Below are 144,179 nucleotides of genomic sequence, written 5' to 3' on the forward strand. Positions count from 1 at the left end.
TCAGTGCTGTTATCTGTACCTTACAAGTATTAGGACACTACCCTATTGTCTTAGTTTGGACAGTGGTATGGCTGTCAACATCTATATACATGAACTGGTTTTACCTGCAGTATACACCTCTTACCTGGTATACCTGTGGAGGAATAGTTTGTTAACACTAACTGTTTTTACACATACTCCTAGATTCCAGGTTGATGTTATGCACATACCTGTTCATCTGTTTTTGCACAGACTCTGGGCATGTCTTGACCACATGCAGGTGAACCGGGACATATTTCGACTATTGCCCTCTTACACCTTTAGTGAATTGTACAATGAGAGGCTTGTTTTCATTGACATTTTCAAAATATGTACAGGCCTGACAGTCAGTTATATGATATGAAATGCTACGTACATGTCAGAGATTAGCACACTGATATGCCAGGGGGACAGAGTGACAGCCAGCAGATATGGGCCAATTAACTGGACATTCTGGACATTTCTGCACACTTGTGGGGTATGATTCTGCATACAGCTTACTACCACTCCCAGGATTCAGACCACAGCTGTGTCTGCTAAAAATAAAACACTGTCCATCACAGTTGTGTGTGCTATATAGATATTGCTGTCATCATCTTCTTTCAGCTGTTCCCATAAGGGGTCGCCACAGTGGATCATCTGTTATCATTTCTTCCTGTCCTCTGCATCTTGCTCTGTCACACCAACCACCTGCATGTCCTCTCTCACCATATCCAAAAACCTTATCTTTCATCCTTAGCATCTTTTTCCCAATATACTCAGCATCCCTCCTCAGCACATGTCCAAACCAACATAATCTTGCCTCTCTGGCTTTGTCTCCAAACCTTCCAACCTGGGCTGACCCTCTAATATACCTATTCCTAATCTTGTCCACTCTTGTCACATGGAGAGCAAATCTTAACATCTTTACCTCTGCTACATCCAGCTCAAACTCCTGCCTTTTTGACAATGCCACTGTCTCCAATCCATATAACATAGCTGGTCTCACTACCCTCTTGTAGATCTTCCCTTTCACTCTTTCTGGTACTCGTCTGTCACAAATCACTCCTGACACTCTTCTCCACCCACTCCATCCTGCTTGTACTCTCTTCTTCACCTCTCTTCCACACTCACCATTACTCTGAACTATTGATCCCAAGTATTTAAACTCATCCACCTTCACCACCTCTACTCCTTGCATCCTCACCATTCCTCTATCCTCCCTCTCATTCACACACATATATTCTGTCCTAGTCCTTCTGACCTTCATTCCTCTTCTCTCTAGAGCATATCTCCATCTCTCCAGGGTTGCGTCCACCTGTTCCCTACTCTCACTACAGATCACACTGTCATCTATGAGAACAAACATATCTCCATCTCTCCAGGGTCATCTCCACCTGTTCCCTACTCTCACTACAAATCACAATGTCATCTATGAGAACAAACCTGTCACTCTAGCAACATCTGTCAATAAATATTGCTGTGTATCTCTTATCTGATTTCTGTCTATAGTTCTCCTGTGGTTTTACATTCTGACCTTGTATTACAACACTTTTATACAGGATTTCCTAGACAGTTATATTATGTAGCACAGTGTGGGTGACAGTGATGAATGATACCTTATTATTCAGAGCAACTTCAACACTAACAATGCCAGACAATACCAGTCTACTGTACACAGTACCAGTACAGGATATCAATCTTTTATTTCTAGGCACAGTGTTCGCATCTGACAGACATGTGGGAGCAATGTTTGTTAGCACTATCTCAATGTTGCCACACAAATTACCAGATTCCACATTAGTATTATGCACATACATCTCACTCTGTTACTGTACACACTCTGGTCACAGCTTGACAACATGGGGGTGTAGATGGGACATACTTGGCTTATTACTCTCATAACATTTTGGGGAGTTGCTAGAGTGACAGGTTTGTTCTCATAGATGTCTGACAATCAGTTGTATTTCTTGTTTGCTGCCTAAATGTTTGGGATCATCCCACTGATTTCCCAGGGGGACAGGGTAACAGGCAGTAGATATGGGCCGATTTACTGGACATTCTGGCCATATCTGTACAGTTGTGGGGAATGATACTGTATGCAGCCTACTACCACTCCCAGGATTCAAACCATGGCTGTGTGTGCTAAAAATGCAACAGCTCACATCTCAATTGAGTGTGCTATTTGGATTTTGTTGTCAGACTTTTCACTGTTTTCTGTCTATGTCTCTCTCAGTTGTACTATATGACCGCTTGGGATTACACCAGTCATATACAGACCTTCCTACACATTTTATTTATGTAGCACAGTGTGGGTAACAGTGCTTAATACAACAGTACTATTAAGTGATTGCAAATCTACATTACCATATGATACCAGAGTAAACACATGCAGTCCAGCAGTTAGACATTTATTGTCAGGCTATTATGCTTTTATTTACATACAACCTATATGAGACTCTTCCTGCCATATTCTCTGGTGTATGCAGTACATGCCTTAAACAATATAGGTTTTATACAGGCAATTAACTTACTACTACTTTTAGATTTATTTCCTATGACAGTACATGCAAGAATATTATTAACCTGCCTCGTGTCGCAAACGCTGTAATCAACATCCATAGGCTTCCTGGTTCATAGACCGCTCACTTGCCACTGTGAAAGACATAAGAGAAATACTGGCCATATCTGTCCATAATATACATGAGCTGGTAATTATTAAACAGGTAGTGGGCTGATACTTACACACTGCTGGGACCTTTCCTGTCCTCCTAGCCTCTTGGATCCACTAATCCATGAGATCCCCCCTTTCAGCGCTTCAAGTCGGCATAGTGATGCCTGACCTGCTCATCAGTTCAGGGTATGCCAGTGGCACTGGTGAGGTCACGGACGAGATGGTCCCAGGCTTCCACTTTGTATTGGGAACCCTGGTACTGGCCCTGCTGCAGTCTCATGTCATGGTCTTTCAAAAGGAGTCTTGCCATGACTCTGGACTCCTGGATGCCCCAGCACTGCACCCAAAAGCGCACACCCTCTCCCATTCCAGACATAGTGCCTACAAGGGGAAGCTACAACCATTTATGAGATGTATTTCCACCTGTTGGGTTTAAATAGAGGTGGTTTCCTGCACTTTGAGATGACTGGATGGTTTTTAAAAGGCTAAGCTATGGGCAAACCTGCTTACCTAAGTTTGGTATTGCTTAAAAGAGTATACCAATGGGTAGACTGCATTAGCTGGCCTACACATTGCTTACACTTACTAAGCTGGGCTGTGCAATGCTTAACGTTGCTTAATATTTAAGCTGCATTATATTTGCATTGTGGCATTGATTTAGTATTCATTACATGTTATATATGTGTTTGGTATTCATGATTCATGTGTGCGTACACTGTATGGGGTCCTTGTGTTTATTAGGAGATTTCAACACTTTAGTACAATGACACCCCACATCTGGGCTTAATGCAATACTCCAGTTCACATATTTATGTTATGTAGTAGGTTATATAACATAAGATTGTATATAGATTCCTTTCACATGTTCAGGTTGAATTTCCTATAGTGAGGATCTGTTTGGTGATACCTCAATTTTAATTACTGCTGTAATGGCTTAGTGGTTAACTACTATGACTATAGTATACAGAGTCCTGGGTTCAAGACCTTCAAAGGCTGTTTATTTCTAGCCAGAACAGGGGCTGATGCATATAGAGTGCTTAAGGCAATTGGAAATGGGTTTGCACAAAGGTAAGCAATGCTAACCTCTGGTTAAATATGCTTACAGAGAGTTAGCTTCAATATTGCTTAACCTGTGTGCGCATTGCTTACCCCCATGCAAATGGGCTTAAACTCGCTTACTACTGCTTAGATCCGCTTACTACTGCTTAATTATGCTTACACTTGCTTACTAGTGCTTGCTCCCACTTACCACCACACTAATTTAGACAGTAATGTCTAATGGTTTTTGGGAAGGTGATGGATTTGGAAACTGTATGGAGTTATCATTCATTACACATTTTACCTTCCATTTGTATCCCTGATTCGTGTATACATATACTGTATGGGGCACTTGTGATTATCTCTGGACTTTGCAACATTATGACAATGACACCTCACATCTGCATTTAATGCAGTACACAAGTATATGTTATAAATATATAAATGTTATAAATATATGCTATCATAGATTATGTAACAAAATAAATTGATCATACAGTGATTTGACATGGAAAATGGATTGTACTGGAGTGGGACTCGAACCGGGAATGACTGCTTATAAGGTGAATGCTCTGTCCATTACACTATTGCTGTACTGGTGCTTCATTTGCATATATCTTGCTTTTTATCACCTTGTGCCATTAAAGCTGCATTAACCATAGCTAAGTGACGGGCAAACCCGAGCACCTATGGTTAAATTTAATTTGTTTCATAAAAAAAAAAATAAAAACTTCTTTATATTTAATGTTTTAACTATTGCTCTTGTAAGCTTGTGGGGATGTTGTTAGGGGTATGCAAACACCTATGAGCAGTCTCGCTCATTCTTATTCATACACTGCTGTTCTTCATTGCAGGGGCATGTATATTCTGAGAGCTCTGCTTTCAGACAGGTCCCCTGCACTCGTACATGCTCCATGTCCATTTAGGAGCTCAGGCAGCATGCCTTCATTAATATGCATGGCCCACTGCCGTCCTGCTCCTAAATGGCTGCTTCTGATCAGGACTAAGCTAGTCCTGCATGGAAGGATAGTGAATCCGAGGGAATGTGTTTTATAAAAATATTTAACAGAGCAGCAAAACAAATAGTTCAGAAAATGGTGACAAGGAAAAAAGTAAATACATAGAATAAAATAAAACAATAAAAACAGCAAGAATAAATATGACTGGGTCTAGAGATTGCAGAGTGATAAAGGCAGGATAAAATAGAAAATTTTGGGGGAAGTAGTTAATCAGTGTTTCTGTAGATATTCTATTTGCTTTCTTCGATTACATGACTACGGAGAGATTTTTTGAGAGAAATAAGACTGTTATAGTTTAATTTTATATGAGTATGGAATCCTGAGTATATAATTGGCCTCCCTCTTTGGGCACAGAATCTATTTTTATTATTTTATCTACTTAACATAAAACACCAGCTTTTACAACCTGTAATACTTGTTTAACTATTTGTTACCTCTTTAAACAGTGTTGCTGCAAATTTTCTACATATCTGTGAATAATGCTGCATCTTAGTTGTTGTAATCTAAGTATTTTTGCTAATGAATGTATGCATGTGAAGCTTTTCTGAGTATTATTGTGTTTTGCTTGTTTGTAATTAAGGACAGTACAGTATTCATAGTCATTGTACAAATGCATTTCAGCTATCTACCCCGTCCACAAATGAGCATAGCTATGCTTCAATGCATAGGCCACTTACATTGACCCACAATGGTCAAGAATAAGCCTAGGCAGTAAGTCAGTAATCAGATGTAAATGTGAAATGATGTAAAACGCCAAATAGGTTCATAGGTGTTTACTAGGCTAATGACCACAAGGGCCTTTTTAAGCCTAGCCATGCATCCCAAATCTCTGACAAGTTCTGATACCTTTGATAAGTGTAAGCATGGGCCTGGGAGATGAACCATTTACAAGTTATCTGTGTCCATTAGAGACATAGAAGCCAAACCAGAGATGAATTTCCAGTTTCCCATCCAATTGTCCAAGTTGCACTGGAACTGGGTTGGGGGGAACTCTGCTTCACATGGATGGGGAGCCTATTCCATAGACAGGGCAGTCTCTGGGATACATACCTATCTCTCCATCAGGTCCTGTTATATCACAGGAAAGGTTTAAGTCTTTACAGCGGGTAATTCTGTAACTGTTTGTTTTGTGGATATGCAGGAGGTCCATCAGAGTGGGGTCTGATGATTCCCTGTATTCCAGGTATAGATCTCACCTCAAAAGCCTGTAGGAGACTGAATACAGGGATAGGACATTGAGGCAGTCTGCATAGGACATATTACTTATGTCCTGTATTCTTTTAGTGAGGAACCTCTGTGGATGTTCCAGTTGTTGGATATGCCTGGTTATGTACATACCAAAGGGGGCATTGCACTCAATAATAGGTCTGATGAATTCTCAATACAGTGGAACAATGACTTCCTTGGACTTAGATGCCATACCTTTGTTTATAAGTTGTGCAATATAGAATGATTTCCTCACTACTGTAAACACATGATGATCAAAGGCTAGATTACTATCCATGTGTGCCCCTAAGTCCCTGACTACTGGGTCAGCTCTAAGGGGTGTGTTGTCAATGTGATAGTTAACCAGGGATGGATGATTTCCCAAAGGATATGATTATGCATTTCTTGGCATTTAGTTTTAGTCTGTGGCTCTGACACCAGTTATTTGTCTGTGTCCACTCCTCCTGGAAAACATTTGTGTTGGTGTGAGATTCAATGACAGCTCCTAATTTGCAATCATCTGCAAAGTTAGTCAGCCAAAGACCACTGACATTGGCCTTGACTTCTGAGAAGTAAATGCCAAAAAGGAACGGTTCAAGGACTGATCCCTGAGGGACTCCACTTGTGACTGGCCTCTTTGTAGAGGTGGACTCCCCAATTCTAACTTCCTGAGTCCTGATTGTGAGCTAGTTGGCTATCCACTGGGTGACATATGGGTTTGTACCAACCTCTTGAGTTTGTAAACAATGCCTGAGTGGGGTATTGTGTCAAATGCCTTGGCCAGGTTAAGCTAGGCAGTGTGAACAATTTTGCCCTCATCCATTGCTTTGGTGACCTCCTCAAAGAAGTCCACCAGGTTGAGTAGGCATGATCTGCTCTTGAAGAAACCACTGGGTTGGGTCCAGTGTCTGGAGATTTACTATATCTCTATTGATCATCTCCATGATAATTATTTCCATGGCTTTACATATAAGACTAGTGAGACTTATGGGCCTCTAGTTTCCAGTGTCTATAGATGGCCCACCTTTGTACAAAGGGATGACTGTTGCCTTTCTCCATTCATGAGGCACAACGCCTGTTTGGAGGCTACAGTTAAATAGTAATTCCAGAGGCCTTGATAGGTCATGTTTCATGCTATTTAGAAGGCATCCTGGGATATTGTCTGGGCCCATTGATGCAGTGTTCTTGGTCTTAGAGAGAGCATTAAAGACCTGTTCCCTAGTGATAGTAGGGGGAGTTATTTTTGATGATATTTCCTGAGGGAAGGTTGAGGAGGACAGTGGAGTAAAGTTGGAGCTGAATGTATCAGCCAGGAGGTTTGCTATATCTTCTGGCTCAGTATAGGTGCTATATGTTATATGCTATATGCTAATGCTAATGAAACAGTCTCTTACCTACTTGTGATTCATTGCCATATTTTTGCTCCATATGGACATCCACTGTAAAAGCTTTTGCAATCTACAACCTTGCTATTAGCTTACCTGTTTCCCTTGATGACCCTGAAAATAAAATGCAAAGGTCATACACAGACATTTTTGTATAATCATCAGTTAAACAACACATGCCGTTCTCAGAAAAAAAAAGTTATAGTGACACAAACCCTATTATATACACATGTAGAGTACATCCAAGCAGTTTAACACATCTGACCTTCAATTAGCCCCTACCAAACTCTTTCATAGGCTCATAGGTAAATACTAAGCTAACTGCCCTTGCGGGCCATTTAATCCTAGCCAATTTCCTTTTTTGTGCTCAGAATAACGTATTCCATTTGGTTATAGATTGGCCTGACCCATCCCATGGTCAATAATTATATATAACCCCTAATGAGAATGACTGTGATTATACCATAGATAGTTTGAGGGGACCCATGCATGAGATAAAGCACTTAGGAGCTGCCTCTGTCCATTAGTTGTACAGGGGACAGGCCTGGGTTAAATTTGCTGTTTGTAAATCCACAGAATGCCAACATAACCCATCTGGACACTGCAGATTTGATTTATTAAATAACAAACATTAAAATAATGTACAAAATAATGAATATAATGTACAGACCACCAAGCTGAGTAGATGTATTCCAACTATTTAATAAAGTGCAAACAGGATAAGCACTTTAGGGTCTAAGCCCTTCATCAGATAGCTTTCACATTCATAAAATCACAGTTTAAAAATCAAAATCAACCAATCAGCCTTCAATATTTAATTCTCTGCCTCTTAAGGGTGGGTTTGATAGGTATTACTCCATTAAAACCTGGAGCCTTGTCCACTCCAATTTCAATAATCCACTTAGTTTCAAAAAATTCAGTGGTTTTAACTATGTCATCATCAAGTCAAGTAATATAGTAGGCACAGAGCCAATGTTTGCTTTTAGGTGAAATAAAAATTTAAAAGACTTGATATGTCATGAGCATACCTTATTTGCCAGTAGCATAGTCGGCCTTAGGCATAGGCCAACTTGGTGGCCCCCTAGGGCGCCGCTCTGGAAGGGGCGCTTTTCCAGTATTTATGCGGTGTAGGTAGACCAGGATGGGGGCACCAGGTGGTGTGGTGGGGGGCACCATGGAGCCCTTTTGCCTAGGGCACCAGTTGACGTAAAGCCGCTCCTGGCCAGTAGTAAAATGTTATCCCAATGAAAAGGAACATTTACTTGCAATCATTGCAAAGCTTGCCCATACATTTGTACTGGCAATTTATTTATATATCCCATAACAGGCAAACATTATTTTCTAAATGGACATGCTGATTGTGGAACACGGAACATTATATATTTAGCTTTATGTAAAAAATGTAGCTTATTTTACATGGGTAAAACTAACTGCAAGTTTAAAGTGAGGAATTTGAAACATCTATCAGCAATACAGTTAAATAACCCACACAGTGCCTTGTTTAAAAATATAGCAAATAATCCAGGACCTAATTTTGTATTTATGCATTACATATAGTATGATTGAATGCTAGGGGTGGTGACATAGTTAATACCACTGAATTTTTAAAAACTAAGTGGATTATTGAACTTGGAGTGGACAAGGCTCCTGGTTTGAATGGAGTAATACCTATCAAACCCGCCGTTAAGAGGCAGAGAATTAAATATTGAAGGCTGATTGGTTGATTTTAGTTTTTAAACTGTGATTTTATGAATGTGAAAGTTATCTGATGAAGGGCTTAGACCCAAAAGCACTTATCCTGTTTGCACTTCATTAAATAGTTGGAATACATCTAGTCATCTTGGTGGTCTGTCTACTATATTTATTATTTTGTACATTTTGTTGTTTTTTGTAGATAGCCTTAAGTGAGAAGGATTTGGTTACATTGTTTTCTGTTGGTCAAACATTAAAATAAATGCTTTCATCCCGTTATCCACAGGACTTCTTCAGATACTGGAGTTACTTATCTAAGCCATTTGAATAGCCCTCCAACAAATCTCATGTTCATTTAATCAGTTCCCTTAAAAATATATAACCATTTTCAAAGCCCCTTCTGCTTGAGCACAGTAATTTAACATTTTAAACCATTTTGTTGATGTTGCAGAAGAGGTTTAGATCCCTAAACTGAGTATTTTTGATGCCACTTGACTTGCTGATATGAACTAAATCCATCAGTGCTGGGTCAGAGGATGCATTGTATGACAGACATAGGTCACCACTTAGCGGTTTGTAGGATACCAAGTATAGTGACAGGGGTTTGACTTGCTCCATGTAGGACATGTTGTTTAAGCCTTATATCTTTTTAGTAAGGTATCTCTGTGGGTGTTCCAGTTGCTGAATGTGTCTGGACAGATAAATGCCAAAGGGGGTATTATATTTAATGATGGATGAGTGAAGGGAGACAATGACTTTTCTAGATTTAGATACAATCCCTTTATTTATAATCTATGCAGTATAGAAGGACTTTCTTACAACAATAGACCATTGTTAGTCAAAAATTAAGTTGTTGCCCATATAAATTGCAAAATCTTTAACAACTGGGTTAACTCTTAATGGTATATTGTCCATGTGGTAGTTCTCAGGGATAGATGACTTCCCAAAGGATATAATAAATAATTTGTTGGCATTTAGTTTTAGTCCTTGCTTTTGGTACCAGTTATTTATTTGGAACAAACCTTCCTGCAGGTTGGCTAAGTCATTTGGGAATTAAATGACTGCTCTTAGCCTTCAGTCATCTGCAAACTTAGTCAGCCAGAGCCCTTTGATATCAGCTTTTACTTCAGAAAAGTAGATACCGAACAGGTGATCTCAGCACAGAACTCCAAGGGCTCCACTGATAACTGGTCTCTTTGTGGAAATACCTTCCCCATTTTGACTATCTGCATCCTATTTGTGAGCCAGTTGGCAATCCAGCAGGTGACAAAGGGGGTTACTCCCAGTTTGTTTATCTTTCCTACTATGCCTGAGTGGGGAATTGTGTCAAACGCTTTGGTTAGGTTGAGGTATGCTCTGTGTACCATTTTGCCATTATCTATTGCTTTGGTGACCTGTTTACCAGGTTGAGTATGCATGACCTGTTCTTGACGAATCCAAAGTGAAATGGCTCCTGACTTTGTAGGTTCCCTATGTCTTGATTGATTGATTCCAGAATACATCTTTCCATGGCTTTGCATACAACTCTAGTCAGAATTATGGATCTCTAATTGCCTGGGTATGTAGAAGGTCCTGCTTTATGCAGGGGATGACTGTAGCTGTTCTTCATTCACTTGGTGCAAAACCTATATGGAGGATAAGATTGAACAATGGTCTAAGTGGTACGGCTAAATTGTGCATTAAATATTTAACATGCATCCAGGGACACCCATTGGTGTAGTATTTTTAGCACTTTTAGACCATGGTCTTGTGTGATTGCTGGAGGCGAGACAGCTTTGGGTATATGTTGAGAGACAGAGTCTCTTGAATTCATATTAATGTCAGAGACACTCAGGAATCTACCTGTAAAGACACGTTCACCAAACAAAGCATCCTTGCACTTCATTAATGCAGATAAATCACTGCTATTCTACCATGTATGCACAGTGACTAAAAGACACTAAAACAAATGATTTTCTTTGTGATCACTAATCATTTCCACTGCTGCCATAATGACTTCCCGTGTACAAATGACAGTTTACAGTATTGTAATATGCCCATCATAAAAAAAAAAAAAAACATTTCCTGAAGTGAACTCCGTAATCTTATCTTATTTAGAACTTTTTAATAATTTCCAGCCTTTCCTAATACTTTTCCTTATTTGGAAACTGCGGACTTGTTAAATTAATTTACCACCTAACTCGAGTAACCCAAAACTAATATTTTGCTGTTACATTTACATACATTCATGCTCTTTTATGCATTTTGTATGCAAATGAGGCCTTTTATCTTTACGAATCACAGGAATATACCAACGTGTATGAAACTTTATCCATGTAACTGGTCTCCACTTAACTGCTATCTTCAGGTACTTTATGCTTTTGCCAGAGGTAGGCATGTTTATCAAAATGCATGAGTATTTCCTCAGTCAATAACCTCCACTTACATTAATTGTCTGTTGACACAGTGCCACTCTTCACACATTACCACTATGTAAAACAAAAGCCCAGGACAGTGAATACCACTGTGAGCATTTTTGGTAATGTATGTATGTGGATAATTTCTCAACAGGCCTATGCTTTAAAGAGGTTATGCAGAGAGCAGTTAGACTTTCATGGTGAACAAAGACAATAAATATATATATATATATATATATATATATATATATATATATATATATATATATATATCTTCTTCTTTCGGCTGCTCCCGTTAGGGGTTGCCACAGAGGATCAGCTGTTTCCTTTTCTTCCTGTCCTCTGTATCTTGCTCTGTCACACCAACCACCTGCATGTCCTCTCTCACCATATCCATAAACCTTATCTTAGGCCTTCCGCTTTTCCTGTTACCTGGCAGCTTCATCCTTAGCATCTTATAGGTTCATAGGTTGGTACTGGGTTATCTGCCCGAAGGCATATATTAGCCCAGCCACATTGTGAGGTATTCACCGCCCCTTTAGTAGTTCCCTAGTCCCTTGTACTAGCAGCTAGTACCCTTGGCCCCTATCTAGTAGTGCTGTTGGTGTGATCCCCGGTGTGAACTTTCTGTTACCCATCCACTCATCAAGGTTCCTCGTGAAGAGTGATAGTGAGGGGCTCTGTCTTATGTTGATCGGGACCCTGTTTCCATAGTAAGGGAAGTCTCTGCGAAGGGAATCTATCCCTCCAGCATGTTCTATTCATTGTCGTGTTGAGGTTTATATCCCTAGAGCGTGTAGCTCGAGTAGATTTGGTTTTGCTAAGATGGAGCATGTTCAACAATTCTGGGTTGGACATGGCTCTGTATGTTAGACAGAGATCGCCTTTGAGAAAGCGGTATGCAACAGAGAAAAGTCTTAGCTTTTTCAATCGTGCTGCATAGGGCAACTGTCTGAGGCCAGTAATCCTCTTGGTTAGGTACCTCTGTGGTCTCTCCAGCTGCTGGAGATGTCTAGCCAGGTACATTCCAATTGGTGCATTGTACTCAATAATGGGTCTGATGAGGGAAGAGTAGAGGGGCACCATTACATCCTTAGATCTTGATGGGAACCCTTTCATGATCAGATGGGTCACATAGAAGGATTTTCTGACCACTTTGGCAACATGGTTATCAAAGGAAAGCTGACTATCTACTTGGGTCCCTAGATCCCTTATTTCTTCTTCAGATTTTTTCCAATATACTCTGCATCCCTCCTCAGCACATCCAAACCAACATAATGTTGCCTCCCTGGCTTTGTCTCCAAACCTTCCAACCTGGGCTGACCCTATAATATACTTATTCCTAATCCTGTCCTCCCTCGTCACACCCAGTGCAAATCTTAACATCTTTAACTCTGCCACATCCAGCTCTGATTCCTGCCTTTTTGACAGTGTAACTGTCTCCAACCCATATAACATATCTGGTCTCACTACCCTCTTGTAGACCTTCCCCTTCACTCTTACTGGTACTAGTCTGTCACAAATTACTCCTGATACTCTTCTCCACCCACTCTATCCTGCCTGTACTCTCGTCTTCACCTCTCTTTCACACTCACCATTACATTGAACTGTTGATCCCAAGTATTTAAACTCATCCGCCTTTGCCACCTCTACTCCCTGCATCCTCACCATTCCTCTATCCACCCTCTCATTCACACACGTATATATTCTGTCTTAGTCCTGCTGACCTTCATTCCTCTTCTCTCTAGAGCATATCTCCACTACTCCAGGGTCACCTCCACCTGTTCTCTACTCTCACTACAGATCATAATGTCATCTGCAAACATCATAGTCTTCTCTGACACTCCTAGCTTCCTCATACAAAACCACAACTCATCTCTAGGCACCCTGTCATATGCTTTCTCTAAGTCCACAAAGACACAGTGCATCTCCTTCTGACCTTCTCTGTACTTCTCCATCAACACTCTCAGAGAAAACATAGCATCTGTAGTGCTCTTTCCTGGCATCAAACCATACTGCTGATCACTAATCAACACCTCCCTTCTTAACCTAGCTTCCACTACTCTTTTCCGTAACTTCATGCTGTGACTGATCAATTTAATCAGCTCTGCACATCACCCTTATTCTTAAAAATCAGTGCCAAAACACTTTTTCTCCATTCCTCAGGCATCCTCTCACTTTCCAAGATTTCATTAAATAATCTAGTTACAAACTCCACTGTCATTTCACCTAAACACCTCCATGCTTCCACAGGTATGTCATCTGGATCAATAGCCTTGCCATTCTTCATTCTCTTCATAGCTATCCTTACTTCCTCCTTGCTAATCCACTGCACTTCATGATTCACTATCCACACATCATCCAACCTTCTCTCCCTCTCATTCTCTTCATTCATCAGCCCCTCATAGTACTCTTTCCATCTGCTCAACACACTCTCCTTGCTTGTGAGTAAGTTTCCCTCATTATCCTTTATCACCCTTACCTGTTGCACATCTTTACTAGCTCAGTCCCTCTGTCTAGCCAATCAGTACAGGTCCTTTTCTCCCTCCTTAGTGTCCAACCTTTCATACAACTCTTCATATGCCTTATCCTTAGCCTTCGCCACCTCTCTCTTTGCCATGCACCTCATCTCCTTATACTCCTGTCTACTTTCTTCATCTCTCTGACAATCCCACTTCTACTTCACCAACCTCTTTCTCTGTATACTCTCCTGTACTTCCTCATTCCACAACCAGGTCTCCTTGTCCTCCTTCCTCTTTCCAGATGTCACACCAAGCACCCTTATAGCCATCTCTCTTACTAGCTCTGCTGTAGTTACCCAGCTATTTGGTAACTCTGCACTGCCACCCAATGCCTGTCTTAACTCTACCCTGAACATCACCTCACAATTACCCTTTTTCAATTTCCACCATTTTATCCTTGGTGCTGCCCTCACACTCGTCCTCCTCTTCTTGATCACCAATATCATCCTACAAACCACCATCCTATGCTGCCTAACTACACTTTCCCCTGCCACCACTTTATAGTCTCCAATCTCCTTCAGACTGGCCCTTCTACATAAGATATAATTCACCTGTGTGCATCTTCCTCCTCTTGTATGTCACCCTATGCTCCTCCCTCTTGTTAAAATACGTATTCACCACAGCCATGTCCATCCTTTTCATAAAATCCACTACCATCTGACCTTCTGCATTCCTTTGCTTAACACCATACCTACCCATCACTTCTTCATCCCCTCTGTTCCCTTCACCAACATGCCCATTGAAATCTGCTCCAATCATCACTCTCTCACCCTTGGGTACAGTCATCACCACTTCATCCAACTCACTCCAAATTTTTCTTTCTCATCCATTGCACACCCAACTTGTGGAGCATATGCACTAACAACATACATCATTACACCATCAATTTCCAGCTTTATATACATTACTCTATCCAACACTCTTTTCACCTCCAAAACACTCTTAGCATACTGTTCCTTCAGGATAACGCCATTTCTCCTCCCATCCACATCATGATAAAACAATTTGAACCCACCTCTGATACACCTAGCCTTGCTCCCCTTCCATCTGGTCTCTTGCACACACAATATACCAGCCTTCCTTCTGTCCATCATATCAGCTAGCTCTCTCCCTATACCAGTCATACTGCCAACTTTCAAAGTTCCCACCCTCACTACCACATTCCTAGCCTTTACCTGCCTTCAGGCATGCCTTCCCCCTCTTCTTCTCCTTCAGCCAACAGTAGCCCAATTTCTGCCAGCACCCATTTGTCCAACAGCACTGGTGACAGTCGTTGTTAACCCAGGCCTCAACTGATCCAGTATGTATATCTGTACAGTTGTTCGCATGTATGATTTGGCAAAATTTTACACCAGATGCCCTTCCTGACGCAACCCTCCCCATTTATCTGGGCTTGGGAATGGCACAAAGAAATGCACTGGCTTGTGCATCCCCAGTGGCTGGGTTATATATAAATTAAATAAAAATGATCTTTCACAGCTAGCAAGGATAAAGGGAGGTCAATCTAATGGCAGAACATTGTAATTATTATTATGCAGAAAGTAGATGGAAGTTTTATTACACAATTTATTGAGAAGAGGTGGACACTCACTTAGATTAAGAAGCTTGTAGGTGACTGTATTGAGGAGAAGAGTACTTCTTTCTATGACTGGTACTCATTTTCCTTATTTGAAGGTAAGGCAGTGAAGTTCAAATCTAATGGAGAGGTGGATGACCCAGTGGATGTGAATTTGGCATGCTGGAGGAGAGTGGAGTTTTGTGGATATGACAACAATGATAGGCAGCCAGTATTTGAGCCTTGGGAGTAGGACATTAATTGCTATGGCTCATCAGGCTTTATCAATAAGGAAATGAGAGATTTTATAGGAAAGTCTTAATTGTATTAATGCTTTGTGAATATAGGTTTCAGTATGTTTATGGAATGCAAGCTTCTGGTCAAGTAGAAGTCCTATCTTTGCTCTGTGACATAAGGCAGTGGGAAACCTACTGGATCAGAGATGACTATATTGGGAAATTGCTTTTATTTTTTCTGTGTGCCAAAAAGCATTTAAGAGCATTCCTTGGTATTAACAGCTACTCTGTTTTGTGAAACCTGCACCAGATAGTTATGAAGCCTGTCAAAAGTTATTTATTATAGGGGAGAAACATTCTTATTTCCACTAAGGAAAATGTGGTCAGCATGCAAGCAACAGTGTGGGGGATGTCCCAAGGAAGGCCATTTAGGAAGAGGGACAAGAGAAGTGGACCTGGAACATAGCCTCAGGGAATGCCATTGTGAGAAGAACCTGATATCCTTGGTGTTCAGACCAATGACTGTGAAGGTTCAATCGGTAAGGTAGTTTTTGAACCCCAGGAGAGCATTATTGGAGAAGCCAGACTCACTCAGATTGTGAAGTAGAAGGGCGTGATCAGCAGTATCAAAGACTTTACTATGTTCATGGAAAATATTTTACCTTGCTTCATACTGGAGAGTATTTGGTCAATAAGGGGGAAATAATGGCTGTAGTGGGACTATAACTAGGTTAGAATCCATGCTGTTTCTGAATAAGAATGTATATTTGGAGATTTATTCAAGGAGATGGTTATAGATAATTTTTTTAAGAATCTTGGGTTCACAGATCTAAGATGGGGCAATGGTCAGAATCAGAAGAAGGGTGGAGACTTTAGAGAGGGGTAAGATAAGAGTGTGCTTAAAGCTGTGTGGCAGAAGACCAATTGTGAATGTAGAGATAGAGGTGAAAGCAAGAGGTTTACAAAGCAGACTGTGACCGAGTCTGTAGATATCAGGATGAAATAAGTGGAGGTATGGATGTCAGGAGTAGTCAATTTTCTCAAGAAGGTTTTCTACTTCAGTTGTAGTAATGACCTTGAAGTAAAATGCAGGAAATTAAAATAACTTATACAGGAGTGTGAAAGGAGTGATAAAAGGGACCAGCAAAGATCTGGTTAGCAGCAAAAGGAGGGAAGGAAATATTATTTCTTATTTCTGTGAGTAGTGAGTCAGCGGCGGTTGTACTTTCAGAGGTTTTAGGAAAGAGGCTCAAAGAATCTTGTTTCTTAGAGCAGTCCAGAATTTCTTTGGCTGGTCTAGTGTAGTCATTTGGATTTCCCTGTAGTACTGAGCTTTGACTTCTTTTGTTGCTAACTTAAAACTCATTTTAAATCCTTTATACAGCATTGCCAAGCAGTTCAAACCAAAATGCAAATTTCTCTTTTAATCTTCTTGTATATCTTCTGTCTGGAACTCCTGGGTTTCTTGAATAACAGTAACAATACATAATGTATTTCTTATCCTCAATAGTCCACGCTATCATCTATATTGCTCTTGTTTTAGCTTGTCATTTTTTTCGGTTTTGCGGACTATTACTTTCTTCAACAACAGGGAGCCATCCTTTTCCTGAGCCTGGCCTAACTGCATTATATGAATGTTTCCATGTCTTGAGGATTCCACACTGTTGTTTTTTTCAGTCCTGACAGCAGTGTGCCTAACTGTTCTGGGACTTGTGCACCCAGCTGTCTTTCTTTACTTTTTAACCTACTTCTTTCCATGATATATCGTATATAAAATTCAGTCCGTATATCAGTGTCATTTTAGTGAGATTTTGTAAAAACAGGGTCCACCTCATGAAGGCAATCACCAAGGCTTGAGGATGAATTCAGTTCCAGCAATACTACTCTCCTTTGCTTGCTGATTTTATCATCATTCCATTTGGACCCCTACACCAATGAGGAATGAGAAATATTCTACAAGTTGTCCCTTCCAGTGAATAGTTATGCAATTGTGTTTCTACTCACAATAATTGCAAGCACAAAATAAGTAATTATTTTTATATGACTGAATACCATTTTCTAAGGAAAAATGCTATGAACTACTGAGATGCACATGACAGTACAAAGTGCTTAGCTTATGTATCTTTAAGGATGGGTGAAGTTTTCAGCTACTGAAGTAAAACTTACTGCAACTCATTTTAATGAAAATATTTTACTGAAAAAACACAAGTGACTAAACATCTTTATGTGAAAACACTTTTTACTGAAAATAGTAAACAGAGAAAAAGTACATTAAACATTGTGCTGAAGGAGACCAATTCCATTGCACCTGAACTCTTGTTAGTCTGATTCAACTATTATATACTCCACCGATTCCATTTCTGATCTATAACAAATAACTCAATTGGCCTTTACTGACACTGAGTCCTGGATGTGTAATAATCATTTATCCATTAACTCAAGCAAAACCAAGTTCATGCTATTCACTCCTAGGAAGACTTCTCTGTTAAACAAAGCTCAATTCACTATCCCTTCTCAAAGTAATTCTGCTATGGAAGTTGTTTCCCACACAAAAATAAACAAGTAGTTACAATCTACAGAATCAAAACCTCTCTCGATATCTAAGCTAATTAGGGCCAATTACTTGTTCATTCCTTTTGCTAAATCTAAGATCATTACTACCTTTTTCATATTAACGATAAAAAAGACAAAACCAACTGCTACACAAGGAGGAGCCAGGGATCTGCACACCAAATTCGAAAATCCATAAAAAATGTCCAAACCAAGTAAGTAAACTTGTACTCAACCTTTATTTAAGCCACAAAGTCTCTGTTTAGCATTTCGTCGGTGACTCCTCACCAACTTCCTCAGAACAGGAAATAAACACATTCAACACATCCTGTTTAAATACTACAATATAACTACCTACTTTTGCCACACTGCCACATATGGTTGGAATACAAAATTTCAATATAGTAAAAAGAACATACAAAAAGGCATAAGACTATTTAAAAACATATGTAAATATAAAACACTCCCTTAACGATATAGGATTAAAAAACAATAAGTCAATAGCCAACAGGCTTGACTTGGAAAAAAGAAACCAGAAATAGGTATTAAAATAAAATAAAATAAATAACTCACTTCATGGTTAATAAATTGGACCCATGATGGAGCAATGCATGTGCAAAAAAAAAAAAATTTAAAACAAAGGCTACTGAAAAACATGTATCATAATTTTGCACATTAACATATGAAATAGCAAAACTACATTATCAAACTTTTCAATTTCAAAACACAGGAAACTGATAACATGTTGTTCAAGCCTGGAAAATGGTATGCTTCCAGCCTCAATTGCCAAAGCAATTCTCTGAGTTACAGCAAATAGGAAACAGGCCCCCCCCCCCCTGTTATCATGCACAATCTGATCAATCACTGTGAAGCTAAACTCATGACCCGGGCACTCGCTAATGTGTTTAGCAAGTGCATTAGCCATTTTTTCTTTCTTAATGGCATATAGATGTTCATATAGGCGCTCATGCAGCTTCCGGTCAGTTTTCCCTATATAGAAAGCCAGACATGAAGAACACTGGGCCAGGTAAACCACATGTGTGCTGGCACAGTTGAACCTCCCCTGGATTTTGTACTTTCTCTCTCTGATCGCAAAATAAGTTCCCGCTTTCACGTATTGGCAGTATCTGCACATGTTGCATTTGAACATGCCCGAACATGCCTGAGTAGGTCTAGGTTTCCTTTCAAGGATGTTTTTTAAGTTGTAACCTCTCTTGTAAATGACTTGAGGATTTAACCCTAAAGCTGAAGGACCTTGATTGTCTGGTGTAAGTAAACACCAATTCTTCATAATAATAGAAGCTATAGCCCCAGCATTCAAACTGTAAGTAGTGATGAAGCTGCAGGCATAAGTAGATCTAATCCGGGTATCGTCAACCAACACACCTTGATCTGCAATAGACTGGCCCAAAATGGGAAGATATACCCCATTCTCCCTCTTGCGATGTACCTCATTACAGAGGTCTGAAATAAGATGGCCGGGATAACCCCTATTCAAAAAGAGGTCTCTGATAAACTCACATTCCTTTAAGAAATCACTGTCCCGTGTCACCATCCTGGCCGCCCAGACCAGTTGGCCCTTGACTATCAACCTCTTCTGATGAAAGGGGTGGTTGCTTTCAAAGTGCAAATATGAGTTTGAAAAAGTAGGTTTGCGATGGATGTTGGCCATATAGCAACCCCTGTAGTTGTCCTTAGACAGATCGACGTCCAAATAAGCAATTTTCTCCATGGAAAAGTTAGAGGTGAACCTAAGGAATTCAGTAGATGTATTAAAGCATTCCAGGATGGAGTCTGCTACTTCCCTCCCCTCTTGGAGAATGATGAAAATATCGCCCAAAAATTGGGTATACGATAGGACTTTCTCTTTAAATAATGGGTTAGGAAAGACAAACTCTTTCTCCCAGAATGCCATCACCAAATTTGCTACGCTGGCCCCACAAGGGGACCCCATGGGAACCCCTATCCTTTGATGGAACCATCGGTTGTTGAAGGAGAAATAATTGCATGTAAGAACTATGTCTAAGAGTTCTCTGACCATCAAAATTTCTTTGGCAGAAGCTTGTTTCAAAATCAAAGTCGCTTCAATCCATTCCAATGCTACTGAGTGGGGGATAGAGGAATACAAGTCTATCACATCAATAGTGAGGAAGTGATTCTCGGTTTTTGAATGGAATCTGGTTCACTTTGCCTAAAAAAGACCAAGAATCCTTTGAGATGTGCTCCTGACTGATGACATACTTTTTCAAGATAGTGTCCACAACCTTGGCTCCAGCATATGTCATACTCCCCCTAGCGCTGACCAACTGGCGCATGGGGGGATCCAACATATTCTTATGGATCTTAGGGTTACCAAATAAAGCTGGAATCTTAGGGTTGGATATAGAAATATAATTGAACACATCCAAATCTATCATCCCATTGAAAAACATGTAATTGTAATAAGAACGGACACGAGATATGTTGATGTTCAACTCATTTTTAGATACCTCATCATACGTCTCAGAGGCCAGAATAGCTTCCATTCTCTTAATATAATCCTCCACATCCATAGCCACTCTTAGACATAGTTCTTACATGCAATTATTTCTCCTTCAACAATCGATGGTTCCATCAAAGGATAGGGGTGCCCATGGGGTCCCCTTGTGGGGCCAGCGTAGCAAATTTGGTGATGGCATTCTGGGAGAAAGAGTTTGTCTTTCCTAACCCATTATTTAAAGAGAAAGTCCTATTGTATACCCCATTTTTGGATGATATTTTCATCATTCTCCAAGGGGGGAGGGAAGTAGCAGACTCCATCCTGGAATGCTTTCACACATCTACTGAATTCCTTAGGTTCACCTCTAACTTTTCTATGGAGAAAATTGCTTATTTGGACGTCGACCTGTCTAAGGACAACTACAGGGGTTGCTATATGGCCAACATCCATCGCAAACCTACTTTTTCAAACTCATATTTGCACTTTGAAAGCAACCACCCCTTTCATCAGAAGAGGTCGATAGTCAAGGGCCAACTGGTCCAGGTGGCCAGGATGGTGACACGGGACAGTGATTTCTTAAAGGAATGTGAGTTTATCAGAGACCTCTTTTTGAATAGGGGTTATCCCGGCCATCTGATTTCAGACCTCTGTAATGAGGTAAGTCGCAAGAGGGAGAATGGGGTATATCTTCCCATTTTGGGCCAGTCTATTGTAGATCAAAGTGTGTTGGTTGATGATACCTGGATTAGATCTACTTATGCCTGCAGCTTCATCACTACTTACAGTTTGGATGCAGGGGCTATAGCTTCTATTATTACGAAGAATTGGTGTTTACTTACACGAGACAATCAAGGTCCTTCAGCTTTAGGATTAAATCCTCAAGTCATTTACAAGAGAGGTTCCAACTTAAAAAACTTCCTTGAAAGGAAACCTAGACCTACTCAGGCACGTTTGGGCATGTTCAAATGCAACATGTGCAGATACTGCCAATACGTGAAAGCGGGAACTTATTTTGTGATCAGAGAGAGAAAGTACAAAATCCAGGGGAGGTTCAACTGTGCCAGCACACATGTGGTTTACCTGCCCCAGTGTTCTTCATGTCCGGCTTTCTATATAGGGAAAACTGACCGGAAACTGCATGAGTGCCTATATAAACATCTATATGCCATTAACAAAGAAAAAATGGCTAATGCACTTGCTAAACACATTAGCGAGTGCCCGGGGCATGGGTTTAGCTTCACAGTGATTGATCAGATTGTGCATGATAACGGGGGGGGGGGCTGTTTCCTATTTGTTGGAACTCAGAGAATTGCTTTGGCAATTGAGGCTGGAAGCATACCATTTCCAGGCTTGAACAACATGTTATCAATTTCCTGTGTTTTGAAATTGAAAAGTTTGATAATTAGTTTTGCTATTTCATATGTTAATGTGCAAAATTATGATACATGTTTTTTAGTAGCCTTTGTTTTAAAATATTTTTTTTTTTTTTTTTTTTGCACATGCATTGCTCCATCATGGGTCCAATTTATTAACCATGAAGTTTATTTATTTTATTTTATTTTAATACCTATTTCTGGTTTCTTTTTTCCAAGTCAAGCCTGTTGGCTACTGACTTATTGTTTTTAATCCTATATCATTAAGGGAGTGTTTTATATTTACATATGTTTTTAAATAGTCTTATGCCTTTTTGTATGTTCTTTTTAATATATTGAAATTTTGTATTCTGACCATATGTGGCAGTGTGGCAAAGTAGGGAGTTATATTGTAGTATTTAAACAGGATGTGTTGAATGTGTTTATTTCCTGTACTGAGGAAGTTGGTGAGGAGTCACAGACGAAAAGCTAAACAGAGACTTTGTGGCTTAAATAAACGTTGAGTACAACTTTACTTACTTGGTTTGGACATTTTTTACAGATTTTCAAATTTGGTGTGCAGATCCCTGGCTCCTCCTTGTGTACCTTTTTCATATTATCATATGTTAATCTAATGACTATAAGTCCTGTTTGGTCTGTATTAATTAATTTAATATATCTTTTAATCTTGTAATGAAGCTTGAAGTAAATATTTATAGTCTACATTTAACAATTAAAGAGGTCTATATGAGCAAACTAACTTATTTATCCTTTCCTTGTTTAAGTGTAGGTGAAATTACAGAAAATTTCCATGAGAGAGGAATTATTTTGTCACTCTGAATTATCCTGAAAATTTCACTCAGTAATTCTAAAATATTTAACAGAAGCATACTATATAATTCCATACTTGAAAAACCTAACCCTGGAGCTTTACCACTTTTCCCTTTTTTAAAACCTTCTTTAACTTCTATTAGAGTAATAGACTTATTCAACAGAGTTATTTGTTGGTTATTAAGTTTATTAGTAACATTTTTCTTTAAATAATAATCCTGATGATTACAAAATGGATAAGTATTTTTAATTTTATTAAGATCCTCAATTTTTTTTAATATGAAGCAATTTGTTTATGTCCAAAGTAAGCTTATTTGTGTGAGGATTTTGGATATTACTAATTTGTGCCTTTTTGCTTGACCTCTTACTAATATTAGCTAATATATGTAGATTTTTTGGAAGTTATCACATAAGTGCAATTTTATTTTTTCTAAAGCTATGATATTTTGTCATTATTTTTTAATGCCTTTAGTATTATTTAATTGCTTTGTTCAAATCTCACTTTGTGGATTTCATCTTGTATTTCTAAAAACTCTTTATCCCACTCTTTCATTTTATTACATGCCCATCTTTCCATTCTATATTACATATGCTTTTAAAGGAGTCCCATAATATGACTTTATTATCCTGACCATTATCATTCAAAGATAAAAAAAAAATCTTGCTTTGTTCCTTATGGTAACTCTTAAATTCTTTTAATTTTATCATATATTTTGGAATCTATAAACAATCTGAAATTTCCTTATGTCATTCAATATATTAATACTTGATGTGTTATGATCAGATAAAGGACAATGGATAGTTTTATATAATATACTTTATTAGGTAAATATGTAGAGGCATACATTCTAACGATACAAGTTTGCATCCTGTGCACACAATAATAATGAGTAAAAAATTACTTATATTTTGTTTTCACTATAAAATCAGCAAAATTATTGTTACTAATCCATCTGTTTTTTGCTTTAGCTGGTACCAGAATTTTAGCTTTCTTCTGTTCACTTGTATATTCTATACTAGATTTGCTAAAATCTCCTGTTAAAATTAAACTACCATTCCAATGAATTTGTAGTAAGTTTAAGTGACCTTCAACCATTCTTGCACCTATTTTTGGGATCCAGTAAAAAGTAACTAGTGTGTAAAGTTCACCGTTATATTTAATTACTAAAAATGTATACATTCATTTGGGATCATTAATGGATACCATGACCTTAGGCATTACAGTAGATTTTCTTCAAAGTATAGCATTTCTTCAACTCTTTCTGTTAAAAGAAGCAGATGATAACATTTCATAACCTAAGTTAAATATTGTATATCTTTATCTATCAAGTGAGTCTCTTGCAAGAATATAATGTTACCTCTGTTTAATTTTAGATATCTCATTAATAATTTATTTTTGTTTCTATTACTTAATTCAATTACATTAATAGATAATAGATTAAAACTGTCCATAGTGTGTATTTGAAAAAGATTTATTCTAAAAGATATGACACATTTATCCACCACAATAATTTAATTGTTTATAAGACTCTAATGCAGTCCTCTGGAACTATCTTAACATTCCACATTTTTAAATTACATATTTCTACAAATTAAACTACTAAAATTCATAAAAAAACTTCTACAACTGTAACTGTTTATATTACTAATAAAATGCAATATGCCATGGATACCAAAGTTCCTAGTTTTCCTACTGAATAGACAAACTACTATACTATTTTTTTACCTACTAATGCCTAGAAAGTCTTCAAAAAATAGCTAAAGGTTTCCTTGCCTTACAAATAATTATTATATTATTATATATAAGCTAAATAATAAGATGTTAGTAGTTTAGTTATATATTTTGACATTTAAAACTATTTTCCCTATTACTACATAAAAGTTTAATAATCCTTTTCTGGTAATCATATATATTAAATAATGCTACAAATAATTTACTATGTACCTATTTATATAACAGTAGTATCAATTATCCATTAAATATTCCTAAATTATTTGTTTATTAAACATTATTACCTCTCAATAAATTAGTAGAACAGAGTAGGACCTGAAGAGATGAAGGCATTAGTAAACATAAAGGTGACAGGTAATTTTATCATACTAAACTAATATGCAAAAGGAAAATGCATACACACACACACACACACACACACACACACACACACACACACACACACACACACACACACAGACACACACATACACACACACACACACACACACACACACACACACACACACACATAGATATACATACATTTATCATGCTAAAATATATATACATATTTTTACACGTAACAAAAGCTCTGAATTAATTTTAAAAGTACAGGTGTTTATATCTTAAAATTGTGTAACACCCTTAATACGATAAATATCAAAATATTTTAAAATCCTTTAGCTTATTAAATTAATTCATAAAAACATATATATTACTGATATCAAAGAGAATGTCTTGCTACTTATGTGGAGTTACAAAATGTTTTAGTCTACCTTGTAAAGTTACAATGTACTCAATTCAAATCCCATTCTCCCTTTCTGGGTCCAAACATATTGAAAAATCTACCTTACTTTCTATCAAAATTAATGTATGGATTCAGCAATATAACACTCACAATGCAGCTCTGACTTATAAAATTAGTTATTTCAGGTAGTCTTAGTGAATCTAATAATATACAATATGTAAAAAGCTTCAAAGTTCATACAACCAAGCTTCAAATGTCTGATTTCAGAATATTTTCAAATTATGTTTCTATGTAAATTATATGAAATCTTGTACATTCACATTTTTGCCATATGCAGATATATGTAATACACATCTTTCTTATGAGCAGTTTATTTAAATATATTTTTCTGTCTTATTTTCCCAGTGGTATTCTACCTTATTCTATATAAATTGTATTTCTAACATTTCCCATCAAAGAGCTATTTAATCATCAGCTCTCTAGTACAGACTCCAGTTTGTGCATATATTTTTAAATTACTGATACTGCTCTTTCATTAATCTTACATAGTAGACATTCCGTTCCTTGTGCATAAGAAGTTTATTCTTCTTATTAATTATAGTATTACAACCAATCTTGACTATATATATAAAAGTACCCCTGCTTGTTTAATTATAATGTATGTTTTTAGCCATTGTGAACTGCTGTCCTGATCTCAGTTTCAATCCTGATATTAGAATATGATTGCAGTATGTGAAGATGGCAACTCACAGCACACAGCAACTGCTAATTTCCTCTGTACGTTTCCCATTCTTAATTATTTTAAACCGCTCTAATCAGTAACAAACAAACAACTTTACTTCTTCCCATTAATATGTGTAGCAGCATTAACTCTATAGCATAAGCTATTAACATTCAGCAAAATGTAAGCAAATTATATGTCAGCAACAGCTCAATATAAAACATTACTACAGCTTTTCTTTTACTAATTCTTCACTTCTTAATAAATATATATTTTTAAGGGTGTTATTTTAAGTAGATTTCTGACATATACACTTGAGAAAAGTGTTCTTTCCAATTTTCACAGATATCAATGATGAACTTTGAACTCTTCTAGTACGTGGATTTTCTTTAAAACAGCTCAAGCAGCAGGCAGGAAGCAAGGCAGCAAAGAATCGAGCATTTTCACATAACTGTAACATTCTTTTGTTTTCAAGCTTTTTTTAAGTAACTGCTTCATAAACAACCTGTGAAAGGAATATATTGTTTCATAAAATAAAAGTAATGCAGTCAGAGAATAAAAGTCACTTATTTTAAGCTTTTTAATTTTAGAAGCAGTTTTCCAGGATATCAGCTCACTCTGTCTCTTGAGGGATATACTATTCCAATCCATTTCTTCAGAATGATTTAGGATCTTATCTTTATTAATAAAAGTAGTAGTGTCAAATACTTTAGTTCCCTCATAACGAAATGATTTGATCCTTGCAGGCAACACCGATGCAGCTTTAATATTTTGCTTTTTAAGTTCTTTAATCAGTGGTAAGTAGAATTTATTTCTAGTCATTACATTACTGGAATAATCATCGTTAAATCTGACTACGTGTCCACCTATTTTAATAGTTGGGCAGGTCCATGCTGTTTTTGATATTTAATCTTTTTGTAAGGTGGACATAAACATAACTATAATTGAACAAAGGGGTAAGTTGCAAAACAACTAATCACAGACAGAAAATCCTACTATATTAAGCTCCAGTCTAATAATAATAAAAACCCCAAACAATTCTGGAAATCCATAAACTCACTTCTCAATCTAGGCTCCAAGAATAACCCCTGTCCTGACCCAAGTAAATCTGACCTCGAATTAGGCTCCCAGTTTAACTCATTTTTTATAGAAACTATATCTGACCTGATCAAGACTTTTCCAAAACATAATTTACGTGTCGATCATTCTTCTCCATCTAGGCCCCCTAATAACCTTCCCCTTATGTTTGAGCTCAAACCTGTCTCTACTAATTTTATAAAAAAGACTTCTATCCAAACTTAAACCTTGCTGCAATGCTCCTGATAATATTCCCTCCTCCTTCCTAAAATGTACTGCTGATGGTATAGCACTTCCAATTAGCATCATAATCAACAGATCTATAAAGGAATCATATGTCCCCATACTCTGGCGTTCAGCCTACATTCTTCCTCTTCACAAAGGAGGCAAAAACACCAACATCTCAAACTTCTGCCCCATTGCTCTGCTCTCACCAATCTCCAAAATCCTAGAAAAATGCATCCATCTCCAACTTATGCATTTCCTAACCCAAAACCAACTTTTTACTCCTACCCAGCATGGCTTCTGCCCAGGCCATAGCATTATAACTACACTACTCTCCTTCTTAGAAACTGTCAATCAAGCCTGAGATTCAGGACACTTAGTATCCACAGTTCTCCTAGATCTTTCTAAAGCATTCAATACTGTTTCCCATAAACACCTTCTCTATCATCTCTCAAACCTACATTTCTCACCAAATACTTTATCCTGGTTTTTTAGTTACCTGTCAGATCTCAAGCAGTTAAATGAAAGAACACCACCTCTACCTTCTTACCTACCACAACTGGCATACCACAGGGGTCCATCCTCTGACCTGTGCTTTTTAACATCTTTATCAATAACTTTCACAATGCTATTCCTGATGCCAAAGACATTCAATATGCAGATGACTCCCTGAACTGCTGAATCAAACCCAAACTGCTTTTTCAACTACTGAGAATTGGATGCACCAAAACCACCTCTCACTTAATGCAAATAAATAAAATATTATCCTATTCCCTCCCTCAAAGACTTACTCTTATGACAAAATGCATTCAAAGTCCTTAGCCAAACCACCTCACCTATAGAAGTGGTCCCTTTCGCCAAACGTCTTTGCATAACTATAGACAAACAACTCAAGTTTGATATCCATATTCAACAAACTATAAAGAAAACCCACTAAAAGTTAGGTATGCTTTCCAGGAACAATCTCTTTCTCTCCAACACTCCTAGGCATACTCTGGCCACTACTTAACTTCTTCCTTCCTTATCATACGGAGCCCCTCTTTTAACTAACCTGACCTCTTCCATCACCTCTAAACTAGAAAACTGCTATAATAAAATCTCTTAAATTGTCACCAAATCCAAAAATTCCACCCATCACTGCCTTACTCTTCAATCTCTGAATTGGTTAGAACTCACAAATTACCTAGACTACTTCCAACTTACCACAGCACACAGACTTGTATTTCACCCAGCAAAATGTCCTGCTCTAACAAACATCCTTCCTCACTACACCCCTAATAGAACTCTCAGATCTGAACACAAAAACTTCATTACTATCCACAAATCTAAACAATCTGCTGGCCAACTTCTCCTCTCTTTCTCACTAGGCAAGAAATGGAATTCTCTCCTTTCCACACTAAGGACAATATCAAACTCAGAAAACTTCACAACCCAGGTTTTTACATACCTGTCCTCTAAATGGAAATGTGCCTGCTTTCACCCTACCCAATTCTATTTAAGTAAATGTCCCCAGGAGGTTTTTTTCATGGGTTCCTAACCTCTGTATAACTCCCATAACTATTTCTTAGAGTGGACTCAAGCTCTGCAACTCCTATAGCTACTCAACACACAATTTCAACTTTGTAAATACTGTAAATAGCATCTTACTTTATATGAGTGCATGTAAAGTGTTCCCATACTTACTTTAAATGAGTGTATGTAAAGTGTTTCCACACTTCAAATGTAAGAATGTATGTTCAAATGAAACTGTACAGTACAACCCTTAAGATCTATCACAATGAACTTTGTTGTTCATGCTTAATATTGAATGTACATATTTGTAAACTGTACTATGGGGCTATATTAGATCACCGACCACTTAAAAAAGCGAATGGTGATTAATTGACCCTATGTCAGCAAAAGCTTACAATTTCAAACTGTCAGAACAGAGATTTTTTTCCTAGGGAAAAAAAATCGCTGTTCCAACACACATACACACAACACAAGCACACCAAAAAACAGCAATCCACACACATACACCTAAAATCTTACACCTAACCCTACGCTAAGCTATACACACACCACTAACTATCCACTTACCTTAACCCAAACCCTAACCCTAAGGTCCGTCACTATCGCACACTCACCTCACCTGCTCCCTAACCCTAACTCACCTAACCTACCCTAACCCTCACGTCCACACAATCACACACTTACCTGAACCCGACCCATAACTTTCCACCACAGTGCTGAAGCAACAGAAACGGACAACCAAATTCTTTCCTTAGGAAAAAATTTGGTTTCAGTTGCTTCGATATTTTAAGCTTTCACTGCGTAGGGTTCGATATTAGAACATTCGAAGGTTTGAAACGATGTTCTAATATAGACCCCTGTACTATATACTGTATCTTTTATACTTTTGTATCTTTACTGTATTATGGAGCTTTTCTCCCTCAGGCCTCCACTAAAAACGGGCACATTTGGGCCCAGTGGACTTCCCTGGTAATCAAACAGGAAATAAATAATAAATATATAAATAAATATGTTCTCCTTCTTTGACATGTTCTCAAGGATCTGTGTGCTCTTTCAATTCCCAAATATAAAGTTACAGGCAGATTTAATGTTTTATGTAGCCAGGTTGTTAGGTTGTTAAGAAGTTTGTTTTTAGGTATACCATAAATTCTAATGTTGTTTCATCTCAGTCTGTTTTAGAAATTATCAAATTTATCTATTATCCAGTTATTTTATTTTATAAGAAATTCAGTCCAAGACTCACCTTCAATTATTCTTCCATAATGATCATTTAAAACTTCTTGCATACTGCTGCTTTGTGCACTTTGTTTCTTAAGAATTTGTAAATGTTCCATCTTCTTTCTGGACTCTTCTTTGAAACTTTCTATTTTGGCATACAGCATCCCCATTTTAAGTAATATATCCTGCATACTAGATATTTGTGACTAGATGCCTTTTTTAACACAAGAATCCTGAGTACCATTTCTTGAGTGGCTCATTTTTGAAGTCTTTTTTTTCTTGACCAAGCAGTTAAACTTCTGACAGGAAAATTACATCTTTTGGAGAACTTGAAACTATAAATCTTTTCTCAGACTATTATTGAATAAAATTAGCTAACAAGTATCTCCAAATTTTAATATGTTGATTATATTTTCTGTCTGAGAAAAGTTTTCAGTCACAGAGCTTTTACCAACTACTGCTGTCAATTTGCCATCTTAGTCACACATCTTCCTTAGATTTTGCACTTTAAATGTTATTTATATCCCAGTGATTTTGTTCTTTTGCGTTTGCAGTTTTAACTGTTGATCATAAAGGACTCAAACTCTTGTCAGGGTCATTAAAACTTCTGCTTAGCACAAGACACTATGATCTTGAAATGATTATAGTGGAAGAACAGTTTTTTTGACTTGGTTTCTACAAAATAAGAAAATCCCAAGTTGTGCTGTAACAGATGTTGAACCACATGGTTTCAGCGGGAAATCCATTTTACTTTTCAAGGTTTCTGTTATGTAATACACAGCAATCTAATATCTCTTCTTGCTTGATCATGTGATTGACTGATGGCCTTGCTGGAAAATACTTGACAAAGGTAACTGAACCTTATTTATTTCTTTCACATTTGATGCTGTAAATTGTGCACAGGTTATTTATTTTTTGTAAGCTATTGAAAAGATTAGATCCACGTTACTTCTTCCAGTTTAAACCATATACTTCACATATTTAATTGAACATTCTGTCTGCATGACAATACTATATATCTGTCATTAGCCAGACAAATCGGTTACCAACACCTACAGAACATTATCTCACAAACAGCTAATTAAGGAACCGAGTGCACAAACAAATTTCTCCAAGTAGAAAAAATTGCTTTAAGATTTTACTTAAAGCTGTTTGAGCCTGTGGACATTGTTTGAGCCTATGAACATGTGTGGACTTTTAAGAAGGCTGAAAAAAAAGTTAAGCTTCCTCCTCATATTCGCTCCACCTTCTATAGAGGTGCAATAGAGAGCATCCTGACCTGCAACTTCACAGTGTGGTTTGGAAGCTGCACAGTTACAGAAGGGAAGGCACTACTAAGGGGGGTGAGGGTTGCAGAGAAGGTAACTGGTTACGTTCTTCCGCCGATACACCTTTATTCTGCAAGAAGCATCAGAAAGGCCACCAAAATAATACAGGACAACACCCATCATGTGCATGGACTGTTTAAGCATCTGTCATTGGACAGGAGATATCGAAGCATCCGCTGCAGGACTACACGATTCAGTAACAGTTTCTACTTTACAGTGATTAGGTTTCTGAACTCGGACACTAGCCCCAGGGGCCTGGACACATAATACGTCCATTTTTATTTATTTGTACAATATATACATACATATATTCTAAGCAAGTGCAATATTTATTTATTATATCCATAGTCAGCATTATTTAACTCACTCAAGTGTAATATTAGACAAATAACTTAGGCATTTCGATCTGTAGTGTGTTTTCTATTACTTTTAATAGGTTTGTTAATTTAACTCAGGCGAGGGTATTATTTTTGCATATGAGTGTTGGTAAATGTCTCTGCTCTTTCTTGTATGTATTGGTAGTAGTCTTGTATTTGTTAGTTATGTTTATTCCTCTGCCTGTATGTGTTGTTTCACCTTCCTTTGTAATCTGAAGAATTGAGCTGATGCACAAAATTTCATTGAGGCTACATGTGTGTAGTTCTAAATGACAATAAAGTTTTACTTTGACTTTGACAGCAGTTTAAGTGATATGACTAAATAATCTGTTCCATGAACTGTGAGATAATTTATGTCACCTGTAACACCCTGTTTGCAATAGCTTTAAAACAAGCTGTGACACCTTGTGTAGTGTATGCCTGAAGTATTATATATAATTTGTATGTATTGTTGAAGTAGCAGTTGCTTCTACTGTAGCCTGTAGCTGCATTTTAATGAATTTCACAGTCATTTTCATTATATTATTTTTATTAAAAGTTATATTACATTAGTTGTATAACAGAAACAATTATCCTATCTTCTCTGCCATTTAGGTATAGTTAATAGTTGACCTTCCCTCCATACCTGTCTTCATATTCATGCATTCCTCTCCTCTAATGGCCTCGTGTATGCCTCCATGGCTTTTCTTTTCAGTATCTGATTTACTGTTCCATTCCAATGACCAAAACCATCAGTTTGAAGAAGTATTTTCACAAACTCAAAGAATAAATCGGTCTCTTTTCTTTTCTTTTAGTGCCTTCTGCTCAGCCCTTGTATAGTAAGAGCATTACGTCTTTGCTTCTGAAGTCCCTCACCCAGAATATACACACTGGCATTCTGAGCATTGCTACTGTAACACTCCTCTCTGTTCCTGGTTGACTATCCATGTGTGATCAGCACTCCCAGATCTTTTGTTTTTGCTCCTCCCTCCTTTGTTTTTGCTCCTCCCTCCTTAGTTCTACTCTACTACTTACAGTGATACTTCATCTCAGGTCTGTTGGGCCCAAGTGCAATCTGCTGCATTTGCCTTTCTTGGCCTTTTGGCTAACATCAAGTGTATCCATCCTTAGACTCTTCCCCCACATTTACTACTACTGCACTTTTTGGTGTGTCATCATCACGTACCTTATTTAATATCAATGGCTATATGTGCTTCCATTTTTTTCTTTCTTTTTTTTTGTTTATCACCAGCTAACCCCCACAGGTGATGTAATACTGAATTGCATGCATCATTTTGTGTACTAATAAGCCATTTTACATTTGAACAAGGGAATCTTTTGTACTTTCATTGTTATATTAATACTGTTTGGTGTTATTCAGTGTCATTTGATTTACCTGGCTCTAATAATGCAGTTATCTTTTCCATTTTTAAAGGTTTGCATACTAATAATGTATCAACAAGTGTTCATTACATACGCAAGAAAACTTGAGGGTCAGCCCCTCTGCTTGTTTCTCAACAGCACTGGTTACAAAACTTTTAGTAGTTTTTATTCATGTTTTACATATAAAATTTAAAAAAAAACAAAGACTAGACTCTACAAGTTCCATATCAATTATGTGAAAATATCTATTTCCTGTGACCTGCCTTTTGTCAAATTATGATGATTTTCGCTTGGCAGACAACTTAATCTTAAAATTCTTTAGCCTGATCCATTATTTTAGTTTCTACAAATTGTTCCCCAACATTATCTAATTTACTGCTGTATAATTAAAAGGGATTTTCTTGAGCAGCTGCTTGGCAGAAGGATTCCATTTGTTACTACACTGTCTTTAGCAATTGTCCCCTTGTCAGTGATTTATTGTATGTAGCAGTCAAGCTGGCTACTGTTTCCAGACTATGCTCCTTGGTTATCCATATGTACGTCTCTTGAGAATTTGTCAGAAATATGATATGTTCAAGAATAATCAGAAATAGTCCCTATAAATAAAGCTTACAGTAATACAAGCCTGTTAGAGTCATGCCCCATAAATGCTGGTTTTCTGGAAGGCAAAGATTAATGTTTTCAGCCATAAACAGAGAATGAAATTAAATGTTTAAAGCACTTACTCTTATATGTATGTTTCTGGACATTGTAAGGTCCTGTTTGCACAGCACAGTCTTCAGTCCTAAAATCTCTTAATACTGTACCTTGCAGTCCTGGGCTGTACTGTTGCTTGGGCACTTGACAATGCTTCCCAGGTTTGCCTAGCTGAGATGGACACTTGAATGTTCAGAGTACAAAATCAAGGAGAATGGAGGAGGAGGTAGGACAAAGGATGAATAAGCTGGTCAGAGAGCACATCCTACACCAACAGGCACAGTATGAGATGTAGATGAGAGTAAAAACAACTGACTTGCATTTTCAAAATGACCAGCATGTTTGCTTTAGTGGTTAGTCTTTAGACATTTTTTTTTGCAATGGCTCTGTCCAGGCTTTGAACACACTGGTCAGAAGAGTTGTAAGTGATAAGTAAGTACTTCCATACTTTGTGCCAGCTGATTAGTATTGCTTGATCTGAATTTTTCATTCATTTCTTTTCAAGACTAGCTTTCACTCAGTTTACTTTTGTATTCCTTTTCTCATTTCCCTCATTATAATTTCCATTTTGATATTAGTTATTCATATACAGAATAACGCGTTTGCCTTTCTTGTAGATCCTGAATGTTTCACATCACAGGACATGCCAATTTATTTGGGTTAGTAATCTCAATTAGATCACTTTATAAATATCCATGTATGATGAATGCATTGCAAGTGACAGAGCTGGCTGCAGTTCTTATATGCTGAGTGCAATTGGTGTTGTAACTACTTTGAAAAACAATGAAAATCAGGCAAAAACAGATAAATAGAAAGACAGATGTGTGTGTCTGCGCAAATATTTATAAATAAAGCAATTCAAAGAAAGACCTTGCAAACAGAGGAAACTGTAGATGCTGTTTTAATCACCAAAAAAAGAGCAGATCCGTAGTAAGTTTGCTTATGCAGTTACACCCAGGCCAACAACAAAATGACTTCTTGGAAAAGTATTAGTTTCTGCTGACAAACATTAATCAGAACAACAGCCTTCTGCAACAATATTCTGTATATAAAACATGCTGACAGCTTGAAAGTGTAGTACAGCGCTTAGCTTCTTTGATGAAGAATCAGGGACAAAGGAGAAAAGTGTGTGTGGGCAAAAATCCCAAATTCAAGGACAATTTTTAATAATTCACTTAATTGTTAATAGAGCAAGAGGTTCTGCATCAACCTGCATTTTCTGACCAAAATAAAAATAATAAAAAAATGAAACTCTAATGTCCAGGATTGGTGATTAACTGTAATCCTCAGTCATTTAGCAGAATATCACACATTTGTATAAGGGGAGTGACAAAAATATGATGTAAAATCAAGGAGGATTGCTGCAGAATATATTTACCAAACAATCTCATTTGTAGCACCACTACAGAAGTGTTCTTCTGTTGGGAAAAAAGGAATCAGTTTATGTAAATCAGGGGAAAAACATGTAAACTGTAAGTTTAAAAAAAACAGTGGTAAATCAAATGGTTCTGTGCTATAATATAACATGCACAGAAGACAACAAATTTATTAAAGTCATGTATGATGCTGCAGAGGGTCCTGATAGAATAAATGGATATTTTTCATATAAAATCTTTGGAATGATAACACCATGCCTTTCCCATTTATAAATTTGTTACTTGGCATTCCCCTAGAATTTAGAGATTGACTGTAATTTTTCATATACTATATACCAGGATCACATCTTTGCAACTAATTATAGATATATAATCTTGTGCTAAAGCTTCTGAGAGGACATTCCTGGACTTTATCTAGTCCCACTTTCTGTTAAATTTGAACCTGCCACGATGGAGTTTTGTTATGGGCCATACATGTAATGCTGATATGCTTTATTTGTAGAGCAATGTGATACAAGTGATAGACGATGGGCAAACAGTTGGTGTAATATATCTGAACCTTGCCACAGCATTTGATTCATTGCCTTGCCCTTTATCTTACACACACTACTAGGATTAGCCATGACTAGGTTTATTATTAGAAGGACAATTGAATCTTGCTTATTGTCTCAGGACTGGTGAAGCTGTCTTGAAAACAAGGCAGGTGAACAAGGGTGTTCAGTCTTGTGTCATTTCCTTTTCAGTATTTTGTAAACACTCTCACAGATTAAGCAGAGACACACACACACACACACACACACACACACACACACACACACACACACACACACACACACACACACACACACACACACACACACACACACACACACACACACACACACACACACACACACACACACACACACACACACACACACACACACACACACACACTCATTCACTTTGTTTGTGTGCAAGTCCAAAGTCTTATTGTAATTTTATAAATAATAGCTAATAAAACCAAAACTGCAATGAACCTCATATGCTGAAACTAAAAATACAAAACAAAAAAGCATGCAATAAAGAAAATGCCAAATAATTCACCTTTGTTAAGTGCTGTCTTCTTTAATTCACAGACTTCTTCAGAACAATGGTAATGAAAGTTTAAATATTAAATGTCTTTAAAAATTTGGATTGAACATGTAATTTGATTGGTTGAATTTTGGGGGTGGGTATTTAAAGGAGCTTAAGGCAATGATAACTGCTTTGTTGTTCTGGTACTTACGTATTATTGCAACCAAATTTTTAACCACTCGATAATACGTAAGTGGAAATACCTGTTGATAGTTGTGCACTTTCTAAGACAGTTTGCAGTTCATTTTGACAGAACACAAAAAAAATTAGTATTTCACACTAATTTAAATAATACAAAATTTGAATTGCCGTTATACAGAAACACCAGCCCAATTTCTCTTATTTCGCAGACAAGCACGATTCCGAGCATGACAACTGGGTGTTTTGCACGCTGTACACAGATAACAGCAGTCTGAGAGTAATGTGTCTTCAAATGATAGCACTCAGTTTTTAGGTGGGCAAAGTACCTACCCTGCTAACCTACACTCTTCAAAACCTCTATAAATGAGATGGCACACCATGGACGGAAGGTACAGTCCTGCTGATTTTTAAAGTGGTGCAATTCGTACTGTGATCTCAGAATGACTTCATCTTTTAGTGTAAAGGGGTGTGTGAAGTTTTAACTGCTATTCTGTCAATGTGGTAATGAGATACAGCAGTAAACTGAATGCAGCCACAAACACACAAATGCAAAAATAATTCGCTTGAAAAGTGCTGAGAAGCCACACACTAATGACGATAGAAGAACACAGCCTACAGTTGTACTGCAAAGCAGTTTGCAGACACAAAGCGGGGAGGTACGCTACTGAGGAAGAGGAATTTTGCTGTTGTTCCTCTTCCTACATCTCATTACCACATTGACAGAATAGCAGTTAAGACTTCACACACCCCTTTCCACTTAAAGATGAAGTTGTTCCGAGATCACAGTATGAATTGCACCACTTTAAAAATCTGGTTGTGATAATACGTAAGTACCAGAACAACAAAGCAGTTATCATTGCCTTAAGCTCCTTTAAATACCCACCCTGAAAATTCAACCAATCAAATTACATGTCCATTCCAAATTTTTGAAGACATTTAATATTTAAACTTTCATTCAATCCAAGTTATTCATTAGCATTTAATTTAATTTGCCGATCCATTTCCTTAAACTCTAGGAGAGAGTCAACATCTCCTCCTTGTGATCTTTCTTTGATCATTTCTAAAACATTAAATATCATTTTGCAGCTCATTCAAACCTATAGCACCTTTTTGTACTCTTCCAGTTCACACCAATAATCCCTTATGGCATCCACTCTTTCTTAGGATTTGGCTTCTTTAAATATGGGAGTTATCATCTAATAATAGGATGTATTAGAATGTGCAAGGAGTCATTAACAAAATGACACTAAGATTGATTATTTATGTTCATATTTTCATAACTGAGAGATTTACATGTTATTGAGGGTTATGGTGTGAAATGCCATGGTGGGAGACAGGAAAAATTATCATCAATGACCATTTATATCATACTATACCTTACATGTTGCTAGTTGTTTGATAGTAATTGGGAAAATAAACAATATTTCCATATATACTTAACACATTAAAAAAGTGACTTATAAATTGTTGCATGGCATCATGTGAAACCTTATTGTTGAAGAAAACTCTATTTGGCATTTGTACTGTAAGTTATGCATATTCAGATATATTCATTGTTGTTTATATTGCTAATTATAGAATTAAACATACATTTTCATATTTCTGTAAATATCTCAATAAACTTATACTAACAGAAAAAAAATGTTGTTGTCAAGTGAAAGCTTATTTTTGATTAAAAAAAAGGTTGCAACAAAATATGTCTATGTTGTAGAGTTTCCAATATATTACCATTTGTGAAAGTTTTGCAAAATTTATAATTTTGGGTTTATGTGAATTATTAATATATTATAGTATTCATTGTATATAGTATTCAGGAGTGTTGAGAAGTATGCAAGAGTAGTACAGGATATGTATGAGGGTAGTGTGACAGTGGTGAGGTCTGCAGTGGAAGTGACGGATGTGTTTATGGTGGAGGTGGGGTTACATCAAGGATCAGCTCTGAGCCCTTTCTTATTTGCAATGGTGATGGACAGGTTGACAGATGAGATCAGACAGGAGCCCCATGGACTATGATGTTTGCAGATGACATTGTGATCTTTAGTGAGAGTAGGGAACAGGTGTAGGAGACCCTGGAGAGATGGCGATATGCTCTAGAGAGAAGAGGAATGAAGGTCAGCAGGACTAAGACAGAATATATATGTGTGAATGAGAGGGAGGATAGAGGAACGGTGAGGATGCAAGGAGTAGACGTGGTGAAGGTGGATGAGTTTAAATACTTGGGATCAATAGTTCAGAGTAATGGTGAGTGTGGAAGAGAGGTGAAGAAGAGAGTACAGGCAGGATGGAGTGGGTGGAGAAGAGTGTCAGGAGTGATTTGTGACAGACGAGTACCAGTAAGAGTGAAAGGGAAGGTCTACAAGAGGGTAATGAGACCAGCCATGTTATATGGGTTGGAGACAGTGACATTGACAAAAAGGCAGGAGTTTGAGCTGGATGTGGCAGAGTTAAAGATGTTAAGATTTGCACTGGTTGTGACAAGGGTGGACAGGATTAGGAATAAGTATATTAGAGGGTCAGCCCAGGTTGGAAGGTTTGGAGACAAAGCCAGAGAGGCAAGATTACATTGGTTTGGACATGTGCTGAGGAGGGATGCTGAGTATATTGGGAAAAAGATGCTAAGGATGAAGCTACCAGGTAACAGGAAAAGAGGAAGGCCTAAGATAAGGTTTATGGATATGGGGAGAGAGGACATGCAGGTGGTTGGTGTGATAGAGCAAGATGCAGAGGACAGGAAGAAATGGAAAAAGATGATCCGCTGTAGCTACCCCTAATGGGAACAGGCAAAAGAAGATGATGATGATAGTATTCATTGATGGGCTACAAATGCATTAGTTATTATCACCATAAAGAATACTTCTTACTGGCAACACTGCTATTTGTACAGTTTAATAGCTTTTATTCTTCACAAAATATTTACATTTGTTTATTTTTTCAGAAAAAGCTCTGGAATGCTAGATCTGTATAGGTTGCTAGAAGTGTGACATTCCATACAATACATGTGTTAATGAGTTAAAACCGTTGCACTTTTTGCATGTTTTCTTGCATTTGTAGTACTCTTACTTTTAATTGCATTAACTCATTCTCTAAGTCTGGCTACTAAATTTCTGCTAGTTTGACCTACATAAAATGAGTGACATGTCACATATGATGCATAATATACTACCCTTTCTAACAAAGACAAAAGAGTGTGTTTATATTTGGAAGTATAAGATTTTCCCTTTATTAATAAATCTGCATAGTAAACATCTATTACATGCATGAGTTCCATAATTCTACATCCGCTTATTTCTTTTATCTATTTCTAGTATTTTTATGCTATTACCTCCTTTCTTATTTATAAATATTGCTCATTTGCCAACCACCTTAACTAATTCTAAGTTACCTTGAATAATTTTTCTATTTTTTTTTATATTATTCTTAAAAGAAAACGAGTCTGCACTATATCTAATAGGGTCGGTTAACTTTCAATTGACAGTTTTCTTATCTACTTCTTTCCTTTTCCTTTCTTCACTTTTAAAGTTGGTTGATAAACTTCCATCCTCTGTATTAATACTTGTTCTATAACTTCTCTTACTGCTTCCTGTTTATATCCTCTTTCTAAAAACATGTTTTCTACATTTTACAATTTTATCAAAAATTGTTCTTCTTCACTAATTAATCTGGATGCTCTGATTCTTTGCTTTTTAATTATTCCTTTCTTCACACTTGATGGATGTGCACTTTCATTGTGTAAATAACTGTTGTGAAACTCTAGTTTCAAAAATGCTTAAATTAACACTCCAGTTTGTTTTTAGCAAATTTTATTAAAACGTCTAAAAATTGATCTCTGTTTCTAACTATTTGATTTTTTAAAATCATTAGAACCATTCAACTGTGTTACAAATTTTTTTTTAAAACGGTCTCCTTTTCCTATCCCTACAGTAAATACATCATCAATAAAACATTCATATAAAATGATATTCTCTCTTTATATGTTATCATAAACTAGGTCTTTTTCCCATTATGGTATCACCATCTTTGCATAGGATGATGCCATTGCAACTTCCTTTGTTTGTTGACAAAATCTCATTTTTAAAAATCAAAAATGTTTTTTCTAAAATCTTAACTAAAGAAATTAGTAACTCTAGTTCTTTTGATGATAAAGTTAGAATTAATATTGAAGTGTTGTCTAACCATCTTCATAACTTCCTCTTCTTCTTCTTCTGGCTTTTCCCGGTTAGGGGTCGCCACAGCGGATCACCTGTCTGCTCATGATTGGCAGTAGAGTTTTATGGTGTTGAGTTGCCAGCCTGGCACCCAACCTTCCACAGAAGGCACACACATGCACACACTTGCACCTAGGGCCAATTTAGAGTGTCCAGTCTATGTACAGCATGTCTTTGGGGTGTAGGAGGAAACCGGAGCACCCGGAGGAGACCCACATGACCACAGGGAGGACATGCAGACTCCGCACAGAAGGCACCCCAGCCAAGGATTGAACCAGAAAACCTCTTGCTGTGAGGTGGTGATGCTAACCGCTGCACTACCATGGCTGCCCTTATCTTCATTAGTTCCTCTAATGCTGCTATATCAATCATTGCTAATATATACTCTCTTTCCTATTCTATCTCTCTTAAGATATTAGAAAATACCAAATGTCCATAATATACGCTGGATTTTTTCTTCATATTTATTGGATATTTTATCTGAAAAACACTAATGTGTTCTGTTTTATTTCCTTTAGAGAACACTATTGCCCTAAAAGGTGGATCTTATGTGTTCTTATGTATTTTATTTGCACCAAAAAAAAAAAAAAAAAAAGAGTCACAGATTTGAATAGTCTGCATTAAAAAATGTTTTGAATATATTCTTATTGTGCCCTGATGTAAAAGGTCTATATATATATATATATATATATATATATATATATATATATATATATATATATATATATAGTTTTATTTCCAAAAGCCACTTGTTTTTAGCGATTCTTTTATAAATGTTATCACACAATGTCTCATTGGTCCTACCTTAGAACTGCCATTCTGTGGAGTTTGCATTGACTGCCATTTGAACACATGTCATCTTTAAAATCCTACTGATGATTTATTGAGCCCTGTGTTACCTGGGTCCACCATGTCCTAAGGAGATCTTCATCACCTATGGCCCAGCTAGGTCTTAGTGCTCCTCTTCCAGTCAGTTGTTGGAGGTTCCAAGGGATTGTTTGTAATCTAACTCTAGCACTAAGGACTTTTGACATCACGCACCACCAATGGAACTGTCTCCTTCTACACTTAAAGGCATGACCTATAATTTTTCTTTTTAAATTATTTCTTAAAACTTATTTAAACTAGACATGCAATTTATAACTTTCCCACTCCCCAAACAGTTACCTTCTACTACACTTTCTATAATTATACTTTCCTGCACTGTTATATTTTATACAATTATAATTGTTTTAATATTTTCAGTGTTGTTATTTCATTACAATATTTTACCCATTTTAGAGTTTATATTTTATGAAGCTGCAGTTTTATTATTCCAGTATTGTAGGTTTTTTATATTTCTTTCATTTAATTGTAATGTCAAATTGCTCAGAAAACAAGCACCTAAATAAACTTGAACACAAGTCAAAACATGCATTATAAGTATAGGAGCTATTATTTATACAAAACAAAAAAAATACATACAAAAAGGGAAACACAGTTCATCTACCTCTTAGTCAGGAAGCCCAATATAAAGGACACTGTTCCAATCAAGCAGAAAGAAGACCAATGCCTATAGCACCATTGATTGGGCCGCAAGAGTAAGGAGAAGATTGATACAGGAAATATTTTAAAGATGAAAACGAGAGTTCTTCACAACAGATAGCAATTGGTTCCTGGTGCCTAAATACTAGTCTTTCATAAAGAATCACACCAGTATTTTTCATTTTCCTCAGAAAAAAAATTAATTCATTTAGCAGACCTTCTTACTCAGCACAGCAAGCTTCTCGAAAACACTAATTGTCTCTCAGTACTAAATAGGGCAACTTTTGTCTTAACTATCCTTATCTTCAAGACATTAAACAAGGTTACTGCTCACCATATAAATCAGTATCCTGCAAAGCAGCTATGATCTCAGAAGGTCCGACTGCAGCAGTTTTAGCATTTTCAGCACTCCATTTTAAACTACCTTTGGAGAAAAAGCCTTCTATAGACTGACACTGTCCATCTGGAACAACTTGCCGACTGAAATGAAAAATTAAACCATTAAATAATCTAAGAAAATGAGGATCACTTTCAGGCACAGTCTGACTGCATCTGTTGTCATGACAATGGTTAATCTCCCTTACCACAGTGCATACAATATTCTGGGATGAAGCCTAGACAGTCGGTAACTTAATAAATTAGATCATTGCTGTTAATATTTTGAATGCACACACACACACACACACATATATATATATATATATATATATATATATATATATATATCCTCAAGTAGTTACTGCTCTCTAATTTTTTTCTTCTGTGATAAACTATGTATATCCTTGCATGCTGTAATTGTGTTATAAGCTATGTTTTCCTTATAAATGTAAATCACAATACTGTATTTTCTGCTCACAGATTCCAGGTTGTGGCTGAAAAGAGCTAAGCGACCTGTCCACCTGACTAGCTATCAAATATTAAATGAATAACTAAAACAAATCATGGGCCCATGTATGTCAAGACAGTTCATAACAAGTCCTGTGTAACATAGATCCTAGCAGCAAATACAACATACTTAAAATCAGGAAAACTAGATCCCAAATAGTCAACCTCTTGAAACTCTTAACAAATCCAAGTTATGGGCTCATGACAAAAAAACTACATGTAACTTTTGAGATTACCATAGAAGCTGCCCAATCTGCATTGAATTCTGCTTAGCTGCAAGAATTAAGCAGCCAACTTCAGACTAAAATGTTGTACAGGTGAAAAAATAGGCTGGATTTATCAGTTTGTAAACACCTTGAAATTATGGCTGGTTGATGTGAAATAAAAGAGATCTCCCTTGACAGGAATACTGCCTCCTACAGGGACATGTCTGCCTGACAGACAGCGTAATGTTCATGAATCCTAAGCTTGGTGCCACAGCCACATGTGCATCACCACTTACACTCAGGCCATCATCCTTGTTGCCACAACATATAAAGCTACAGGTTAAAGCATAGCTCATGTGGTATCACATGGATTGAACATGCATGAGCTGGAGCAAGCAGTTCTACAGAGGAATGAACATCCATATTAAAAACTGCAAGAAAATCATCAGTATTGTCTGCACTAGGCACTATTATGAAGACTTCAAAGATGAGGCAAACTGAGCATATTTTACAGCAGCCTGATGAATCCTGCAGTTGACTAGTTGAAGCTTGAGGGTGGGAGCTATAACTGGGGAAAATATAGTGGGAAATTAATGCAGTGGAATTTAGATCTTGAGATCTTGCCACAAATCCTGAGGTGCACACTCCAAGTTAGAACATGAAGCATACCTTTCATCCTCTTAGAGCAAAAAGTCTAGACAAATCCTAAAATAATGAGGGTGGGGTGGGGGGCAAAGGCTTGATAATAAGGACAGGTTTTAAATATCGCTCGTATAACCTATTAAATTGGTAAAATACAACTATTTGTTAGCATGCATTTTCTGAATGATATGAAGACTGAAAATCAAATGTATGTCATTACTTAAATGACTTCAGTCCTTAGTAATTTGCCAGAAATAAAGAATAGGAGTCAGGAATCCACACCACAGTACTTTAATTAAGAGCTTTCGTCTTGTAGTAGAAACTTCATCAGAAAACATGATACTCAAACCCCACCTGTTATAAATCCCCATAAATGATGACATCATTTCCTTTCATTTAATATTAAAGCAGTATTCCTATATTAAAACCTTATTCCTACTAATTAATATGCTGCATATGCTGATCGTTTCGTACATGAAACTTCTCTTTTTGCTCAGGAACCAAAGCCTATTTTTGAACATCACACATCTACATAGATACAATAATTTACTACTATCATGTGCAATATGCAAGCATACAGATATAATAATATATTATAAAATAATAAAATTAGAATACAGATAAGGATTAAATATAGGATGTAAAAATAGAGTATAAGGGTTTCAGAAAGAGCAATATTTACATAAAATATTGTGCTTTTAACCTTAAAATTTAACTACTCGAGATGGCACTATTTAACCCGGGAGGTTCTGAAGCATTGGTTCTCAGTTGCCATCTCAATTCTTTTTGTTCTAAAAAATCATTAAGTGGGCCCCCTCTCTCACCCACAGCAGCCTGGTCTATAACTGTAAAATTAAATTTATGTCCCACATGTAAAGCAATATGGACGGCTAAAACATTTTTCTTGTCCTTTTTACTAATGTCATAGTTGTGCTGATATATTCTTGTCCTTAAGGTATTGATGGTTTTCCTTATATAGAAACAGGGACATGAGGTATATAATGCTAAGTATACCACAGCTTTGCTGCTGCATGTGTATTTCTTGTTCAAATAAATCTTACCATAATGTGGGACTGTTAACTCTTTCCCAACTTTAATGTCCCTACATTGTAAACAGAATCCACATTTCACCATACCATCACCCTTCCTATTCATATTTCTATTCCTTTCAAGGATGTTCTTCAGGCTCTGTTATCTCTTGTAAATTATTCTAGGTACTGGACCCACTAATTCTAGCTGTACCCTATTGACCCTGAAAATACTCCAATTATGGGTTAAAATCATTTTTATATCAAAATAGTGATTATTAAATTTAAAAATGGCAAGTTTCTTAATGTCCCTTCACCAAGGATTTTTTTCTGATGGGTGGGGTGGCAACTTTTAAAATGCAGGAGGGTATTGGAGTATGTCGGCTTCCTATAGATAGTAGACATAAATTCCCTTTTATTCTTATTTTTTTCTATGCTGATATTGTCACCTTCCTTAATTATATTGCTAGTGAATTCAAGAAAATTAATACTTGTATTTATGAACTCTAAGAATTCTAATAATTCTTGTTCACCTTTTTTCCAAAAAACAATATCATCTAAAAAGTGGCCATAGAATGTCCAGCCATCAGTGAATGAGCTTTTAAACACTATTTATTTTTCCCAGAAAGCCAACACTATGTTTGCAAAAATGGGGACACATGCTGCCCCCATAGCCACTGCTTTGGTTTGCTTAAACAATTGTTCTTCAAATGTGATGATGTTTGTTTCTAAAACTAATTCCATGAGTGCCCTTATGGTTAAAATATGTTCATGTCTTAAGTCAGTATATTGGCATAAGAAAGCATAGAACCACTCTATACCTATATCATGTGGAATTGTCGAAAACAAATCTTTTATATCTATTGTGACAAATATTAAATCATCACTATATTTATCCATTGTAATTTTCCTTAGGCAATCCCAGGAGTCTTTTAATATCCAGTAATAATTCTTAAGTACGTTCTTCAATTGACTATCTAGGAATCGGGCTATAGGATATGTCTTAGAGGCTCTTTCATCTACTATTGGCCTCAAAGATGGGTCCCAAAGATTTTTGTGTATCTTCGGGACCCCAAAAATGGTGGGAATCTTTGGATGCTTAATTTGCATAAACATATATTCTTCCTCTGTGATGTCCTTGTTTAGTACCATCTCCTCTATTGCAACATCTACTTTTCTATATGCAATATTCTTTTCATTAATACTGATTTCATCATATGTGTCCGTGTATAATATATTTAACATCTTGTCCACATTTGTATTCCGATTCATTATCTGTAAACCTGCAGCTTTATCTGGTTTAGCTACCCTAATTTCAGTGTTGTTACACAAGTTATTCAGAATTTCCATTTCTTCTCTAGTCATATTATTTTCACTGTATGTTTTCTTTTTGTTCCTTATTACCTCCCTGATATCATTCTCACACATGTTTTCATATAATTGTATGCTAGGGTTCAGGGGAGGATTAAAGACGATAGGCTTCTTACATATATTCCCATTTATTTGTGCCTGCTTAGTGCCCTCAAAATAAAAGTCAAAATTTATTTTTCTTGTAAAAAGTTTTAAGTCTATTAAGGCTTAGTCGATGGCTGCATCTTTATTTGGCTCAAAGGACAAGCCTTTTTTGAATAGATCTGCTGCCCTACCATCAATATCCAGGCTGCTGTAGTTATAAATTTTAAAATCCCCTAATTTATTTGTAACAATGCTAAATGAATATGTGTTTTTCATTAAAATCTGTATGAGCCCTTCCCCCTCCCTTTGCCCCAGTTGTTCCAATTGTTGTTGTAAGGTTGGTCATAATTGTTGTTGTAACTGCCATGTTCTTTTTTTTTCCTCTGATTCTTCAGCCACTCGGACTTCCTCAGAGGAGGATACTCTAAAGGGTCAGGGTTATACTCACTGTCATTACCAACATCCTGAGTATTACTTACTTCCCTTTGTATATCCTGATTATCTTCCCTCTGGTATCCATTCTGTCCCGGGGGGTATGCCCTGGGGAATTTGCCAGGAAACCACAACTTTTATGAGGAGCAGGCCAAAACTTTAAGGCAAAAAATTTCGACAGTTGAAATGTATGGCACTAAGTCAACTGTATGTCAGACAAAAGCTAACAGAGATGCTGATCTTGGGTATTGAACTATGGAGAACCTAGGGAGGGGCACAGTTGGGTGTAGCAGAGGTGTTACTGGGGGGGGCAGTGGAAGGTGCTGTCAGAATGATGATTGGTAGGTACTGATAGCACACTAGTGCAGTGCTAAATGAATGCCGATACTGCAGTTACAGCTCAGCTGAAGTGTTGAATGTGAGGTGATTTTGTGCTAATAACTGTAGCAAGCTGTTTGTTATTCTGCTCTTGAACGTTCAGAAGAGCCTTTTTTAATGGAGAAAGTGCAATATTTAAACTCTGTCCCTATTTTTGTGCCTCTGTCCACCATTATTTTAGGCTTTTCCAGATTTTTTACACTAAGAGGTTGAGAGGTATGACTATCAGACATCTGTTGTACCATCTGCTCTCATCCCTGGATGCCTAATGTGGTGCACTTCCTCTCCCCACAATTGTATACATTTGTTCCTCCTATTTAAAAGGTCTGCTTTCTCTCTACCTGGATTTACTAAATATGATTTCCTTGGAGATGTAATGTGACGGAAGCTTCTTGCAGCATGTGTGTCCACTGCAAAGAACATAGCTTGTGAAGCTATTGCCTCAGCAGTTAGACACTTTTCCAACTATAAAAGGATGGAAGGATTAAGAATCAGAGATAAATTTTAAATACTGGCATTGTTCCACCCCTGCTCCTCATAAAAAATGAGAGCTGCTGTCTGTCACTGAGTTAGCCATAGTCTCAAACAACCTGCTATTGTGGTGATATCAGAGTTAGGCTTGCAGCTAGCAGATGAGTTCTGTTTATATTTATGGCTGGTTAAAGTTTGTAATTCAGAACAAAATATTATGAGGACATTCATTCATTCCCCAGTCATGTACTTTATTCGGTTAGGGACCCATGGGTACCTGAAATTTAAATCAGCACACATTAGGCATAAGGGCAGAAAAAGTAATTCTGGATAGGATGCTAGCCTGTTGCAAGGGGCAAAACATTGCATGTGCATGTACACACAGACATGCACACACTCATATAATCAAGTATACACATGTTCACGCAGACATGAACATTCATAGATGGAGCACATACTTCTAGACAATTTAATACAAAGTGAATTAAATCAAGATTAAATGATTTAAAAACGCAGGGCGCTATCTAAATCAGTGTGCTGACAGGATTAGAAGGCAATGAGGATTCTGAAAGCTTTAATGTTTTAAAGATTATTTTTAAATAAACATTGTAAGTGTGAACCAAAATATATTTTAACCCCAGGATTCAATAATGCCTACTCTTGGTGTGGAATAAGTGTACACCATTTCGAGTGGACAGACAACACAGACATAATTCTTACCTTCTTCCTCCTAATTTTCATTTTCCCACTGATATTCTTGCAGCTTTAAATATTGACAGGGATTCATAAAGGTTACCACGAAGTGTAGACTACATTTATACTTAGCGTAATCTTTCTGCGTGACTAGAAAACACACACAAAAAAATGTGATAAGAATGTTCTTGAAAACATATCATGTACACTTAGTGTAGGCTTTATAGAATCTGGCTCTAAATGTATTTTTTCTTTAAATGTAACATTAGAGTGGAAGCGCAATTACTTTTTAGAGTACAGAAAACTACTTAAATTTAATAAGAAAATGACTATAATTAAGTTTAATAAGAAAATGACTATAATAATTTGGAAGCTAATATCAGTAGGTATCAGAGTCCTATTCCTCCAGTGAATTGACCTCTGTATCTACGTTTTAATTGACTATGTTAGCACGTACTGTTAAATGTCCATAGCTACTAGGCATAATTTAGTCAAGCATTGTTAGTGACCACCCTCAGGAAGACCTTTAAAAGGAACATTTCATTTTACATAATATGAAAACGAGTTTGTGTAATTGGTTGTCACTGGTGATTGGAAAGAATCAGTAACTTTAAATCCAAACTATTACTTTAGAACGTTAACTGCCCTCTGGTTGTTTTATGGTCAATTAGCCCATAACTTAAGCAAGGACCCAGGTCACTGCACTTTTCATGCTCACTAAATGGTAATTTTTCCTTTCATCACTCTGACAATTTAAAGAAGATGAAAAAAAAAAAAAAACAAGAGTACATCCTGCTTTATCCAGGTGGAACGATATGAATATTTCAAATCATCCGTTCAGTGCTTCTGAGTCACATTTAAACTATACAGTCACACACATATACACATGTACACACACATGCTCGCACACATACAGTCTGCTAAGAATGGTAATTTTCTTTTATGCAACTGCTACATTTTCATTTGGACTGCAGTCTACCAAATTTATCAGTTTTTAACTAGAAAAGAAAAGTCAAAATACTGGGTCCTTACAGGGCTGTGCTTTAGGCATAGGCCCTTGTCTTTCATACTTCTGCTAAATCTCTCCACCGTACATAACAAGATGCTGAATGCTTATTTATTAACTAATAAAGATGCAAGTTGGGCTTTAATGACAAGTGACACATGCCAGGGACAAAATGGTGACAACTTCTACTCTGTTAAAAAATGTTGCATATATGTAAACTTTTATGTTTAACTTTATATCACCTAAGTGAAAAAAGTACAATGGCGTTCCCTTCAGACAGTTCAACAACAGGACTAAACTTATACTTTATGTAAGATAATGTACATATGAACAGATTTATTCTGTGCAACTGTTTATCAGAACTAAAGGAAAGCCTTGCTCTGCTTATAAATACTACTGCAGGCATGTTCATTCCTAGATGTCCATTCTAGAGCTCTATGGGATGGCTGGGATCCGGTCTGATGACTGAAAACACAAAGATGCATTTCAAAATATTATTAGCTGACTAAAATACAAAGGTACAATATACATTACTTTTCTTCAAAGCCCTAAAGTGTTCAGTTTCAGAGATATTTCTTTTCCTTCTTGCATATTTGTAGCCCAGACCAAACCCTATTGCAAATCAGTTCCTAGTGATTTTGTAGAAATAAACAATTGCAAAGTAGTTCATTTTTATAATGTATACTGTTCCCAATTTGGCATTGATTAAATCGTTTTCAGAGTAATCATCTTTTAAAGATCTAAACATTTCTATAAATATAGCTTTCATATCAAATACTTTGTATTTTTCTTTACATTGATGTGTACCATGGTATTCTGGAAAGTCTAATTGAGAACAGAGTCATTTGTAGGTGACAGACTGAACAAACCACTTGATATTTCTTTATTAACACAGCCTAATAAATCTTAATCAAATGACAGTGATTGTGAATTTTTTTTATGAGAAAGGGTATGAGTCATATAGGCTCTCTTGATCCTGGCTATGACACACACACAACAAGAAATAGGTACTAAAACAGACAGAAAGTGATGCAGACACCTTTAGACATAGTCTGGCAATTTACAATGTCACGAAGATTGATGGATCGAAAGACCATTCAAAGGGAATGTTTTTTTCCTTTTCTTTCATTTTACTGATACATGGATAAACTGAGATGACACCTGTTTTGTACAGTATGTAGATGACCCAATGCTGCTGAGCTCAGGACACCCATAGCTAAACGGCAAATGAAATACCAGGATGGGTTTTCACAGGAAGATTGCTATTGTCTGGATGTGGTCATCTGGTCTGGCAGTGATGGCTCTTGTTTCATGCTAGAAAAAAAATGCCTTCTTTTTATCACAAAAGTAAACAAATATTTTGTTCCAATAACTGCAGTAGCATGAGTAAATTGATCTCTTGCATAACATAATGAGAAGTAAAATGCGACATTTACAATTTCATGATCAGATCAAAGCTGATATTTTACCTTTGACTCTTTTAAAACAGCATCAGTGAGTTTTTCCTGTTTACAAAACATTTACCCTCAAGGAGCAGAACTTAACATACAGTTATGGTGCATGTTTACTTATTGGAGATTATGACATAGACTTTAGTTACTGCTATAAAAGAATGCAGGCCTGGCTTGGACAACAAACAAGTTCAGGCATCATAGCCACTGTTTGGTCACAGGATACTCTATGCATGTGGATATCCTACCAGTAATGGCTTCCCTTTCTTAAATAGACCTAAGTAACTCAAAACCACAATGCATTTAGAGGAGACCATGAGCTAAACATGCTCAGAGGTAACATCATTGATGGCTTCATTTCAGCAGTCTGAAATTCTCTTTATGAAGTCAGTTGACTGTAAGGATGTAAATATTGCTAATTATGTTAGTACCTAGAAAAAAAAATATTGTTTCCACTGTTCTTACTATGTATACTTACTTCTTACTATGTATAATTACTTACTATGTATCTCCCTGACTATTTGTACATTTCTATTGTATTTTATCTCATGCATTGTAACCTTGATTGTACTGCCTTTGGAGCTTTTCTCCCCAGGCCTCCACTGAAAATGGGTACTTCGTGGCCCAGTGGATTTCCCCGGTAATCAAACTGAAAACAAATAAATAAATAAATAAAATCTCTGAAGAACACAGATATTTACATTTTTGTTAGATGTATTTTTTGTTTTGTTTTTCACACTTAAGTGAAAGGAATGCAACTCTATGATAAACCTGATGGCTTGTTATAATTTGGCTACCATCTTTACTCTTTTCTTGTTAAGGTCTTATATTGTTGTTACAAAGGGTTGGGCGGGTGGCTTAATGTTTAAGGTGTTTGCCTTACAAACACAAGGTGCAGGGTTTGAGGCTCACAAGGGATAATTGGCTAGGCTTAAAATGGCCTGCAAGGGCAGTTAGCTTAGTACTAACCTATGAACCTAATAGACCTGTTCTGTCTCTCATTCCTCTACAACTGTTCCTGATTGCTTCCCTATCCTCCTCCTTTCTCCCGTTCCATCATATTCCCTATTTATTAACCACACACCTGCAAAATAGGTGTGATGCTTTGCAGTTCAGTCTTTTTTATATAATGCCTGGCTATTCATGTCTTACAGTGCATATTTAATAGTCATTTTTCTTAATTCTTTTTATTATGCTTTTTATTAGCTACTTTGTATTCCAATATAATTTGAAGGTACTTGCTCAGATGACCCAAACTGGTATCACAACTATTCCAGCATAACAGCTTGAGTTGTTATTTGCTTGTTGTTACTTTTGCTGATTCACAAACAGGCAAAAGTGTCATGCTTTTAGGGCATAGCCATAGTCTGATGTTTTAATCTCATAGCAAGACAAGTTTAACATTGTTCCTTTTCCAAGGTGAGTAAAGTAATAAACTAAGGGGGGGGGGGGGTTCACTGAATGCGGGTGCAGTGTATTGGCCCCTACAAAAATGTTTTATTTTTTTTATATGTTTCATTATTAATCTTCTGATGACATGAGCTTGTTTGTGTTGAGCAAACTGGCATGTAAATTTAGAGATTCATAGATATTCCAAGGCCACTGAATCTCATGACCATTTTCATCTTGCTAGTAACCTCACTCAGACCACACCTCCTTTCTCTAGGGTGCCATACCAGATAGTCCTGAATTAAATCGGTAGCTTGCAATAACTTCCCTTATTGCTACTTTTCACAAGCAGCTAGTCTAGAATTGTTGAATTTCTCTCTGACTTGGTATGCTGCAATGACATTCATGTCTTTTTGCTTAAACAAGTATTTATATCAATCATGTCTGGAGTTAAACATTTATATGCCACCATAGTAAATATATTAAGAGTATGTAATTTGTCTAGTGGGACAAGATTAGTTCAAAAAGTAAAGAAATAACCTTACTTATGACAATTCAAAGTAGAGTTTGTCTTTTATTGACTATATTCCAAATCATTATATGTTAATTTCAAATTTGGTATTTCTCAGAAGCTTTTCTCCAAAGACCTCCTCCGCTGATGAATGAGTTCTGTTTTAATACAGTCAGAATATCAAAAATTAGTTTTAGTTAATTCATTTAATGAATTACTTGTTAACCAGATATGTGGATGGGCCATTCCAAGGCCATTTTGAGTCATGTCTCATGCCAAAATGACAAAGATAAGCATAATATATATATATATATATATATATATATATATATATATATATATATATATATGCACATATATATATATGCACATATATATATATGCACATATATATATATATATATATATATATATACACACATTTATATATATATATATATATATATATATATATATATATATATATGTATATTATTGAGCAATTAATCAAATGGCATGCATCTGAAAGTTAGAGAATTCAAAGACACAGGGAGAACAAGTTTGTCCACCCCCATGCATACCCATCAGACACTGCTTTTAACCTTCTAATCTTAAAAATCCATCAGTTGTGCTGGAATATACCTGAGAAGCTATACTATTATAGATAACATATTCATTTTAATAACATTAATAATATTTACAGGTTAGTGAACACCTAGTCAACACCTAGCCTGTGAACAAAATGCTATAATCAACTGCAACCAATTTGGAGGATTGCAAAGAACTGAGTGCTGTTCTCCTAGAATTGTTTCCACTGGTTGATGTTAGATGCATGGAAGGCTCATTGCAATTTAAGGGAAGACCAGGATTCTAGTAAAAGTATTAGTCTAAAAATGGTAAACTGGCACACGCCATTTATCACCGTAACTAGAAAATGTCAGGGTACTGTAGCTGGTCATTAACAGCAGGTAGAGATTCTTTTGCAATGTTTTGATTGGTGCAGCATTATTGAAAGTCAGGAACTGATCGGTCAGATGCTCTTCTTCTTTTACTAACAAATATTGCAGTCCAAAATGCTAAACAGATTTGTACCTGAAAAATAATTAGGAAGCAGTTTATGAAACTGTGTGCAGCTGTTATCAAAGATGACGTTTTGGAGGCTAAAGCTTTACTAATGTATTTTTATGTCCCTCTGCATTTCTGAATCATAGCCTTTAACTTGCAATGTTTCGTTTTGTTGTTTTATTTGCTATAATGTGATATCTCTAGACTAATCATATGCTGTTATTCATAGATTTCATTCTTTGCTATCCTACATCTGAGGATTTATTGTATTCCCAGATATCATATTTGATGGTACATTTCCAGTGACGAATGATGGCTATAGAGATGAGAATCTTACTACAGCAAATACAGCCTTTAATCAATATAAGTTGCTTCTAGTCTTATTCAAACTCCATTTTCTTATTTCTTAACATTACTGCTAACAGTGTTAAGTCTGTTGTCTGCAAAAGGGAACACTGCAGGAAGTAGACTGAAAAAGAATTAAGTTGTAATTGATTTGAAATATTCTGTCACATAAAGAAAAGTTACAGAAAATTTCCAGAAGTAGTGCAGGCATGCAATGAAACAAATATCATAACACATTCAAGTATCAAATGGCATACAGGGAGACAACATACTATAAAATTAGTTTAAAAGGAATGAGAGAAAAGCAATAAACACAGCTACACATTAAACCCAAATAAGCAATCAACATATCAAACAGTGTGTCATGATACAAACTTACTTAAACTAGTAGGACAATCTATACACAACAATCAGAGCCAGCTCCAGCATTTTAGGAACCTTATTGGCTGGGGGGGGGGGGGGGGGTTGTTGGCTAATACAATCCTGGCTTCACTATAAAAAGAAAAAAAATGTTCCATAATTATATTCAATCCAAGCAGTGTCCGTTAAAACAGTAGGTCTTTATGACCTACTGGGTGTCTTGTCCTGTAAAGAACAGAAAGCCCCAGAAACCTCAGAGCTTGCACATTGTGCTGTTGTCATTGTAAGAAACTGGTGGGATTTTTATCAGCAGAATAGCCAAGTGAGCAACAAATATTAGATACCCAGTGAGAGAGATACCAGCAGTTATTTAATATGAGCTGCACAAGGATACGGAGTAAGCAGTGTGCTAATGGATTTTAACAGAGCTGCACAGAGGACACACATGGATGTGTGTGTGAGTGTGTGTGTGTGTGTGTGTGTGTGTGTGTGTGTGTGTGTGTGTGTGTGTGTGTTTGAAATGCCCCAGTTAGGGGGTTTGTCTAGTTAATTGACTTTGCTCAGAGTCAAACCCTTACCCTTAGGAATTGGCAAGCAAGTGCCTTAAAACTCCATACCAACTGCCAGGTCTCCTTTGATTTTATTTATTTTTTGTTTCTTTTTGCAGTCTGTCAATGTCAGTTATAAAGTTTCATAGCTGTTTGTTGTTGGTGGTGAAAGAGGTAGCACACTTGCTTTTGGTACAGATGGTGGTTCTCTTCCCACACCAGATAGACTGATTTATAACACTACTATGTAGTATTAGGGAAGGGTGCTGCATTCCTGAGTGTGTCGTGTCCTCCTTTAGAGGAGATGCCTCTTAACTATGGACCTGCTGTTAGTTTGCATATCACCAGCACACCATTTTTTAATGTAAAATAGGCAACAGGCAATTTATTTTTATAAACTGATTTTCCAAATTTAGTTTGCATCTTTCGGCTTTTCCCGGTTAGGGGTCGCCACAGAGGAACTCCGGTCTGCTAATGATTGGCAGTTGATTTTTACATACCGGCTTGCCAGGCCTGACGCACAACCTTCAACGAAGGTATGCCCATTCACGCATGTCTCCATGCAGAAGACGCTCTAGCTGAGAATCGAACCAGACAGCATCTTACTGTGAGGCGACAACGCTACTGTTTCAAATATTCAGTACAATTTATTTATTTATTTATGAAAAATGCAGCAAAGATGTAAAATGTGAAAAAAGTAGTAGACTCCAAAGAATTTTTCCTCAGGTGGATAGCAAATGTTATGGGTGTGACGGGCAAGAAAGAAGTGGCTGGAACATATTTTTTGGGAGTGCAATGAGCTGGCAGACTTTGGGGATTCCTTGCAAACTGCTCGGTTGGAGATGCTGGGTGAGTGAATTGGATTGACTGGGTAGATGCCTAGACATAGTAAAGCCTTGCTGAGTCTAATTATGGTGGCTGCCAAAAAAGCAATTACTAGAAAAAGGAAATCAAAGTCTAGACCAACTTTACTAGAAATATTGAACATAGTAACAAAGATAAAACAACTGGAATTGGGATATTTTGAAAAGGAATGGAGTAAACTACATTAAAAAAAATGGAAATTGTGGGAGCAATATATGCAGAGAAAGAATGAGGTATGAGGCAGGATTTGAATGAGCCATATAATGTATAGCTGACAATGACTGGATAGGTTATACGTGATGCATAATGTTGGAAACTACAGTTGTTTCAATGGTGTATGTGATGTATAATGTTTGCAACTAAAGTGGTGTCAATGTTGTTTGTTTTTCATTTATGTAAATGTAAGATTGCCTATGTCATGCATGATAATTTAATAATGATGTTTATTAAAAATAAAAAACATGGTCTGGCACATACTGAAGGGGATGTTGTCCTCAATGATTGGTCTGATGAGGGCGAAAAATAGTGAAACAATGGCTTCCTTGGTCCTAGATCCCATATCCTGTGGTTATAAGTTACACAAGATGGAATGATTTCCTTACTACCATAGACACATGATGGTCAAAGGCCAGGTTGCTGTCTTCATACATCCTCAAATTCCTGAATACTGGGCATACTGTTTGCAGTGAATTATCAATGAGGTAGATTCCAAGGGTAGCTGACATCCTGAAGGATACTATTATACATTTCTTGGCATTGAGTTGTGTGTCTCTGGCACTAGTTATTTATCTGAGTCAGCCCTTCTTGGAGGATAGTCATGTCTTGGGGGATTCTATGACTGCTCCTAGTTTGCAATCATCTGCAAACATATCCAGACACCCCTGAGATTCACTTTGACTTCAGAGAAGGAGATGACAACAAGGAGTGGATCCAGCCCAAAACCCTGAGGAACTTTGCTAGTAACAGGCCTCTTTATGGAGGTGAACTCCCCTATCCTAACTTCTCGAGTCCTATCTGACACACAGCTATTCAGTGTGTGTGACATAAAGGTTTATACCTAATTTTGTGAATTTGTCTGTGGTGCCCAAGTAAGGTATTGTATCAAATGGCAGACAGACAGCACATTATCAACATGCATATTAACTTTGGGACATGCATTAAAATTTTTCTACAAATCAAACATCAGTTTTGCAAATGCATACAGTAAACTATTAGCACTAAGCATGGAAAATATCCTAGGAAGACTCATACAATAAAAAGCTTTTTTGATATCCATAGATGTCAAAGTCTTCTTCTGACCACCCACTACAATTTCATAGTAAGTCATTAGTGTCTCTGTAAGATTATACATGAGCCCACATCCTTTGTTTATATTCAAATATGATATCTGCAAATGGTATTCAACCTAATTTGGACTATGCCATAAAGATATCTTGTAGTTCAAACTGAGTAAAATTATCATCCATAATTTTTCAGAGTGATTTCACCTTTTCTTTGTTAAAGGAATTTTATGACATTATTATACATAAATTCATATATTAGCTGTTTCATCATACCACTCCTTGAATATTGCAACCAAAAGTCTAAGATGCCAGTGGAATTACTATGGATAGTAATCAAACTTGAAAAAAAATAACATAACTGAAAATGATGGCTTTAAAAGTGAAAATAAAATAGAGCATATTTGTAAGTAGGTAGATATCACCAATACCAGTGATGTATAGGTTTGTACCCCCACACCTCAAATGCAATATATATAATAACTTTTATATTGTACCACCTTGGAAGTAAGGGGGGCTTCGTTATTGTGCAGTCTCAGCATCAGTACAGCTGCCAAGAATGAGTAAACTGTTTTTAATTCATTGAGCCTGATTAAGTGAACCTTGATATTACCAGACTCACAAACTCTGTAATCTTACAAAATTGCTTTTAGCAACCATCAACATGTAATTGCATCCCAGTACTTTCATTTTTAGATACATTTCAATAACTACATATTTCCTCTACCCCAGTTTCCCAATCAAAACAGTTTTAAGGATCTGCTGTACAGAAGGTCTTATAAAAGCAGATAAGGTCTCCCTATAAATCCAAATTTGTGTTGTAAATAAATTGCATACACCCAGAGCATGTAACTATCCAACCCACCTTCCCCGTCTCATGAAACAGTAGATATATATTTGATTCTTACAACAATTTTCTAGAAGTGAATCCTCCTTTTTTACTTTCCACTAAATAACTCTGTCTCTGCAGTCGTTAATTAATTTGATGTTCCAGCAACATGTGATCCTCAGCCTCTGCCTCCTGCTGTACATACACTCCTTATTCCTGAAAAACAGTTTTAAATGCCTGCAACCCTTAACACATCTGAGAATTACTGAATAAAGTAATCTCTTTACACAGTAATTTATGCTTATTTCAACTTATTAATTTAAGGCCTACCATCATGACAAAGTGTAAAAATGGTCTCACCATATTTGCAAAAATGTAGATTTACAAGGTTCTTCATAAATAACCTAAGGTCAGCTTTACAAATATGCCTACAATGACATGTTTGACCACTTGGAATCCAAAATATAATTCAATAGCCTTATGAGCAAAAAAAAAATCTCTGTATGTAAAAGAATGCTACATTTGAAGAAAGTGACACATTCTCAAATAAACAAATAGCCCTAATTTGTAAAGCAGCTCTGCTACACATATATGTTACCTATCTTTTATGTTAAAACAAAAGTGACCAAAATCTCCTCACCTTCAGTTGCATCTTTTCCTTGTTGTAAACCTCACTTTCCTTATTCTTTCTGTTCTAAACAATGACTAAACGTCTCTCATTAAAATTAAAATAATGTAAATATTTGTTTTATGGGTAAGATTGCTAAACAAATGCTGTTTATCCTCGTCATTAATAGGGGTATACAAAATTACTGAAGTGTTCAGATAAAAGTCATCACAATAAACAGAACATGCTGGAGGGATAGATTCCTGTCCCAGAGACTTCGCATTCTCTGGAACAGACTACCTATCTATGTCAAACAGAGCTCCTCATTAGCATTCTTCAAGAAAAAACTTGATGATTGGATGGGAAATGGGAAATTCACCCCGGGGATCACTTCTGTGGCTCTGCTCAACAGGGGCACAGGAAAATAATTTTCTTGGGTGGCGAAAGCCAGGGTACATTTTTTGGCTAGGCTTGTATGGGCCCTAGGGCCAATAGCCTAGTACTTACCTATAAACCTATAAACCTATGAAAACTTTTATATATAAGCAGACATGCTTAATGGGAAACCACTACCTGGTTCTGTATATAAATATGCACTCATACATATCTATTACCCATTCAGGATGACACACAAGTCTCTCCTGACAATCATATTATCTCACTCACATTTACATTACCGTGAAGTTAGGCATTATGCAACAAAACAATAAGAGTATTTATAGGTTTCATGCAATGCACAATAACAAAATTGTGGATATTATGGGATACACTGTTAATTTCTAACTTGTAAGGTAATGGGGAGGGGTCCTCCACCAAAGGCAATTTGTCTTCATTTGATTTCATTAGACTTTGCCCTGAGGAATTAACTTCATGGTCCCCTTTCAGATCATGACTACTTAAGCTGCCATTGAAACCTTAGTAACATTTTCGTGTGGAATATCACCAACAGATATAGCTCCTTCAGAGGGACCAGCAACCTGTTCTCCCTTAGTGAACTAATAAGGGTTTGGAATTTGTCTCTCTTATATCATAGAAGTAAGTAATATGTAAGTCAAGTACAAGTAATTACTCATCACTTTATGGCACTCCCACCCTTACTAACATCCAGGTATCACAAAAAGCAAAACTCGAACAATATTACAGTGAAGTAGCTTAGTTTGCAGCAAATATCCCTTTCAGAACCCAGCAATGTATAGCACTAAAAATCCTAAACTGGTTAGAACTACTCCATCAACTAACATATACACAGCTTCTTGCTACCTATAAAATTATCCAGCATCCATCTGATTGTCCAGCACAAAATAGCATTCTACACAACTATGTCCCTAGTAGGTCATTACGATCAACTCAACAAAAATTGCTCTATGTCCACAAACTTATCAAATCTGCTGGGCATGGTCTGTATTCATACCATGTTGCTAAGGCCTGGAACTCCTAACCGGTAGCCATCAAGCCAATACCCTCCCTCTAGTCCTTTAAAGCCTTTCCAAAAGATGTCCCAGCCAAAAGCCATCTATGTTCCTGCTCAACACCAGGATAAACTATATATATCACTAAATGTGAACAAATATATATTAATATCTTACATTTTCTTACTGTCCATTCTTCACTGACTTCCTTACTTAACTCAGTCTCTCTTCTCTGACTCTCTTTCTAAATGTGCTATAACCCTGTTTTTTCTTTCATTTCATATTGCAATTCCTGTTTGTATTATACTATTAACGTAACTTCAATTTCTGTATAAACTGGCTAAAATTTCTCTAAATATTGAATCATTGTTATATAAATTGTATCTATTCTTAAACAATGTTTTCACATTATGTCTAATTTGACATAATTATTTAAACCATAGATGTTTTTGTATTATTTCTGAAGACTGGAACATTATTGTTCTTAAAATGTTTTTGTGATACTTTGGAGCTTTTTTCCCTGATCCTCTACTGAATAAGGAGATCTACCCAGTTGGACTTTCTCATTAATCAAATGTCAATAAATAAAGTTATGATAGTAAGTATGTAAGTTAAGTACTAAGTAACTCAAAGGCAGTAGGTGGCATAACATTACCTAGAGCAGATACATTCAAAGAACTAGCAAGCAGATAGTGATCAAGCAGTGGACATTTTGCACATTTCCTTGAAATGAGAAGTTCAGATGTCCCATTTCCCTACGTAAGATGACTCATGTTGTCTTTAATATTAAATTTTATAGTTACATATTTCATTAAATATGTAGAACATACAACTGCTGTCTTTTAGTACTCTGAAATTGTGTATAGCTATTTGATCAATTCTTCCTTCAGAAACTGCATTACATCATTGTGGAAGAGAACTGAACAAGAATTTGGAACTTATTTCAAAGGCAAAACCATTACATTTGTGTTTGAAATATCTCAGACCTCTCTGGACTATACTGCATCAGAACGACTGATGTCCATTTTCTTCTTTTTTGCTTTTCTTGCGTTCTTTTGTTGTTGTTGTTGTTGTTGTTGTTCGGGGCAGCTGACTATTAGCTATCGGCAACTATTCTCCTCATTTATCAAGTCTACAAAACACTCCTTAACCATCTACAGCCTCTACTCACCCTTCATCTTGGGCCATGAACAGATCAAGCACATTGGTGCAATATCTTATTGCTGAGGCAGATCTTTTGTTATACCTATCCATTCCATTTTCTTCATGTGGACGTATTGAATGTTTGAAATGGGAGTACAATGTGGACATGCTGGCATTTTGTCCTGCCTCCATGTCCAAACAGCCAGTATTCCTTTGTAATCTACTTTAGGATATGTTCCTCTGCACACTCCCAGCATCCAACAGGGTTTACTATGAGGTGCCCTCAAGTGTATGCCCTGAGCCCCAGGATGGACACCCCCATCTTTCTCTACCAGTACCTCAGGTGCCAAGCTATGAACTGAAGCCAGACTGTGTGGGCCATAGTAAAGGCATTACCATCTATGACACACAAGTTCTTGTTATCTTGGACTTGGTTTTGGAAAATCTGGTTGGCTACAAGAGCTGTGATACTACTGCTGGTGTATGACTGCATTGGGTTTTGGATTGGAGTTCTCCATTTGAGGTTTGGATACTTCAATTATTTTTGATTTTGCTGTTATTATTTTACAGTATGTTTCATTTCAGAATTTGTTTTACCTTAAAGTTTTTTTTATGGAATTTTAAAAGTTACTGGCTAGGGTCAGTTAGAAAAAAGTCCATTTCTGTTTACTGGCTGAAAAAGAAATTAAGCCTAACTAATTATTGGGAAGAGTTAAAAATAGGGTTTCTTATTTAGCTGCAATCCTTTTACAGGCATTCTTATTTAGCTACAAATGGTGTGGAAGTACTTTCGGTATATAACTGAACTGGATTTTGGATTAGCATTCTCCATTTAAGGTTTGAATTCTTTCATTATTTTTTATCTTCGCTGACTGAAAAGTAAGTAAGCCGGTGATAATGGAGAGCACTGCATCATGCATAAGTCACATACAAGAATGAAGATGCCACTGTTGCCTATGTCACTATCAACACCAAAATAATTCTACTTAAAAAGTTAATAGAACATCAGCATGCATTTTACAAACATTAAGAAGTGATAAACTCTAATGTCTGACTGAATGTATGCCTTGGTTACTTCCCAGAAAACCAAAAATTTCAGGAGGAAGAGGGCAAAAATAGGAAGCAAAATCACAGAAGTTAAAAGTCAATAATACAACAGGCTTTACAATCAATATACATTTTCTGAACTAGGAAGTTCTAATGTTTGACACTGACTAACTGTAATTTTCTGTGGTTTACCAGAAAATCAAACATTTTATGAGGGATGTTAGATGTACAATCACTGTTCACAGTTATTCCTAACGTTGAAGGAATTGAGAGTATACATAGATGTTTGAGAGGTAATACTAGTTACACTATTCCCTATATTGATTTATTGTGCTCACTATTAGAGGTTGTACTGGAGAACAATATATTCCTTTTCAATAAGGTGGCCTATATCCAGAAAGATGGCGTAGCTATGGGCACTTTGTGCGTCAATAGCTACGCCAACCTGGTGATGGCAGACTGAGAAAGGGAGAAGCTGTTCCCCTTAGCTAGTTTTAAGAGGCACGTGATATTTTATACCCGTTTTGTGGATGACCTGTTCCTTTTGTGGACAGGTAATGATATGGACCTACAAAACATTTTTGATGAAATAAATACACTTACGCAGTATTTAAAGTTTACCATGGAAAAATCAGAGTCTTGGATTTCTTTTTTGGATGTATATATAGAGAGGTTAGTGAATGGGTTGTTAAATACAGGTGTATACAGAGCATCCTGCCACAAGAATACACTCTTACATAGAGAAAGCATGCACCCCAGTTTTGTGTTTAAAAACAATTAGAGGGCAAGCTATGCGAGCCTCACATCTTAACCATACAACCAAGGGGTTTGAGTGTGAGTTATTAAACTTGAAAGATAGATTAATAGACAGGTCTTATAAGTTGGAAGAAGTGATGGTACGCTTTGAAGGGGTTGATCTATTGAGGGAAGGTATTGCTTGTCCTTACTTTGCAGATAGGAGTAAGGTTGATAGTACTAGGAACAATGGATTTGAGAGTGAGATCACATGGAAAACAGAAGTTAAGGTGTCCCTTTTTTACACACAGGATATTAATAGCATTAGAGATATTTTCCCTAAAAATTGGGGAGTTCTTACTGTAGACCCCAATCTTAGGGAGGTGGTAGGGGACAGACCTCACTTCCTTTATAGGAATAGGATGAATTTGTAAAGATTATTGTGCTATCCCAAGGACCCTAATAGTTCCTTGAATGACTCTTCACAGTGTGGTACTCTACCATGCAACAGATGTAATTTCTGTGGATATATAGATAGCACCGCCACTTTTGTACATCCAGTTACTCTACAATGTTTCCAGTTTAAGGTCATAGCAGACTGTCAGTCTGAACATGTTGTTTATTTGGCCAGTTGTATAGCATGCTCCGCATTTTATGTTGGTAAGATGGACAGGAAGTTAAGAGACAGAGTCAGAGAACATATGCATAAAATCCGTATTAATTCCACCAACAATGTCCTGTCCAAACATGTGCTTGAAACCAATGAACAGCATAGATTTAGGTTTCTAGTTTTACAGGTTAACACACCTATCAATAGGGGTGGAGATGTCAGGAATTATACCGAAAAATGTGAGTTGAAGTGGATCATCAGGCTGAGGGCTGATCAGAAACCAGGCTTGAATGATAAAGTACATTTACCTAAAGTGTACCTTGTGGCTTGAATGATAAAGTACATTTACCAAAAGTGTACATAAAGTACCTAAAGTGCCAGTTATTTTACATTAAGAAAGTTCGTGGTCTGCACTCTTGTGGGAGGAGCGGCTGGACTTTGCCCTTCTGAGCTGGGAATTTCTGGTTAAAGGCTTATAGTGCCTGTATATTTTAACTGTTTCTTACTGAAATTGGTGCGCCTTGTTTGCTGTAGCATAGACTAGATCCGGACCTGCTGAATCTACCTATGTTTGCATAACTCGAGCACTAATCCAGGCCTTCTTAAAAGTATTCAATTGTATTTATTACTGCTTGGTAGTAACCTGATTAAAGTGTAGCTATCATTCTAAGCCTTTTGGTTTAAGCACTTGGGCTTCAGACCAGTTGTTTTACATTAAGAAGGTTTGTGGTCTGCACTGTTGTGGCAGGACAGGTAGCTTACATCCTTCTAAGTTGGGAACTGCTGATTGAAGGCTCAGTGTCTGTTATTCTAAAAGTGTATTAGTTCTGGTTTAAGCACTTGGACTTCAGGCCAGTTATTTTACATTAAGAAGGTTCATGGTCTGCACTCTTGTGGGAGGAGAGGCTGGACTCTGCCCTTCTGAGCTGGGACTTTCTTGTTAAAGGCTTATAGTGCCTGCATATTTGAACTGTTTCTTACAGAAATTGGTGCACCTTGGTTGCTGTAGCATAGACTAGATCCAGGCCTGCTGAATTTAGCTTTGTTTGTATAACTTGAGCACTAGTCCAGGCCTTCTTTTTTGGAGAATGTTCCCCTGCACCCCAGTGGCAGGAGTATGCAATTAGGACTTGTCTGATTGAAGACTACAGGAACAGGGCTCAGTTTTGAGATTTGTTTACTGGTTAATTGGGTAATTTATTTAAAATCTTTTTCTGATTGCTTGTAGTCATCTAAAGCTGTTTTAAGTGTATTTTTTACTGTTTGTAGTTGTTTAAAGCTGTTTTAAGTGTATTTTTTACTGTTTTTGCCTTATCTTTTCAAAAAAAAAAAAAAAACTTTTTCCTTGTTTCCCACCTTTCTAAGCTAGTATAGTCCAGTTTTCAGGCTAGTGCTGAATTCTGGGCTGTGTTACAAGTTTCTGAGTTGCCCAAACCTTACTTGGATATAAGGAGGTTTCTCTGTTCACCTGTGAGAGAGGTAGCTTTGAGCAGCCATCTGTCCCTGGAGGAGTGGTTCCAGCCTAGAAGTTAGTAGTTTATAAGCCATTTTGGGCTAATTTCTATCTCTTTCATTTCAGTGCTGTAAAAACTGTGTTTGCACGGTTTTGCACATCTGGGCAGCACCGGTTAGCTAGGGCTAAATTTATCCTGGCTCCACCGTCTCCTCTTCAGTTTTTCCCTTGAAAGTAGTTTAACTCTCAACCTAAGCACTTAAAAAGCATCCTACAGTCCAGCACTTGCTCAGACCTAATAGCAAGCACTAATATACCTCTACACTTGATTGCCCAGCAGGGCAAGGCTCATTATTCACCCCTGACTAACCAAGCGACTAAGCAGCTCACTCTACTATTTAGGCATGACCAAAGGGCAATTTCAGGTATACTCTCCAGTCCAGCTGGTGAACCTGGGTATCCTGAGGCAATGTTACAACTGCCTCATGTACACAGACAACCCTCTCCTCCTACCACAAACCATTAATATATGCGAGAGATGCAATTATATAGCTAAATTGGAGGCTAAGCTCTCTCCAACCAAGACTGGAACTGGCAGTCATGAGGAGAAAGTTAACACTTGCACCACACCTCAAGCCTCACAGAGACATACTAAACCAGCACTGGCAAAAAATGCACATAAATACATGAAATCATACTCAGAAGTTCTAATGAAAAACCTGCAAAAGCATCACAGACCTCCAAAGCAGACACCCAAAAAACCTGCACCTCCCGTCACAAACCAGAAAACATATAAAACACAAAATCAGTGTGCCGCACAATCACAGCCCTTAAGGCAAAATACCATACTTAACACTCTAGTAATAGGCGATTCTATAGTCAGGCACACTGACATCCCACTCACTAGGCTGGACAAGGAGAAGGTTACTGTTAGCTGCCTGTCGGAAGCTAGAATCCGCCACATAAAACAAGCACTCAGGTCACTCCAGAACAAGTACAAATATGACTCTGTCATTGTTTATGTTGGTGTGGATGACCTGAGATGTAGTATCTCCCTGGACTACATGAAAAGAGACATGGAGGTGCTCTCTGATCATGTAGCCCAAGTGGGTATGACCCTGACCCTGAGTAGCATCCTGCCCTCACCAAGAATGATACCGCAGTATAAAGAAAATAATGATCAATTTCAACAGTTGGCTAAGCTTCTCGTGTCATTCAAAAGGGGATCCAGTGTCTGTCAGCCTGGGACGACATGCTCGACAAGCCTCGCTGCTTCACAAGAGATGGCTTGCACCTGTCACACCTAGGCTTTCGAATACTGGCCAAGGCTCTTGCTGCCCCCATAGTGCCTTTTCTAGGCAAGGCTCAAAAGTCAAACCCACCTCTGTAAACAGCACAAATAAAAAAATGAGGGTTATGCTACTCAACGCCGGGAGTTTAATCTCAAAATGCACATGCTCAAAGCACTCCTCATTGTGGAGAACATCGACATCTGTGCAGTAACTGAAACCTGGTTCAAGGCTCCACAGAGCACCCCAGCACTACCGGGCTACAACTCATGCCACACATTTCAGCCACAGAACATGGACCGAAACACAAAAGGAGGGGGTGTATCCATATTCATCAAGGATACCTACACCTCCAGGTTAGTGGCACAGCATGATACCTCCGAGATCATCCATGTGCAACTAACATCAGGTAAATCTGCAATGCAAATTGTGGCCTGCTACAGATTACCCTCCATGAACCAGGACCACCACTCCGCCTTTCTGGAGACACTGGAAAACATGAAGATCCTACCGAACACCCTGATATTGGGCTATTTCAATTACCCTACTGTTAACTGGGAAAACTACTCAAGTACAAACTCCCAGGCCCAGTGCTTCCTGGAATTTATCAACTCAAATGCCCTGGATCAGCTAGTAAGCTCCCCTACCAGAGGTGAAAACATATTAGACCTGGTCATCACCAACATGGGCGACAGGTGTTCCACACCGGAGGTCAACCGTTCATTGGTTAGATCAGACCATAAACTAATCACTCTGGAAGTCCACACCACACCACCACCTCCAGCCAAGGAAACCACAATGAAAAATGCTTCTATAGCAAACTTCACCTTACTTAAGACAGAGGTGGTAAGTTTTGCAGCCCCCATGCTAAAGGATAACAGTGTCCAAGATGCAGAAACCTTGACAAATGCACTCTGTGAGCACCTACAAGGCTGCATGGATCATGCCATCGCTAGCAAAACCAAGACTAACTCCCCTAAGAGAAGGAAACCAGTCTGGTGGATCCCTGCAATAAACAGGCCATACAATAGAAGGAGGAAACTAGTTCAGAAAAAAAAGCAAATCCCAAAAAGGAAAGACATCTCTGATCAGTATCAGTAAGAAACTAAGGTCCCTCATAAAATCCTCCAAGGCTAACTTTGAAAGAAAAATAGCCAAGGATTTGAAAGATAACCACAAAGCCTTCTTTAGCTATGTCAAGAATCTAAGTGGCAACTCACAGCTATGATCTGAGCTAGTGCAAAATAGCACAAAATATACTGAACCCACTGATATTGCCAACATCCTGGCAGATAGATTCAGTGCAAACTTCACCCCCTCTCACCCCCAAAAGGGCCCACAACAATAAAGGAAAAGTGTAGTGTCCCAGAAATCACAGACGCACAGGTGAAAACAGCCCTTTCAAAAGCCAAAAGCACAGCATCAATGGGGCCAGAAGATGTCCCAGGCTGCATCTTGCGTGAACTACAGAACGAACTAACCCCCCACCTAAACACACTGTTCAACCTCAGCCTCTCCACAGTCTACATGCCCATAGAATGCCGCACAGCAACGGTTATTCTGCTCCACAAAGTAGGGGCCACAACTGACCCTGGTAACTATCACCCCATAAGCCTGACTAGCCTGGTCTGCAAGGCTATGGAGAGCATCATCATGAAACTCATTAACAAAGACATTGGGAGCCTCCAAACCCTTGACCCAACCCAGTTCGGCTTTGTTAAGGGGAGATCATGCCTACTAAACCTGGTTGACTTCTTTGAGACAGTCACCAAGGCCATAGATGAGGGGAAGGTAGGTCACACAGCCTACCTTGACCTCGCCAAGGCTTTTGACACCATTCCCCACTCGGGAATTATAGAAAAACTCACCAGCCTGAACATAAACCCCTACGTCACGAGATGGGTTGCCAACTGGCTTACAGACAGAACTCACACAGTAAGAATAGTGGGCTCCAGGTCCGACTCTAAACCAGTCACAAGTGGTGTCCCACAAGGCTTGGTCCTGGGACCCCTACTGTTCAGCATATACTTCTCAGAAGTACAGGCAAACACAGGAGGACTATGGCTAACCATGTTCGCTGATGACTGCAAACTGGGAGCCATAATTGACTCTCCGGCTGACACGGACATTCTCCAAAAGGGCCTTACTGTGACGGACACCTGGTGTCAAAGTCATGGTCTCAAGCTAAATGCCAAAAATGCATAGTCATCCAGTTTGGGAAAAACAAAACACCCATGAATTACCACATAGGTGGCAGCCCCCTTAATATAGAAGAGGTAATAAGAGATCTGGGGACCCAGGTAGATAGTAATCTCTCCTTTGAAAATCATATTGCCAAAGTAGTTAAGAAATCCTTCTATATAGCCCATCTAATTACTAAAGGGTTTGCATCTAGAAATAAAGAGGTTATAGTGCCCCTCTACTCGTCACTTATCAGACCCATCATAGAGTACAATGCCCCATTTGGGATGTACCTCACAAGACACTTCCAACAGCTGGAAAGACCACAAATGTACTTCACCAAGAGGATTACTGACCTCAAACATATGTCCTATGCAGCCTGACTTGAAAAACTCCAGCTGTACTCAGTCACATATCGCTTACTCAGAGGTGATCTCTGCCTGACTTACAAAGCCATGTCCAACTCAGAACTGATGGACATGCTCCACCTAAAGAAATCCAAGTCACTGCGAGCCACTCACTCTAGTGAGCTAAACCTCACCACAACAATAAATAGAACATGCTGGAGGGATAGATTCCTGTCACAGAGACTTCCCATGCTTTGAAACAAAATTCCTAACTACATTAGGCAGAGCCCCTCACTAGCACTCTTCAAGAGAAACCTTGACGAGTGGATGGGTAACAGAAAATACACCCCTGGGATCACTTCATTGGCTCTTCTTGACAGAGGTGCAGTTAATTAATCAATGGGGTGGCAAAAGCTGACATATTCTGACTAGGCTTATAAATGCCCTTGGGCAGGTAGCCTAGTACCTACCTATGAACCTATTCGACCTATGTTAAAGAATAGGAAATTGAAGGTTAGATAATGATTAATTTTTTATATAATATTATGCTAGGACTTTTCATGAAGTATTTTTTATATGAAGTGTTATTTTTCAATGAATTATTGTGAATGAATTATTCTTGTATGACCTTGCTTTTGATAAAATTTTGAGATTAGTATATATTTTTATATTTTTATGTTTTATATATATGTATTTTTAAAGGACAGGATGTGATGTCATAGTCCTGATTAGCTTAACAGGTGTATATATTGATGTGCTGCATTAGCAAAGATGTTTTTGGTCTTAAGAAGCCCTGTTGGGTAAAAGTGCTTGCCAGTTTTATATTTGAATAAATTAACTTGTTCACTTTTTACAACTGCCGTTTTTGTGGATTCCTGTGGAGCCTATTTTGAATATTGTGCACTTTCATTGATGTGGACTGTTATCTCCAGCCTTGGATTGCTCCTGTGCTGTGTGTTGGTTTGTTACATTTGTTGCTTTTGTACAAGGAGCATTTATTCCCTGGTAGCCTTCTTTTTATTCTTATTTTATGAGGGATAGCGCATAATTAAGTTTGCTCTGTAGAAACGCATAGCCATTGAAATGTTTGTATAAGTGTTTCAAGTGAAGGATGGATTAGCACCAGTACTGATTTATTTAAACTTGTTTGCTGTTTATTTTTCTTTTCTGACACTACTTTTTATAAAATATTGTTTGTGATAAGGTTTAGCTTGTTACAGCAACAGCGAGCACCTGCCGAAGTGCGCCAATAACATTCTAAGCAGTATCCAAACACACTAGTGCAGTCCAGTGTTCTCCATTATTGCCAGTAAGCCAATTTAATTAGTGTGAATAGCTGAGAAATATGATTTCTGATTTAGCTGTAAGTGTTATGAGACAGCTGCTACATTGTTTAACCAGAAGCAGCTACATCTGTGGCAATAATTTCTGTCCTGGACAAAATTCTTTTCATTGTAAAGCGTTCCTAAAATTGTAAAAATGATCATGGAATTCCTTTTGATAGTTATCAGCTAGAGGACATTGGTAGATATTAGTTATTAACTGTAAAAAGGAAACATATTTGTATCCAGAAGCCAAAAGCTTTGTTGTAAGATTCATGCATATTTCAGGTAAGTTTTTAATAACAGCTTAAGAATAAAGAACTCCTTGGTAACAGTGCATACATCTGTTAAGACTTTGCTGAAAACTGTTTTTAAAGCCAAAGATTATTTCCTAAGAACAGACCAAGACACATAATCAAGAAGCAATAAGAAATCAGAAAATCATGAAGATGGCTGAATGGAAAATTATAGGGATGGAAATAAACTTTTTCATCAGAATGATTTTAAAGTTGCATACTATGTACTTCTAAAATAAATATCTGTAAAGCATCATCCTTATTTTTCCAACAAACTCTAGTATATATTTAGAGGGTCTACTTTTCTTTGTCGAAACCTCATTATTTTGAAAGAAACGTATGACCCCATTTATGTGAAAGTGCACTTTTGTGAATACCGGTTCACCGAACTGGTAATTAAAACAAAAAAGGAAACACTGCAGCACCAAAGCACTCTACAGTGGGGCTAAGGGAATATACCTGTTTCCCCACTGTAGTGCGATCTCGGAGTTAGTATATTTAAAGTAGCCTGCGTGTGTGTGGGGGGGGGGGTGCAGGGTGGCTTCACCCCCTGCAAAACTGCCTTTGCAGTGTTTCCTTTTTTGTTTTTATTACCAGTTTGGTGAACTGGTATTCGTGAAAGTGCACTTTCATTTAAGTGCACTTTCACGTAAATGGGGTTGTACTTTCCTTTTTTGAAATAATGAGGTTTCGACAAAGAAAAGTAGACCCATATTTAGAGCATAAGATCCTATAACTAGAGTTGATTAAATTAGTTTAGCTTAAAAAGGCACTGTTCAGGTTTCAAAAAAGTTGCACAAAAAAATTAACTGCTAGAGATTCAAATGTTCACAAAGTTCTGCAATGCAAGTTCATAATAACCCAGTACATAGATATGTGTCATACAGAGTTAAGAAAAAAAAACACAATTGCATATATTTTAAAAGTTTGAATTTTGTATTCAAGGGTATTTGCTTGTAAGTGTTAAACTGCTATGGAATGTTCGTAGGTTTTAAAACAAAATAGAGCAATATCATATATATAGATAGATATGTAGAAATTGCTAATAACACAATTTGACATATGTGTATACACTTTTAATCTGATTTTGTTAAATAAGACCTCTAAAATGTTATTGCTGTGATATTTAAAGTAAAATAGACCAGTGGAAACAATTATGAAAACTGTAGAAAATTATTGATTTTCTTTAGAAAGAAAAGGAGATGCTATTTTTGGAGGATACCAAATACCAGCAAGCAGCTATTAAAGGCCAATCCATAACCACAGCCATAGAATGCAATGAGGAGTCAGCATTTGGGAGAATCACAGATACATGGCTAGTGTTCTTCTGGAAATGTTAATTAGTAGCTGGTGTAAAGTATTAAGAAACAGAATTCACAAATGATCAGCTCTAGATTTAAGGATGATCAGCTTCAAGATTCTTGTGAGCAGATTGCTGTAAACAGTGGTAGACATGAGCCAGTTATGGACCACTGGCCATTCTATCCAACACATAATCATGTTTGATATCTGAAAACCTTAGAGATTGTCTGCCAACATGACAGATCTGCAAGAAATGCTCTTTACACTAGTATATTCCCAGGTCCTAGAACTCAGTCCCACTTGCCCAGAGGTCCATATCTAACCATCACAAATTTAAATGTATACTAAGAGACTTTCTGGCTGAATACTGGCTTTGCTTCTGCTCCACACATGGCTATACACTTTCTATACACATTTAATATATATCTATATCTATCTCTCTCTCCTGCCCTCCCTCTCTCTATGTATATATATATATATATATATATATATATATATATATATATAGATATATATATATATATATATATATATATATATATGTATATATATATATATATATATATATATATATATATATATATATATATATATATAGATATATATATATATATCTTTATGTATATATATATATATATATATATATATATATATAGCTATATATATATATATATATATATATATATATATATATATATATATAGGTTCATAAGTTCATACTAGGCTATCTGCCTAGCCAGAGTGTGTCTGGCTTTTGCCACCCATTTTAAATTAATTTTGCAATGCCCTTTTTCGAGGTTAGTATACTGTGCCTCTGTCTAACAGTGACAGAGAAGTGATACCCGGGGTAAACCTACAATCTCCCATCCACTCATCAAGATTCCTCTTGAAGAGAGTCAATGAGGGACTCTGCCTAACCTGGACTGGGATTTTATTCCAGAGTGAAGGGAGCCTCTGGGTTATGAATCTGTCCCTCCAGCATGTCCTATTTATTTCAGTGCTGAGGTTCAAGTCTCTCAAGCGCGTAGCTCGATGGGATTTGGATTTTCTGAGGTGCAGCATGTCCATTAATTCCGGGTTGGACATGGCTTTATACGTTAGGCACAGATCGCCTCTGAGCAGGCGGTATGCCACTGAGTAGAGCTGGAGTTTCTTTAACCGGGCAGCATATGGCATCTGTTTGAGCCCTTTGATCCTCTTGGTGAGGTACTTTTGGGGTCTTTCCAGTTGCTGCAGGTGTCTGGTAAGGTACATCCCAAAAGGGGCATTGTACTCAATTATGGGCCTGATGAGGGATGAGTAAAGAGGCACGATGACCTCCCTGATCTAGATGTGAATCCCTTCATGATTAGGTGGGCTATATAAAATGTTTTTCTAACCACTTTGGCCACGTGGTTGTCAAATGAGAGATTGCTATCAACTTGGGTCCCCAGGTCCCTAATTACTTCTTCTGTACTTAATGGATTACCACCTATGTGGTAATTTGTGGGCACTTTGTTGTTGCCAAAGGGATGACTATACACTTTTGGCGTTTAGCTTGAGGCCATGGCTCTGGCACCAGTTGTCTGTTTATATGAGGCCCTTTTGGAGGATGCTTGTGTCGGCTGGAGAGTCGATTATGGCACCCAGTTTGCAGTCATCTGCGAACTTGGTCAGCCACAGTCCTTCCATGTTGGCCTGTACCTCTGAGAAATATATACCGAACAAGAGAGGTCCCAGGACTGAGCCTTGTGGGATGCCACTTGTAACTGGTTTGGAGTCTGACATGGCTCCAGCAATTCTAACCATGTGGGTTCTGTCCTTGAGCTAGTTTGCAACCCATCTAGTGACATAGGGGTTTATATTTAAGTGGTGAGCTTATCTATAATGCCCGAGTGGGGTATTGTATCGAAGGCTTTTGTGAGGTCCAGATAGGCTGTGTGGACCACCTTCCCCTCGTCAATGGCCTTGGTGACTATTTCAAAGAAATCAACCAGGTTTAAGAGGCAGGATCTGCCCTTAACAAAGCTGAACTGGGTAGGATCCAGTGGCTGTAGGTCCCCAATATCTTTATTTATGAGGTCCATGATGATCCTTTCCATAGCTTTGCAGACCAAGCTAGTCAGGCTTATGGGTCGATAGTTTCCAGGATCCGTTGAGGCACCACCTTTGTGGAGAGGGACCACTGTTGCTGTACGCTACTCTTTGGGTACATATCCTGTAGTAAGGCTGAGATTGAACAGTAGTTTTATGTTTGGGTTTAGCTCTTCTTGGAGTTCATGTAGGATGCAGCCCGGGACACCGTCTGGTCCCATTGATGCTGTGTTTTTTGCTTTGGAGAGGGCAGCTCTTACCTGAGCATCTGAGATGTCAGGGGGGCAGCACTCTGCTGAGATAGATATTTGCCCTTTTGGTGGGTGGGGGGGGGGTTTGCGCTGAACCTGTCAGCTAGGATGTTGGCAATGTCTGTGGGTTTGGTGTATTTTTTGTCATTTTGGACTAATTCTGAGCATATCTGGGAATTCCCACCCAGGTTCCTAACATAACTACAGAAAGCCTTATGATTATCCTTAGTGTCCTGTGCAATTTTTCTCTCAAAGCTGGCCTTAGACGATTTTATGAGTGCCCGTAGTTTTTTGCTAATACTGATCAGAGATGCCTTCCCTTTTTGGGATTTAGCTCTATCATATAGTAGCTTCCTCCTTCTATTGTATAGTTTGTTTATGGCTGGGGTCCACCAGACAAGATGTCTGCCTTTGGAGGATTGGGTCTTGGTTTTATTTGGGATTGCATGATCCATGCATTCCTGAAGGTGTTCATAGAATGCGTTTATAAAGGATTCTGCGGTCTGGGTCGCATTTTCCACAGGCCCGGGGGCTTTGAAGGATTCCACCTCGGTTTTGAGGAGTGTGAAATTTGCTTTAGAGAAGTTTTTCACTCTGGTTTTCATGGCAAGGGGTGGAGTCGGGATGTGAATATCCAGTGAGATTAGTTTATGGTCTGATCTTACCAGTGAGGGATACACTTCTGGTCTGGAGCATAGAGTCCCGATGTTGGTGATGATCAGGTCCAGTATGTTTTCCCCCCTTGTGGGAGTGGTAACAAGTTGTTCCATAGCATTTGAGTTTATAAATTCTAGGAACCTTTGGGCTAGGGTGTTGGAGCTAGAGTAATGCTCTCAGTCTATGTTTGAGTAGTTGAAGTCGCCCAATATAATGGTGTTTGGAGAGACCTTCATATTTTCCAGTGTTCTCAGGAAGGCCAAGTGGGGTTCCTGGGTTTGGGAGGGTGGTCTGTAGCAGGCTATAAACTGAAAGGCAGTTTTACCCACTGTTAGTTGCACATGGATAGTCTCTGATGCTTTGTGCTGTGCCACCAACCTGAAGGTGTGGGTATCTTTGACGAATATTGATACTCCCCCTCCTTTTGTGGTTCGGTCCAATTTTTTGGGGCCAAAAAGCATGGTATGAGGTATAATCTGGTAGAGCTGGGGTGCTCTCGGGAGCCTTGAATCAGGTTTCTGTTACTGCTCAGATATCAATGTTCTCCATGCTATGGAGAGTTTCGAGTGCGTGCATCTTGAGGTTTAGACTTCTGGCATTGAGTAGCATTACTCTTAGTTTCTTATCCCTTGTGATACCTATGGAGGTGGGTTTGTCTTTTGAGCCTTGCCTAAAAAAGGCACTATGGGGGTAGCAAGAGCCTTTGCCAATATCTGAATGCTCAGGGGTGACAGGTGCAAGCCGTGCCTAGCGAAGCATCGTGGCTTGTTGAGCATGTCATCCCAGGCTGACAGGCATTGGATCCCCTTTGAATGACACCAATACTTAAGCCAATTGTTGAAATTGATCATCTTGTCTTCATATTGTGGCATCATTCTTGGTGAGGGTAAGATGCTAGTCAAGGTCAGGGTCATACCAGCTTGGGCTACATGCTCAGAGATCTCCTCTATGTCTCTTTTCATGTAGTCTAGGGAGGTACATCTCAGGTCATTCACACCAGCATGGACAATGACTGAGTCATATTTGTACTTGCCTTGGAGTGACCTGAGTGCTTGTGTTATGTGGCGGATCCTAGCGCCCGACAGTTAGCTCACCGTGACCTTCTCCTTGTTCAGCCTGGTGAGCGGGACGTCAGTGTGCCTGACAACAGAGTCACCTATTACAAGTGTATCAGGTGTGTTGTTTGGCCTTAAGAGCTGTGACTGTTCGGCACACTGGCTTTGTGAGCTATGTGTTGCACGTGTTTTGTTTTGGGGTAGCGGTTGCTTGGGTGTATGCTTTGGAGGTTTCTGCTGCTTAGGCAGATTTTTATTTAGAGCCTCCGAGTATGTTTTTGTGTGTTTATGTGTTTGGTTTGCTGTCATGGTAGGTCTATGTGAGACTGGAATTGTAGTGAGTGTGGTTTCCTTCTCCTCCTGACTGGTTTCGCCAGTACTGAGTTGAGAGAGCTTAGCCTCCAGTATGGCTATATGGTTGCATCTCTCACATGTGTTGGAATTTGTTGGGAGGAGGAGAGGGTTGTCTGTGTACATGAGGCAGTTGTAACATTGCCTCAAGATTCCCAGATTCACCAGCTGGACCAGAGAGGAGATTGACAACTGACCTTTGGACATGCTAGAATAGTACTGGGAATTCCTTTATAATTTAAAAAAAAGGGCCAATGGGGAATGCGGTACTCAAGGGGAGTTTGTGAGGGTGTGTAGTGCTTTTAATATTTTAGTGCTGACTTATATAATTGCTTTAGTGAGCAAGTGCCAGGTAACTTAAATGCAATGTGTTACAGGTAACTTAAATGCAAAAACGACAAACAGTAACTTTCTTTCAAGTGAAACAAGGAAATAAGTACAGTAAGCAATGCAGATATCACTAAGGATCCACAGAAGCACTGAAAACCCTCGTTTTAGGTGGAATTAGCGTTTCAGGGAAATAAGCAAACAAACAAGCATACAAATAAAGCTAGATTCAGCAGGCCTGGATCTAGTCTATGCTACAGTAAACAATGTGTACACATTTCAGTAAGAAACAGTTCAAATATGCAGGCACTATAAGCCTTTAACCAGAAATTCCCAGCTCAGAAGGGCAGAGTCCAGCCTCTCCTCCCATAAGAGTGCAGACCACAAACCTTCTTAATGTAAAATAACTGGCCTGAAGCCCAAGTGTTTAAACCAGAACTAATACACTTTTAGAATAACAGACACTGAGCCCTCAATCAGCAGTTCACAACTTAGAAGGATGTAAGCTACCTGTCCTGCCACCACAGTGCAGGCCAAAAACCTTCCTAATGTAAAACAACTGGTCTGAAGCCCAAGTGCTTAATCCAAAAGACTTAGAATGATAGCTACACTTTAATCAAGTTACTACCAAGCAGTAATAGATACAATTGAATACTTTAAAGAATGCCTGGATTAGTGCTCAAGTTATACAAACAACGCTAGATTCAGCAGGCCTGGATCTAGTCTATGCTACAGCAAACAAGGTGTACCAATTTCAGTAAGAAGCAGTTCAAATATGCAGGCACTATAAGCCTTTAACCAGAAATTCCCAGCTCAGAAGGGCAGAGTCCAGCCTCTCCTCCCACAAGAGTGCAGACCATGAACCCTTTTAATGTAAAATAACTGATCTGACGCCCAAGTGCTTAAACCAGAATTAATACACTTTTAGAATAACAGACACTGAGCCCTCAATCAGTAGTTCCCAACTTAGAAGGATGTAAGCTACCTGTTCTGCCACTACAGTGCAGACTACAAACCGTCTTAATGTAAAACAACTGGCCTGAAGCCCAAGTGCTTAATCCAAAAGATTTAGAATGATAGCTACACTTTAATCAAGTTACTACCAAGCAGTAATAAATACAACTGAATACTTTAAAGAATGCCTGGATTAGTGCTCAAGTTATACAAACAAAGCTAGATTCAGTAGGCCTGGATCTAGCCTATGCTACAGCAAACAAGGTGTACCAATTTCAGTAAGAATATATATATATATATATATATCTATGGGTGCACTTTTGAAGAATGAAAGTTCACTACTTTGAACTTCAAAAGTACACCCACACTAACGCGAAAGGCACTTTCATGAAAGTGCACTTTTGTGAACCCGCTAGATCGAACGGGTTAGCAGTCACAGACCTTAAGGTTAGGGCACGGGTCATGGTAAGTGGATAGCCCTACTAGCTATCCCCTTACCCTAACCCTTGTCCTAAACCTAAGGTTGTTGACTACCGCCCGACAGTGGAAGACATTCCAAATTGGGCTATGTCCTCCACTGTGGGGCGATAATCACAGACCTTAGGGTTATGGCATGGGTTAGGGTAAGGAGATAGTTAGAAGGGCTATCCCCTTACCTTGACCAGTGCCCTAACTCTAAGGTCCATGACTATTGCACCACAGTGGAGGACATAGCCCGTTTTTCAATGTCCTCCATTGTGGTGCTGTAGGTTCGGTTTAGTGAGCTTAAGCAAAAGTGCACTTTCGTTAAAGTGCACTTTCGCTTAAGTGGGGATGTACTTTCCCATTTCGAAAAAGTGAATTTTTGTTGTAGGAAAGTACACCTATATATATATATATCTATATATATATATATATATATATATATATATATATATATATATATATATATATGTATAGGTCTAATTGAAAACCCCAACATGCCAAAACACCGACGACGAGAACACCGAGACCATAAGATCAACAACTGAGATGACCAACAGTTTAAAAGCCCGATGCTGAGAACACTGACATGTTAAGGTAAGTGTGCGATAGTGACAGACTTTAGAGTAAGGGGTGGGTTAAGTGAGTTAGGGCGCGGGTTAAGTGAGTGTGCGATAGTGATGGACCTTAGGGTTAGGGTTTGGGTTAAGGTTAGTGCATAGATAGTTGTGTATGTAAGGTTCAGTGTAGGTTTGTAAGGTTTTTGGTGTGCTTGTGTTGTGTGTGTTTTTTTCAAAAAAGGTATTTGTTTTGTTTTGTTGATTGTCGGGATTGTGGTTTGTCGGGCATGTGAAGTTTTGTGCATTTAAACTGTCGGTCATCTCAGTTGTCGATCTTCCGGTCTCGGTGTTCTTAACGTTGGTGATTTGGCATGTCAGTGTTTTCAAGTAGACCTACATATATATATATATATATATATATATATATATATATATATATATATACACATATATATATATATATATATATATATATATATATATATATATATATATCTTTATCATCATCATCTTCTTTCAGCTGTTCCCGTTAGGGGTCGCCACAGCAGATCATCTATTTCCATTTCTTCCTGTCCTATGCATCTTGCTCTTTCACACCAACCACAACCTCTCTCACAACATCCATAAACTTTATCTTAGGCCTTCCTCTTTTCCTCTTACCTGGCAGCTCCATCCTTAGCATCCTTTTCCCAATATACCTAGCATCCCTCCTCAGCACATGTCCAAACCAACGCAATCTCGCCTCTCTCGCTTTGTCTCCAAACTGTCCAACCTGAGCTGACCCTCTAATATAATAACTCCTAATCCTGTCCATCCTAGTCACATCCAGTGCAAATCTTAACATCTTTCACTCTGCCACATCCAGCTCTGACTCCTGCCTTTTTGTCAATGCCACCGTCTCCAACCCTTATAATATAGCTGGTCTCACTACCCTCTTGTAGACCTTTCCTTTCACTCTTACTGGTACCTGTCTGTCACAAATCACTCCTGATACTCTTCTCCACCCATTCCACCCTGCCTGTACTCTCTTCTTCACCTCTCTTCCACACTCACCATTACTCTGAACTGTTGATCCCAAGTACTTAAACTCATCCACCTTTACCAACTCTACTCCCTGCATCCTCACCATTCCTCTACCCTCCCTCTCATTTACACACATATATTCTGTTTTAGCCCTGCTGACCTTCATTCCTCTCCTCTCTAAAGCATATCTCCACCTCTCCAGGGTCTCCTCAACCTGGTCCCTACTCTAACTACAGAACACAATGTCATCTGCAAATATCATAGTCCACGGGGCCTCCTGTCTGATCTCATCTGTCAACCTGTCCATCACCACTGCAAATAAGAAAGGGCTCAGAGCTGATCCTTGATGTAATCCCACCTCCACCTTAAACGTATCTGTCACTCCCACTGCAGTCCTCACCAATGTCACACTACCCTCGTACATATCCTGTACCACTCTTACATACTTCTCTGCCACTCCTGACTTCCTCATACAGTACCACAACCCCTCTCTAGGCACCATGTCATATGCTTTCTCTAAGTCCACAAAGACATGATGCAACTCCTTCTGACCTTCTCTGTATTTCTCCAACAACACTCTCAGAGCAAACATTGCATCTGTAGTGCTCTTTCCTGGCATGAAACCATACTGCTGATCACTAATCATCACGTCCCTTCTTAACCTAGCTTCCACTACTCTTTCCCATAACTTCAAGCTGTGACTGATCAAATTTATTCCTCTGTAGTCACTGCAGCTCTGCACATCATCCTTATTCTTAAAGATAGGCACCAAAACACTTTTTCTCCACTCCTCAGGCATCCTCTGACTTTCCAAAATTTCATTAAACAATTTGGTTAAAAATTCTACTGCCATTTCTCCTAAGCACCTCCATGCTGCCACTGGTATGTCATCTGGGCCAACAGCCTTTCCATTCTTCATCCTCTTCATAGCTGTCCTTACTTCCTCCTTGCTAATCTGTTTCACTTCCTGATTCACTATCCCCACATCATCCAACCTTCTTTCTCTCTCATTCTCTTCATTCATCAGCCCCTCAAAGTACTCTTTCCATCTACTCAACACACTCTCTTTGCTTGTGAGTATGTTTCCCTCACTATCCTTTATCACCCTTACCTGCTGCACATCATTTCCAGCTCTGTCCCTCTGTCTAGCCAATCGGTACAGGTCCTTTTCTCCCTCTTTAGTGTCCAATTTCTCATACAGCTCTCCATATGCCTTATCCTTAGCCTTCACCACCTCTCTCTTTGCCATGCACCTCTTCTCCTTATACTCATGTCTACTTTCTTCATCTCTTTGACAATCCCACTTCTTCTTTGCCAGCCTCTTCCTCTGTATACCCTCCTGTACTTCCTCATTCCATCACCAGGTCTCCTTGTCCTCCTTCCTCTGTCCAGATGTCACACCAAGCACCTTTCTAGCAGTCTCCCTTACTAGCTCTGCTGTAGTTACCCAGCTATTTAGTAACTCTTCACTGCCTCCCAGTGCCTGTCTTAACTCTTCAATGAACTCCACCTCACAATCACCCTTTTTAACTTCCACTATTTAATCCTTGGCACTGCTTTCGCACTCCTCCTCCTCTTCTTGATCACCAACGTCATCCTACAGACCACCATTCTATGCTGCTTAACTACACTTTCCCCTGCCACCACTTTACAGTCTCCAATCTCCATCAGACTGGCCCTACTACATAGGATATAATCCACCTGTGTGCATTTTCCTCCACTCTTGTACGTCACTCTATGCTCCTCCCTCTTCTAAAAATACGTATTCACCACAGCCATGTCCATCCTTTCGCAAAATCTGTAATCATCTGACCTTCTGCATTCCTCTCCTTAACACCATACCTACCCATCACTTCCCCACCCCCTCTGTTCACTTCACCAATATGCCCATTGAAGTCCGCTCCAATCACTAGTCTATCACCCTTGGGTACACTCACCACCACTTCATCCAACTCACTCCAAAATTTTTCTTTCTCATCCATCACACACCCAACTTGTGGAGCATATGCACTAACAACATTCATCATTACACCATCAGTTTCAAGCTTCATAAACATCACTCTATCAGACACTCTCTTCACCTCCAAAACAGTCTTGGCATACTGTTCCTTTAAGATAACCCCTACCCCATTTCTCCTGCCATCCACACCATGATAGAACAATTTGGACCCTCATCCTATACACCTGGACTTACTTCCCTTCCATCTGGTCTCTTGCATGCACAATATATCAACCTTCCTTCTCTCCATCATATCAGCTAGCTCTCTCCCTATACCAGTCATACTGTCAACATTCAAAGTTCCTACCCTCACTACTACACTCCTAACCTTCCTCCTCTCTTCCTGCCTTCAGGCATGCCTTCCCCCTCCTCTTCTCCTTTGGCCAACAGTAGCCCAATTTCCACCAGCACCCTGATGGCTAACAGTACTGGTGGCGGTCATTGTTAACCCGGGCCTCAACCGATCCGGTATGGAAATATGAAATGCTGTCCGCATAAGTCATTAGGCAGAGGTTTTATGCTGGATGCCCTTCCTGACGCAACCCTCCCCATTTATCTGGGCTTGGGACCGACACAAAGAAATGCACTGGCTTGTGCATCCCCAGTGTCTGGGTTCATATCTACATAAATATATATATATATATATATATATATATATATATATACACACACACACACACACACACACACACACACACACACACACACACACACACACACACACACACACTCACACACACACACACACACACACACACACACACACACACACACACACACACACACACACACACACACTCATTAATAGTATCTACTCATACCATCCATTTGTTGCATCTTCATCTCCCTGTCTACATACCATTATCTTCTGTCTTCTCCAAGTTTAATTTACCAATGTTGCCCTCCCGTTCTACAGCTTCATCCATCTTATTCAGTATACTTAGTATCCTGCACAATGTTATAATGTCTTTGTTAGTTAACCATTCTATTTTTTTTTCCAAATAGCAACTATGTTATCCCGTTTGAATGCCTTTGTCAGTAAATCATTGTCTTTAACTTCCTATAGCAGCTATATTAAATTGTTTCTATTACTTATGTTATCTATGTCTGTGATTCTCTTAATTTTGTCAGTATTGGAGCTATTATCCCAGGCCTCCATTGAAAATATGTACCATTGCAAAGTTTAACATTCCTGGTAAAGATACACAAATAAATAAAATGTGTCATAATAGAAAGTATGTCACTGACTGATCAGATGCAGTTTCTCTAATTCTCATATAATCTTCTGATCTAAAGTGTTAAACTGATCTGTGCCTGACAAATCACCCAAACATGACATTTCTTCATCTATAGTCTTTCTAATATGTTTACTAATGACCTGCACTTCAGGATTGCAGCTATTGAAACATATTCAGTGGTACTCATAGTCTGAGACTTTGTAGCTCCATAGTGGACATCAGTGAAGAGCGCCATTACATTTATATGCAAATAAATGTAGCTCAGGTTATTCATGCTGACTAAGGACAGTAAAGGCATTTTGAAACCTACACCCACTTACAGCAAAAGTGTAAAGTACCTAAACACAAGCATTACATACATGCAAAGGACAACATGAAAGCTATAGGCTTCCTGTGTATTTGGATATTGAGGATGGACAGTGTTATGTGCCTTCATACTTGGCATACTTACGGCAAGTGGTAGATTGAAATGCAGATGGCAGATTGTGCAGCTTTTATTATTAATACTTTACAAAATAAAGGAGATTATTATATTTATAAAAGGGTATTCGTATGTAGACATCTTCTTGATTCCTTTAAAAAATAGAAAGGAGGAGACAGGAAAAACTGAAAAAGGGGAGACAAAACAGGACCAAATCAAGAAGGTTGTGTTGGGAGGAGGTGAAAGAGGAGGGGTACTATGGTTCTAGCAGGGAATGGCCCCTCCCCCATGCTTTCACTTTTGTTATAAGAGAGTAGTGTGGGTTGGAAGTAGGTAATAGGGTTTAGGAGAGAGGATAAGTGAAGAGGAGGTGACAATGAGTGGGGACCAGCATGAGTCCCCAGTCCACAGTGCTTCAAATGTTTCCACTGCCAGATGGTGCTGCAGTGGAAGATGCTAATGTTGAGGGGACAGAAAGCTGTGGATGCCCAGCAGTCAGCACAACTGGGGCAGCGAGTCTTCAACCCACTGAGCAGAGGCCTCAACTCGCTGAAGCCATCTGTCCATGACCTGCTCCACCACGTCCTCAACAGAGTCCCAAAACCCCTCTCAGTGAGGCTTCCACATTCCAGGGTACCTGCAGGACTTTTGCCACCATCCCAAGCCTATGAGGACATCCTTGCAGGTACGTACTTTGGCTGCTGATGATGACTTTGGATCTGAAAAAAAAAATAGGACAGAAAGAAAATAAAAAAGGACAAAGGAATCCATAAATAAAATAAGCAAAAGAGAGAAAATGGGGTAAGGATAGACAAAGAGAAAATACACACAATAAATTCAAACAATGATACACAGCATTACATTTCTTGTGTTAAAACTTGTTTTTTGGTATAAATCTTTCTTGAACTAAAACAAAATGTACAGGAAGTGTTTATGCATACATGGAAACACTGATGTGGGAAGTTGTTATATACTTGACAAGAATGAAGGGAGAAATGTTTATAGATACCTGTAATCAATGATATAGGAAGTGTTTATGCACACTTGGGAAGAACCAAGTGTATTGTTATCAAGCTTTGGTGGGTTTACATTTTGCAGTCTCAATACTAACAACTAAACTCCCCTTTATAAATACGTACATGTAATAAAGTCTTTTAAAGACAGCATTACTCCTTTACATAGTGACATACATTTTACATTAGGACGGTAATGTACTAAAAGCACTACAGGCCTTCAGTTACCATCCTTTCTAAATACTTGCTTATATACATTAATAAAATCATTTAAGGACAGCATACTGCATTTTTATATTGACATTCCTTTTACGTTTGGTTACAGTAATGCATTGAAAGCCCTGTAGGCCTTCAGTTACTATGCTTTATAAATGCTTGCTTTTATATATCAGTGAAATCATTTAAGGACAGAATACTGCATTTATTACTTTATTCACACTTACAAATGGCTGCTTTTGTTTTTGTTAACATTACTGATATAACTATTACTATGCAAGGCATTTCATTCTCTGCAGTACTTACTGAGTATGCATTTGTTTAAATTTTTATTAATATCTGAATTCTCATACTTTGCCAATCTCTCTTTTAATGGGAGTTACACTTTTATTTGTGTACATAGCTTGTCTGCTTGTGTGAAGGATGTTATCTGAAACCTTTTCATGCCCTTTTAGTCTAGGTTCTACTTGAAAATGTTATGGTTTACATGTAACAGTCTGTGAATTTTGTTTAGGCAGAAGCTGTGTACACAGAAAAAAATAGCAATTCAAGGAAGTTTTCTGTTCCTTTCACATAAAGCTTAAATAAAAAAAGCTGTTTGTGTTACAGATGGCTGCACTACATATACTTCAGTACACTAATGTGTGCTTTGATAGCTTACTGCCTAATTTCTGTAAGCATATAACGCATACAGAAGTAAAACAACTGGTCACTTCTCACTATATGTTGGTCATTCACTTGATAATGCAACAATGATAATGATATTCTTCCCCCATCTCCACTCTGACTACGCTGTGATGCCTGACTGTGACTTCCGACATCTTGTACATGAACTTAACATTGTTGAAGAAATGACTGTCTTGTATACTTATTATATTATAAATATTTTCTGGCTTACACAAGCCAAATCCTTACTTTATAAAACTGGTCTACATATACATTAACTACGTACTATGGTAATACAACACTGTAAATTAAATTATGTGGCAATACATTTTTTTTTGGTTTCTGTATAAATACACATATTTATATACAACAAAAAATAGTTGCAAGTGTACTGTTGCAGATGTATATCTAATTTAGCAACCTGATGGTGGGAACTTTAGCGCTAAATGATTGTGACTGTTGAAGTGACACCCTGAACCCATGTACAATAATGGGAAAAGGGGTTGTAGATGGATGCATGGATCCAAGTGTGCATAAATGTCTTTACTCATACATGCATAACATTAGTATTTATACAGGCAAGTATGTTATTACATAAACATTGCATATATTTGTATTCAGACACACCTCTGTTTACAGATATGTTTATGCCTTGTTTTCCAGTATTATAATACAATACATATTTGCAGTGACATGCATTTCTTCTACCAAGTATCTTCAGTTCTGGAATATTCTTCTACTTCATTTTTATCTTTAATATGACCAAAATAAAGGTTATACTTGCTATAGAACTTTGGTCTTCTCTCTACTACCTGGTTAACCGGCACAGCCAGCTGGTCAGGCCTAAGCTTTTGTAGCCCATAGAATCTGTGACAACATTGATGGCCAAAGTAGATGACAGGTGCTTACCCAACTCCTGTCAGATGTCTATTGTTTTTCCACTCTCTCCTCCCTTATGCACACCTGGATCTTATCCAGGTAAGAGTCACTAAAGAGGTGGAACATAATATTGGGCTCCTTATCCAATGAGCTTGTGAGCTGAGTGCAGTCTTGCAATTTCACAGATGCTGCCAGCATTAGAAGTGCCAGTAGAGTTTGGGTTTGCAGGTTTAGTGCCACTCCCTTTAGAGTGATATAGCAAATTAGCCAAACCCAGTTAACCTGCATGAGCATTATACCTGGACTTGTTATTATTTGCATGTTTGTTTTTACCAAAATGTTTTGTCACCTACATTTTTTAAAAGGAATACATTCAGATTTCATTTATATTGTAGCTAAAGTCAGTATGCGATCATCACGTGTTTTATGTTGCTTATGATTCCTACGGCTGCTTTGCATTGCCATAGTTGCCCTTTTGGAGTATTACACCTGGTTGTCATTTATACATGCTTCATACAGTGTATTAATGTTTTTTTTTTATGGGGGGGGGATTTCTGAAAAAAATAAATATTCCTCTTTGTGTGGCTTGCCCCTGTTAGTAAATGATGAGTGCTTTGAGGTGTAATGTATGCCCGATGATGGAAGATGGCCTGGGATTACACTTCACGGTTGTGCAAACTTACATATGCATGTCTCCATTTCTTTTCTTTTTTTCCTAAGCACATTAAGCTTTGAGCATAGGGCGGCCACGGTGGTGCAGCGGTTAGCATTGCTGCCTCACAGCAAGAGGTTCTCCAGTTCGATTCTCAGCTGGGGTGCCTTCTATGTAGAGTCTGCATGTCCTCCCTGTGGTCGTGTGGGTTTCCTCCGGGTGCTCCCGTTTCCTCTCACATCCCAAAGACATGCAGTAGGTGGACTGGACACTCTAAATTGGGCCTAGGTGTGAGTGTGTGCATGTGTGTGCCTTCTGTGGAAGGTTGGGCACTGGGCTGGGAACTCGACACCGTAAAACTCCGCTGCCAATCATGAGCGGACAGATGATCCACTGTGGCGACCCTTAACCGGGAAAAAGCTGAAAGAAGAAGAAGTAAGCTTTGAGCATACCTGAAGCTGTCCATGCATTCCCGTGTCATGCTAGAGACTGATGCAGACTCCACCACTTTTTGCAGCATGTTCATGTGAACTTGAGGCCGTGTTCATAAGTAGCTGAGACTGATTTACTTGCATAAATGGTTGTACACATTCATATATTACTGTTATTCATAGGGATGGACCTAATTTGCATACAAACATGTACATGGACCAGAAGTTACTTCAAAAAGTTTAACTTTGTCATATTAACTTGCGATGACTCAAGTTCGGCAGCAAATGACTTAAGAAACTGGGGACTTTTTAGAGTAAGGAAAAATAGTAGAAATATTGTGAATCAACATAAAACATTTCAAATTATGTAAAGTTAGTGTGTTCACTTCAAGTAATGTTTGTTTTACTGATATAATGGGCATATTACAATGGATTTACTGAATTCTGTAAAACTGTCATTTGTAAACTGAAAATCCTTACAGCAGCAATGGAAATCATCAGTGATTACTGAGGAAATCGTTAACTACGATGCCATTAGGATTTAACTGGGGGGTACAGCAGCAATGGAAATCATTAGCAATTTGAAATGTTAAACCTACAATTGAGTTTATAACAAAAATATTCACTTTGTGTAAATGTTGAACTTTCTGTATTGAATTATGTCTTTTCATTTTTGTAACATTGTGACAAGCCAATTGCAAATATCATGGAGCGTATCTGTAAATGTTTAATTAGCTGTATGAACTATGTCTTTGTGTAACATGTGAAATGTAACTTGCAATTATTGTGGAGCTTTTCTCTCCAGGCCTCCACTGAAAATGGGCTCTTCTTGGCCTAGTAGACATCCCCAGTCATCACACTTAAATAAAAATAATAAAAAATAAAATAAAATCATCAGTGATCACCGAGGAAATCTTTAACTATGGTGCCATTAGGATTTAACTGGGAAGCACTGCAGTAGTGTGGATGTTTTGTTGGCTCAACATGCATGAAATAGGTGGAGTTGAAGAAGAATAGCAGCGCCTCAAAACTGCATTTGTGAGGACTACAGAACAGATATGTGGCCGAGCCGTGTGAGGACTACAGAACAGATATGTGGCCGAGCCATGTGAGGACTACAGAACAGATATGTGGCAGAGTCAGGTAGGGAAATAAGGTACATAAGGAGAGCTGGTGGTGAAGGACTGCAGGAAAAAGTGGGAGATAGAAAATAGTGACCAGGCTAGCAAAGAATACTGGCTGCCTAACAAAGAAGCTAAGAAAGGAGTTGCAATGGCAAAGAACAGGGCATGAGAGGCACTCAATCAGCTTCTGAAAAGTGACTTAGTAGTTGACACAAATAAACTATATCAGGTTGCAAGGCAAGGACAGAAAGATAAAGAAGATAGTCAGACACCCTTCATAAGGGATGCCAGCAACAATCTTTTCATTTATGAATCTAAGGCTATTTTTTAATCAACACTGGTTATGCTCCTGCACTAACCCTGACTAACTTCTCTCCCCTACTCTAACATTTCATCCTACATCCTATACTTTTCCTCCCTCTCTCTGTTTCTACATAATTTGTTTTGTACACAAACCCCTAGTTATTTTTATCTACACTGAGAAATATACTCAAAAAAAAAAAATAAATAAATATATATATATATATATATATATATATATATATATATATATATATATATATATATATATATATTTGTTTTTATAATGTCATTCTTAACAATTGATGTTTTTTATATTGTTTCTGTATTACCCTCTATCAATGTTTTTATAATACATCTATGTAACAATTTGTTGTTTTTTATAATGGCTCTGTCTTAACCTAGACTAACTCTGTATGATTCCTGGAGCTTTTCTCCCCGGGCCTCTACTGAAAATGGACATGTATCCAGTTAGACTAGCCCGGTCAACAAATGTAAAATAAAATAAAATAAATAAAATAAAATAATTTAATTGCAATATATGAACGCATGGTAAATACTGAAATAACACTTTTTGATAATTGCACCACTTCATGACATTCAGTATGTGCATAATTAGGTACATTAGCTGACTAGAAGTTATTGTGCAAAACAGTTGAAATGTAATTATTCCTTAAGTGATGCCTTGTAACATCACTGAACTTGAGTCAGTGAGTACTCATTCTTGACTTTTACCAACAATAATATGAAATAAAAAAAAATGTAAAGATGAGAAGAAATGTCAGATGAACAGTGACATGCGCCACACAGCATAGCCCACAGATAACACTGAATGCATACTCTGTGTTTCTTACAAGAAAGGAAACACTAATTTGAATGTCAGGTTCCATAGTTCTGGACTACATACCATTTCTTTATCTGCACAGCCATATGACATACATGAACCTGCTACATGGAGTCCCTTACTACTGCTGCAGGATGGTCATTATTAATCGTATTAGGACAGGGACTGGGACATGCAATATCAGCATGGGTCACTTCACCACCTGACCAGTGCATGTTCATGTTGTGCAGAATGCAAGATGCAGTGACCATCCTGCATACAGTAGTTGGGTCATACTAATGAACATCCCCAGACTCATCCATACACTTCCATGACTCTTCAGGAGGCCAGTAACACTCTCAGTGACAGTGCAGATCTGGGGCAGGGCTTTAGTAATGTTCTCTTCTGCAGATCCCCTTGGGTTTCTCTCTTGTGTCATAAGCCATGGGTGAAGTGGATATCAAGCACCGACTGAAAGAAAAATAAGAGAGAGAAAAGGGGGAAACAAAACAAAAAAAATGGTTTAGTATTCAACAATACATTTTAGCAGGGATAGCTACTTAAATAAATAGGAAAAAAAGAGAAAAAGTTTTCCACTTACCAACAAGATAACCACTGGGCAATTATATCTTGCAGGAACAGGTGATAGAATGAGATAGTGTGCCATATATGGGAATTGTGTGCTCATGTGCACTGCCAGGATACTGGGCAGAACCATAGTTGATGCACCCCCATAAATCACACACTACCTGGCAACTGGTGGAATGGTACCCCTTCCTACTGCAGTATCATTCACCCTGTGGAGCAGATTGCAACATGGGTGCAATCTATTGCACTGAGTACCTCAGGGGAAACATGCCTCCCCATAAAAAGTACACATAATCCTGGTTTGGTCCTAAGCTGCTGCTAGACAATAGATGTACTGGTCCACACATGGCAAGAGTACATCCAAGAACTGCTGCAATATCCTTGAGGCAAAAGCCTGAGAAATACCTGTTTCCCCAATCTGTTTGTGGACACTCCCCATGGCAAGTATGGTGAGAACTACACATTCCTTATTATCCAAAGGAATAGATAATCCATGTATTCTCCCAGTGCCCCTATGGAGGTCATACTTGTAAGACCCTTATAATATCCATCTTCACTCTAAGCATATCTAGTATCTCCTGATTATCAAAATTATAATAGGATATTCTTTGCTTACATCTCTGCCTTCTTGGTCTGTGAGTGCCACATTTATTTTTTGCTCAGCTTAGACAACAGCTCATAACAGGAAATAGCAAGGCTAGCCTCAAGTGTCATCATCTTCAAGAAGCCTCATTTGCATATGCCATTTTACATAATTTATTTATATCTCATTATCACTTCATTTGCATATGCCATTTTACATAATTTATTTATATCTCATTATCACTTCATTTGCATATGCCATTTTACATAATTTATTTATATCTCATTATCACTTCATTTGCATATGCCATTTTACATAATTTATTTATATCTCATTATCACTTAATTTGCTTAGGTTTACTCATGGCCATCCTTCATTAGCATAAGTGGCCTCTATGAATTGCTGCTTACCTGTCCTGTAATGACTATGAATGCCACTTACTGTTTTCTTAAGTTATCTATTTTAACATAATGTATTAAAACTGGCCTGGTGCTATCCTTCCTTAGAACTGCTTCCCAGCCATCCAGTACCTGTAGATCATGTAAAGTCTGCTCTCCCTACTAGAGATCTGTCAAGCTAACTCTATATTCTTGGCTATCTTCCTACCCCATTCTGTTATAGTTATTCACCACAACATCTTCTAAAGTCTTGTGCATGACTAATTCTAATCATCTCACTTGTCCTATACTGTAATAGGTACAGCTACCCACACTCCTTTCATGTCCACACCCTGACCATCATTTGGTACATATTATACTGTAGAACTATCTTATCATTAGACCTCCCAATTCCTTCAACATTCCCTCAAGTACTTATTTGACAGTCTTAGATGTAGCAGCACATACCTCCAAAGAAGTTAAGAGCATAATCTCTTTCTGTTTTCTAACACTTTTTAACCTTTCCAATTAAATCCTCCATTATCATCAATCTAGTCCAGGTGGTGCTAGACAACCATGTATTTTCTACTCTCTTAGACTATTGTCTCTAATGCTCTTGCATTGACTATCACCAGGTCCATTCTAGGATTCCCAAACAATGTTTCACCTACCCATTATACATTTTTCTCAAACCCTGTTTTCCATTATTCCAAACATAAAATAAAATAAGCTGTATCAAATCCTTCCTTGTGTTGAAAAATTGTTCTTTATGTCCCTGCTCTCCCATTATATCCAAAAAACACACCTGCAGTGATCAACAATCTCCTGTTAATTTACAATCAGTTTTTGTATAGCCTGCAATGATTTCAGTATAACTTCTTTCACAATCCTTGCACTGCCTTTTAAAACTTACGTTTGTCTATAAACCTTCATTTCCTTATTTTAACATTAACAATGCAACCATCTTTGCTTTCAATTATGTCTTGAAAATCTTCCTCTCTGACCCCATTAAAAAAATACGTAAATAAATAAAACTAGTAGCCACCCTTTCTAAGTTTGATCCCTACCTTCAAATAGAAATCCACTTGAAATCCCAAACAAATAAGTCTGTATTTGCATTCATATTATTGCATTGTTACATTATGAAGCACTTAAAGTAAGCTACCAGATTAAGTAAATGATGGTCTGAAATTAAATTTACATATGTTTATTATCTAAAGCCATAAGTATACAAAATCAAGTTAGCACTTTCTTACTGCTAGAGCGTGTGCTTTTTATATTTTTATAGAACGTGTGCTTTTACATATTTATATCATTGTATTATAAATATAACATTTATTTTGGCATGTGTAGTTATATTTTGCTAACACTTTAAACTGTCATATTAGTTTAACTTTTACATGTTATTGAGGGATATCTCATTCTGAGAAATGCAAACACAAAACAAATAAGGCACAAAAGGGTATGCTCTGTTACAGATATTATAGCATTTCTGGGGTCGTGTTTTATAAGGTATGTGCCCTAATATGAACGCCCCAAAAAATCCTTGGTAAGCAATAATCTCTAGTCACCCCAAAATCCCTTATTGTGCTTATAAAATTGACATCTATAGTTTTTATGTACTTTGTATTTTGACAAAAAATAGTCCTTCTAACCGAATACTTGCACTGCATGTTTATATAAAGCACTCCTCCCATCAAAGTTATTTGATGTTGCATTTTGGTATAAAATAGTCCTTCTGTCAAGGGTTACACATGCTTTTTTTCTATGATGCAGCATGTCTCTCTTATCTGAGATGCAAAACATTGCAACTAAGTCAATCTAACAATGCAAAGTCCAAAGTTAATAAATCACAAATCATAACCCTGCAAAATACTACTATGGAATTGTTTTACCCTGCTCCCCAAATGCGAGTATCTGCCTCCTAGTATCAGAATATACCTCTAAGGTTGTCCAATGTCATAGTACAAGGGACACTGAAGGAAAAAAAAACCTGTCTTTTTACTCTACTTCAAGTCACATAACCTCGATTCGAGTACAGTACCTGTGTCAAAGCACGTTGCCATCATGAAATTATGTTAATATGAAAAAGTGATGTAACAACAGTGATTTTAAAGATTTGACAAAGCAGCGTATAATAAACTGAAATGCTCCCCTTTTGAGATATTAAAAAATCCAGATTTTAAATGTGCTTGCTGCTATATTCATGAAGTCTAAATAAATGAACATTTTGTAGGTTTTACACTTAAGTACAAGTTGCTAAAGTTACATCAGATGTATTCATGGAACTAAAGACATCTATATCAGACTGTCACAATAAATATAGTTTGAGAGGGATCAGTACTCTCAGTTTATGGAACTGTCTCATAAAATGTGACACTGTTTTATGCAGCTCCATTAGAAAAAAAAATAAAATAAATTAATATTATAACTGCTGTGTGGAAAATTTGTACTGTTACTGTATGAAATCATCTTTCATAGTGGAATGTCTAACAGTTAGTGCAGATGCTTATGGCTATGAGCTGTTAACTAGCTGCTCCCTTCAGTCCAGTGTTTAATTCCTGCAACCTCCATTTGCCTACTGTATGACTCTGAACTAACCACTTAACCAAACAGTTTACCTGTACTGAGTGTAAAGACAGTGTACCAGTTCATAATGTAGTGGCACTTAAATAATATATTGAAACTATGCTCTCAAAAATTAAAATTAGTTGGAAATACATGTTTCGCAGTTTTCTAAAAAAAAAAAAAATAGAAGTACAGGGTGCAGGGTTAAGACTATTCAATGCTGATAAGCTTTACCTAAGAGGTCCTAACCTTGGTTCAGGCAGTGTTCCACAAATGCCCTTGAATAGGGGCGAATGTGCCTCACATCTATCTATATCTATTTATCCATATATATATATATATATATATATATATGTATAGATAGCTCTCCTTCAAAACATTGAATCTCCACAATATTTAATCCAAATTCATTGAGACAACTTCACCGAATCTGCATTATAGTGAACTCCCAGAACAATAAAAATCTAACCCTGTGTAAACAACCACTCAACCACCAGGACAAAACAACCAACAGCAAAACAAGAAAACCCTCCAAATGGGGGCTTCACTCCCCAACTAAATATTCCAACTCTGAGATTGCACTACAGTGAAGAAAGGGCAATGTTCACCATGGTGGCCAAGTGTTTTTTTTTTCTGGGGTTAGTTTTCAGTGCTCAGGGAGTTTGATATAATGAAATAATGAATATTTGGTGGAATCGTCTCTGTGAATTCCAATTCAATATTGTGGAGATTCGACATTTTGAAGAGGACCCATATATATATATATATATATATATATATATATATATATATATATATATGAGTCTACTTCTTTCTGTCAAAATAACACATCATCGAAAGTAATTTACCAAGCACAGATGTATGAAAATGCACAGTACCGAAAGTGCATTTCACTAAAACTCATATCACCGAAAATCTGAACTGTGAATATGGTAGACATCTCCCAAGTGACGTGACACCACAAAACTTTCCAGTAGTGTAAAAGTTCCCCTTCTTTACCTAGTGATAAAATAGTAATTGTGGAAAAACTAAACCATTGTGTAAAGTCCATTATATTCCCAATGTGTTAATGCAGACAAAGATCTCAAATCTTCAACAAATTTGCAATGGCTGACACATACTCTGGACATGTATAATCATCCCTGTGGTCAAATATCATTTTAAATTGCAACTGACATCATAGTGGTGGCCATTTCTTTGGTGACGAGGGGCAGGCTGCAGACATACATAGCTGTATTTCATCAACTCTGTTTTGTTTCCTAGCAACAGTACATATAACATTATACAAATCCATGACATGCTTCCTTGTCAGACATTTAGGTCATCTGTGTCAAGCCTTAACCACATTTTGACTCCTTGGCAAAAATAAATCATTTAAAATTGAGACATTCCAGGAAGAAATTGGAAAGAGAGGTGGAGATCTGACCTGCAAAGTGGATCTCGTACTAAAGGTCCTTGGTTTGCTTAGCACATACCATTCCGTAAAATATCGGAGCAGTTCTTTACCTTCCATGGGAAAAGTATCCCTTTACTTGTAGAAGTTAGGAATTACATCCCCTTCTTGCAGGAATGCTAAGGCTGCTAATCTTTTCACTGCTAACTTGAAATGAGAGAGATGAATTATGCGATGCCACTAAACTGAGGCTCTGTACTTTTCTCCAGAGGCTAAGGCCAAAATGGAAAAAGCACCCCTTACACATAACCTCATAATATTTATTCTAATACCTTTTAAAGTGGCAATTTCAAACTCACACATAATGTAAGACACTTGACATTCCAAGCTATTACTCAATAGTAGGTCAAATAAACCATGCTAAAGAAAGTTCTAAGATTTCAGAGACTTTTTACTCATAAGGCAATACACTAAAGGAATGCTCTTACTGTACGCTCCATACTTCACTAATGAATGAATGGTGTACAGTTGTCTACACACAGTCCCTTTAATAAAATAGGTGCATCCATCATCCAGATATCTGATGCAGACAAATCCGATAGATTCTGCACAGTAGTAAATAATATCACTATATTGCACAAAACTGAGCAGGAAACCAATCCCAATGAAGGCTTTTATTAACTTCAAATAACTTTAGCGAAACGCTTTCGGAAGGTGCAGTGACCTTCCTGTGCTCTCTTGTGGTTGGGCCTGTTACCAGGAAACAAATACAATCAGCTAAGAAAAGAAGAAAGGGAAAAAACAGTAGGGTGGAGTCAGCTAGACTACTGTAATCTACTGTGGCAACAGAAAGTTCGCGATTCTTTTGGTTTCTTGGTTTTTCTGAGTCTTAATATCACTATATTGTCTGTTGCAGAATTGCATAGTCGTTTGCATAAAATAACCACCTTTCAAAGGGAAGTCACATACATTAATGTCTAACAAAGACATCCTGCTACCTACAGGTCTCCCACTACTTTCCACTCGAGCTCTCGTCACTTGTTGCAGCAAAGCTCTTCTGCTCGGCAGCGTGGGTGAAAAGTCTATTGAGGAAGATGCAACTGCATCATCCACAATTACACAAGCAGAATCATGGATCAGTGCAGCTCTTTGTTTCAAACTGTGACACACAGCATATTTTTCTATATCAGATGGGTCTCCTGTGTGGTTATGTGCAACAGACTTTATCAATTCCTCATCCATATTCACACACACTGTTACAGCTCCGCCTTTACATTTTTCAGGGATTTTTAACTTGGGGCACGAATACTTCCATGTTTTAGCGGACTTCTCTAAATAATAAATGAATTCCTCTATCAGGTCACCTCCCTGTTGTGATTTGGCAGTTTTATATACTGCACACCATATTCACCATGTTTCTGAAAGGAACGTAGTACATGGGAAGGATAACAAAACTTCCATTTAAAGGTACAATACTACTTGTATAACCTTCCTAATTATCAGACAAATGAGTTTCAGTGAATTGCACTTTTGGTACTGTCCATTTTGATACATCTGTGCTCGATAAATTATTTTTCAGTGATGTGTTATTTCGACAGAAAGAAATAGACCCATGTATGTATATGTGTGTGTGTATATATATATATATATATATATATATATATATATATATATATGTATATGGGTCTATATTATAATCTCAAAGGTTTAAAACTTCGAATCAGTAAAGATCGAACTTTAGTGATCAAAGTCTTAAACCATCGAAACCAAAAAAAAAAATAGTAAATTAAAAAATAAATAAATAAATAGTGTGTAGGCAGGGGGGCAAGCCCCCTGCACCCCCCACCCCCCACCCCCCTACTTAAATATACCAACTTCGAGAATGCACTACATTGAAGTAAATGGAAATCTTCCCCTATGGCGATTTTCCGTTTAAATGTTCGATGTAGTGCGCTTTTGGTATTCTCATGTCGACAATATCATATTCGATATTGTCAGACTTTGAGATTTTAATATAGACCCTATATATATATATATATATATATATATATATATATATATATATATATATATATATATATATATATATTTTTTTTTTTTGTTTGTTTGTTTTTTGTTTTTTGTTTTTTTTTGAGGGGGGGGGTTGCAATTATGTGTACATAATAAAAGGAGAAATAATCTGTACTAAACTTTCAGAAAATTCAGCCCAGGGGTATAAAGTCATATTTCTTCCAAAGTGGAAAAAAGAAAAGAGTAGTTTATATTTGGATCATAACTACATTTTTAAAAGTATGTTCAAAATATTAAATTTTCTCAGCTGCCTTTTTAGTAATAACAAATTTATATAGTTAAAATTCCTTTATTCACCTGTTTTTTATCAAAGGTAAGACTAGACAAAAAGTTGTGTTCACTTGATTTTCCTTAAGTACTGGTATGGTGAAATAATTTTTGAAACCTCCACTTTAAGTTCTGTATACATTCTGTTAAAATGTAATTCAGTTTTGCCTTTTTTCTGTATCTGCTTTTCATTAGTGAGCATTCTAAATTAAGTGTATAGTCTGTCTTGTTTTTGACTATGTGCTCTCTCTATTTTTTTAACATAGCTGCTCATAATTCTATATTTTAAACTATTAACACTGTTATGTAACTGTCAGTACCTTTGTGAGTTAGCATGTTATATAACCTGTATGTTTGTGATTATATGATACATCTGGACCTTTTCTTCATGGACAACCACTGAGCAATTTAATCCTTCCAGCTTGTCGTATCTGATCAATAAACTGCAATAAATAAATAAATAAATAAATAAATAAATAAATAAGTAAAGGAATTGAGCAGTGAGGTTTTGAAGTATGCTAAACATTTTTATTTGAATACAACTCTTATAGAAGCATCAAGTGGTTTGGTAGTAACAAATTCTTGTAGATATACTAGTCTAATTTGTAATGTTGTCAGGCTACTTGACATGCTATGAAAAATAGGATACTAGATTTTCTTTTATGAACATAAATTTACTTAAATATTTACAGTTCCATTGAGCTATAAGATCAACTAAAAATTTGAAGGTGGAGTTTCTTTCTTTTTTTTGGAATACTATCATGCTTTTTTCATAAATCATTCAGGATAGATTGGCGATCGATCAGCTTATTTAGGTCCTGAACTTTTATTTATTGAACTATTATTTTCCTTTGAAAGGATGCTGATCAGACTTGGCAGGCATAACTTTTCTTTGCCTTAATGTCTTAGTCTGAAATGAATAACTTTACAGACCTTGATGAAGGATTACTTTAAGAGCAATGTGCCAAGCTGCTTGCAGTCATGCTCTAGTTTTGAGACATTTTAGCCAGGGCCTGCAGCAGATTAGCACAAGATAACATCATCCTTGTTGTGCTCTGGAAGCCCCTCCCCCATTTGTTAGCTGAATCACTAGTACACAGCAAGAGAGGTCCTGGTAGCCAGTCTTGAACATGCAGTCATTTATATCCATTCATCCTGATAATACTTTGCCATTTGACAAGTTCCTTCCGTCTGAGACCGGTAGCTTCGAAACCAGCTGTGAGTTACTTTATCTAAACAGACAAACCTAAATTTAGCAGAGGTCATGATTTGCCACTCCACATCAAAACACTGTGCCAGGAGACATCCTGTTTTCTACTCAATACAGGATATTACTGATACTATCTAAAAAATACCTTTAATAGTTTTCATATATGCTGCATCCCAAAGTGTTGCTGAAGCAGTAAAGGTCAACCTGAAAAGTTTTGAAATGTTGAGAAATAGTTAAATTCCAAATTCAAGATTGCATTGCTTGAACCATTACTTTGCAGAATGGTAATCCTGGCCAACACATTGAGAAATAATTCTGTAATTGTAATGGTGAATATGTCAAGACCCTTCATTGAGACATAGCTGTAAACCAAAAGAGAAGATTACAGCTGATAGCAATTTAGCATCGTTCCTGATGGAAGCCATATCCTGACAGTGTACAGACCACAAAGTACTACACATGGAGTCCAGATTTCTGAGTGAGATGAGAAGCCATGACCATATAGTAATAGACATAGTACACTGTCCTAGTCTGTCATAGCTATCAAATACTGAAATGTCAGTGAGTTCAGTCTGTGCGGACTCGCGCGCCCACACACGTGTGTGTGTGTGTGTGTGTGTGTGTGTGTGTGTGTGTGTGTGTGTGTGTGTGTGTGTGTATGCATGCATGCACCTTTGTTGTAATTAGCATGCTGCCAACAATCAATGACAGCATGTATTATCTTTTGATCTGTGATAATTATCATAGTAAGGAACACAGCGACTTAGTAATTAGCTGGCTCTCAACATCAGGATATGAAAATCAGTTCTTATCACAGGTCACAAAGGAATTTGCATGCTCATACATTTTTGTCTATGTGGGTTTCCTCTAAACTATGTTACTTGTTTGCCAATTATAAATTATTCTTGCAGTTCTTATGGCCATAACAAATCAGGACTAGAGATGGAAAACTGAAACTTTTATTTGGTCAGCATCTTGTAACATCTTAATAAACTGACCATTTGATTAGTAAATTGTAAGCAGTTTGCAGTTGAGGGGAATTTATCTTTTGTTTATTGCTTAACTTCCCTGTTTATCCTCTTTCATATGATCTTTTTTATGTATTTGTATTACTTGCCGAATTTAATTACAGATATTATGTAAGCATGCATCTGCTATTCACCAGTGCTTGTCTCAAACCATATATATTTTTAATCTTTTATCGACCAAGTTATACCCATTAGACTAGTAGCCTCTTTTCAGGGGAGGCTGACAGTGGTATTTATACTACTAGGGGAAATTTGGACAGGGCATTGGGGACCTTTCCCTACTTTTTTCAGTAAGTGCAGTGAGATCTTTTACATCTACCTGAGCTTTCAATAACTCAAGCCGATGAAGCCTCAGTTATTGACTAATGATGACTGGCTAGCAGCAGTAGTAGGACCCCCATATGGAAGGCTCATGCCTGGCATATGTCTGCATAGGTAAAGAGGCTTCTGTTGCCTTTCTTGTGAAAAACACATGGAGTATATTGGATGCATGCATTTATATGTGGGCTATGCTGTGTGGTGCATGTTCTATGGTCACTATTCATCATTCTCACTTATCTTTTAATAATTCTTTTTTTTTCCAAACTAGATACTTATATTATAGCTTGTAAAGGCCATATTACAGTGCTCACTGACACCTGTTCAGTGATATTATAAGACATCATGTAAGGAATAATTACATTTTAACTGCTTTGCAGGAGCAGCCTTAGGTCAACTGGTGCCCTAAGCAGAAAGAGCTCCACGGCGCCCCCCAAAACATCACCTGGTGCCCACATCCTGGTCTACCTACACCAAAAAAATATTGAAAAAGCACACCTACTAGAGTGGTGCCCTAGGCGGCGGCCTAGTTAGCCTATGCCTCAGGCCAGCTATGCTGCTTTGCACAAATAATGTTGCTTAAGGGGTGTACTTAAATATGTATGTGACAATAGGAGGTACTAAGAATGTATAAAGGAAGCGTAACCAAAGACAGCAGTAAATACTTAAATGGCTTTTAATAGTAAGCGCTCTTGTTTAGGTCGATGCCCAAACTTTTTCAGACAAACAATAACATAACATCATTTCCCATAAATACTTCAATGGTCACATGATCCAAATCAGCTGATTTAAAATCAACCATATGATAAAAATCACTTAATTGATATAAACAATCAATCTTGTTAAGGTGAAAGACTAGCTAAAACTTGAGGATAAAATGAAAAAATGAAAAAAAGAGAAAATTAAATAAATTATATATATATATATATATATATATATATATATATATATATATATATATATATATATATCATACACAACTATACTGAAATTACATCAATAAAAATTCATACTAAATCTTGAACAAAACCACTCTACACATAAATATAGGTATTTATCTATGAGGGTGTACCCTTATCTCAATAAGCTCCTCAATTTAATATACAAGCTATTGAGCAACTATCATTTAAGCCAGGCTCTCTAAATGCATCTAACTTCAATTGCAATAACAATTCTTGTTGTTCTGATTTTAATGATAAAGGTCCACCCCTTTCATCATTTTGCACATGATCAATTATTTTGAACATAAAAGAGTGTTCAGAATTAACAGAAATGTGTTTCGCCAAAGCATTCTTAGTCTTGTTATTTCTGATGGCATATATATGTTCATATAAACATTCCCTTAATTTTTTATCTGTTTTTCTTACATAGAAACAGGGACAGCATCTATATTTGTTTAAATAAAAATACTTTTTGTATTACAATTGAATCTACCTTTCAAAGTATATTTTCTGTCATTAATCTTAAAGCTGGTCCCAGTTTCGATAAACCTACAATAAAGGGCTGGCTTCGCATTTAAACATACCAGTTGTTCTAAAATGTACCTGTGTTCTAAATTCTAATAAGCTCTTTAAATTCTGCCCTCTTTTAAAAACAATTTTTTGTTGGGACAATAATTTGGGAGCAATGGTATCAGTTGTCACTAAATCCCAATTTTTGGTCAGAATAAATTTCAAACTGGGTGCATCCATACTAAATGGGGTTATAAATGTTAACAGGAAGTCAGGGTTATTCACTACCCTGTTTTCTCCAACAAATTAATCTGTACTGGTTAAATTTGTGTCATTTAAAATAATTCTAAAATGTCCTGTCATTCTCTTACTCTGGACTCCAGAAATTAATGAATTCAGTAGTATTATTGGGTATCCACGCTTCAAAAATAAGTCCCTTAAAATCTCACATTCCACCATGAAATCTGAATAATTTGAAATCATTCTCACAGCTCTCACAAGTTACCCTTTTATGATGGATCTCTTCTGGTGGAATGGGTGAGAGGTGGAGAAATCCAGGAAAGAATTCAAATATGTTTCTTCCTGTAAATCATGACTGCATATACTTGTCTATCCCTATCTTTCCTAAGAGAAATATCCAAGTACGATATCTCATCTGTTTTAAATTCACTAATAAATTTCAAAAATTGAGTTGTATTATTAAAATAACTTAACAGATCCAAAAACATATTATGATCTCCCTTAAATATAATAAAGATATCATCCAAGTACCATGTGTAATAATGAATATATTTAGACCATGGGTTATTGTTCAATACATACTCATGTTCCCAATAGGCCATAACTAGGTTAGTGAGGGTCGCCCCGCACCCCGAACCCATAGCTACCCCCTCTGCTTGCAAAAAATATTTTCCATTAAACAAAAAGTAATTATTTGTTAAAATAATAGCTAACAGTTCTACGATCAAGGACAATTCCTGGTAATCTATTCCTTTCCTGATCAAAATATAACTCAGCCACTCAATGCCAAGCTCATGAGCTATTACCGTATATATGTCTTTGACATCAATTGTGGCAAAATCATAACTCTCAAAAAAATCCAAGTCATTGATATTCTCCAAAAATGTCCAGGAATCCTTACAAATCTGTTTCTCCCCTAAGTACTTTTTAAAACAATGGTCCACATATTTATCCAGGGGGTAGATAATAGAATTTCTACCATTAACTATGGGGTGTAGAGAAGGTTTACAGAGGTTCTTGTGTAACTTCGGTACTCCGAATATGATTGGAATCTGTGGTGATGGCATGGAAAAGCAATTATATAACTCTATAGAAATTCTACCTTCTATGAGTAGGTCATTCAGGAAAACCTTGATTCTCCTATAAGCTACATTAAGCTCATTCAATGAGACTAATTTATAAGAATTAGAATCCAACATTTCATCCATGCATTCATTATAATAAGAACAATCAAAGAACACTAAGCCTCCTCCTTTATCAGGTTTAGTAATTCTTAAGTCAATATGAGATACTGCCAGCACAGCTATCTTGAATTTTCTAAATAGTTAGATGTCATCTGTAAATATCAAACTAATTTATGCAACATGCTTGTGTTACAAATGTACTAGAACTGTATGTCCTGTGTATATCAAACTGATTTGTACAGATGTTTGTGTTGAAAAGGTATTTGTAAACTGCTTGTGCTTGAAATGTTTCCTTAGTGTGCCCTACTGGAAAGAACAGAAATGTACATGCACAATTGCTACTGTTTAAATGTTTATGTTTTAACAGAGGAAACTGGAAAGTTAACCTCAGTCCAGCAAACTGTAAAATATATCTGAAATGAAATAACTTTACTGGCTAGGCCATAAAGATGCTATTTCATAGGTTTCCATGCAGCCAGAGACACAGAGACTGTACTAGGAAGCTTTCTGTATTGTCTTTGGGGTGAACTAATTACTACTTTGGAAGCATGGAGGTATAAAATTGTTTTATGACTTTCAGAACCTGCCATATATCTCTGCAAAAGCCATTGTGTGTGTATTTTTATGGCTAGGTGCTAACTCCTGCCAGCTTCCAACAATGGGGGTTTGTATGGGAACTAGAAATCAGATGACCAGAAGTGATGTCATTCTGCAAGCTATCCTAGAAGTAATACTTTAGATATTATTTTGAGAAGTCTCTTAGTGAGACAGAGCATTCTGTATTCTGTCTTGGGCCTGACAACAAGAAAGACCATTCAACACATCATCTGCCTTGCTCTATTAAGTAGGTAGATAATAATATAATTCTTGTAGATTCAGTCAGGAATATATTGAAGCTTAGTTTCAATATTGTTTTTATTTGTCCAAGTCTGTCCTTCACTGTTACTTTAAGTATTTATTTTGGTTTTGAACTCTGATGTCACTGTGAATATATACTTAGTATTTTCTTGTTATTTTATTTAATATTAAATATATTTAAACCTTTCATTGTGTGTGTAAATCAAACCTGTTGACTGAGTGTGTGTGTCAGCTATTTGAGCAGAGACACGAAGCACTGGTTGGACAGGGAGGGTGCTGGAGGTCTTGGCTTGGACACTCAGCTAGGATCTCAACTCTATAGCTGTGCCAGTTGGGAGTCTTATTGGGGAACTGGAAAAAAGAGGGAAAAACCAGCCCTGGACTGATTGTGCTTCCTGTGTGCTCTTAAGGTAAATTGAGCTTGATTGTGCTTGATGCAGAGAGCTGCATCTGGAGATACTGTGTGTGTGTACCTGCTATCCTCCCATGAACATTCCCCACTGGTGCCAGTGGTGAGGACTGAGGCTCCTTGGTTACTGGTCCAGAGGTTGGAAGGTCATCAAAATGTGCCTATTGAATGTCCCAAAATGGTACATTTAAGTGTTATTTTATTTCTTGACTGCTTTGAACTTGCCAAATCAACTTGCATTTAATATGAATTGATAACATGAATGGTAAATGTATCATATTCTGTTCTTTTATTATGCAATGTTTCCTGAGTTTTAACTACTATATGTTAGGAATCACATTTTACACATCAGATTATTTCATTTTGTCATGCACAACTCTTCAGAAATAACCCATCAGTTATACAGTGCCGTGGGGTAACAGTGCTAGTGATACCAAAGTAGTGTAGATCTTAGGATACTCATGTTATCTTTTTTTTTTTTCTTAAGGAGTGTTCCAGTTAATACTGCCTAATGTTTGTTTTATGTTATGCATCATTGTCATCTGTATCATTGCTGAATTTAAACACTTGATAATGAATCTAATAATAATGGTGGAAATCTACGCAATTTGAATGTTATGTTCTTCACCTTTAGTTCCAGATATTTCCTTTCCGATTGTCGAAGTGAAATGCATGCACATGCAAAGTGTGTTAATATTAGGTAACATTGAGCACACCCATATTCTGCAGTATACACACACACACACACACACACACACACACACACACACACATATATATATATATATATATATATATATATATATATATATATATATAGTCCCATTAACTTTGTTAAATGATACTTTGGTCGATATCTGTTTAATCAATATAATTAGATTGACTAAACAGATTGTCAACAAGCGTGCAGGATCGACAATCCCTGAGTAGAGGAATATATCATTTTTGCCTGAGAATTGTGCAATTTCTGAGCTAGAATATATAATTGGCAGGGTCTGTGTGAGAGGGGCAAGGATCCTTGCCTCCATGTGAAAAACAATGCTTTGTTTGTGCTTTTTAAAAAGTTTTGCATGAGCCAAGATTAATTCTCAGCACGTGTAGAAGCATGTTGATGTGCATAATGTTGATCAGCTTGTTTCATCATTATGCAAATCAACATAAATGGTATTTGATCAAGTTTAAGTGGACCCATATACATACACACACACACACACGCACACACACACACACACACACACACACACACACACACACACACACACACACACACACACACACACACGAATGAGATGTTCTGCTACATATAGATGAAGGCTGATGTGGCCTCTATGAATTCTGTTGCCTTTGTTCCCCCCTGCTGTTTCCACTACCTTCTTGAGAAGCACATGTAATGCAATGTGATGTACCCCAATATGTTCTGACAGTATCATGTCCTCTTTGCCTCCAACACTGACTCCTATCTGTGTTTGGTCGGATCTCCCTAGTCTATGAATGGAGGTTGACATGGTTGTCCCCATAACTGTAGGTCAATGTGGTCATAGCATTATCCATACTATCTGCCAGTCCCATGTCATGTTGGAAACCCTCATGTACAACCTGGCAGTAAAAACTAAATGAAAACTCCAGCCAAGCTAGAACTTCCAATGAGTGACCTCCCAAACCTCCTGTAACAGAGGCACATGGGATATATGCAAATGACCCTTATGAACATCAGGTGTTTCAGCTATATGGTGATTTTGATTGCACATGAGGACTCTGACCATTCAGAACTTGATCTTTTTGGCAGTGCACTCTGCCTTAATGTTAGGGCACATTTGCTGCTGGGCAGCCAATGCTTTATATGTTTCCTGGAGTAATTGCCTGTGGCATATGCTTGTGCTTTGCACCCCACTGTCAACACTGTTATCTCTGAATCTCTGCTATCATCCAGAAGGTGTTTCAGTGTGTCTGGAGACATTGCTGTAGAGTGCATCAGATTTCTCTTTTGACTACTTGTAGTTTGATGTTACCATATAATCGACTTTCTGTGGAGTTACTAACTTATTTGCCACTTTCCCCAGTCTTTCGCACAAACATAACTGTGTTTTCACTATCACTATCAGCTGTTTTTCTGGTGATATCCTCTAAATTTACTGGCATAGTGGAACTGCTTGTTTCTGCTGCTGACCCTGTAAAGAATTAATTGAAAATATTACTACGCAGATGTTGGTGTGTACTACCATATTCTGTGTATGGCGGTGTGAAGGATGCATTTTATGCACACACTGTTAAATGTCATTATGTGAAGAAGTGGAAGGTTCACCTGGTAATAATAATTGTTGTGCATTCCATGTAATAATTCCTCTTCATCATTCATTTCTCTGTATAAATATGTTGTAGTGCTCAAACAAGTTTTTTTGAGCAGATGTCTGTCAGCACCCCATGCCACCTCTGATTATGTGAGCGCCATCATAAGCTGTTCCATAATTATCGCTTTGAATAGACAGCAGCTATTCCTTATCAGCTGATAAAAGAATAGGTTTTTGACCATCTACCCTAAATAGTGCTAAGGGCAATTGCATTCTACCTTGTCTTTGCTCTGGCATGTCATACCATATCATTGGCCCTCTTCTTGCATTGTGCTTATGTATGGTTATGTCCATAATCACTTGATTCCGGGCTTTAATTCTCAGTTTGAGTACCCTTTTCTAAAAACAGGTGTTTGCCATATATCATATAGGCTGTCATGAGGATGTGGCTCTCATGGCTGAAATGATCATTTCTCTGTCAGAATCCCTGCTGCCATATCATTTATTTACCTGTGACAACATGGAAGAGTAATACACAGAAGCTTGATCTTCTCCTCAGCCAAACAACACAGCAACAAAATATGCCTGTTGTCATCAGCGATAAATCAAAGATCTAAGTACAGAGACATTTATAATGGCACAACACCCATATTCATATGCGCAGTGAAAATTGTGTTGTATTAAGCTGTACAGTATCATTAATAAATGCATAATAACATTGCAAGCACTTATCTTTACACTGACATCTTATTTCATCATTAACAGAGTTTTAGCATTTTTCTATCACATTTCTGTAATTTTTCACTAATAATTGACAATCAGATATCCCACAGTAAAACGGTATGCAAACAGGTATCCTGACAACACAATGCATTGGGGGAAAATGCAGCACACCAGAATTCAGTCACTTCAAATTATGTATTGATATCATGTATGTATAAAAGAAAAATAAAATATTTCAAACATATCTCTCACATTACCTACAAATATATTTCCAGTGCTGGTGTCGTGAATTCCAATTCATAAATGGCACTCAAATCATCACTATTAACATGAATCATCTGCATCTGTCACATCAATGAAAGACATAGTAATCTCTGTTCTCCAACATCAGTAAGAACTGCATCCCAATTATTACTAACATTACTGCTGTTATTTTTTACTTGATGAAGTTTGCACTTTCCTAAACCATTTGCCACCTATCTTGAATGATCACAAATAAATACTGTGGTCTTATGTGAATAAGCTGGGCATATTGACACTGAGCCAAGCTGTCCTTGTGGATACACAAACAAGACTAATATCTCTGTAATGTCCATGTGTATATAGAAAAGAGAAAATGCAGACAGAAACAGCTGAGTTTGCATTATTGTGATGTATAATCCATGCCCATATTGTGTTACACCTCATCATCTTAAATCAATCAATAGTTAATATGGCATAATAATGACACTTAGAGGAAAATGTATTTATCAAAACAATTTTTAGACATAACTGCTACTTGTACAATCCACTAAGTTGTATGTGGGCTTTCTCTTTTGCAACTTACACCTCTGTACATTTTTAAATGTAACTACTGTTTGCATATAAATTGAACTGGAAATGTAACTACTCTACACTTCCGTTCTAAATTATGTTACTGGGATGTCAAAAGATGGCAGTACCTCTCAAGGCACAAGACCCAACTCCAAGATGGTCTGACAAGGACACCAAAATCTTGGATTACAGCTTAAGGGATTCATACCTGGAAAAAAATGAGTCACCAGTATGTGGCACAGAGTAGAAAGCATTGGCATCTGACAAAAGTTGAGTTAAACACCTGTCATCCCATACAGGGATCACCTACTCTGTGATCCCAAGTGCCAACACAGGTATGTTGACCGACTGATTGAGTGAGTAGACCAGGTGATAGTTAGAAGGCCAGATATCTATAGTAAGTGGGTATACACTATTTTTTTAATACTATCAAAAATAGGTGTAAAAAACATACTATATATATGTTGCATAAATGCAGGTAAATGCAAGAAGAAATATATGTGCAAGTACAAATATGCATCTATATGTAATCAAAACATATAGGTAAGCATGAACATGTGTGTAAAACAAATACATCAGTATACGAATGGGGCATACTTATGTGCTGATATATTTTTGTGTATAGATCCAAATGTATATGTATGAGAAAAGCAATAGATATGCAGATGTAGATGTATGAATAAAGAAGCATTTGCATATATGCATTTATAAAAGTGTAAAACACACTTAAAAATGTAAATCTTCAGAAGTATGCAGACACAACTAATATTACAAATATTTTTTCGTGTGCGTGTGTATAAATATATAGAGTGCAGGAGGAATGGAGATTGAAGAGACTTACTGAGGATGCTTGTGAGTATGCAAAAAGAAAATAATAAAATAAAAAATCAATTCATATACAAAGATAATGAATGAAATACAGTGCTTTCCTTACACAATAACAGCGCAGTCTATATCAGCCAAACATTTCAAATCTATTCCCATTTCTTATGTTACACCATTATATCTCATTAGAATGAATAGATTGCAGATGTAAAAATGACCACCACTTCATAGCAATATACTGATTGTTTCCATGTTTGCAGTAACATTTCCCACAATGCTTTTATCTGAATAAAGTTTTAATAAAAATAAAAATCACTGTTAAAAAAGACTGTACTGATGTATTACATTATGATTCAATTTACGGTCTCAATTTCTTGCTTGTCTCTTTGCCCTTATTCTCTCGTTTTCTTTTTTAATTATGTATTACTTTGTCCTGCTTTATTTTCTTTCTCTTCCATTTCTGTTCATTTTTCTACAGGTCCAGAATACTTAGAAACAGCCTAACTATGTTCCTCCCAGGTCAGGGAATGTTCACCCTCTGCCTATCAAGGGACATCCTCACAGGCTAGAGGCAGTGACACTGGTCCTGTAGGCACCCTCGCATGTGACAGCCTGGCAAGCCTCACTGAACATGTGCTTCAGGACTTGGTTGATGAAGTGGTGGAGCAGCTAATGGAGAGGTATCTGCAGCACATCCAGGATGCTCTTCAGGAAGTTCAAGATTCACTGCCCTGGCTGGCACTGACTACTGCACCATGACAAGCTCATGCCCCCTCAAAATCAGGCTCCTCCATTGCGCCATTATCTTGATATCTTGTAGACTGAATGTACTCCTGAGTTCAATTAACCTTCACTGCTCCTTCCCTAACCTTCTCTCTCACAATCTCTAATTTACTTCCTACCCAAACTACTATGTTAGATAAGAAAAATTAAAGATAGGCCCAAAAAACATAGTAGACCTCCTCTAGCATAGTCCCCCTTGATGTGCTCCTTCTGTATTTCATACTTTTTTATGTTTCACCTTTTTCCATTTTTTTCTTATCATTTCCTTTCCACTCTTTTAAGTAACCAGCAGGATGTCCACATAAGGCTATCCCAATATAAAACATATAAAGTACCTTTATCTTTTTATAAAGTTAGTAATAATAGCTGTTCTGCATGATATTTGCCTTAAGTACTTCAAACATGCTAGTGCATAGCCTTGTTCATTCATAATACCCCAAAACTTATGTAATTAGACAAGTACTTATGTTTTCATGTACGACTTTCCAAATGCATAAAGGATTAACTTTAGCAAGTTTCTCAGTTGATGAAAGTAGGCATTTTTTCTAAAATGCTTTCACATTTACTTATACATTATGAATAACATGTGATTGGTGAATTTATATATAGACATAGTGGTGCTCTCACTGTGTGCTGCTTGCCGCCTTATGTACTTCAGACATGTTTGCGCATAGCCATGTTCATTCATAACACCTGAAAACTTCCATAATTAGTTAACTCATTCACTGCCATGGAGCTCACAAAGTTTGCACTCTAACTTCCAATGGGCAGAGCCTAAGTCTTTTGACAAAATCAAATTATGTCCTCACACTTCAAACAAATATTCATATCTCTCGAACCACAGGGATTATGAAAGAAGTGTAAATCGCAAACTCTTCAGCAGAAACTATTTTATAGTAGTAGTATTCTTTAGGTTCTAGGTCATAAAATGAATTTTATAAGTCACAGTAAGCGCAGTAACTATTACATTTGTAATATTTTGTCAACAACTAACTATCTCAGAAACTACTCAAGTTACACACATACTGTCAGCAGCATTTTATTCATTCAGCTGACAGCTTTCATATGAGGCTAAGGAGGTTTGTGTGTGTTACTTGGTTGTTGAGATGTATAGAAAAATGTGAAACTTATATCTATATAAATTAATATCATAGGTTCATAGGTGTGTACTAGGCTAATGGCCCTGGAGTCTTTACAAGCCTAGCCCAGAGGTCCCCTGGCATCATGCCCTGGTTGTTTTTAGTGTCTGCCGCAATTCTGCCTTCATAGCTGGCTTTAGAGGCTTTGATGAGGGATCTCAAGTTTTTGTTGAGGCTAATAAGGGAGTTTTTCCAGTCTTGGGACATCTTCTTTTTCTGCAACAGTTTCTTCCTTCTGTTGTAGAATTTATTAATGGCAGGGAACTACCATATTGGCTTCCTTTTTTTGGAGGAGAGCATCTTGGGTCTGTTGGGTATGGCTAGTTCCATGCATTTATGTATGTGTTCGTACAGTGCATGGGTGCATGATTTGGCAGTCATGCATCTATTTTCCATTGACATGGATGCCATGAAGTTAGCCACCTCTGTTTTTAGGAGCCGAAAGTCAGCTTTGGAGAAGTTTTTCATGGTGGTTACCTTTGTGGGGGGTGTGGGTGATATGTGGATTTCCATGGTGATAAGTTTGTGGTTGGATCTAACCAGGGAGGAGTTGATTATTGATTTAGAGTAATGGTTGCCCATATTAATAATAACCAGGTCAAGGATGTTGCTTCTCCTTGTGGGGGTAAGAATGAGCTGGTCCAGGGCATTGGAATTGATGAATTCCAGGAAGCGTTGGGCCAGTGTATTGATGCATGAGTAGTTTTCCCAGTTGACGGAGGGGTAGTTGAATCACCTATTATGAGAGTGTTGGGTTGGACTCTAATAGTTTCCAGTGTGCTTAGGAATGTGGACTGATAGTCTTGGGACATGGTTGGGGATCTATAGCAGGCTATGACCTGAATTGCTGTCTTACCCAATGTTAGTTGTACCTGAAGTATCTCAGATGCGTTATGCTGGGCTACTAGTCTGGAGGTGTGCATATCCTTTATGAATATGGAGACACCGCTGCCTTTGGAGCCTTGGTCCATGTTCTGGGGCTGAAAGGTGTGGAATGAGTTATAGCCTGGTAGCACAGGGGTGCTTTCTGCTGCTTTAAACCAGGTCTCCGTTACAGCACAAATGTCGATGTTCTCCATTTTGAGGATTGCTTCAAGCAAGTGCATCTTGAGATTTAGACTTCTAGCATTGAGCAGCATGACCTTCAGATGGCATTTATTTATAGCTGTTATGGAGGTAATTTGGTCTTTGGAACATCACCTAAAAAGGCACTATAGGGGTGGCAAGAGCCTTAGCCAGTATCCGGAAACCCAGGGGTGAAAGATGCAGCCCATCTCTGGCAAAGCATTGAGGTCTGTCAATCATGTCATCCCAAGCAGACAGATACTGGATCCCCTTAGAATGATGCCAGAAGCTAAGCCAATTGTTGAACTCAATAATTTTCTGCTTGTACTGCTGTATCATTCTGAGCAATGGTAGGATGCTGCTCAGAGCTAGTGTCATACCTACCTGGGCCACATAATCCAAAAGCTCCTCCGTGTCTCTCTTCATGTACTCCAGGAAGGTGCATCTCAGGTCATTCACACCCACATAGACAGTGACAGAGTCATACTTGTACTTATTGTGGAGTGACCTGAGTGTGTGTGTGTTATGTGTCAGATTCTGGCACCTGATAGCTGACTGTTACCCTTTCCTTATTCAACCTAGTGAGTGGGACATCAGTGTGCCTCACCATCAAGTCACCTATGATTAGTGTATTGGGCAAGCTGTTTTGCCTTAGGGGCTTAGGTTGAGGGGCACACTGTGTAGGTGAGCTATGTGTCTTTTGGTCTGTGCTGTGTTATGGTGGTCAAGGGCATTTCTGCCTTGGAGGTCTCTGCTGTTTGGGTAGATTTCTGTTGAGAGCCTCCATGAAGGTGGGTGTGTGGATTGTGTTTTTATGTGAGCACTGTGATGGTGGGTGTTCTGGAGGGCTATGTGTTGCATGTGGTGTGGTGCAGGTGTTGACCTTCTCCTCCTAACCAGCTATTCTGGTCTTGGCTTGAGAGTGCATGGCTTCCAATTTGGATATGTAAGTGCATCTCTCACAAGTCTGAATGTTGGGAGGTAAGAGGAGAGGGTTGTCTGTGTACATGAGGCAGTTGCTACACTGCCTCGGAATGCTCAAGTTCACCAGGTTAATAGGAGAAAGCACAGGGAACTGACCTTTAGACATGCCAGGAGGGATGGTCATTATTACTAAGTACTGGAGCTGTTTCCTTATATATTCCTTTTACAGGAAAAATGTCACTCAAGGTGTCTGAGTCTGTACAGAGCACAGCCAAAACACTTGAGAAGAAACTAATACATAGACCCTGAAGATTTAAGGATGAAGTATTTAGGCAGATATTCTGAAATTAGAAAGAAATCAAGCAGTGCTTACAGAGAAATAAAGAATTAGCTCATCAAGAATGATGAAAAGAGGGGAGTCGCATGAATGGCTACTGCTTGGATACTATTAATGCTGGTCTCAGCACAGCTTCACTCTGTTGGGATACAATACTCCTTTGCTTCTTCTCTCACTAGAAGCAAAATATTAGCACCAATCCCAAGAAGAGAATCAGGTCACAGCCTGTTTGGTGATCCACGGTCTTGCCCCAGATTATGCAAGGGTCTGCAGGCTTGTAGCCTTTTTCTGGTAGATGCCTCAAATAGCAACTAGACCAATCAGGTATTTTAAGCACAGACACTCACTCCCCAACCAGAAAGAGTCAGGAATCACTGCACTCTGCTCCTACTCTCACCAGGATCAGAATGTCACCTATAAAGCAGTTATTAAGCTTTCTGGTGATCAGCAGTCAACAGGAAATAATGTAACTGCACTCCTTCTCTCACCAGGAGAAAACAAAAGCACTAATCCTAAGATGACTACTGAGAGGCAGAATGTGAGCTCTCCAAAAACTGGTGGTCTTGCAATAGATGCTTAAAGGTAAGATAAAAAAAATGGTTTATCCTAAACACTGGATTGTGCACTGGAGGAGTTAGATGTGAAAGTAGGTAACTTAAGTTTTACCTGTCTAAAATGTTTAGTGGAGAGTAAATATTTTTAAAACAGCAAGATAGATCTGCAGTAGACAGAAGTCAAATATTAATGCAACTGAGTTTGCCATTGTCTAAGCTTTAAGATGAACTCTTAAAACCTTGTACTTAGCATGGTTTTGGAATTATTGATGCAAATATGAACAGGCAGTATTTGATGCCAAGAGGCATCGGTAGGAGTTACCTGCAGATTTACCTGGAGGAGTGACTCGGGTGTAATATGTGAAGCACAGTTTTTTCTGGTACTTTGCAAATACTTAAGGACTGACTTTAGCAAGTTTATGCATTTGACAAAAGTGGTCATTTTTGAAAGCACTTTCACATTTACTTATTCAGTATGAATAACTTAGGATCACTGAACATGCATATAGGCATAGCTGTGCTCTTAGTGAATAACCATTACAAAAGTGCAGCCTAAGGACTAAGAATAACACCCTATACCTCCGTTTCAGGTAATAACAACAATGTATTCAGCAGCATTACGACTATAATTTTATCCTCAGTACTTCTAGTATAACACACCTTTCAATTTGATTCCACAGCTGTTGCCACTTGAAATTACTGTATCATAGCTATGACATGATAAAACTGAAAGAAATATATTTTTCTGGTGAAATATTGAGGATATTTGGATCTGATGCAACGGCAACCCAACAAATAATACTTTAGGTAACAGAAGTGCATCAGATCACTCACAATAAAAACAGAATGTAATGTAAAATGTCACGAAACTCTTCCTATTTACACCAAATACAAAACAATACCAAAATCCGGATATCCATATTTCCTCCCTGTCAAGCATTAACATAGAACATGTACCTCATGTGTCATTATAGATTAGAAACTGAAGCTTACTGAACACATCCTCTACAAAATATTAAAAACTACCACGGAACTAGGGGCCTCAATCAATCTTGTAGCTTCTTTCCCAGTTGTGGCAGGACTGTCATATACTGCCAGATTTAAGCCACATTTAGTCATTTATTACAGCATTGCTGGAACATTTCTGCATAGCTTGATGCCATAGTCTGTGGAAGGACTGCAGCAGTGGCAGTATTGTGAATTTTGCCTGAGGATTTGTTATTCAGAACATTTTATAGCTGTATATACCTGCTCAAAGTTGCCTTCCAGTAGTCTGGTATCTTGGACTGTGGAAGGATTACAGTAGTGGCAATATTGTGAGTTCTGCTCCAAGATTTGTGCTTCAGTATATTTTATAGCTATATATATATATATATATATATATATATATATATATATATATATATATATATATATACATATATATATGTATATATATTATATGCTTAAACTTGCATTTCCGTACCTTTCTGTTTACCTTGTTACCATTTTTTCTCCCTGTTCTTTGAGTCTGCTGCTCCTGCCCCTCCCCACTGAGGCATTAAAGTAAAAGTTTCTGAAATTCTAACCATAGGAAGGATTAGAGCCCGAATTTGAATTTTGTCCCATCCTGTTCTTCTCCTTTCCACCTCCTATGGTAATCTGAATACAAAAGTCCCTCCCTCCCCTCTTTCATTGCTATTGTCTGTTGTGTAACATTTAAGTACTTTCCCACTTGTTTTTCATATAGCCATAATACTAAGTGCCCACCTAACAAACCAGTATTGCACTCAATTAAACCTCCCTTATGACATATTGTCTCCTTCTCATTTTCCCAGAGCTCTCATCTGGTTAGTGCCCTCACCACACTCTGAGGGGGTCTTGAGTTAATCCTGCTCCATCCTTGGCAGATAAGTGATTTATTTTATTTTGTACTTCAATTAACTGTTTAGAGTACCATTGCTTTAGGTTTACTTTAATTTTGATTTTGCCTTTAAATCATTCTAAATGTCCATAATACTTGAAATTGCTTTGTCAAGGTAGCTTGTTTAAGTTGTTTTGTTGTAGCATTTCACTCGCAAGCAATCTTTCTTTGTGTTAATATGACAGGAGGTTAACAGTGCCCTGTACAGACACAAATGCCCAGAAAGTAAATTTTATCTATAAAACTTCCCTTAGAACTGAAAGCTGTAACACACTGATAAGTTTAGAGCAGCTAATATGCACATTAAACAGTACTTCTACTATCAGATCTTAGCACAGTGTAGTGTTAAACCCTTGAGACTACCCAATAAGACCTCTGTATAACCCAGTCCACAACCTACAATAGCCCCCCCCCAAATACAGGTCCAGACTACATGGGTATGCAGTTTCCAAATGTCTCTGTAGCCAGCTTGGTAGATATGGGTATCCTGAGACAGTGTAGAAATTGTGTCACGTTCACAGACAACTATTTAATCCTTAAAGAAACAAACACAGTATATAAGAGATACACATTCACAATTTCTCTGCAGACAAACATCTCACATACAAACAAGGTTGACGAGAACACACACACACACACACACACACACACACACACACACACACACACACACACACACACACACACACACACACACACACAAAATACATCCACCACACACACAAACCAACTTATGCTGAGGCACTAAAAAACATTCTTCCCAAACTTCAAAGATCTCCTAAGCCTATAAATGTCATTGCCTATTCTCTGCAATCCCTGAAGCACTTACCAAAAGCAACACCAAACACCTACACCCAGTAGAACCCCAAGATCAAAGAACATAAGGCAGGCCAACACATAACAAGGAGTCGTGTCATAATTGACTCCATTATACAACACACAGATGCCTCACTCACCAGGCTGTACATGGAGAAGATAAAAATTAGTTGCTTATCTGGACCAAAGATCCAACAAGTTATGCACACAGTCATATCACTACACCACAGGTATCGGTATGATTCTGGCATAGTCCATGTGGGTGTTAATGACCTGAGACCTACTTCCCTAGACATTGTTGATCTCTCAGAATATGATTCTCAGGCAGGTATGTGCCTTGCACTGAACAGCATTCTATCTTCACCAAGGATGATGCCAGAGTGCGAACAAAAGATGATTGACTATAGTAACTGTCTTAGTTTCAGGGATCATTCCAGGGGGATTCAATATTTGTCAGCATCAGGAGGACACGGTTAACAAACCACATTGCTTTGCAAAGGATGGTCTGCACTTTGCACAATGGCCTCCCATAGGCTTCTGAATATTAACCAAAACTTCATTCACCCCCTTAGAGGCTTTTTAGGCAGCTCCAAACTGGCAAACTTATCGACATAGGAAATAAAACCCAAAGCATCCTAAAGGTGTTACTGGACAATGCTAAGAGCATAAATAATAAACTCCACAGTCTCCTCTCTGGACAGAGCATACATTTGTGCATTACTGAGATATAGTTTAAATCCACAGAAAGTACTGTGGCAGTGCAAGGCTTCAGTGCCTTGTACACATTTATACCATCAGCTGCACAGACTGGATAAAAGGTAGAGGAGTCTCGTTCTATATTAGCAACAAGAGTAACTCTACATTGGTTAAACATGATGACGCCCTGGGATTTATCCACGTGCAAACAACCATAGACATAGTCCTATACCATATCTCAGAAAGCTATCGGTCACCCTCTATGCCCCTAATGACCATAGACATAGTCCTATACCACATCTCAGAAAGCTATCGGTCACCCTCTATGCCCCTAATGACCATAGACATAGTCCTATACCATATCTCAGAAAGCTATAGGTCACCCTCTATGCCCCTACAATCCCATAGCTCACATCCAGACCTACTAGAGACACTTACAATTAAATCAAATACCCTACTCATGGCAGACTTTAACTACTACCTTTTGATAAACTGGGAAACATACACAGCCTCATACTCACAGGCCCTAAGATTCCTGGACTTTATTACTAGAAATACCCAAGACAACATAGTGCTCACACCCAACAAAGGTTCAAACATACTGGACCTGGTACTCAGAAATATAGGAAAATACTGTAACCCCCCCAAACCACAAAGCTATCACCTTCAAAATAAATATCAGCTTGGTTACCCCAACAAATCGTGTAACAGATAGGAGGCATCCCAAAGCAAGCAACATCATATTACATGATAGTTTGTCATAATTCAGTGCCCCTCCCAAACCTGAGTTTACAGCAGGCTATGTGTAATTATTCACAGAGACCCTGTACAACCATGTAAATGGCTGTATAGAGGCTGCTGTATCTACTAGAAATAAGCCCAAAGCAGACTCTAAAAACAAAACACACTGGTAGAATCCTAACCACAATAGGGTATTTAACAAAATGAAAAAAAGCCATTGCTAAAATCAGGAACAGGAACTCCCATAATGATAGGAGCTCTCTAATTAAACTAAACAAAAACTAAGAGGACTAATTAAGTCCAACAAGGCCAATTACAAAGTCAAAATAATCTCACAGGTTAAGGACAACCATGAGGCCTTCTACAGCTATGTCAAAAACCTCAAAGGCAGCACATGTGAGTGTGTTGAACTGGTGATCAGTAGTGCCACCATCACTAAGCAGAGTGATGTCGCACATTTGCTGGCTGACAAATTCAGCTCAAATATCAACTCCCACTTCCCCGTGCCTAATCAGTGAAATTCCTGCTAGCATAACTCCCCCAAATATTAATAGGGAACAGGCCAAAAACGCAGTCTCAGTGGGCCCTGACATTATCCTGGGATGTCTCCTAAATGGCTTGAAACATGACCTATCAGGACTACTTAATTCACTTTTCAGTTATAGCCTCAAAAAGGCTTTGGACCAGAAGAATGTAGGACTGCAACAGTCATCCCACTTCACAGTGGTGGATAACCAACCAACCCCTAAAAACTACAGTCATATTAGTTTGACTAGTCTAATATACAGAGCCATAAGCCATAACATGAATTATCATGAAAATGATCAACAAAGATCAACATCAAGCTGTACTGTAGCAAAATAAACTATCTAATCATCTTCCTGTCTCCCTAGGTGTACCACAGGGCTCCATATTAGGTCCACTCCTGTTTTCCATCTATATCAATGACCTTCATTTAGCTATTTCACACTCCACCTGCATCCAATATGCAGATGACTCTACAATAATCTGCTCAGCCACCTCCCAAGCCGAACTACAGTCTCTTACCCAAAAAGCTTTCAATATTGTTGAGCATTGGTTCTCAAACTGCTGCCTCCTCCTAAACCCCCAAAAAACTAAACTGCTACTCTTTACACCAACCCATAAGTCTTCTCCTTTACATTTTACCCTCACATCCAGTAATGGTACTCTTATCTCTCCTGACCTAACCACCAAACTCTTAGGTATCACAGTTGACAACAACCTCAACTTTGACACTCACATAAATTCCTCTATAAAATTAGTTAACAGAAAACTAGGTTCCCTCTATAAAATTAAGCCCTTTTTTACACCACTAGCAAGGACCGCTATAGCTAGAACACACCTAATCTCAACCCTACTATACGCCTCTCCTATATACACTAACCTCTCTAAGAATAACCTCAACAAACTTGCCACATCTTATCACAATATTGCTAGATTTGCTACCGGCTCTCCGTTCAGAACTCATCACTGTCTGAACCTAAAGCAACTAGGCTGGCTAGAATTTCTTAACCAGCTTCAATTCCAACAACTTACAATAGCCCATAAGACCCTGTATCAACCCTCTAACATGCCAATACTCTCAAGCCTTATTATACCTTATAAAAATCTCAATAATCTGCACTCCTCACACAAAATGTTGATTAATACCACCAAAACTAAAAACTCAGCAGGCGACTCCTTGTTTTCTAACGCTGTCGGAAAAGTATGGAATCAACTACCTCCCAATCTCACATCTCAGACCTCTCTCTTGCTTTTTAAAAAGAATCTAAGGCCATTTCTTAATCAACACTGGTTATGCTCCTGCACCAACCCTGACTAACTTCTCTTCCCTACTCTAACATTTCATCCTACATCCTATACTTTTCCTCCCTCTCTCTGTTTCTACATAATTTGTTTTATACACAAACCCCTAGTTATTTTTATCTACACTGAGAAACATACACAGTAAAAAAAAAAAAAAAAAATATATATATATATATATATATATATATATATATATATATATATATATATATTTGTTTTTATAATGTCATTCTTAACAATTGATGTTTTTTTATATTGTTTCTGTACTACCCTCTATCAATGTTTTTATAATACATCTATGTAACAATTTGTTGTTTTTTATAATGGCTCTGTCTTAACCTAGACTAACTCTGTATGATTCCTGGAGCTTTTCTCCCCGGGCCTCTACTGAAAATGGACATGTATCCAGTTAGACTAGCCCAGTCAACAAATGTAAAATAAAAAAAAAATAAATAAATAAATAAATAAATAAATAAATAAATAAAATGTAAGCAACATTCAGACACTGCACCCAACCCAGTCTGGTTTTGTCAAGGGAGGGTCATGCTTACTAAAACTGGTGGACTTTTTTGTAAAGGTCAAGGCAATTGATGAGAGGAAGACTGTGCATACTGCCTGCTTTGACCAGGCTAAGATGTTCGATACAATACCTCACTCTGGTATAATTGACAAACTCAGTTAACTGGCATTAAACCCATACATAACTCACTGGATTGCCAGCTGGCTCACAGATAGGATTCAGGAAATCAGGACTGGTGATACCAACTCCACTAAGAAATCTGTCACTATCAGGGTGCCTCAGGGCTCCATGTTAAGACTGCTAATATTTGGCATCTACTTCTTGGAGATAAAGGTTAAGGTCAAGGGCCTTTGGCTGACTAAGATCACAGATGATTGCAAACTGGTAGCTATCATAGATTCCTTGTATGGCACAAACATTTTGCAAGAGACTGTAATACAGACAAATGACTGGTTCCAAAGTTACATAGTAAAACTCAATGCCAAGAAATGCATTATAGTGCCTTTCAAGAAAACTGCCACCCAGGCTAGTTACTCCATTGATATGTTGATCGGGTAGTCCAGGGTCTGGGAACATATGTAGACAGTATCTGGCCTTTGAGCAACATGTGGACAAGGTAATAAGAAAATCATTTTTTCTCACCAAACTTATAGGTAAGGGCATGGTATCTAGGTGCAAGGAAGTCATAGTGCCTCTTTATTCAGTCCTTATCAGATCCATCATTCAGTATAATGCCCCCTTCGGCATGTACCCGACAAGACATATGTAACAGCTGGCATGTCCACAAAATTTCCTTATCGGGAGAATCTGGGATATAAACACATTGTCCTGTACAGATCACCTTAAAGCTCTAGCTCTATAGTCTGTTTCATGCATGTTCAGTAGATGTGATCTGTGCCTGGCATACAAGGCATTTTTGTGTCCTACTCTGATGGACCTTTTGCACATCTGCAAAATGAACATCATCAGAACCACTAGATCCAAACATTTAAATTTTGCTTTTGACATACATAAGACATGTTGGCAAGACAGATATGTGTCTCAGACAATTCCTATGCTCTGGAAAAGTCTCCCCATCCATGTGAAACATAGTCTCTATCTAACCCTATTTAAGTGTAACCTTGACCAATGGATAGAAAATCAGCAATTCCACTGTGGGTCTGGCCCATGTGTCTGATAGACAAAGGCAGACAGTAATGGCCAGACTAATGTACCCCCAACACAATCTCTAGAAACTTCCAAACATCATAATCTTCTTTCGGCTGTTCCCGTTAGGGGTCACCACAGTGGATCATCTATTTCCATTTCTTCCTGTCCTCTGCATCTTGCTCTGTCACACCAACCACCTGCATGTCCTCTCTCACCACATCCATAAACCTTATCTTAGGCCTTCCTCTTTTCCTGTTACCTGGTAGCTTCATCCTTAGCATCTTTTTCCCAATATACTCAGCATCTCTCCTCAGCACATGTCCAAACCAACATAATCTTGCCTCTCTGGCTTTGTCTCCAAACCTTCCAACCTGGGCTGACCCTCTAATATACTTATTCCTAAACCTGTCCACCTGTGAAACACCCAGTGCAAATCTTAACATCTTTAACTCTGCCACATCCAGCTCTGACTCCTGCCTTTTTGTCAATGCCACTGTCTCCAACCCATATAACGTAGCTGGTCTCACTACCCTCTTGTAGACCTTCCCTTTCACTCTTACTGGTACTCGTCTGTCACAAATCACTCCTGACACTCTTCTCCACCCACTCCATCCTGCCTGTACTCTCTTCTTCACCTATCTTCCATACTCACCATTACTCTGAACTATTGATCCCAAGTATTTAAACTCATCCACCTTTGCCACCTCTACTCCTTGCATCCTCACCATTCCTCTATCCTCCCTCTCATTCACGCACATATATTCTGTCTTAGTTCTGCTGACCTTCATTCCTCAGCTCTCTAGAGCATATCTCCATCTCTCCAGGGTCGTCTCCACCTGTTCCCTACTCTCACTACAGATCGCAATGTCATCTGCAAACATCATAGTCCACGGGGACTCCTGTCTGATCTTGTCTGTCAACCTGTCCATCACCATTGCAAATAAGAAAGGGCTCAGAGCTGATCTTTGATGTAATCCCACCTCCACCTTAAACACATCCATCACTCCCACCGCAGACCTCACGGCTGTCACACTACCCTCATACATATCCTGTACCACTCTTACCTACTTCTCTGACACTCCCGGCTTCCTCATACAATACCACAACTCCTCTCTAGGCACTCTGTCATATGCTTTCTCTAAGTCTACAAAAACACAATGCAACTCCTTCTGACCTTCTCTGTACTTCTCCATCATCACTCTCAGAGCAAACATCATACCTGTAGTGCTCCTTCCCAGCATGAAACCATACTGCTGATCACTAATCATCACCAGAAACTTCCAAACATACTCCCTCCTAATAAATGCCCATGATATATAGGGACACAATTGGGTTGGATTGCATGGGTAGGCTGATAAAGGCTGTATGGGTCATTAGCCTAGTATATCTCTATAAACCTATGACCATTATGTATATAGTAAAACCATACTCAAACATCCCTTAAACATAAAAGCTGCTACACCCTGCGTCCGACCTTCTATATGCCTCAGCAGTGGTAATCAGTTTGTTAGAATAAACTTACAATAAGATAGCTAAATATGCAATAAATCTTCCAAATAGAAGACTTCACTGCCAAGCTTCAAATACATTCTGTAGACCTACAACATAACCTAAATGTTGTACAGCTTAATATTATAGATAAAATACTGTGAAAGGCTGATAATGTACAGAAAACCTTTCTTAAAATTATTTAATAGTACAAACCCCCAAACTCAAAAATAAATAAAAAAAACTTCCCATTCTTAACCAAATCACAAAATCACTCAGGGGACTCTCAGTTCCAGCTACATACCAATGTTTCTCATTTTCTGAAAATGTTTCTTTACCTTTATGCAATAGTATTGTGTCTGCATAAAATCTATGTAACTGTTTTGTCTCATTTTATCTGTCATCTGTGTAGCTTTTGTCCAGAGGATGCAACTGAAAATGGACTTTTTTGTTCTTAGTCACCCTATGTGGTTAATAAAGGAAATAAATATATAAATACATAAGTACTTTAATTCAGAAAAAAATAGAAAAAATCAGGTTCCAGGAGCTCTGTAACATGTATGTGTCACAATGTAACAGTACTCATGATAGAAAATAAATACCTTCTTTACTTATATCTTACATGAGTCATGTAAAAGCAACTCAAAATAAATTGTGGGAGATCAAAAAAAGGCTGAAAAAGACATCAGAATGGTAGGCCCTGATGATGGTATTTTCTGAAAAGAATTGCTTAAAGTAATTTTGATGCATTAATGTAGTGCACTAAAAAAAACATATTTTCCTTTAACAGCTGAAGTACAGCATTCCATAAAACATAGTATCTGAAAGAGCATTCAACTATATACATCTAACAACATTATTTTCTCTCTCCATCTTTGGGATAAGCAGAGAAAGTAGTCTGAATCAGAGTCATTATAAATGGGTTGTGGTCCAGGCAAGTTCAGAATAAGTTAATTCTAAATAGGGGAACAAAAATTGCTACTACCATGTGTAGCCAGTGTAAACTTTCTAACACATTTATAATATAGGCATGCTGGTGTACACCTATCAGCAGCCCTAGCTACAGAGGTTTTGTACCTAATGGAGACACCTGAGGTCATAATAAGGAAGCCTGAGATAGGGGAGTTACAATAATTCCAGTCAGATAAACTGGGGCATAAAAATGAAAATAACTGCTATCTTTATTTTCTATTCCATAAATGACAATGTCCCATTAACCTAAATTGATAATATGTTAGCTAGGTACAGTGCAAAATCACTCACTTTTTTTCTCTTACTTCAGGTGATTTGGGACAGCATGGTGTCAACACACTAAGCATTTACTAAAAAAACTTCCCACTGGACAAAGCTGTTGATTACTTCAACACCACCTTCATGAATACTCTAGGTCAAAAACAAACATGCTCCTTGGCTATCGAATTCCACTTGACTTCTCATGCATGCCAGAGACAAAGTATGAAAGTTATGGCAGGCACACAGAAACACCCCAGACCTACTAAAATTCAAAGAACCTCCAAGCCATGTAAAGAAACTAGTCAACAGAGATAAAAAAGAAAATTACCTAAAACTTCAGTCTAACAACTAGCAGAACCCAAAATAATTCTGGAGTTCCATTACCTCATTACTAAATTCAGGTAAAAAAACCCTGCCCCCACCCTAAAAATGTCCTGATGAAATTGTTTCCCTTTTCAATATCTTCTTCATCAACTCCATAGCTAACATCACAGCAAAATTCACTCAAGCAAACACCCCCACTTGCCACACTTTCACACTTAGATTACCCACTCTTCCCCCCTCCTTCCAACACCCAACTCTCACCAGAACCCAACACCTATCCATCTTATACCTTTACTCTAAAGCTCACCCCAACCTCAACCATAAAATAACTACTACTAAAACAAAAACTCTACTCCAATGCCCCTGATAATCTACCCTCAGAAAACTTAAAAATAGCTGCAGACAGTATCTCTTACTCCATAAGCATTCTTATAAACAGATCCTTCCTTGAGTCCTACTTTCCCAAAATCTGGAAAAAGGCCTTCATTCTCCCATTCCATAAAGGTAGCAACAATACTGACATGACTAATTTCTGACCCATTGCAATTCTTTCCCCATTATCCAAAATCCTAGAAAAATGTGTCAATACTCAACTTCCCTGCTACCTTCTAGATAACCAAATACTCTCACCATCACAACATGGCTTCAGACTGGACCATAGTACTATGACTGCCCTTCTCTCATTTATGGATACTCTAAACAGACCCTGTGACATTGGCAAAATTGTTTCTGTCCTTTTCCTCAACCTATCCAAAGCCTTTCACACTGTCTCTCACCCTTTAATCATCACCCAATTCTCTAATATCAGTCTGTCCCCCCATACTCTAAATTGGTTCTCTAGTTATTTCAGTGAAAGACAACAGGCTGTTAGATGGCAAAACTCCATCTCCTCTTTCCTCAACACCACGACCAGCATTCGCCAAGGTTCCATACTTGGACCCATTCTCTTTAGCACATTCATAAACAACTTCCAGTCATCACTATCTCAAGGATCTGTCATTCAGTATGCAGATGTCTCCACTATCATCTGCTCTGCCAACTCTATCTCGGACTTACTTACACTAACTCAAAATGCCTTCTCCTCCACTGAGTCCTGGATGCACAACAACCACTTAGCCCTGAACCCTAAAAAATCTAAAACCATACTTTTCTACCACTAAAAAAACAACTCCTTAAATAAGACAGTTCACCATCTTTTCTCTTAATAAAGCTTTAATAAAAGTTGTTAACCACACAAAGCTTCTTGAAGTCACTATTGACAAATACATGAAATTCGGCCTTCATATACAACACAGTATTCATAAAACACACTTTAAACTTGGAACCCTTTATAGACATAATCACTTCCTAAGCCTGTCCACAAGAATAACCCTAGCCACAACCTACCTACTATCCTCTCTCCTCTATGGTGCCCCTCTACTTACTAATATCCAAAGCACCTCTAAACTCAGACTAGAGACATGCTGCAATAAAATCACCAAATTCGCCACCAACTCCAAATACTCCACCCATCACTGCACTGCTCTCAAATCACTGAAATGGCTAGAGCTATCAAACGACCTTTCCTACTTAACAACTAACCACAAAATCCTGTTCAAACCCCAAGACTGTCCTGCTCTGAGCTCTACATTCAACTACTACCTCCCAAACAGGTCACTTAGATCAGGGGATCAGAAACTCTTACAGGGTCACAGACCTACCCTCCCACCTGCCAGCTTCTTTACTCATTTACAATAGGCAAGAGCTGGAATATGTTACCTCTAACAACTCAAAATCCCTACCATTTCAAACTTCTCCTCATAATCACCTCTCCTCATGCTGGAGGTGTACTTGTACCAAGCCCCTCTAAACAATGTGTGACTCCCTATCTCTTACCATCACTGTTTTTGGGTAAGACAGTACTACTGTAGAGAGAGTTTAAAGATCCGATAAGATATGTAGATTCTTATTTTTCTGCTGATTGTTTAAGACTGTATACTTCTGTTATGGTTCTCTTAACAATTTGTGCATACTTATTCTTGCAATTGCTTTTTAATTTCTACGCAAAGTGATCTTTGTAATTTTAACTGTTAATTTTCTGTTCTGTGGAGCTTGAAAATGGGTTATGTTAGGCTCAGTGGACTTTCCTGGTAAACAAAAAACAAATAAATAAATCTTTGTTTCATAGCTCTAGGTCTGGGCATTAATGCGGATCAAGTGTCTGCATGTTGTCTCTCTATAAATGCTTTTGTTTCTTCCTATTTTACAACAAATGATTGGTTAAGCTAAAGTGTTCAGATATGTTGCATTTATCATTCCCATTGCAACTGAAAAGAGTCTCTGATTACCAGTTCACATACAGTTTCCAAATGTTTAAAAATAATTAAAAAAACTTACTAATTTCTTAGGAAAAGTAACTGAAGCAGTAGATAGTGGTTATGTAGTGCATACAGTATATCTAAACCTGACCAAGGCTTTTGACACTTTCTCATGCAGGCATTATCGATAGACTTGTATATCTGAATATAAATCATTTTATTATTCAGTGAATAGCTCATTGGTTGTCTGACAGAACTCTTGCAGTTAGAGTCACAGGTGACATGTCTGAAAGCAAAAAAAAAAAGTTACCAGTGGTGTATCTCGTGGCTCAGAATTGGGCCCCTTCCTATTTGACATTTATTTCTCAGACCTTCAGGCTGGCACTCCTGGCCTATGTTTAACCAGGTTTGCAGGTGACTGAAAATCAGGTGGTGGTATTTGATTTTCAAATGACTCACAATTGTTCCAACATGGGCAAGGCAATGTTAGCAACAAGTGCAGGGACAATGGTCTCATCCTCATCAACATCAGCCCCCATTTTCCCTTATTTTTTCACATGGGGTGGGGTATCATGTTAACTGTCGCCAACTCTCTTGATTCAGTACCACAGTCCTGCCTTTTTTAACACTCATGCCTGACTGTCGCACATCTTATTTCACACAATCTATCCACCTCTTTGCTGGACATCCTTGCTTCCTCTTACCTTCTTCCAAATCTTCCTCACCAGATTGTCTTCTGCTTTTCTGCACATGTCTAAACCACAGTAATCTGTTCTCTTTGATCTTTTCTGCAATTGAAGCTACTTTGGCTTCTGCTCTTATGTCCTCATTTCTTTGTCTGTCCCACAGTGTGCATCCTACCACCCTTCTCAGGCACTTCATTTCCATCACCTCTAGCTTTTTCAACTGTTCTGCCTTTATTGCCCAGGTTTCTGTACCATACAGTAGTACTGGTTACACCACTGTCTTGTACACCTTACTTTTCAGCTTTTTTGGCATTCTTCTGTCATAGACTACACCTGACATTCTATGCCAGTTGGCTGCAGCCCCTCTGATTCTAGCTTTGACCTCTTCATTCAGACTTCCCTTCTCCTCAACCCCCCCCCCCGATACTTGAAGCTGTTTACCTGTTCCACTATCCTCCCTTCTTTCTTTATTCTCAGCTTCTTCTGCTTTCCCCAATTTGCTGCCATTACCACCATCTTATTTGTACTTAGTTTCATCCCATGTGCCTTTAGTTTTCCATTCCATTCTCCTATCCTTTGCTGAAGTTCTAGCTCAGAGTCTGCCTGTAATGCCACATTGTCTGCATACAGCAACTTTGTTAATTTGTCCCCTCTGACCTGTTTGCTAATGTACTCCATCACCAGTATGAGCAGCAGTGGGCTAAGAGCTGACCCCTGGTGTACACCCACTCCCACTGGGAACCCGTCTGTGAGGCCTAACACTTTTCATACTTGAGTCATTGGGTCTTTGTACATAAGCCTGCACTAATTCTACCAATGTTTCTGGGACTTCAAACTACCGCAGTACTGCCCAGATCAGCTTTCTTGGGACCTTGTCATATGCTTTCTTCAAGTCTAGGAATGCCAAGTTGGACTCTCTCTTCATCTCTACATTCTCCTCATGTATCTGTTTCACTGCAAACACTGGGTCAGTTGTGCATCCTGATCTGAATCTGAACTGCTCATCTTCCATCTTCCATTCTACTACTCTGTCTATCCATTTATCAATCGCCCTCTCCAGAACTCTCATGCAGTGTGATAGGAGTCTGATCCCTCTGCATTGCCCACAGTTGTGGATGTCCCCTTTGTTCTCGTACACTGGCACAAGTGTGCATATTCTCCAGTCATCTGGGATACACCTCTCTCTCCCCACTGCTATTACTACCCTCAGCAGCCATTTTTCCCCAATCTCACCCAGCATTTTTATCACATCTGTTGTGACCCCATCTCAGCCTGCTGCTTTCCCTGACCTAATTTTCCTTAGTGCTGTTCTTACTCCTTCTAAGGTGGGATCCTTTTCTTCTGTCACTGTAGACTGTTTCTGGTTAGTAGAGGTTCTGTGGGGTTTTCCTCATTCAGAAGCTGCTGGAAATACTACTTCCATCTGCCTTTGATGTCCTGTGGACTGGTGAGCAGGATGCTGCTGGCATCCCTTATGAAGGGTGTCTGACTATCTTCTTTATCTTTCTGTCTTTGCCTTTCAACCTGATATAGTTTATTTGTGCCACTTACTGAGTCATTTTCTAGAAATTGGTAAAGTGCCTCCAATGCCCTATTATTTGCTATTACAACTTCCTTCTCAGCGTCTTTGTTAGCCAACCAGTGGTCCTTCCTATCCTGGTCAGTCTTTTCTATCTCCCACTTCTTCCTGCACTCCTTTCTTTTGATGACTTCCTGGACTTCTGCATTCCACCATCAGCTTTCCTTATGTACCTTATTTCCATACCTGGGTTGGCCACATATCTTTTCTGTAGTCCTAACAAATGCTATTTTTAGGCGTTGCCATTCTATTTCAACTCCACGTATTTTCTCCTCTTCTTGGGGTGCTAGAGCCCTGAATACTTCCTTGAATTGTTGTACTTTCTCCAGTCAACTTCCAGGTCTTCTGCCTGTTCTCTGTTGACCTTAGAGCCTTCTCTAACCACTGCTTGCAGCTGATTGTGGCAACTAGTGGTTTATGCTGTGGGCTGACTGTTTCACTGGGGATGACTTTGCAGTCATGAATTCTACCCCACTGCCTTTTCCTTACTAGGAGGAAGTTTACCTGAGTTGCATGTTGGCTACTCTTGTATGTGATCTTGTGACTCTCTCTCTTTCTGAACCATGTGTTGGCTACTATCAAGCCATTTGCCAGACAGAAGTCTAGAATGGTTTCTCCTTCTTTAACCCTGTTGCCTCACACATATGAACCCAGGCAGTCCTCATATCCTGTTCTGTCTGCCCTGATATGTGCATTCAAGTCACCCATTAGACAATAGTCTCATATTAAATGTAAAAACTGCACCATAGTTCATTTTGGTAAGCAAAGCAGTTTCACTTATGTATGTGATGCACCCCTCCAATCTGACACTGTTTTTATAGGTTCATAGGTAGGTACTAGGCTATCGGCCCTAGGGCCTATACAAGCTCAGCCAAAAAGGTACCCTGGCTTTTGCCACCCAAGAAAATTATTTTCCTGTGCCACTGTCGAGCAGCACCACAGAAGTGATCCCCGGGGTGAATTTATTATTTCCCATTGAATCATCAAGATTTTTCTTGAAGAGTACTAACGAGGAGCTTTGTTTGATATAGATAAGTAGTTCATTCCAGAGTATTGGAAGTCTCTGGGACAGGACTCTATCCCTCCGGCATGTTCTGTTTATTGTGGTGACACGGTTTAAGTCCCTTGAGCATGTAACTCAGAGGGATTGGGACTTCTTTAAGTGGAGCATGTCCAACAGCTCTGGGTTTAACATAGCTTTGTATGTTAGGCAGAGATCACCTCTGAGTAGGCGATATGCGACCAAGTAAAGCTGGAGTTTTTGAGATGGCCTGCGTAGGGCATCTGTTTGAGGCTGGTAATCCTCTTTGTGAGGTATTTCTGCGACCTTTCCAGTTGTTGTAGTTGTCTTGTAAGGTACATACCAAAAGGGGCACTGTACTCTATAATGGGTCTAATGAGTGATGAGTAAAGGGGAACAATGACCTCTTTTTTTCTGGATGAGAAACCTTTTGTGTTGAAGTGTTCCATGTAGAATGATTTCCTGACTACTGTGGCGATGTGATTATCAAAGGAGAGACTATTGCCCACCTGTGTCCCAAAGTCTTTTATCACACTTTCGGTGTTAAGTATACTACCACCTATGTTGTAGTTCATGGGTACAGAGTTTTTACCAAATGGGATGACAATGCACTTTTTGGTATTGAGCTTGAGGCCATGGCTTTGACACCAGGCATCTGTCTCAGTGAGGCCCTTTTGTCGGATGTCGACATCATTAGGAGTTTCGATTATGGCTCCTAGTTTAAAGTCATCTGCGAACTTCATTAGCCAAATACCTTCTGTGTTAGCCTGTACTTCAGAGAAGTAGATACCAAACAGGAGAGGACCCAGGACTGAACCCTGTGGTACTCCACTTGTCACTGGTCTGAAGTCGGATTTGGAGTCTGCTACTTTCACAGTGTGGGTTCTGTCAGTGAGCCAGTTGGCAACCCATCTTGTGACATAGGGATTTATACCTAGTTTAGTGAGTTTATCTATAATTCCAGAGTGGGGGATGGTGTCGAAAGCCTTGGCAAGATCTAGATAGTCTGTGTGAACCACCTTATCCTTGTCTACGGCTTTGGTGACTGCTTCAAAGAAGTCTAGCAGGTTTAGGAGACATGATCTGCCTTTTACAAACCCGAACTGGGTGGAGTCCAGAGTCTGGAGATTACCAGTGTCTTTGTTTATAAGTTCCATGATGATACGTTCCATGGCCTTGCAGACCAGGCTCATCGGGCTAATGGGGCAGTAGTTCCTGGGGTCCATGGTGGCTCCCCCCTTGTGGAGTGGGATAACCATCGCTGTGCCCATTCAGCAGGCACAAAACCTGAGGTGAGGCTATGACTGAACATGGTACTTAGGTGGGGTGCCAGTTCGTTCTGTAGTTCGTGTAGAACGCAGCCTTGGATGTTGTCTGGCCCCATGGATGCTGTGTTCTTGGCTTTGGAGGGTGTGGTTTTTACATGTGCAACCGTGATTACAGGAACTTTGCATTCTTCTTGTATAGAGATGGGATCTTTAGGGGGTGAGAGGGGGGTAAAGTTAGCACTGAACCTATCTGCCAGGATATTGGCAATATCAGTTGGGTCTGTATATTTAGTGCCATTGTGCTGTAACTCAGAGCAGATCTGAGTGTTGCCATTGAGATTCTTGACATAGCTATAGAATGCTTTGTGGTTGTCTCTAGAATCACTGGCGATTTTTTTTTGTAACTAGCTTTGGAGGATTTTATCAGGGATCGCAGCTTCTTACTGAGGCTGACCAGGGAGCTCCTCCACTCATGGGATTTTACTCTCTTTTGCAACAGTTTCTTCCTTCTGTTGTACAGTTTGTTTATGGCATGGGACCACCAGATCGGCTTCCTTTTTTTGGAGGATAGCATCTTGGTTCTGTTTGGGATAGCACGATCCATGCACTTGTGTAAGTGCTTATAAAGTGCAATTGTGTAGGATTCAGTAGTCATAACTGTATTGTCCATCTGTATGGGTGTCATGAAGTTCACCACTTTTGTCTTAAGAAGCATGAAGTTGGCTTTGGAGAAATTTTTTACTGTGGTTTCTTTAATGGGGGTTGGGGGCAGGATGTGTATATCTAGGGTAATTAGCTTATGGTCAGATTGGACCAATGAGGCATTGACTTCAGGTGTGGAACACCAGTCACTCATGTTGGTAATGACTAGATCTAGGATATTGTTGCCTCTGGTGGGGGTGTGGATAAGTTGATCCAGGGCATTGGAGTTTATGAATTCAGAAAGTGTTGAGCAAAGGAGTTGGTACATGAGTAGTTTTCCCAGTTAATGGTGGGGTAGTTGAAATTGCCCATTATTAGGGTGTTTGATTGAACCCTAATATTTTCCAGTACATCAAGAAAAGAGGAGTGGGAATCCTGGGGCATGGTGGGGGATCTGTAGCAAGCTACAATTTGGATTGCAGTTTTGCCCATAGTCAGTTGCATTTGGATAACCTCGGCTGCATTATGCTGAGCAACTAGCCTGGAGCTGTGGATATCCTTAATGAATATGGACACTCCTCCACCTTTGGTCCAGGTTACATGGCCGAAAAGTGCGGTATGAGTTATAGCCTGGTAGTGCAGGGGTGCTCTCTGGAGCCTTGAACCAGGTCTCAGTCACTGCACAGATATTGATGTTCTCCATTTTAAGGGGTGCCTCGAGTGAGTGTATTTTGAGATTTAGACTTCTAGCATTGAGTAGCATCACCCTCAGTTTTTGCTTCCCTGTTCCTGTTATGGTGGTGAATTTGTCATTTGAACCTTGCCTTAAAAAAGGCACTATAGGGGTGGCAAGAACCTTAGCTAGTATCCGGAATCCCAGGGGTGACAGGTGCAGGCCATCTCTGGCAAATGGGATTTTGGCACTGTTGTTGATAATTAATTGCTTATCATTTGACCACTGTAGTTCAGAAAGTCTTTTATCTGTCTCACCTAATTTGCAAAGTCAAAAGGGTTTAGTACGTGATAAATAACAAATATTTACTTTGGAGCTTGAATTTTGCTGAGCAGCACTTTGTCAGATTTGTAACACTAGCCCTTGTTTCTTCATAAGTGTTATGTACAGGAATATTGAGGCCAATTAATACTGGGGATAAGGAAGCACCATCATATCTTTAAGCTTGAGTGACCTCAAAGTTAATGTAACTAGACCCATATAGTTTTGTGTATGGGAGAGTTTAATCTCTGCATAAGACTGCATAGGGCTTGCCCTATACATTTTTTTGAAAAAAAAAAAAAACATTATGGGAGCATCCTAACAGCATAACTCACTTACCGGCATAAAATTAGACAATTAAAGTTATGTATGCACTATAAATCCTCTGTGATATGATACCATCAGAAAAGGTGTACAAAGACTGAAGATAGGTGAGCTTATTTAAAAGTAAATATAAGGGGTCAAAGCAGTATGGCAGAATAGAGCACTCGGATCTGAACTATTGAAGAATCTCTTTACTGAGATGGTGGTAAGACTTATTTCAGAGACAGACAGAGTACTAAAGGAGTTATGGCAGTACAGGAAGTGGTAGGGCAGAATGTGATGAAATATGAAATTAGTAAGGATAGAACTATGAACTGTTTTTGGTGGCATACAAATAGAGTGCATCTTATATGTATCTACCACTTTCACCAGAAATTATGCATATTCTTAGTTACAGTTTCCAGGATATTTTGGTCTTTATCCTCTTTTATACAGGATGTGATGTTAAATTAAAAAAGAAAACTCCCTTATAATACACATAGAAATGAATGTCACCGGCTCATAAACAATTGTTAGCCTAAAGCAAATAACTGTAGAGCAGTTCTTGTTCCTTGGAAAAGTCGACAGCTTTATTAATCAGTGATTGTTTGCAATCTAAATTATAGATCTTTATAAGACTAGTTGTTGTGTCTTTCGGCTTTTCCCGGTTAGGGGTCGCCACAGCAGAACTACAGTCCACTAATGATTGGCAGTAGATTTTTACGTGCTGAGTTGCTGGCCCTGACGTACAACCTCCAACGAAGGTACGCCCATTCACAGATGTCTCCACACAGAAGACGCTCTAGCTGAGAATCGAACAGTAAACGTCTTACTGTGAGGCGACAATGCTACCGCAGCACCACCACTGCACTATGAAATGTAAAAGACAAAATATAATAGAGCTAGTTAAAAAGATATGACATCAGAAACCTGTTCTAACAGCAACACTACAAATAAGTTCAGTGTTAAAAACCTGTTGACATGCAAAATGCATAAATTAATATATTTGTTGTTATTAAACCAATATTTTAAAGCTTTGTTTTAAAATTCATTTAAAATGAAAGGTATCATTTAGCCCAGATTAATTGGATGTATCTAAAGGTGTTTGCAAAAAGTGCTCTATTTTTTCCCAGTCATCCTATAAAAGTTCAGTGTAACTTTTCTAAAACATACATTGTTGTTTTTAATGATAATTTTGTACTTTTATATCTGAACAAGGAGGTCTAATGTAATGTAATGTTACTGAGGACAAAGGGACTGTATTTATGTTTAAGGTTTCTGGATGGCTCTAGTTTCATTTTGATTGTTTTCCACATGTTGTATGCAGTTTAATGTTCATAAAGTTTACCAATTAGCCCCCCCCCTGCCAAAGTGCAAATCAACAAACACTCGTGATTTGCAATCAGCTTTACTAACAAAGAAGTAGCACACATCAGCATTACCAAACCATGGACAACTAGACAGCTTGATAGAATGCTCACCTTCATCATAGGCTCTTTAATAACTTCAACATGTTTCCAAACCAGATGGCATGTCAGACTGCTCACCACACACCTAACTAGCAGCATCCCATAGTCATTAGCCACAATTTAACTCTACCAAGAAGCATAACGTCACTTACATGATCCAAATAAATGTGCCAACTGAGCTCAAAGGGGGTGGGAAAAAAGAGCCCTACCACCTTACATAATTAGTAGGGCACTTCTTCTGCCCCGCACCCTGCTAAAAATACAGGAAGGGAGGCCAGGCAACACAATCTGTAATTCCAAAGAAAACTCCCTTAACCTGAGTTATATAACCTCCTTCCATTTCTTCGCCTATCTTGTGACCTCACACCACTCCCCTTTCCTCACCCTCCCATCCTATTCTAAGTTTAAATGAAGAACACAGTGACAAATCTGTCTGCCAAGCAAATTCTACTTTTACCTATCCATCTATCCATCCATCCATCCATCCATCCATCCATCCACAACTCTTTTCTTCCATTTTTCCACCACTAGATGGCTGTGCTTTAAAAATATTATCTTCCTGAGAGCTATACAAGCTTAATGTACAGAGTACATTCTTCATTTCACTTCTTCAAGGCATAATAATGCTTATATATAGTGTCTGATGAAGTTTTGTGGCATTGGCATGAAAGTACTCAACAGTTAGTAAAGTTGTGTTACTTTTCCAAATAATAAGCTCAGAGTATGTTGGTGTTTTGTTAGACTGGTGTTTAACTAGGCTACTATCAAATTCTAAATTAATATGTTAGTTATTCAGTACAAATTAAGAACCCTATTCACAAGCTCTTATAGATAAGGGATGGGGAAATTCCTCTAAAACTCTCTGTTATTCAAAATAATCCATCTATAACAACTAATCAAGAATATGCAAGTGCCCAACAATACAGTGCTTCTCAATAAGATGAGGCATATTTTATAGTAGTGCAAAAACAGTTATCTGTGTACATCACTACATAAAATAATTGTGGCACTGATAATGCAGTATCTTATTTGATGTAGTTGTGCAACATTTCTTAAAAATTAATTCCATTTCTCATGAGTACTTTATTTTCTGCCTTGTTTTTAACTGCAGATGTTCATGGACTAAAACTGCAAAGGCACACACTCATTAGATTATTTAACATAAGTCATCCACTTTAAATTGTTTACCTCTGACATCTATGCATTCCTTCTGTTCTTTTTTTGCTATTTTTGTTTGTTTGTTTTTAATGATGAGTGATACAAAGTTTGTTAGACTAGTCAACGTTTGTATCAGAGAGTAGATAAGAGCTTGCCCACATCATGTTATACTATACATTCAGTAGATGATCACTAGCTGAGAGGGAGATTACCTTGATGTCATTCTGCCTGCCTAATTGTAATGTTTTATAGTCACATTCAGGTCAATAAAGCTAAAGCCTAATAGATAGTAGGGTGCAGTTGAAATGCATAATGATAATGTTGCTTATAAACACCATTAAAACACAATATTTTTTTTTTTTTTTAGTCTGGAAACAGGAGCTGAATGTAACATTACTTCTAAAGCTGCATTTTTAAGTTGGATTTGTCTGGTTATTTCTGTGATTCTGCATGCACCCTGCTTACTCATTCATACTGTTAACAGAAACATGATGGCAAGTTGATTATATGACTATATTTACAAAGGACCACAGATGTATTTTCAAACAGCTTCTGCTCAAAGTATATTTAACCAGTCTAATAATCTTGGTTATACTACAAGTTAAAATCTGGGTAAGATTAAAGGGATTCCTTGTGATCAAATATTTGGTAGCTCTCATGGTCACAGAAACAAATCTGAAATGTTTGGATATCACAAATAAAAGTTGAACTTTCTAATAATATGCAATCATGCAAGTTGAATACTTCTGAAATTAAACAGCATGTGAATCAGTCTGTGTAAAAGAGGTAGGGAGTATAGTAAATATGGTATCTGCTATGTAGCTAAGAAAAGCAGGGAATAAAAGAATATACACAAGGGTAATTCTATGCATGCATCTAACTAAAAAGTTAAAAAAAATCTGAGTCATGCATTGCATTATCAAACCATTGTGTAATACAATAATGCAAAAATTCTTCTGCTAGAAAGTCCATACCTTGCGTGTTAAAGTACTGAATCAGTTTCATAGTGTAAAGCAAACTGGCTCACAGAGACTCAGGTGAAGTTTCAATCCTAAGATAATTGAAATAAGCACAAATATTATCAGGTATTATTTTCAAAACATATACAAATTACTTTGGTGTTTTATGTTGTCTAACTGGAAAACATTGTATTAACACTATTCTTGAAGCTGCTGCTATAATAATTCATCATCTGGAAACAGTTTCCGCTGTTTTTGAGAGACAGAAAACTGAGCAAAGGTATACAGAAAGGAGTCACAAGGTGTAATAATTAAGCAAGATGAACCACCAGAATAGTTGAGTAGCATGGTTAGCATAGGAAAGTCAGGGAAAATAATAATTTGAGTTAGTACACAAGAGTAAAATAAATGGATTAATTCTTCTTTGGGCAGATATATATATTTGACACAACCATTTAGCATCTGGTGTGCACCTAGAGTTGTCAAAAGGTATTTGCATGGTTATTTTCAAGTATGCTAAATATTTCACCAAGCAGGTACGTGACTCTAGAAATAATTAAATGATAGATGAAATGAGACATAAATAGTCAGTGCTGAATAAAGATAATTGTTAGTTCTGTATATCAGATCTTAAATATTTGGCACACTTTCTGCTCATAATCTCAAGCCTGGGTAGGAAAAGGTGAATGCAATTATAAACATGCAAAAACCTGGGAGTATGGACAAATGTTTTAATGCAGCTCCTGGGATTGGTTCAGTATTTTTCAAAGGTTATTCCTAATCTGTACTGATTAGGAAACTTCATGCACATAAGTAGTCATGATTATCAGACCAAAACAAAAGCTTTGATCTGGAGAAGGTTGCCATTCTAGCTGCAGTCTTGCAATTCTCTGTAGAGGCTTTTGTTAAGATAATACCAAATCAAATCACTTCTTCTTCTTTCGGCTTTTTCCCGGTTAGGGGTCGCCACAGCGGATCACCTTGTCCGCACATTGAATGGCAGTAGAGTTTTATGGTGTCGAGTTGCCAGCCCGGCGCCCAACCTTCCACAGAAGGCACACTCACAAGCACACCTAGGGCCAATTTAGAGTATCCAATCCACCTGCAGCATGTCTTTGGGATGTAGGAGGAAACCGGAGCACCCAGAGGAAACCCACGGGACCACAGGGAGGACATGCAGACTCCGCACAGAAGGCATCCCAGCCGAGGATCGAACCGGAGAACCTCTTGCTGTGAGGCGGCAATGCTAACCACTGCACCACCGTGGCCACCCACCAAATCAAATCACTAAATGGGCTTAAAAATGTAGTTTGACTTACCTATATTTCATTACTTTACTGTTTTTTTTTCTAAATGGATTAGAAGGACCTGGAAGCAGTGGAAAATGAGTGGCAAGTATTAGCTCACCAACCATGAGGTGAATATTTCATGGTTGTTTCACTGGTAGGAGCATGCCTTTTGCTCTTATAGATCTGGAGCAAAGTATCATAATCCAAAGATTGCATGTGTGGAAGCATTCATATACCCCATAAAGCAAGCATATAATAAAAGTCACAGCAAAGGTGTGGGAACATAAGTGCTTAAGCAAAAATGGGTAATTGCAGCACTCTTGTTTACCCCATAGGGACAGGAAATGAGCTATTGCAAGAGAGAATGAATGGGTCATTGGGTGACTGAGATGGAGATTTAATGGTCATATGGGGCTAGGGGCACCAAAATAAAATAAAAGAGCTGCCATAGAAATTTATGTTTGATTTATTGAGTTGTTCAGTTGAATTTTGGTCCCCTTTCAGGGGAGACCCAAGGGAAAAAGTTACATCAAACAAGTATCATACTATTGATATAAATGGCATTATTACAATAGGGACAAGCTACATAAAATATTATAAAAGTATACATAAACAGAATATATTCCACCGAAATTTACTATGCATAATGCAATACTGCATTTGCAATAGAAAAGCAAACCTAATGAGATTATAGCACGATTGCCTGTTATTTCCATTCACAAATTCTAATGTTACAGGTAACATTGCTTGTAAAAGCAAAAATGGGGGCTCTGTCATGGAGTAGTTAATATGCTCCTTTATTAGGAATGCGGTACCAGTTGATACATGTAGTATCATGGGGGGAAGGGAAAGAGGATTCATACTTATTTGTTCCATCTGTTACTTAAACTGGTATGATTGGGTTTCCATGAGATGGATGGGCAGTAACTAGTAATAAGTTAAATACTAAAGTTTCATTAGAAGGTTAATTATCCTGAAAGGAATGTTGAGTGCTAGACATTGAGTTAAGGCTCAGGTAAGACATACCATATTACTGTAATGTTGGTAGAAGACATACTTACTAGGTGTGGTGTAGAGCAATAAAATGTGCTGCTGGTGGTAAATGTAACTTGGGTATGGAAATTATGATAAGCCTGAGGTACCTGATAACTTTTACACATGTAAACACACTATGGAGTGTTAATACTTTATATCTGAAGCCATTAGAATAAATTAAACATGTTGAAGAGATAGAAAAAAAAAAGATACACAGACAGGTATGAGTAAATGCTAGGCATAGCTAAACACATTTCAACAAGATCAGTGTGAAAAAAGTCAATGTTGTGCTAAAGCACTGAGCTGTCAGTCTTCAGAATTGTATTTGAATTCTATCCACCTTAAGTTACCTGCTTATACAATGTGAAGCAAGAACTTGAGCTCCCTTATGCTAATGGATTGTCTTGCAAAACAGGACGGATGCTGTCAGTAGACCTAACTGATCACATAAATGCATGCAGTTATTTATTTATTTAATCCTTCTTAAAAGGAATAAAAGAAAGAAAAGGAGTTAGTGCACCACACAACTGTCTACAATGAAGTAGTAAAAGGAATTGTTCATAATGATACTTCAGTGGCAGTTTTATGCTGTCTTTTGTGAGGAATGTTCTACCTTTGTGGAATAAAAACACATAAGCACTCTATAAATCCAGTTAACTATACAAAATACTTCCATAAATTTGAAGTTCCAAATATGAATTCTGTTTACAAAAAAGTAAACTACACAATCTGGTAGCTCTATAACAAGATTTGTGAGACCAGATGATAGATACTTCAAGTCCCAGTACATTGAAAATGAGTATGAGATTCAGGGAGAAAAGATAAAACAACGGGCTTTCACTTACTCTATGACTATGGTTACTTAAAAACACACATGCACTGTATAAATAACTAAAGTGATTCACCTTATTTTGTATAATGGATGACAGACTCCACCTTAAAAACAGATGGTTCTGACAAGGGTAACTATGACACAGTGAAGCACCTCATTTTGATTTTTTTTGACTAAACTCATTTTTTGCATGATGTAACAGACATCCTGTGGCAAAAATATAATTTCAGTGACAGATTATCATGTCATTAAAAATAGACTGCTAATTACCCCCTACAGGAAGTTGCTATGCATCTGCTTTATAACAAATACTTACTTCCTATCAGTAGCCCGTTGTTGTTGTTGTACTATTTTGGGTGTAGTATAGCTTAGACTGTTGTAGAAATGGGACCTGTCCTAATGAATGATTGCATGCAAAAGATTATAAATGGTTTCTTTTTAAGTAAAGAATATGAAGCAAAAAAGAGAATCGACAGTAATAATAAATACAAATGTATAACTGCAATGAGGCATATCAGAGCAGTCACAAGAACATTTCAATGAATTTCTATATTTGGGCCTTTAGTGACATTATGTAAGCAAGGCAAGTTTATTCACCTGGTATAGATGATTACATACAATGTGAGCATTGCTTAATGGCTCTCCCTCCAGTTATAACATCTGGGTTGAGGTACTATCATTGGTAACAGATGTCCATGTCATCAGATATATCAAACTCTATCACCGACAGAGCCTCTGCTTTTCCTGCAGTGAAGAGAATCTGATTATTTTCAAGGCTGTCCCTGATTATCAGCCATAGGATCTACTCTAAAGAGAGAGAAAAATCAACAGAAGGTGAACAGCAGCCATTAAGCCATATCTGAATAAGTAGGAATGACACATCTGGGAGATTATAACCATAACCAGATTGTATCATCGTGTCTCTTATCACAAAGGGCATTCACCTCTGGAAAAAAAAAGAAAGAAAATAAGTTGTTTAAGCCTATAATACTGTTAGCTAAGAGAAATACTTTGAAATTATTCCCACCACAACATAAAAACTGTAAACTAATCCTCATGCAATTACTTATGACATGGAGGCTATACTGCATCATTTCATAATTTCCCCTCTATAGCCTTAACATCAAGCTTTCAATAAAAAGTCTCATTACAGTGAGAAGGGTTCACATAATCTGTAGTAGCTAAAGTAAGACATAAATGGTCCTGCCTAATTCAGACTTAAAGGATCTGCAGATATCTGTTTTGCAGAGTTTTATGTATTTCTACAGGGGCATCTGAATGATTATGTTGTATCTCTTGGCATAGGATATTAATACCAGTCAAGAACTATCAGAAGTAGAGCTGTTAAGCTTATCCCATAAACACTGAGGATCGTCTTTTAATATGATTCATTTTGTTTCCCTAGGAAAAGTTCCTCTATAGGATACATGCATTTCTTACAATAAATCTAATTTTTCTGTCACAAAAAAAAATGAAACGAAGAAGCATTTTGAGTGGGGTGTCCTTTTGAATATGACCCTTATGCCCTTATGCCGTGAATCCCTACATCACTCGATGGGTTGCCAACTGGCTTACTGACATGACCCAGACTCTAAAAGTAGCCCACTCCAAATCCAGCTCCAGATAAGTGACAAGTGGAGTACCTCAGTGTTCAGTCCTAGGACCGCTCTTGTTTGGCATCTACTTAAGTACAGGCCAACACTAAGGGACTCTGGCTAACAAAGTTCGCAGATGACTGCAAAGTGGAAGCCATTATTGAATCCCCAAATGATGTGGATATTCTATAAAAGGGCCTTACAGAAACAGATGATTGGTGCCAGAGCCATGGGCTCAAGCTTAATGCCAAGAAATGTATAGTTATACCCTTTGGGAAAAAACATGTTCCCATGAATTACCACATAGGTGGCAGTACACTAAACACTGAAAGTGTGATGAGAGACTTAGGGACACAGGTAGCCAGTGGTCTCACCTTCAATAACCAAATTGCCACAACAGTCAGGAAATCCTTCTATGTGGCTTTTCATCCAGAAAAAAGGAGGTCATTGTCCCACTGTACTCATCCCTAATTAGACCCATTATAGAGTTTGGTATGTACCTCACAAGACATCTGCAACAGCTGGAAAGGCTGCAGAAATACCTCACTAAATGAATCACAGGCCTAAAGCAGATGCCCTATGCTGACTGTCTAAAAAAACTCCAGCTATACTCTGTGGCATATCATCTACTCAGAGGCGATCTCTGCTTAACATACAAGGCCATGTCAAACCCTGAGCTGTTGGACATGCTCCACTTAAAAAAAATCCCAATCCCTCAGAGCCACACACTCCAGGGATCTAAACCTTGTCATCACAATGAACAAAACATGCTGGAGGGATAGGTTCCTGATCCATAGACTCCCCATACTCTGAAATAGACTGCCCATACATGTCAAGCAGAGTGCCTCCTTCGCCCTCTTCAAAAGGAACCTTGATGATTGGATGAAAGATAGGAAATTCACCCCAGGGATCACTTCAGTCGCCCTGCTAGACAGGGGTCCAGGAAAGTAAATATCATGGGAAGAAAAATCCAGGGAATTGTTATGGTTAGGCTTATATAGGCCCTAGGGCCGATATCCTAGTACCAACCTATGAACCTATGAACCTATGAATGAGGAATAAATCATATTCCTAGGATATTGTAGGAAGTTAACTGACCCTTCTTATAGAGCTGATGGCTGTGAGAAGGTCAGCCTTACTGGATATGATAATATCAGCTTTTGTCATTAGTCTGACAGAAGATTATACAAACGACAGTGTGAAAGCTCATAGACCGATTACAGTGCTGACAGAAGTGAGCAAAAGTTGTGTCACTTCAAGAAACTTGTAGAAACTTGATAGTTTCCTCCACATGTATCTGTATGTGGGCTGCTGTGTATTGTAGACAGGAAGCTGAGATGACAGTATTTAGGACTGATACTTGCTCACCTTCTGTTACGGTTCTGTTATTTTCAAAACCGAGACATCTATGTTCTGTGTAATTTTTTGCAGCTAGCAAAAGAATTCAGATTCAACTTTACATCTTGTCATTTTCTTTGTACAATCAACACAACTACTGTTTCATGACCTCATGTTTACTTGTCTCAGTAAATTTGCAATGCTTCTGTGTTTTTTTTTTTTTAGCCATCTGGACATTTTTCTTAAGTTACTTCCACTTCTTTGTTGCACCTGGCCCATTTCTTTCCAGGTTAGTAACCAAGTAATTTAATTTGATACTATAATTTTTTTAAGAACCATGACAATCCATCTTCATATCCATCTCCTCTCATTTCCCCTCACAAACACTTCAGTTATTTAATACCACAATACAAAATGTTCTTCTCCATCTAATTTGAGAATGGGCATGGTATACCCTTCAGGATGTTATATGGGCATGGTACAGCCTTCAGGATGTTATATGTGCAGAGAACAGCCTTCAGGATGTTATATGTGCAGGGTACAGCCTTCAGGATGTTACCTGGGCAGGGTATAGCCTTCAGGATGTTATATGTGCAGGGTACAGCCTTCTGGATATTATAGGTGCGGGGTACAGCCTTCAGGATGTTATATGTGCAGGGTATACCCTTCAGGATGTTATATGTGCAGGGTATACCCTTCAGGATGTTACCTGGGCAGGGTACAGACTTCAGGATGGTATATGTGCAGGGTACAACCTTCAGGACGTTATATGTGCAGGGTACAGCCTTTAGGATGTTACCTGGGTAGGGTATAGCCTTTAGGATATTATATGTGCATGGTACAGACTTCAGGATGTTATATGTGCAGGGTACAGCCTTCGGGATGTAATATGTGCAGGGTACAGCCTTCAGGATGTTATATGTGTAGGGTACAGCCTTCAGGATGTTATATGTGCAGGGTACAGCCTTCAGGATCTTACCTGTGCAGGGTACAGCCTTCAGGATTTAATATGTGCAGGGTACAGCCTTCAGGATGTTACCTGGGCAGGGTACAGCCTTCAGGGTGTAATATGTGCAGGGTACAGCCTTCAGGATGTTATATGTGCAGGGTACAGCCTTCAGGATGTTATATGTGCAGGGTACAGCCTTCAGGATGTTACCTTGGCAGGGTACAGCCTTCAGGATGTAATATGTGCAGGGTACATCCTTCAGCATGTTACCTGGGCAGGGTACAGCCTTCAGAAAGTTACCTGGGCAGGGTAAAGCCTTCAGCATGTAATATGTGCAGGGTACAGCCTTCAGGATGTTATATGTGCAGGGTACAGCCTTCAGGATGTTATATGTGCAGGGTACAGCCTTCAGAATGTTACCTGGGCAGGGTACAGCCTTTGGGATGTTATATGTGCAGGGTACAGCCTTCAGGATGGTATATGTGCAGAGTACAGACTTCAGGATGTTATATGTGCAGGGTACAGACTTCAGGATGTTATATGTGCAGGGTATAACCTTCAGGATGTTATATGTGCAGGGTATAGCCTTCAGGATGTTACCTGGGAGGGTACAGCCTTCAGGATGTAAAATGTGCAGGGTACAGCCTTCAGGATGTAATATGTGCAGTGTACAGCCTTCAGGATGCTATATATGCAGGGTACAGCCTTCAGGATGTTACCTGGGCAGGGTACAGCCTTCAGGATGTAATATGTGCAGGGTACAGCCTT

The sequence above is a fragment of the Protopterus annectens genome, chromosome 14.part0 (genome assembly GCF_019279795.1).
Source record: "Protopterus annectens isolate FY-2018-M chromosome 14.part0, PAN1.0, whole genome shotgun sequence".
NCBI lineage: Eukaryota > Metazoa > Chordata > Ceratodontiformes > Protopteridae > Protopterus > Protopterus annectens.